The sequence below is a fragment of the Misgurnus anguillicaudatus genome, chromosome 8 (assembly GCF_027580225.2).
Source record: "Misgurnus anguillicaudatus chromosome 8, ASM2758022v2, whole genome shotgun sequence".
In the NCBI taxonomy this organism is placed as follows: Eukaryota; Metazoa; Chordata; class Actinopteri; order Cypriniformes; family Cobitidae; genus Misgurnus; species Misgurnus anguillicaudatus.
This window is the reverse complement of record NC_073344.2, coordinates 22,837,618-22,957,433: the sequence shown is the minus strand read 5'-3', so window position 1 is coordinate 22,957,433 and position 119,816 is coordinate 22,837,618. Positions and strand designations below refer to the sequence as shown.

Genomic DNA, 119,816 nt, shown 5'->3' with positions numbered 1-119,816 from the left:
TTATAAATAGATTATAATCTAATAAAATGGTATACTTTTTCATTGACTATCAAATATCCAGTCATTCAATACTAAATATACATTTGCATCGTGGAAATGGCTATTAAAGGAAAAAATGATATAAGAGCAGTAGTTTGCAATAATACCAATAAAACCATAGAGAAATAATATCAACATAATTAAGTGCTTCAACACCAACCAAAAAAATTAAACATAATATATAGCATAACACATTTTTTTTATAAACACATCCTTTCTTAGAGTGAATAAAATTTATCTTTGAATAAAATGTTGCCATTAATTACCATAAATGTACAGTAAGTTAACAGCTCCGTAACTACAGCAGATTTTTGACAGTGTTGTTTCTGACCTTCTATAAATATCTAAATGTATAAAGAACATTGTGTATCTATTGTGCAAAAACTATATGATATGCATTCATGTAAAGAGTCATTCACTGTCATGCATTCTTGCGAATTATCCGAGTTCCCGTTGTGTGCAGTGGTGACGTAAGCTTTTACTAAAACAGATTAACTTGTTTCAGTATGAGGGCAGGTCTGAATTGTTTGAGAGGCATCAGAAAATTACATGGAACCAAAAGTATTTTACAAGTGAAAGTTGAGCAGATTATCAACACAATAGGAGGTAGAAGGAGTGGTTATTGTTGGCATTTATGGGTTGCAAATTTAAAACACAAACTTTGAACTTGACTCAAATATGAGATTTTGCATTGGAACAAAGTTCCATGAATTAAATTAAATCTTACACTGTAAAGAAATTCCGTAGAAATTACAATGTTGTTGAAGCTGGGTTGCCGGTGATTTGCCGTAGATTTACATTTATGTTTTTTACTGGCAAGAGTTTGTTAAAAGTTAAATAAATTTTAAATATTTAATTTTAAATATTAACAAGTCTTTATCTTTACAGAATAAAACTATACAATAACAGACTCATGCAAAGCATTCTGGGAACCAGAAATCATCATCAACCTTTTTCTTTTTTTTTTGCTTCAGATTTTGTTTCCCAGAATGTTTAGCTTGATGCTGTTTTTTTAGTTTAACTCTGTAAAGACAAAGACTTGTAAATGTTTAATGTTCATTTAACTTTGAACAAAATGTTGCCAGTAAATAACATAAATTTAAATCTACGGTAAATTACTGGCAACCCAGCTGCAATTTCTAAGGATTTTTTTTACAGTGTATGGTTTATTAAGTATTAAACGTTGGTTCCCCTTCGTTTGTTTTACAAAAATTTATTAGACTTACAGATGAAAAAATATTGTTTTAATTATTAGATTTTAAATAACATTAAAAGCAAATGTAAGGTAGAGACTCCAAAATACAGTAATGGAGAGGAAATTTAAACAGGAAATTTAACTAAACCTGTTTCTGGTTTGCATTTCTTTGGCCAAAAATATGTTTTGAATATATGCTAAATACATTTTATAAATAAAGCTTCAATAAATATGTTTTTGAATTTGAAACAAACTACATTTAGTTTTACATTTATTTATCAACATACAGTATTTTTAAAATATGTATTGGAAAGGCAAGCAAATACATTTCTATGCTGAATTTTGGTTAAATCGACATATATTTTTATGTTATTTTAACTTATAAAAACAATTTGAGTTTATTTAAGTTATGTCAACTTATCACAGGTCAAAACTTAAAATAGTAGGTTGAATTGACTTGCAAAACCAAGTTGTTTTAACTTTATGCTGCATTTTTTTACAGTGTAATTTTACAAACTATATGGCCAAAAATGTATTCTTTGCTAAAATATATTTAAAATATTCGTTAAATATAAGTTACATTTATAAAGTATATTTTTGAAGTTGAAAATATATTTTATTTTAACCTTTTCCAACTTGTTATGTTTACTTAAGTTTTTCTTCTAATGCGACTTGAATAAATTTCCTTAGATTGAAATATGTGGAGGGCTAAATATATTTTTAAATGCTTTAGAATAGATTTATTTTTAAAATATAATTATTTTATTTTTGTAAATTTATTTTTGGCCATATCTTATGTTTTGCAATATATAAAAAAAAATTAATATGGGTTTGTTTGCAGCGGTTTATTCATCTGCTGGGTGAGAGACAATAGCAAAACCGTAACATAACTTATACCTAAAAATAACAAACGTGAATAACAATTTAAAGAAGCATTCAAGCCTGGTTGTAATCCTAAACTTCACATTAATTGTAACTGAATCCCTCATCTCTTACTTGGCAAAATCAGAAGGGTCATAAATCAGTCAGTCGTGTCTTCATCCCACCCAAATTCTTTATTTTTGTCTTTCATGTTGACTCATCATGATTTATTATCTGGTATCTTCCTTTAACCTGACCTAGAATTTCTTGTAAAACAAGATGTGATTATTGCCAAAAGTGAAGGTGAACAATAAGACATTAAAGCGTTTGGCAGAGACTTTTATCCGAACCAACTTACATCTATAAGCTAAAGAGCATCCATGAGAATCAAACCCATGACCTTTACACTGCCAGTGCAATGCTTTACCAATGCAGAACAACTTTGGATCATAAACTGTCCTCAAGCCCAGCACTCTTTTTCGGACATCATCAACCTCCATCTGTACTGTAAAAAGTGAAAGTTGTATTAGCTTAAAAAAGTGAACTTTAAGTGAAAAAATTAAGTTGACAAAGCTTTTTAGGTGTTACCAATTAAAGTATTTAAACGTTTTTTTTCACCTTAATTTTTAAAAAATGAAACATTCAAATTGACAAACCTTTATTCTTTTAAGTTTTACCAATTGAAGAAATTTGTTTAAGTAGATCCAATTTTCACTTTTCACAGTGTGCTGAAGAGCCAAATGGAGATCTTACATTGTCCTTAACACTTTTGTCTGTACCATTACAATTACATTTTGACTATCAAATTAATATTTTACATCATTTGAAAACTGAATAAATAAGCTTTCCACTAGTTTGAAAAATCTGAATATTGAAAAAAAATCGCCCTTAAAATAGCCTTAATAAAGTCATTAGCAACACATATAACTAATGATAAATATTTTTTTCTATTTATTTACAATATGAAATTTACAAAATATCTTTATGAACTATAACTTTACTTAATATCCTAATGGTTTTTGGCATAAAAAATCTATAATTTTGACCCATACAGTGTATTGTTGGCTATTGCTACATATATACCCGTGTGACTTATGACTGATTTTGGGGTCCAGGGTCACAAATACAGCTTCGGAAAAAATTTAAAGACCACTCCAGTCTTGTCCTTAATTTATAATTTCTAAATGTATTGTGATAATTTTAGTCCAGTGTCTATTGAAATCCAACAAAATCTAAAAATCAGGGTTATTCCATAAAAGCATATTTCTCAAATATTCCTAAAATACATGTTAAAACATTAGCGTTTTGTTATTGAGAAATTAATTTGAACTTGCTTTCACTGTAGGATTCAAGATCGGAAAACACGGCATCATTTTTGTTATTTGGAGCATGTTTTCCCCATTTTAATTTTCAGTAAATAAATGCAAATAAATGCATTATTTGTATTAGGATCTTGCAGAAATGCTGTCGGTAGTTGGGAGAATGAAACAAAAATGATTATTTCACTTAAAAACATACCTATATATAGTAAATAATCACAGTCTCTTAATTTTTTTTCCACAGCCGCATGTATATATACTTTTATGTGACAACCATACATTTACAATGTACTTGACTTTAGTAAGCAATCCTCTTGTGACAATGTTGTGCATTCTGAGAACCATTTTTTCTGTGGAGTCTCCATCTATTGAGATGTGGATGGTTTTTAGGAAGGCGAAAGGTCCTAAGCAGTGAGGATTGGTGGCGGAGATACCTGGAGCTCCTTGTTTTAAACCCAGACCTTCTGTGGACCCAGCAGCTTCAGTTTTTGACCCCATCAGAAGAAACACAAGCGCTCACCAGAAGTGGTCTGTATTTGATCTTTTTTAAAGGATGTGTCTGTTTTGACAGATTGTGCAAAAAGTTTTTGTGAAGATCACATTGCAAAAACTACTCGTTTGGTAGAAGTCTGCAACCCCTGCTGAAAAATCCAGTTATGGTAGCTGGTTTTGAGTTTCTGCCCCCCAAAAAAACCCATAACATAACACTGATTAAAAATGGATATTTGTAAAACAATAATGTAATGTCAGGAAAATAATTTAGCATTTTTGGTACCAATTCATCTTGTTAAGTGCAGATACAGGAGCATTTTACGTAAGAATTACATGTTTAGAGGAGGTAGTCTCAGACCAAAACCACCTACCATGTTAATAGACCAACCTAAGCTCATTAAGCTGCGGTGTGAAACTTCTGCACCTGCACAAAGGATTTATCAAACAGGTTTCCCAACCATTCCATTGTTAAGATTTCCAGAGAATCCTGACACAAACTTTAAATATGCAGGCCACTTAAACAAACACATCAATGTTAAAATGCTACGCAGTCACACTGTTCCTATCCATGAATGTTTTTTTGGCGGCTTTTCATATAGGGGCCGTTTCCCGGACAAGAATTAGACTATTCCTAAACTAAAATAAGATAAGAGCTGTCCAAACTTAAAACAACTTGCACTGATTGATTGCACTATATTTTATATGCACTATTTGAATTCTTTTTATTTCTCTTGTTTTTATTCTTATTTTTAACTGTTTTATACTTTCTTTTACACATTTAAACAGTTTTTATTAAATTAATTGATATTTTAAATTCATGTATCTTTGATTTTTTTGTTTTCTCATATCTATATAAAGCACTTTGAATGACCTCTGTGTATGAAATGTGCTATACAAATAAACTTGCCTTGACTTGCCTTGACATATCTTAATATAGATCAGTGCCCTTTGTTTTGCAAAACTAGTTATATTTCATAATTAAACTGAGGCCCAGTCCTGGTTAAAGCTAATCCCTGTCCGGGAAACCACCCCACAACAGTGTTTAGATTAAGCCAGGACTAAACTTTAGCTGTATTATGACATTTAACCTATGCAAAAAAAAAACAAAAAAAAAACAATGCTGGTTTGCATCTTGAGACAAAACAATGGCACTGATATATTTTAAGATATGTCTGTGAAAACTGCTTTCAGCTCAAACAATCATTTTAGTCTAGGACTAGACTGTCTGCCCTGTCTGGGAAACCACACCATAGCATTTGTTTAAATGGTTTAAAGCAGTGGTGCCTGCGGGAGTCTGTGAGTTGCCAGCCAAATATTACATATTACATATTTTTATATTAGCTTGACTTTTTATGTATGTTTACATTTTAAGCAATGATAGAACATATCAACAAGTAAAATAAAATCAACAAGTTAATCAAAAAAGTTTAGCAGACTATATAAAAAAAGTAGCCCTCCAGATTGTTTTAGTCATTGTGGCCCTTGCTCACCAAAAGGTTGGAGACGTCTTGTTTAAAGTTTCTTTAAGCATTTTTATTTCTATGTCAAACGTTATTTTATTAATTGTGCCTAAATTCTCTTGTTCATTATTTTAAATCAGATTTTTGTAATCAGAATATGATAAAGTAATGGCTTTGAATCTAAGGACTTGATTGTAAATGTAAACTGAAATGGCACGAGCCTGCAGTTCTCTATAAAAATCACTAGAGGTCGCTAGTATCATCTTTATATCATGATTATATGTCAAGATTTTCAAACGACTTAAAAAGTTCACTTACTTTAGCAAATCCCATAAAGAGGCATGATTCAGTTTTATTTTATCCTAAATATCCATATTTGTCTTCATGTGTTCAGATATTTTATTTTTTGGCGATTCTTCACTTTCGTTATTCGTGTGTATAATTGTCTTTCTTCATGCAAAATGTTATATTTTTCTTTGTTTACGTCCTAGAATAAGAAACATACTTTTTGATAGACTTCACTTATTTAAATTTTACAAACTTGAAGTAAGTTCACAGAGAGCATTGACATCCATGATTTGGTCTGAGCTATTAATGAGATATATATATGGGAATTAATATTGAATTTGTCTAATATTAATATTTTAATGTGTATAATTAAGGCTCAAATAGCTTTAATTCATTTAAACCATATGTAAAAACCACAAACTCGCTAATCTCAAAGTATTGCAGTACCCTCGTTTGCCAGCAGGTGCCACCAAACACAAACGCGAATGATTTATGATTTAATAGGCTACCTGTCTGAGGTGTCTTACCATAATAATATAAAAAGGTCAAATGTAACATTAAATATTGCCCTGTGCTCTCATTTCATCTTTTTCCACGAAGCTGTTGCCTCCTGTTGTGATAGTGAGAATAAATCTGTGTTGTTTTCACTTTGGTACACATCAGTCTGTTGAGAGAGGTCACACGGCAGAAGTGCGGATCAATTATTCTCCTGACTCACCTGTTTGTTTTGCTCTTTCATCTGTGCTTCAGCTTGACCTCCGGTGAATCAAAGCATTCAGTATCTCTCAGTGTGATTCACTGCTGAGTCACAGAGCTCAAGTGATGTTTTATGTGTGTTTATCTCTTCCTGTCTGTGTATTTTTTTTTTTACAAAAATCAAATCCACAATTGTAGGAAAAACACAATTTTTAACTGCATTCTTATCTTCATTAAAGAAATATGTGACATGTTTATTAGACTTTGTGCAATTCTATAATAACTTTTTTGTCATTTTATGTATTTTCTTTTTTATTACAATTTTAAGTGTGACAGATTATGTTTGAAATAATGAGAATTTTATATCTCTTGACAGAAATGCAATATAATATACATGTGGCAGCTACCGTAGCTTCTCTATGCGTTTTGAAAGGTTGGTTGCAATTCACAATCTCACCACTAGATTCCGCTAAAAACCCATATTAGCCCTTTAAATAAAAAAAGATTCTTCACGATGCAATATAAAATAATTATTTTTGCTAAATGGTTTCATAGAAGAACCTTTAACATCTGAAGATTATAAAAATATAAGAATGGTTCTTCTACATTTAACTGAATGGTTCTTTGAGGAACCAATCATTATTCTTTCTATTGCATTATTGCAAAGAACCCTATGACCTGTTTATTTAATAATATATTCATAATATTTAACATATTTATAAATGTTATTTTATAAGTCATCCTGCATGCAGGGCGAGCAGGGACACCCTGTGCTTTTCAACCAAATGTTACATTTTTTCCAAACTTGTGTGTGTATTGTTCCTGTAGCTCAATTGTTAGATCAACATGTTAACAGGACAACTGTTATGGACAGGACAAATGCACCATAAGTCACATGCATATCTGTCAAACGCATAAACGTGAAATAAATGTCATTGAATGGAGACGGTATTTAAAGGGATAGTTCACCCAAATATTTTTTGCTCATGTTGGTACAAACCAATTTCTTTTTCTGATGAACACAAAGGAAGATATTTTGAGGAATGTTTGTAACCAAACGATCATGAGCCCCATTCACTTACATAGTATAATTTTTCTACTATGAAAGTGAATGGGACTCATGATTGGTTTGGGTATCAAACATTCCTGAAAATATCTTCCTTTATGGTTATCAGAACAAATACATTTATACAGGTTTGTAACAAAATGAGAGAGAGGAAATTATGACATAATTTTTATTTTTGTGTGAACTATCCCTTTAAGAGATAAAAGAACATTAGTGCAATATCCATGAAGGTCCACCAATGGGTGCCTGTAGCGAATACATAATTATTTTCTTTGCTTAAGCTGTTCATTATTTTAAATGAAATCCCCTGATACACAAAATTACCTGCAATGTTTTTGTGACCGTTTTATTCACAATTCATCTTCTGTTTCTCTTGACTTCTGAATCCTCTCCTGGCTTGTCTTTACTTGTTGTTATGAACCCCCTTCACAAATTCTCACATTGCTGCTCTCTAGTGTATGTATACTGGAACACTGTAATCAGGACACAAATCCCCAAAATCCCACAGCTTTGCCAACTTTGCTTTTAGTATTTTTGAAGAAACTCTCTGCTTCAAGCATAAACAAAAATGTATTAGATCACTGAAATCCATACAGTCTAAAGTTAAGCTATTAAAATAATGATTGATATGTTATGCAACAACAACTAGCAATTGTAATAATTGTAAAGATTCATGATTTATTGCTATTTTTACACTAAAGGTTGTTGCATTAGTGAGGTGGCTATGATCATTTATATTCATGGTTAGTTCTGGATTATTGGTGTATATATATATATGTCCCATAAACACCAAATATATATATATATATATATATATATATATATATTAGCTATATATATATATATATATATATATATATATATATATAAATTAAATTTTTTCAAAATATATGGAATATGTTTACAGAAATATATTCTTCACCAATATATTTTGGGCCATTTTTAGTATATTTTGGAAATATATATATATATATATATATATATATATATATGTAAGCAATAAGGTACGAGAGGCTGTGCTGTATCGTGAATAAGTAACGGCTGAAGGGCGTTGTTAGGCACGACGCGAAGCGGAGTGCCTGCAACCCCTTCAGCCGCTACTTATTCACGACACAGCACTTGCCTCGAGCACCCCACCGCTTTTATAAAACGGTTACCACACAATATTAAAGTAAAAAAAATATTAGTGCAACTTTCATGAAGTTAAATCAATAAAAGCATTCCTTCCGCTAGAAAAAATAGTCCCTGACTGCGAACAACAACATGAAAGCTCAAATAAAAACAACAAACTGTTCTCAGACTTTGTCTCATTATATGTTTATGTGTTGCTAAGGGTGTTGCTAAGGGCGCAGTGATATTAAATAGAACCGTTGGGTGAAGCGGTCATAGCAGTGTTTTATTGTGAATAAAGCACACCTATTGACCAATCAGAATCAAGGATTGGAACTAACCGTTTTATAAATATATATATATATATGTATAAAATCCAACACTGAAAAAATCTCCAGGTGCACACTGAATTAAATTTTCTTAAAATGTTTTTTTTTTATTGTTGGATCTACCTAATTTAATTATGTACACCAGTTTAACATGATTGAATCAAGTTTTCTTTAAATGAAATGAATTTTAATTAATGTTAATTTAATTTTAGGAAAAGCTAATTTAATTATGAGAAACCGATGTCCAGAATTTTTTTCAGTGATATTTTTAGATTGCATTAGAAGGAAAACTTTATGTTGTAAACCTGTAAACATAACAGATTTGAAAATGTTAAAATGACAAATATTTTCAACTTCTAAAATATACTTTATAAAAGTAAATTAGGCATGTATTTAGCACATATTTAAAATATATTTTGGCCGAAAAAAAATTTTTTGCCACATGGGTTGTAAAATTAGAAATGTATTTGCTTGAAATATATGTTGATATTAAATTTAAATATATTTATATTATATATTGTTATATTTCAAATTCAAAAATATTAAAATTAAATCAATTTAAAACATATTTTTGGCCAGAGATTTTTTTTTTTTGGGACCGTATGCATGTCAAACATGTTACTGTAAATTAAGTATTAAAATTGTACTTTAGATAATGAGCTTTCAGCTTACTCTAAACCATAAATGAAGCTATCATCAGAATGTTTATATTTTGTATATACTGTACAGTATTGTATATGATATTGTGTATTTATAGTCACTTTCAGACAAAATGTATAAAAGTTGTACCTTTTTGTAACTGGGACGGTACGTTTTAAAAATGTCCTATTTAGTTACTTTTCAGGTACCAGTTTGTACCTTTTAGCTACAAAAGTGTACTTTTTTGAAAGAGATACTGACCCAGTGACGACTTTTGTACCTTCATGTACCTTTTTTTTTCTGAGAGTGTGATGTTTGTGTCCAGTGTTGTTGCTTTGTAAAGGTCTTTGCTCCATGTGGTCATAAGGTGAAGGTTTGTATCTGTACACATGCATTGGCTTTTACTGTTTGACTGGAAATGTGTAAGAAAAGCATCTCTTTGGTTAGTTTAACAGTTGACGCCCGCTGTCCGATACCACAATTCATTCATTCAAGTCTTTGTAAACAATTTCTTGATGTGTTTTGTGTTGGCTATTTTCCATCCGGCGGGTCTCCCGTTTGGACACGCTGTTCCTTGGCACTGAAGTTGATTCCCATCACAGTGTGAGATGACCAGAGCTTGTTAGTGGAGACCCTGCTGAAGTTCAGCACATTGCTGTTTAATGAACTGAAAGTTGAGGAGCGGATCTGAACTCTACATCTGAACTTGTTAGGCTTTGTTGTTTTACAATAGTGTTCATAAAAATATTTTGGTTTGTAAAGTTCTGTACAATAGCCTAATCACTGCTCATTTTAAATTGAATGATTTTATTATTATGTTATACAATGAATGAAACATGTATATTTACTTTTTCAAGATCTAAATGAATATATTTGGTCAGCATAGCCAAAATTTCAGCTCTAAAATATGATTGGACGAGGCATGTTTACTGTCGTAGTAAAACAGTTGTTATACGCAACCTTGTGAGTGAATATCACGTGGTAATGTGTTTACAGAACATTGGTGTGTTTATGGGCACTATTAAGTGAAATCTTGTTTTACAGAGGATAATAAAGCATTTCATTTAATAGGCCAAAATATGAATATGTTTTACATACTGGGAACATTCTCTGTGTTTTGGTTCAAGTTAATATGTTATTGTTTAAGTTTAAAAACCATCACCCAGTCAGATAAGCTCTGTAGCTGGACGCCCACTTTACTCTGCAAACAAAACATGAAAACTCATGAAACCCAAAACAGAGAGCGTTGCGAAATTTGTTTTACTAAGAAGAGCATGGTGTGTAAAGTACCTGCAAACACTTTACAATATAGTTCATATTCGTTAACATTAATATACTGCATTAGTTAACATGAACTACACTCTGGGTTATTTTCAAACCAACGCTGGGTCAAAAAGGTACAAACCCAACCGCTGGTCTAAATTAACCTAGAAAATGTTTATATTTGACCCAATGGGTAGCACAGTTAACATTACAACCCAAATGGGTTAGGTTCATCTTATTGACCTAATGCAAGGTTAAAAACAACCCAACATTTTTATTTATCTGTCTGTCTGTCTGTCTGTCTGCTTGTCTGTGTGTCTGTCTATCTATCTGTCTGTCTGTCCACTTGTCTGTCTGTCTGACTGACTAACTGACTTTCTGTCTGTCCAGTTGTCTGTCTGTCTGTCTTTCTGACGGTCTGACTGTCTGTCTGTCTGTCTGTCTGTTTGTCTGTCTGACTGTCTGTCTTTCTGACTGAGTGACTGTCTGTCTGTCTGATGGTCTGTCTGTCTGATAAACTGACTGTCTGTCTGTCCGTTTGTCTGTCTGTCTGTCTGACTGACTTAGTGACTGACTGAATGACTGTCTGTCTGTCTAATGGTCTGTCTGACGGTCTGTCTCTCTTTCTGACTGTCTGTCTGTGTGTCTGTCTGTCTGTCTGTCTGTCTGACTGACTAACTGACTGACTGTCCGTTTGTCTGTTTGTCTGACTGTTTTTATGACGGTCTGCCTGTCTGACTGAGTGACTGTCTGTCTGTCTGATGGTCTGTTTGTCTGTCAGTCTGACTAACTGACTGTTTGTCCGTTTGTCTGTCTGACTGACTTAGTGACTGACTGAATGACTGTCTGTCTGTCTAATGGTCTGTCTGATGGTCTGTCTCTCTTTCTGACTGTCTGTCTGTCTGTCTGACTAACTGACTGCCTGTTAGTTTGTATGTCTGTCTGTCTGTCTGTCTGACTGTCTTTCTGACGGTCTGTCTGTCTGTCTGACTGAGTGACTGTCTGTCTGTCTGATGGTCTGTTTGTCTGTCAGTCTGACTTAGTGACTGACTGACTGAATGACTGTCTGCCTATCTAATGGTCTGTCTGACAGTCTGCCTCTCTTTCTGACAGTCTGTCTGTCCGTTTGTCTGTCTGTCTTTATGACGGTCTGTCTGTCTGTATGACTGAATGACTGTCTGTCTGACAGTCTGTCTGTCTGTCTGTCTGTCTGTCTGTCTGTCTGTCTGACTTAGTGACGGTCTGTCTGTCTGTCTGACGGTCTGTCTGTCTGACGGTCTGTCTGTCTGACTTAGTGACTGTCTGTCTGTCTGACGGTCTGTCTTTCTGTCTGTCTGACTTAGTGACTGACCGAATGACTGTCTGTTTGATGGTCTGTCTGTCTGAATGAGTGACTGTCTGTCTGTCTGATGGTCTGTCTGTCTGTCTGACTAACTGACTGACTGTTTTTCTGTCTGTCTGTCTGTCTGTATGTCTGTCTGTCTGTCTGTCTGACTAACTGACTGTCTGTTTGTTTGTCTGTCTGACTGACTGACTGACTGTCTGTCTGTCTGTCTGACTAACTGACTGTCTTTTTGTCTGTCTGTCTCTCTCTATGTCTGTCTGTCTGTCTGTCTGTCTGTCTGTCTGTGTGTGTGTCTGTCTGTCTGTCTGTCTGTGTGTCTGTCTGACTGTCAGTCTGTCTGTCTGTCTGTCTGTCTGTCTGTCTGACTAACTGACTGTCTTTTTGTCTGTCTGTCTCTCTCTATGTCTGTCTGTCTGTCTGTCTGTCTGTCTGTGTGTCTGTCTGTCTGTCTGTCTGTGTGTCTGTCTCCTTGTTTTCATTTCCTCTTCAGAAGGCCAGGTGTTTTTCTCTTAGCACATCTGATAGATGACAGGGGTGCAGGTGTTTGTGATGAAACCATTAGGAGCTTCCAACACTGCGAAAAACAATTGATGGTCCACTATTAGAATAAACCAGATAGTCTCCTATCAGTGCGTCTCCATGGTTACAGAAGCACAGGTAAGAGATGACAGCTCTAGTATTTGATGCATCTCTTGTTGTCTTTGACCTTCGTCACATCAATGAAGTGTTTTCCACAGCTCAGTTTTAGGACATGTGAGCCGACTGAACTGATGGAGAACAGGCTGAGCATTAATATGAAAAACTATTAGGTTTCCTGTAGTGCAGGACACAGGTGATTGATTTTTAAATAAGGTAAACATGTATAGACACATGAGGTCCAGTAGTGGTGATGACTGAAGAAAAATGTATTAAAATCAACAGGACTCTGCATCACAGATCAAAGTTTCAATTAGCAGATGTTTACAGTAAAAGAAACAGCACAAATACATGAAGTGTACAAAATAATAGAACGGCCTGGTGTACTGTTCTTAACTTAATCCAGGTCAGCCGGCTGGATCGTGTTTAACCATTAACTGATGACGACTGTGTACAGGTCCCTCTTTTTGTTTACATATTTTTTCAAGTGTCCTAAGAAATTTATGAGTAAAAGAGTAAACATCTCTAAATGGAGATGATGCATATTAAATATATTAAAATTTTTATATAAAAATTTACATACATTACCATCTTGCCATTGTAAGCATATTATTGTAAGAATATTTTTCATATAAATTTATATGAAAGGGAAATAATTTGAGAGTCTTCGCTTACAGTAAATAATTCCCAAATCCACACACCAGACAACTACGAGGAAAATTTCCCCCTGAAACTGGATCTGGTGTCGGTCATGAGGGCATGCTTACCCACAGGTTACATCACGTCTGCCACGGAAACATTTCATTAAAGTAATGAATCTAGTCGAGTGCAAGTGTACAGCGGTTTGACAGCTCTGTCAGATGATCATTTACCTCTCACTGTGACACACACACAGCCAAAACTATATATTCAAACCCCACTGTGTTACCTTCTTTGATCTTTAAATGTAACAGTTTAATGAAACACTTTTTAGTGGATGGGGAGAAAAGATGTGAATCTAGTGAACTGACATGGCAGTCAGTGTTTGAATTTAACCATCTGCACATCTGCGTGTTTGCTAAGGCAAGCATCACTATTTCTATCGCTGACACATGTTAGTTTCTGCAGACAGGAATAATGCATTAAATCATGCAGCGTGTTACGAATAGATGTGCCAACACAGTCTCATGGCAATCGTACCTACTTTCCAAGGTGGCTAATTCATGTGAAATTATCCCACCAAAGTGGTAATTTTTGTATGATTTACTTATTACCCCTGTGACTTTGGGTTTGGGGGTGAGGTTAGGGGTGGTATAGTCTCAAGTAGCCAGTTCTGGAGGTCTGGGAACCATGGGCACTTTGAGTGTCCAAGGACCGCCCAAAATATAAAAGAAAGTTAAAGCAACCAATCATGCATCAATGTTAAGGGACGTGGAGATTTCAACCATCATTCCTCACAAAGTTCCGTGGCATAGTCACACAATTTTGTGCTCATTTTTCCGTGGCATTCTCACGGATCTCCGCATTTTTCCGTGGCCCTGCTACGGACTGTCTTTTCCGTGACCTTCTCACAGATTGGTTACTCAACTGTTTTGTCCTATTTTCTTACCATTTTCGCTTCGGTTTAGGGTTAGATTTACATGAAATGACATCCCTACCCAAACCCAACTCTAACCCCAACGCCAGGCAACAATTGTTTAAAGTTTAGAAAATATAAAAGAATAAAGCAGAAAAAATAGTATAAACCAATAGTTAAAGTGACATACTAACGCAAACACCAAATCTAACCCTAAACCGAAGCGAAAATGGTTTGAAAATAGGAAAAAGCAGTTGAGTAACCAATCCGTGAGAATGCCACGAAAAAGACAGTCCGTAGCAGGGCCACGGAAAAATGCGGAGATCCGTGAGAATGCCACGGAAAAATGAGCACAAAATTCTGTGACTATGCCACGGAACTTTGTGAGATCATGTTGATCATTCACGAATGTCTCTAAAGTTTAAACAACAATATAAAAACATAATATCTCAAATGGATAAAAATTATATATTTATTGGTTCTTGGTAAAGCACACTGTTATCAATGTAAACACGACTGCTTTTTCTTAGATCATTTTTTCTGAGCGGACCATTAAAAATGGTCTCCAGGAAATCCTGAATAATTCAACCAATCAGAGGACGACTTCAAATCTGCTGAAGTGTTTTGTATGCATCAGACGTTCAGCCAACGGTCTGTGGGTGTGACGTCTGAGGCTAGAGTTGGTACAGCATTGTTTTTTAATAATTGTAAGTTTTTGTACGATCGAATTCATATTAATTACCCACCTCAGATATATAAATGCATACATATTCCCATTAAATTAGTTAAGGTGTGCTGGGGTTTTTGTGAAGGATCAGCAACACCCTGGCATTACTTTGCACAGACAAAAGTAGCTCACATTTTCTTGAGAAAGTAAAAAGGCAAGCATCACTATTTCTATCAATGATGTACTAAAAACGATTATGATGTACAAAGTTTTTCTTTTCACTTTTGAAAAGTTTCTCATAACATAAACGTTCTCAACACAATCCCCGTTCACATGAATTCATAAAAAGGCTGCATTATGCATGCCAGGCCAGTAGTTGGCAATATAATGATGTTTAAACGTTGTTTTGGCACATTCAAAAATTTGTAGTTTATACTGAGATGATATTGTTTTTGAAGGTGTAATGTTGATTTTTAGCGGCATCTAGTGGTGAGATTGCGAATTGCAACCGACCTCAATTTCGAAACGCAAAGAGAAGCTACGGTAGCTGCCATAGGACAAGCATGTCATTGTCTGATGTTACGTTCACACCAGCCGTGGTAGAGGCGTCAAGCGCGAGTGATTTAAATTTTAAGTCAATGTAAAGACATGGTTATGCGCATCTGAAGGTCTCGCTGTGTGAATGAGGTGTGAAGTGTGATGCGGTAGACGCGAATCCGCCTCATTGACGCAGATGAAGGTGCGAATGACGCAAATTGAACATTGTCGTGGGAAACGCACAACTTTCAAAATCTGAACTTTGGTGGAAAATTGCACCACGTTAACCAATCAAGAGCTTGCTGTAGTAGTGACGTGATTACAGAAAGCGAGCAGAGTCGCAGAAGCCCCTCCCATGACGCAAATTTCTGCGAGAATGTCTCAAATGACTAGAATTCCACGTGCGGCTTTCACGTGCGAATCAAGCGAGTAAACTTAAATTGTTCAAGCAGCCAACTACATGCGAATAGTGCGTGTTTGCCGCCTCTACCGCGTTTGGTGTGAATCCAGCATGAGACAGCGTAGGGACGAAACGTAGAGAAGTTTGTCGGTTTAGGGCTACTGTAGAGACGTGGCAGCAACATGTAAGGAGGCCAACGGTGTACTTAGATAAAAACAATACAATTTATTATGTAAGGTCTTTATACACCACTGATAATATAGTTATATTGCATTTCTGTCAAGAAATCCTTCTAAAAGTTACACAATGCACCTTTAAAAAGTTGCATTTAAAAACTCCATTTCAAAAAGGACTTTCAGGCCTCCAAAACCATTGTTATGAAAATGATTGGGAAAAATAAATTTAAAAAATTTGTATTTAAAAATGTATTTATTTGTATATATTTGTATTTAAATGTATATATTTTTTTCTCATAATGAACAGGTAAATGACTTTACAACATGTGTATGTGGATCATCGGCGTTCATGTCCTCTGTCTATTTAAATCCTGGACAGCATTCCATGGTTTAAATAGATGGAGTGTTTTTAAACAGCTGCAGTAAATGAAGTATATCCACCTAACCCCTGCTGACCCCAGACACTCACACACATCCACTATATATATATATAAACCCATTACAGACAACAGGACACTGGACATCTGTTAAATGCGAGGAGCTCTTCCAATACAATGTCCTGCATTATTAAACGGTTTAATAGGCATTCATAGCTCTGAATTAGGGGTGTCACAATATACCGGTATTGACAATAACCGTAATATTAAAGGGCACCTATTGTCCGATTCACGGTTTTACATTTCCTTTGGTCTGTAAGTGTGTATTAGTACATGTTAACGATGTGCAAAAGATACAAATCTCAAAGTAAACAATGACTCGTTTTATCGTCTCCAACATAAATCTCTTTTCTTGGATTACAACTAACACACGGATTGTAGGCAACAGTTTACTTTCTAGGCTTGTTATTGACATGGACACGACGGTTCCTCCCGCTTCTAAAATACAGCCTGTAAGTTAACTTCTGTTAGCATTGCGACCGAATCTTTCAAACATGGTAAGGAGCGTCACAACCAGTGGCGACTCGTGACTGCCTATCCGAGGGGCGCAAATTTAAAATAAGTGTTCGCAGTGTCATGTGTGTTGCTTGCGTTTTCAAAATATATTTTTGATGTGTCATGTGAACAATGTCAAAATAAGTGCCCGCTGCACACGCGTCAAAACCGTTTATGATAAAAGAGACGCTCACGTTCACAAAATACACGCAAGACACTCCCTGTCACAACGTACAGATTAGTTGGCCAATCAGGGACACAGCGCTTTTCAAATCAATGAGTTTTGGACAAAATCAGACCGTTTTAGGAAGAAAGTGAAATCTGGAGCTAGAAAAATGTACGTTATGTGGAAAATAATGTGTTTTTTAACCATAAACCACGCAAACACATTGTATTACACTAAATACACAAAATAAATGTTTTTTAGAAATGAAATAGGTGCCCTTTAAAAACCATAATTGTTGTAATTGTGTTTATAGTACACATATGATACTATAATATTCAGTCGCCTATACAAATTTGAATGGTTACAAACTCACATTCTGGTTTCCTACTCTTGTCTTTTGAGTATAATTTATTGGCCAAAAAAAACCCCACAATAATAAAATAAACAAGATGAATTGGACAGATGACATTACATTAAAATAAATGTCAATAGATATCACAATAATGTTGTCACTGCTACTTGGCTTGGGCATAGTAACCGTGTAGTGAAAGTCTGATATTGTGACAGCCCTACTCTGGATCAAAACATAAAAATGTGCATTATGTAACAACTATAGTTTAATTCAAGTAAAACAACAACAACAACAACACAAAATCATCATGTCTACACAAAAAAATCATTACATTATCTTTATTATCTGTCCATATTATCAAGTTTGTTCATAGTAAGATATTGATTTTTATTGATTTTTATTCATGTCAAAATATTGTGAAGTATAAATTAATCACAATGTATCTACATCTATAACTTGTTAATTCTCTCCTCACGTTTTCATTTATGCATTTGGCAAACATTTTTATACAAAGTGACCAAGACGTTACAAATATTTTAAATCAAACATTTGACCTTTGTGCTGCGAACACAATGTTATGCCAACATATTTTGCTTTTTATAAGTAACATTGCAGCCTGAACCTTTGTCTTCATCATTTACCTATGAAGTTAGCAAAACGTCATACTCTTGAACCTCAGCATGGAGTGGGCGTGGCCTCGTCTCAGAGGGGCGTTTCGAGGGCGGGACCTAAACAACCCCCACTGCTCAGCCACAGACCCCTTTACCAGTTCAGTTCACTTTAACCCTCAAACCAGTTGTTCGGAACCAGTGTGAGGAAAAACGCATTGTCTCCATTGTGCTCAAACAAACCACGCGAGGAGAAAAACCAAAGAAGCATAAAAGATCAAAACACGCGGAAAGTTACAAACTTACAGTTTTTCATTGTGAAGATCAGAGGATACAGTAGCCATCTCTGCTCGTGCACCGGTGAGAAATTCATGTTTTATTGGCAATTTATCATCGATGTATTTGTTCAAATGCTCATATGGAAAGTACTATGTCTTATTTATGTATTTATATAAAAAAAGAAACGCATGAGGGACATACTTAATAGAAGCTGATGGATGTGGGCACATGCTTTGGACACAGTAACAATTTTGATCGCCTTTGTATATAAATAGGCTGTAGATGTGCATGTGAAAAACCCTATAATTCATTTAATGGGGTTATATCTACTTTACACCGTGTTTTGTTTGAGTATCTACCTTTATAATTTGTTGTTTAAGTAATTTGAGAGATTGCTTGTTTCATTGAAGAGTGTAAGGGCGCATTGTGTTGTTCTCTATGATCATCAGATTATTATTGATGTTTGGGTCAGTGACGTGACATGCATATTTTTGGGGGCATTATATAGCCTACTTTAAAAATAACTTGATACATTTATGACATAAAGTGTCACTTTATTCTATAAAACCTTTTTAGTTTGAATACATTTTCAGTATTTTTTATAATAAATACACATTTTTGTTTTGGTCTCAAACTTCAGTCGAGGCAACTGTCCATACAAACGATCAGTTTAAGGCAACTGCTTAAATGGTGTTTAAATTATAAAAAATTTAAAAATAAGATATTTTGGCATTATTTTATGTGCGAAACCTTATAAATAAATTTCACGAATATCAGTGGTTGGGATGTTAGGATAGTTAAAGAGCACCTATTGTCCGATTCACGGTTTTACATTTCCTTTGGTGTGTAAGTGTGTATTAGTAAATGTTAACGAAATGCAAAAGCTACAAACCCTAAAGTAAACGATGATGCGAGTTATCGTCTCCAACGTAAATCTCTTTTCTGGGACTACAACAAACACACAGATTGTAGGCAACAGTTTAGTTCCTTGGATTGGTGAAGTAGACCGACATTATCATAATTTCCTATCACTTTGACTCACAGCTTGTAAGTTAACTCCTGTTAGCATTGCATTGTGAGGGAATCTTTCAAACATGGTAAGGAGCGTCACATTTCCGTATACAGGCCAATCACAACATACAGATTAGCTGGCCAATCAAGGACAGAGCTTTTCAAATTTGTTTGTTTCAGGAAGAGATTGAAATCTGGAGCTACAAAAATGTACGGTATGTGGAAAATAATGTGTTTTTTATAGGGCCGGGACTTTAACGCGTAAATTAAGATTAATTAATTACACAAAAAATAACGCGTTAAACATTTTTAACGCATTTTAATCACACTTTTTTTGCATCGCGGAACATTTCTCATCGGATGGGTTTCGGCGGACCGAATATACTGGAGCACCAACTGGCGTTCATCATGACTTCAGACAACAACAAACCACAGTGAACGAAGAAGCTGATGAGATCGCTTTGGTTGGCCCCGTGGATGGGAATTTTTTTTAATAAAAACGAACGGATGGAAACGTCAATAAGAGCATGGTTGTGTGTAAGCTATGCAACAAGGAATTCGCATATCACCGCCGCACATATCGAGCCTCAAGTATCATCTCAATGCAAAACATATAGCAGCTAGCGTGGACGTTAGCCCGACTCCGAGTACAATGACTTGGTTGAACAAAAATAAACAATAATTTGTTGCTTAAACTTATGTATTCAGTCATTATTGATGGTATACTAAAAATCCATGTGAAAAAATAACTTCTCAATGTTCTCAGGTCAAATATTTATATGTGATTAAAATGTGATTAATTTCGATTAATTAATTACAAAGCCTCTAATTAATAAGATTAATTTTTTTAATCGAGTCCCGGCCCTAGTTTTTTAATATTATTATTATTTTGATATTTTACCAAATACACAAATTAACGTTGTTTTAGCAATAAAATAGGTGCCCTTTAAAATCAGCAAGTAAATCAAAAAAATTTTGAGCAGACTATATTAAAAAAGTAGCCCTCCAGATTGTTTTAGTCATTGTGGTAGCCCTTGCTCACCAAAAGGTTGGAGACGTCTTGTTTAAAGTTTCTTTAAGCATTTTTATTTATATTTCAAACGTTATTTTATTAATTGTGCCTAAATTCTTTTGTTCATTATTTTAGATCAGATTTTTGTAATCAGAATATGATAAAGTAATGGCTTTGAATCTAAGGACTTGATTGTAAATGTAAACTGAAATGGCACGAGCCTGCAGTTCTCTATAAAAATCACTAGAGGTCGCTAGTATCATCTTTATATCATGATTATATGTCAAGATTTTCAAACGACTTAAAAAGTTCACTTACTTTAGCAAATCCCATAAAGAGGCATGATTCAGTTTTATTTTATCCTAAATATCCATATTTGTCTTCATGTGTTCAGATATTTTATTTTTTGGCGATTCTTCACTTTCGTTATTCGTGTGTATAATTGTCTTTCTTCATGCAAAATGTTATATTTTTCTTTGTTTACGTCCTAGAATAAGAAACATACTTTTTGATAGACTTCACTTATTTAAATTTTACAAACTTGAAGTAAGTTCACAGAGAGCATTGACATCCCTGATTTGGTCTGAGCTATTAATGAGATATAAATATGGGAATTAATATTGTATTTGTCTAATCTTAATATTTGAATGTGTATAATTAAGGCTCAAATAGCTTTAATTCATTTAAACCATATTTAAAAACCACAAACTCGCTAATCTCAAAGTATTGCAGTACCCTCGTTTGCCAGCAGGTGCCACCAAACACAAACGCGAATGATTTATGATTTAATAGGCTACCTGTCTGAGGTGTCTTACCATAATAATATAAAAAGGTCAAATGTAACATTAAATATTGCCCTGTGCTCTCATTTCATCTTTTTCCACGAAGCTGTTGCCTCCTGTTGTGATAGTGAGAATAAATCTGTGTTGTTTTCACTTTGGTACACATCAGTCTGTTGAGAGAGGTCACACGGCAGAAGTGCGGATCAATTATTCTCCTGACTCACCTGTTTGTTTTGCTCTTTCATCTGTGCTTCAGCTTGACCTCCGGTGAATCAAAGCATTCAGTATCTCTCAGTGTGATTCACTGCTGAGTCACAGAGCTCAAGTGATGTTTTATGTGTGTTTATCTCTTCCTGTCTGTGTATTTTTTTTTTTACAAAAATCAAATCCACAATTGTAGGAAAAACACAATTTTTAACTGCATTCTTATCTTCATTAAAGAAATATGTGATATGTTTATTAGACTTTGTGCAATTCTATAATAACTTTTTTGTCATTTTATGTATTTTCTTTTTTATTACAATTTTAAGTGTGACAGATTATGTTTGAAATAATGAGACTTTTATATCTCTTGACAGAAATGCAATATAATATACATGTGGCAGCTACCGTAGCTTCTCTATGCGTTTTGTTGGTTGCAATTAACAATCTCACCACTAGATTCCGCTAAAAACCCATATTAGCCCTTTAAATAAAAAAAGATTCTTCACGATGCAATATAAAATAATTATTTTTGCTAAATGGTTTCATAGAAGAACCTTTAACATCTGAAGATTATAAAAATATAAGAATGGTTCTTCTACATTTAACTGAATGGTTCTTTGAGGAACCAATCATTATTCTTTCTATTGCATTATTGCAAAGAACCCTATGACCTGTTTATTTAATAATATATTCATAATATTTAACATATTTATAAATGTTATTTTATAAGTCATCCTGCATGCAGGGCGAGCAGGGACACCCTGTGCTTTTCAACCAAATGTTACATTTTTTCCAAACTTGTGTGTGTATTGTTCCTGTAGCTCAATTGTTAGATCAACATGTTAACAGGACAACTGTTATGGACAGGACAAATGCACCATAAGTCACATGCATATCTGTCAAACGCATAAACGTGAAATAAATGTCATTGAATGGAGACGGTATTTAAAGGGATAGTTCACCCAAATATTTTTTGCTCATGTTGGTACAAACCAATTTCTTTTTCTGATGAACACAAAGGAAGATATTTTGAGGAATGTTTGTAACCAAACGATCATGAGCCCCATTCACTTACATAGTATAATTTTTCTACTATGAAAGTGAATGGGACTCATGATTGGTTTGGGTATCAAACATTCCTGAAAATATCTTCCTTTATGGTTATCAGAACAAATACATTTATACAGGTTTGTAACAAAATGAGAGAGAGGAAATTATGACATAATTTTTATTTTTGTGTGAACTATCCCTTTAAGAGATAAAAGAACATTAGTGCAATATCCATGAAGGTCCACCAATGGGTGCCTGTAGCGAATACATAATTATTTTCTTTGCTTAAGCTGTTCATTATTTTAAATGAAATCCCCTGATACACAAAATTACCTGCAATGTTTTTGTGACCGTTTTATTCACAATTCATCTTCTGTTTCTCTTGACTTCTGAATCCTCTCCTGGCTTGTCTTTACTTGTTGTTATGAACCCCCTTCACAAATTCTCACATTGCTGCTCTCTAGTGTATGTATACTGGAACACTGTAATCAGGACACAAATCCCCAAAATCCCACAGCTTTGCCAACTTTGCTTTTAGTATTTTTGAAGAAACTCTCCGCTTCAAGCATAAACAAAAATCTATTAGATCACTGAAATCCATACAGTCTAAAGTTAAGCTATTAAAATAATGATTGATATGTTATGCAACAACAACTAGCAATTGTAATAATTGTAAAGATTCATGATTTATTGCTATTTTTACACTAAAGGTTGTTGCATTAGTGAGGCGGCTATGATCATTTATATTCATGGTTAGTTCTGGATTATTGGTGTATATATATATATGTCCCATAAACACCAAATATATATATATATATATATATATATATATATATATTAGCTATATATATATATATATATATATATATATATATAAATTAAATTTTTTCAAAATATATGGAATATGTTTACAGAAATATATTCTTCACCAATATATTTTGGGCCATTTTTAGTATATTTTGGAAATATATATATATATATATATATATATATATATATGTAAGCAATAAGGTACGAGAGGCTGTGCTGTATCGTGAATAAGTAACCGGCGAAGGGCATTGTTAGGCACGACGCAAACCCCTTCAGCCGTTACTTATTCACGACACAGCACTTGCCTCGAGTACCTTACCGCTTTTATAAAACGGTTACCACACAATATTAAAGTAAAAAAAATATTAGTGCAACTTTCATGAAGTTAAATCAATAAAAGCATTCCTTCCGCTAGAAAAAATAGTCCCTGACTGCGAACAACAACATGAAAGCTCAAATAAAAACAACAAACTGTTCTCAGACTTTGTCTCATTATATGTTTATGTGTTGCTAAGGGTGTTGCTAAGGGCGCAGTGATATTAAATAGAACCGTTGGGTGAAGCGGTCATAGCAGTGTTTTATTGTGAATAAAGCACACCTATTGACCAATCAGAATCAAGGATTGGAACTAACCGTTTTATAAATATATATATATATATGTATAAAATCCAACACTGAAAAAATCTCCAGGTGCACACTGAATTAAATTTTCTTAAAATGTTTTTTTTTTATTGTTGGATCTACCTAATTTAATTATGTACACCAGTTTAACATGATTGAATCAAGTTTTCTTTAAATGAAATGAATTTTAATTAATGTTAATTTCATTTTAGGAAAAGCTAATTTAATTATGTGCAACCGATGTCCAGAAGTTTTTTCAGTGATATGTTTAGATTGCATTAGAAGGAAAACTTTATGTTGTAAACCTGTAAACATAACAGATTTGAAAATGTTAAAATGACAAATATTTTCTACTTCTAAAATATGCTTTATAAAAGTAAATTAGGCATGTATTTAGCAATGTATTTAGCACATATTTAAAATATATTTTGGCCGAAAATACATTTTTCGCCACATGGGTTGTAAAATTAGAAATGTATTTGCTTGAAATATATGTTGATATTAAATTTAAATATATTTATATTATATATTGTTATATTTCAAATTCAAAAATATTAAAATTAAATCAATTTAAAACATATTTTTGGCCAGAGATTTTTTTTTTTTTGGGACCGTATGCATGTCAAACATGTTACTGTAAATTAAGTATTAAAATTGTACTTTAGATAATGAGCTTTCAGCTTACTCTAAACCATAAATGAAGCTATCATCAGAATGTTTATATTTTGTATATACTGTACAGTATTGTATATGATATTGTGTATTTATAGTCACTTTCAGACAAAATGTATAAAAGTTGTACCTTTTTGTAACTGGGACGGTACGTTTTAAAAATGTCCTATTTAGTTACTTTTCAGGTACCAGTTTGTACCTTTTAGCTACAAAAGTGTACTTTTTTGAAAGAGATACTGACCCAGTGACGACTTTTGTACCTTCATGTACCTTTTTTTTCTGAGAGTGTGATGTTTGTGTCCAGTGTTGTTGCTAAAGGTCTTTGCTCCATGTGGTCATAAGGTGAAGGTTTGTATCTGTACACATGCATTGGCTTTTACTGTTTGACCGGAAATGTGTAAGAAAAGCATCTCTTTGGTTAGTTTAACAGTTGACGCCCGCTGTCCGATACCACAATTCATTCATTCAAGTCTTTGTAAACAATTTCTTGATGTGTTTTGTGTTGGCTATTTTCCATCCGGCGGGTCTCCCGTTTGGACACGCTGTTCCTTGGCACTGAAGTTGATTCCCATCACAGTGTGAGATGACCAGAGCTTGTTAGTGGAGACCCTGCTGAAGTTCAGCACATTGCTGTTTAATGAACTGAAAGTTGAGGAGCGGATCTGAACTCTACATCTGAACTTGTTAGGCTTTGTTGTTTTACAATAGTGTTCATAAAAATATTTTGGTTTGTAAAGTTCTGTACAATAGCCTAATCACTGCTCATTTTAAATTGAATGATTTTATTATTATGTTATACAATGAATGAAACATGTATATTTACTTTTTCAAGATCTAAATGAATATATTTGGTCAGCATAGCCAAAATTTCAGCTCTAAAATATGATTGGACGAGGCATGTTTACTGTCGTAGTAAAACAGTTGTTATACGCAACCTTGTGAGTGAATATCACGTGGTAATGTGTTTACAGAACATTGGTGTGTTTATGGGCACTATTAAGTGAAATCTTGTTTTACAGAGGATAATAAAGCATTTCATTTAATAGGCCAAAATATGAATATGTTTTACATACTGGGAACATTCTCTGTGTTTTGGTTCAAGTTAATATGTTATTGTTTAAGTTTAAAAACCATCACCCAGTCAGATAAGCTCTGTAGCTGGACGCCCACTTTACTCTGCAAACAAAACATGAAAACTCATGAAACCCAAAACAGAGAGCGTTGCGAAATTTGTTTTACTAAGAAGAGCATGGTGTGTAAAGTACCTGCAAACACTTTACAATATAGTTCATATTCGTTAACATTAATATACTGCATTAGTTAACATGAACTACACTCTGGGTTATTTTCAAACCAACGCTGGGTCAAAAAGGTACAAACCCAACCGCTGGTCTAAATTAACCTAGAAAATGTTTATATTTGACCCAATGGGTAGCACAGTTAACATTACAACCCAAATGGGTTAGGTTCATCTTATTGACCTAATGCAAGGTTAAAAACAACCCAACATTTTTATTTATCTGTCTGTCTGTCTGTCTGTCTGCTTGTCTGTGTGTCTGTCTATCTATCTGTCTGTCTGTCCACTTGTCTGTCTGTCTGACTGACTAACTGACTTTCTGTCTGTCCAGTTGTCTGTCTGTCTGTCTTTCTGACGGTCTGACTGTCTGTCTGTCTGTCTGTCTGTTTGTCTGTCTGACTGTCTGTCTTTCTGACTGAGTGACTGTCTGTCTGTCTGATGGTCTGTCTGTCTGATAAACTGACTGTCTGTCTGTCCGTTTGTCTGTCTGTCTGTCTGACTGACTTAGTGACTGACTGAATGACTGTCTGTCTGTCTAATGGTCTGTCTGACGGTCTGTCTCTCTTTCTGACTGTCTGTCTGTGTGTCTGTCTGTCTGTCTGTCTGTCTGACTGACTAACTGACTGACTGTCCGTTTGTCTGTTTGTCTGACTGTTTTTATGACGGTCTGCCTGTCTGACTGAGTGACTGTCTGTCTGTCTGATGGTCTGTTTGTCTGTCAGTCTGACTAACTGACTGTTTGTCCGTTTGTCTGTCTGACTGACTTAGTGACTGACTGAATGACTGTCTGTCTGTCTAATGGTCTGTCTGATGGTCTGTCTCTCTTTCTGACTGTCTGTCTGTCTGTCTGACTAACTGACTGCCTGTTAGTTTGTATGTCTGTCTGTCTGTCTGTCTGACTGTCTTTCTGACGGTCTGTCTGTCTGTCTGACTGAGTGACTGTCTGTCTGTCTGATGGTCTGTTTGTCTGTCAGTCTGACTTAGTGACTGACTGACTGAATGACTGTCTGCCTATCTAATGGTCTGTCTGACAGTCTGCCTCTCTTTCTGACAGTCTGTCTGTCCGTTTGTCTGTCTGTCTTTATGACGGTCTGTCTGTCTGTATGACTGAATGACTGTCTGTCTGACAGTCTGTCTGTCTGTCTGTCTGTCTGTCTGTCTGTCTGTCTGACTTAGTGACGGTCTGTCTGTCTGTCTGACGGTCTGTCTGTCTGACGGTCTGTCTGTCTGACTTAGTGACTGTCTGTCTGTCTGACGGTCTGTCTTTCTGTCTGTCTGACTTAGTGACTGACCGAATGACTGTCTGTTTGATGGTCTGTCTGTCTGAATGAGTGACTGTCTGTCTGTCTGATGGTCTGTCTGTCTGTCTGACTAACTGACTGACTGTTTTTCTGTCTGTCTGTCTGTCTGTATGTCTGTCTGTCTGTCTGTCTGACTAACTGACTGTCTGTTTGTTTGTCTGTCTGACTGACTGACTGACTGTCTGTCTGTCTGTCTGACTAACTGACTGTCTTTTTGTCTGTCTGTCTCTCTCTATGTCTGTCTGTCTGTCTGTCTGTCTGTCTGTCTGTGTGTGTGTCTGTCTGTCTGTCTGTCTGTGTGTCTGTCTGTCTGACTGTCAGTCTGTCTGTCTGTCTGTCTGTCTGTCTGTCTGACTAACTGACTGTCTTTTTGTCTGTCTGTCTCTCTCTATGTCTGTCTGTCTGTCTGTCTGTCTGTCTGTGTGTCTGTCTGTCTGTCTGTCTGTGTGTCTGTCTCCTTGTTTTCATTTCCTCTTCAGAAGGCCAGGTGTTTTTCTCTTAGCACATCTGATAGATGACAGGGGTGCAGGTGTTTGTGATGAAACCATTAGGAGCTTCCAACACTGCGAAAAACAATTGATGGTCCACTATTAGAATAAACCAGATAGTCTCCTATCAGTGCGTCTCCATGGTTACAGAAGCACAGGTAAGAGATGACAGCTCTAGTATTTGATGCATCTCTTGTTGTCTTTGACCTTCGTCACATCAATGAAGTGTTTTCCACAGCTCAGTTTTAGGACATGTGAGCCGACTGAACTGATGGAGAACAGGCTGAGCATTAATATGAAAAACTATTAGGTTTCCTGTAGTGCAGGACACAGGTGATTGATTTTTAAATAAGGTAAACATGTATAGACACATGAGGTCCAGTAGTGGTGATGACTGAAGAAAAATGTATTAAAATCAACAGGACTCTGCATCACAGATCAAAGTTTCAATTAGCAGATGTTTACAGTAAAAGAAACAGCACAAATACATGAAGTGTACAAAATAATAGAACGGCCTGGTGTACTGTTCTTAACTTAATCCAGGTCAGCCGGCTGGATCGTGTTTAACCATTAACTGATGACGACTGTGTACAGGTCCCTCTTTTTGTTTACATATTTTTTCAAGTGTCCTAAGAAATTTATGAGTAAAAGAGTAAACATCTCTAAATGGAGATGATGCATATTAAATATATTAAAATTTTTATATAAAAATTTACATACATTACCATCTTGCCATTGTAAGCATATTATTGTAAGAATATTTTTCATATAAATTTATATGAAAGGGAAATAATTTGAGAGTCTTCGCTTACAGTAAATAATTCCCAAATCCACACACCAGACAACTACGAGGAAAATTTCCCCCTGAAACTGGATCTGGTGTCGGTCATGAGGGCATGCTTACCCACAGGTTACATCACGTCTGCCACGGAAACATTTCATTAAAGTAATGAATCTAGTCGAGTGCAAGTGTACAGCGGTTTGACAGCTCTGTCAGATGATCATTTACCTCTCACTGTGACACACACACAGCCAAAACTATATATTCAAACCCCACTGTGTTACCTTCTTTGATCTTTAAATGTAACAGTTTAATGAAACACTTTTTAGTGGATGGGGAGAAAAGATGTGAATCTAGTGAACTGACATGGCAGTCAGTGTTTGAATTTAACCATCTGCACATCTGCGTGTTTGCTAAGGCAAGCATCACTATTTCTATCGCTGACACATGTTAGTTTCTGCAGACAGGAATAATGCATTAAATCATGCAGCGTGTTACGAATAGATGTGCCAACACAGTCTCATGGCAATCGTACCTACTTTCCAAGGTGGCTAATTCATGTGAAATTATCCCACCAAAGTGGTAATTTTTGTATGATTTACTTATTACCCCTGTGACTTTGGGTTTGGGGGTGAGGTTAGGGGTGGTATAGTCTCAAGTAGCCAGTTCTGGAGGTCTGGGAACCATGGGCACTTTGAGTGTCCAAGGACCGCCCAAAATATAAAAGAAAGTTAAAGCAACCAATCATGCATCAATGTTAAGGGACGTGGAGATTTCAACCATCATTCCTCACAAAGTTCCGTGGCATAGTCACACAATTTTGTGCTCATTTTTCCGTGGCATTCTCACGGATCTCCGCATTTTTCCGTGGCCCTGCTACGGACTGTCTTTTCCGTGACCTTCTCACAGATTGGTTACTCAACTGTTTTGTCCTATTTTCTTACCATTTTCGCTTCGGTTTAGGGTTAGATTTACATGAAATGACATCCCTACCCAAACCCAACTCTAACCCCAACGCCAGGCAACAATTGTTTAAAGTTTAGAAAATATAAAAGAATAAAGCAGAAAAAATAGTATAAACCAATAGTTAAAGTGACATACTAACGCAAACACCAAATCTAACCCTAAACCGAAGCGAAAATGGTTTGAAAATAGGAAAAAGCAGTTGAGTAACCAATCCGTGAGAATGCCACGAAAAAGACAGTCCGTAGCAGGGCCACGGAAAAATGCGGAGATCCGTGAGAATGCCACGGAAAAATGAGCACAAAATTCTGTGACTATGCCACGGAACTTTGTGAGATCATGTTGATCATTCACGAATGTCTCTAAAGTTTAAACAACAATATAAAAACATAATATCTCAAATGGATAAAAATTATATATTTATTGGTTCTTGGTAAAGCACACTGTTATCAATGTAAACACGACTGCTTTTTCTTAGATCATTTTTTCTGAGCGGACCATTAAAAATGGTCTCCAGGAAATCCTGAATAATTCAACCAATCAGAGGACGACTTCAAATCTGCTGAAGTGTTTTGTATGCATCAGACGTTCAGCCAACGGTCTGTGGGTGTGACGTCTGAGGCTAGAGTTGGTACAGCATTGTTTTTTAATAATTGTAAGTTTTTGTACGATCGAATTCATATTAATTACCCACCTCAGATATATAAATGCATACATATTCCCATTAAATTAGTTAAGGTGTGCTGGGGTTTTTGTGAAGGATCAGCAACACCCTGGCATTACTTTGCACAGACAAAAGTAGCTCACATTTTCTTGAGAAAGTAAAAAGGCAAGCATCACTATTTCTATCAATGATGTACTAAAAACGATTATGATGTACAAAGTTTTTCTTTTCACTTTTGAAAAGTTTCTCATAACATAAACGTTCTCAACACAATCCCCGTTCACATGAATTCATAAAAAGGCTGCATTATGCATGCCAGGCCAGTAGTTGGCAATATAATGATGTTTAAACGTTGTTTTGGCACATTCAAAAATTTGTAGTTTATACTGAGATGATATTGTTTTTGAAGGTGTAATGTTGATTTTTAGCGGCATCTAGTGGTGAGATTGCGAATTGCAACCGACCTCAATTTCGAAACGCAAAGAGAAGCTACGGTAGCTGCCATAGGACAAGCATGTCATTGTCTGATGTTACGTTCACACCAGCCGTGGTAGAGGCGTCAAGCGCGAGTGATTTAAATTTTAAGTCAATGTAAAGACATGGTTATGCGCATCTGAAGGTCTCGCTGTGTGAATGAGGTGTGAAGTGTGATGCGGTAGACGCGAATCCGCCTCATTGACGCAGATGAAGGTGCGAATGACGCAAATTGAACATTGTCGTGGGAAACGCACAACTTTCAAAATCTGAACTTTGGTGGAAAATTGCACCACGTTAACCAATCAAGAGCTTGCTGTAGTAGTGACGTGATTACAGAAAGCGAGCAGAGTCGCAGAAGCCCCTCCCATGACGCAAATTTCTGCGAGAATGTCTCAAATGACTAGAATTCCACGTGCGGCTTTCACGTGCGAATCAAGCGAGTAAACTTAAATTGTTCAAGCAGCCAACTACATGCGAATAGTGCGTGTTTGCCGCCTCTACCGCGTTTGGTGTGAATCCAGCATGAGACAGCGTAGGGACGAAACGTAGAGAAGTTTGTCGGTTTAGGGCTACTGTAGAGACGTGGCAGCAACATGTAAGGAGGCCAACGGTGTACTTAGATAAAAACAATACAATTTATTATGTAAGGTCTTTATACACCACTGATAATATAGTTATATTGCATTTCTGTCAAGAAATCCTTCTAAAAGTTACACAATGCACCTTTAAAAAGTTGCATTTAAAAACTCCATTTCAAAAAGGACTTTCAGGCCTCCAAAACCATTGTTATGAAAATGATTGGGAAAAATAAATTTAAAAAATTTGTATTTAAAAATGTATTTATTTGTATATATTTGTATTTAAATGTATATATTTTTTTCTCATAATGAACAGGTAAATGACTTTACAACATGTGTATGTGGATCATCGGCGTTCATGTCCTCTGTCTATTTAAATCCTGGACAGCATTCCATGGTTTAAATAGATGGAGTGTTTTTAAACAGCTGCAGTAAATGAAGTATATCCACCTAACCCCTGCTGACCCCAGACACTCACACACATCCACTATATATATATATAAACCCATTACAGACAACAGGACACTGGACATCTGTTAAATGCGAGGAGCTCTTCCAATACAATGTCCTGCATTATTAAACGGTTTAATAGGCATTCATAGCTCTGAATTAGGGGTGTCACAATATACCGGTATTGACAATAACCGTAATATTAAAGGGCACCTATTGTCCGATTCACGGTTTTACATTTCCTTTGGTCTGTAAGTGTGTATTAGTACATGTTAACGATGTGCAAAAGATACAAATCTCAAAGTAAACAATGACTCGTTTTATCGTCTCCAACATAAATCTCTTTTCTTGGATTACAACTAACACACGGATTGTAGGCAACAGTTTACTTTCTAGGCTTGTTATTGACATGGACACGACGGTTCCTCCCGCTTCTAAAATACAGCCTGTAAGTTAACTTCTGTTAGCATTGCGACCGAATCTTTCAAACATGGTAAGGAGCGTCACAACCAGTGGCGACTCGTGACTGCCTATCCGAGGGGCGCAAATTTAAAATAAGTGTTCGCAGTGTCATGTGTGTTGCTTGCGTTTTCAAAATATATTTTTGATGTGTCATGTGAACAATGTCAAAATAAGTGCCCGCTGCACACGCGTCAAAACCGTTTATGATAAAAGAGACGCTCACGTTCACAAAATACACGCAAGACACTCCCTGTCACAACGTACAGATTAGTTGGCCAATCAGGGACACAGCGCTTTTCAAATCAATGAGTTTTAGACAAAATCAGACCGTTTTAGGAAGAAAGTGAAATCTGGAGCTAGAAAAATGTACGTTATGTTGAAAATAATGTGTTTTTTAACCATAAACCACGCAAACACATTGTATTACACTAAATACACAAAATAAATGTTTTTTAGAAATGAAATAGGTGCCCTTTAAAAACCATAATTGTTGTAATTGTGTTTATAGTACACATATGATACTATTATATTCAGTCGCCTATACAAATTTGAATGGTTACAAACTCACATTCTGGCTTCCTACTTTTGTCTTTTGAGTATAATTTATTGGCCAAAAAAACCCCACAATAATAAAATAAACAAGATGAATTGGACAGATGACATTACATTAAAATACATGTCAATATATATCACAATAATGTTGTCACTGCTACTTGGTTTGGGCCTAGTAACCGTGTAGTGAAAGTCTGATATTGTGACAGCCCTACTCTGGATCAAAACATAAAAATGTGCATTATGTAACAACTATAGTTTAATTCAAGTAAAACAACAACAACAACAACACAAAATCATCATGTCTACACAAAAAAATCATTACATTATCTTTATTATCTGTCCATATTATCAAGTTTGTTCATAGTAAGATATTGATTTGTATTGATTTTTATTCATGTCAAAATATTGTGAAGTATAAATTAATCACATTGTATCTACAACTATAACTTGTTAATTTTCTTCTCACGTTTTCATTTATGCATTTGGCAAACATTTTTATACAAAGTGACCAAGAGGTTACACATATTTTAAATCAAACATTTGACCTTTGTGCTGCGAACACAATGTTATGCCAACATATTTTGCTTTTTATAAGTAACAAAAGAGTCTGAACCTTTGCCTTCATCATTTACCTATGAAGTTAGCAAAACGTCATACTCTTGAACCTCAGCATGGAGTGGGCGTGGCCTCGTCTCAGTGGGGCGTTTCGAGGGCGGGACCTAAACAACCCCCACTGCTCAGCCATAGACCCCTTTACCAGTTCAGTTCACTTTAACCCTCAAACCAGTTGTTCGGAACCAGTGTGAGGAAAAACGCATTGTCTCCATTGTGCTCAAACAAACCACGCGAGGAGAAAAACCGAAGAAGCATAAAAGATCAAAACACGCGGAAAGTTACGAACTTACAGTTTCTCATTGTGAAGATCAGAGGATACAGTAGCGCGTCTCTGCTCGTGCACCGGTGAGAAATTCATGTTTTATTGGCAATTTAACATCGATGTATTTGTTCAAATGCTCATATGGAAAGTACTATGTCTTATTTATGTATTTATATAAAAAAAGAAACGCATGAGGGACATACTTAATAGAAGCTGATGGATGTGGGCACATGTTTTGGACACAGTGACAATTTTGATCGCCTTTGTATATAAATAGGCTGTAGATGTGCATGTGAAAAAACCCTATAATTCATTTAATGGGGTTATATCTACTTTACACCGTGTTTTGTTTGAGTATCTACCTTAATATTTTGTTGTTTAAGTAATTTAAGAGATTGCTTGTTTCATTGAAGAGTGTAAGGGCGCATTGTGTTGTTCTCTATGATCATCAGATTATTATTGATGTTTGGGTCAGTGACGTGACATGCATGCTTGTGTGTCTGGGGGCAATATATAGCCTACTTTAAAAATAACTTGATACATTTATGACATAAAGTGTCACTTTATTCTATAAAACCTTTTTAGTTTGAATACATTTTCAGTATTTTTTATTATAAATACACATTTTTGTTTTGGTCTCAAACTTCGGTCGATGCAACTGTCCATACAAACGATCAGTTTAAGGCAACTGCTTAAATGGTGTTTAAATGATAAAAAATTCAAAAATAAGATATTTTGACATTATTTTATGTGCGAAACCTTATAAATAAATTTCACGAATATCAGTGGTTGGGATGTTAGGATAGTTAAAGAGCACCTATTGTCCGATTCACGATTTTACATTTTCTTTGGTGTGTAAGTGTGTATTAGTAAATGTTAACGAAATGCAAAAGGTACAAACCCTAAAGTAAACGATGATGCGAGTTATCATCCCCAACGTAAATCTCTTTTCTTAGACTACAACAAACACACAGATTGTAGGCAACAGTTTAGTTCCTTGGATTGGTGAAGTAGACCGACATTATCATAATTTCCTATCACTTTGACTCACAGCCTGTAAGTTTACTCCTGTTAGCATTGCATTGTGAGCGAATCTTTCAAACATGGTAAGGAGCGTCACATTTCCGTATACAGGCCAATCACAAGGTACAGATTAGCTGGCCAATCAAGGACAGAGCTTTTCAAATCCGTTTGTTTCAGGAAGAGAGTGATATCTGGGGCTACGAAAATGTACGGTATGTGGAAAATAATGTGTTTTTTAATATTATTATTATTGTGTTATTTTACCAAATACCCAAATTAACGTTGTTTTTAGCAATAAAATAGGTGCCCTTTAACAAACTTTTGTCCAACAATCTGGATGTTCTCAAATGTCAAAGTACTACAATGGGCATTTTATTCAATTCAATTTTATTTATATAGCGCTTATTGTTTAATTGTTCCAAAACAGCTTTCCATTAATAAAAACAAGAGTAAATCAGAGGACATCAAAAGTACAGCGGCTAAGATTAAACCGTACTAGTGGCGGAGTAATAATGTAACGTATATAGACGGTTTCAGCCACAACAACATAAACAAACGACTTTTGTGGACTGAAAGCAACTTTCGGTAGACTTCCACATAGAATCAATAACAACAGACAACAATAACAACTTTTATTTCTGATAACAAGGGAAATAAATGACAAGTAAAAAACCTTTGCTCATATATTACACGTATAACGCGTATCAACTATTACACTGAGCTAACGTTATTGTGTAAAATTAATGTATACAATGTAAGCTGCTGCCAAACCTTTCTGCACTGCGGCGATCCATCCATCTTTAGCAAACCATAACATTTTATTTTCGACAATGTGTGTTTCAGAGATCAGCCATTAGCCAGACCGATAAATAAATACAGACCAGAAGTTCACTTCAGTTCAGTGAAACTGTCTATAGAAGAAAATTCTAAGTTAATCTAATGTCAGCTGTCTCCCAAGGGGTTAATAAAAACTCTAGGAGAAAATCCCAGTGATAAGCCAGAAGCTAGCTTTTTCTTCCCCGGCGCTCGGCGGTTTTTACGCGCTCAGCATTTTTTCCGCGCTCGGCGCTGAGCTAATCAATAGTTCACTTAAAAGAGATTCAACTTTGGGTGAAAAGCTCCGCTCGTCAATGTAAGTTTTCACACGGCCGTCCAATCACAGTGGAGGAGGGGCGGGACTCAGCAACCAACCGGCTCACAGCTGAAGTATCAGAGCTATCAAAGCACTTAGCTAAAGACAAAAACGTAAAAACAACTGGCATTCGGGATTCTCCAGGCATTTTCAGCTGCGTTTAAAAGTTTTGGTGTGCACAACCCCTAAGGCAATCCAGTAGCAAAAAATACTATATATTAAATACTATACTATACAATTTAATGGGGCAGTTTCCCAGACAGGGTTTAGATTAATCCAGGACTAGGTTATATTATGTCATTTATATAGTTTTTACAAACATACCTTACAAAAACATTACTGGTGTGCATCTAAACAACTGTACTACTGATATATGTCTAGATATGCCAGTTTTTTTTTTAATTATGGCAGCTCAAAAATGCATTTTAGTCTGGGACAAGGATAAGCCCTGTCTGGGAAACCACCCCAATAAGAATTAAAAAGATTATAGGAAGTGTAAGAAGTTAAAATGTGTAAATAGTAAACATGATATCACATCATCAAGCGAAGCCCAGGTGGTCTTTTTGTGGCTGCAAGATAAGTTTGTAAATTTCCCTCAAATATTGAAAAAATAGCTACTTTAATGTAATGGGTAGGCTTGTACACTTTTCTGTGTCAGGTGGTACAACCACTGTAAAAATGCTATTTTATCAAACACTTTTTAATTGTATTTAAAAAGTATATTTATAAATTTGATATCACATGCAAAAGGTTATACCAGCATCCAAGTAGGAGTTCAGGTGGTGCAACCAGAAAGTCAAAGGGTGCAACTGCTTCAATGCATCTAAATAAAAACATTAAATTATTTAATTAAGCTAATAGTTTAGCAAATAATTTTTTTTGCAAGCTAAGGTTGTCTACAATTGTTATCATTCCTGACTCAAAAATATGCATTACTTCCATTTTCCATTTAATGACCGAAGATAGCCCTTCAAAAGAAGACGAATGCTGGAATGCTTTTGCTTTGTTTGCTTTGTAGATGAAAATGAAGATATCTTTAGCAAAGAGCCTCCTATTATTGCAGTGAGATCTGTAATCATGTGATATATTCTTTACTGTTTAGGGTTTGTCTTTGATTGACAGGACTGTTTATTGGGATATAAACCTATTGCCATATATTTGAATTTGATATATTATTTCATGTATCATCTCTTCCCTGTGTACAGTAGTTTAGATTGCAGTGGCTTGTAAAACTGACAGATATGTCTACAATAATACTCTTCAATATGGAACGCATCCTTTCACCCTTAGATTTACCCTTAAAATGCAATGCCGTGGTACAATGATGGTGTCAAATGGTACCTTTGATGCATACCATGGTACAAAATGATTACCGTATTCATACGTGCACCCAAGTACTTCTGCCAATCCATAGTATTACCATGGTACATGTTAAAAATCTAATTGTATTTACTAGTGTAGATGTTTTGAAAGAAAGCATTGAACCTCTAAATATCAAAAGTTGCAGTTCGTGCTGTTTGTGTTCTCAATTTCAGAATGACAAAATAATTTTTATAGAAATCATTATTATGCAATGGTGTAGTGTTAGTGTGTTAGTGTGCCAGATGGCCTTTTGGGACGTTACATCAAAATCTCTCTTTTCTGACCCTAGTAGCTAACAGTCTGGGTACGAGAGGATAGAGGTCAGGGTAAAATCAAAGCCTGGTTAATCGGCAGAGTTACGTGTGTTATAGAAACATAAAGCAAGAAAATTGAATGATTGTGAAATGTTGTAACGTCAGTTGTTCAGGAAAAGATGATGAGTAGTTGTTTGGTCACTTTGAACGCAAATGTGCCGGAACAACTAATCAATAGTTCACTTGTTAGTTCATTGAACATGTCAGCATGTGGACACACGTCAGAAATGTTTTTCTGTGAACTTCATCGTTGTGTAAATTGGTTGAACCAATGAAACGCCACATTGACTAAACGTGAGTAAACAATGATTTACAGTAAACTAGCCTGTACACCAGATACTGTTCCTCAAACTTTGTCCACTGAGTTAGATGTTTCTGGATTTGTCGGGACAGATAAGAGATCACTGACCTCACATTCAAGGCCGGAGATGAGGATAGGATTGTGAAGGCCACAAGGTTTGTCTGGTTTAAATGAGAAAAATCCTGTTGTGTGATGCGGCAGATCCAGAGCTCTTCATCTCCTATAAACTATGTTGTTGTTTATTTTAATATCATTTCATAGTAGTGTCATGTGTAACAGCACTAGTCCATTAAAACAGCATTTAATTCATGATTTGTTCCAATGTGAGACAGTATACTCAAATGAAAATGCCTCGGGTTATGTATATAACTGTTGTTCCCTTGGAAGGGAACGAGACGCTGCATCTCCCTTGCCATACTTCCTGCGTCCCTGTAACACCATCTTTGGCAATATTACAGATAGCGATATACTTCCTGGCTCCCACGTCACCCTGTCTTTGTCGTTAAGCCTCATCATTGGTTGAATTTGATATACACATTTATACGCACTTACCCCTGGAGGTGTCCCCAATGTGTCACCATAGTGACACAGCACGAGTTCCCTCGAAAGGGAACTGTAACAATGTATCTTAAAAGGTAACACGATGTGCTCTCACTTGAAATGTGTCCCCACATTTACTCCTTGAATTTAAGGGTATTGGACCTGGAAAGTCCTTGAAAGGTCCTTGAATTTGAAGTTAACTAAGGTGTGGGAACCCTGTATATCGTGATCGATCTTTAAGATGTCCACAGTCCATTTAATCATATAGATTAATACCTAATTTTAAAAATATTTTTCTTGTACATTTTTGTATTGCTTGGTTTGTAATCAAGTGAAAAATCATGATTCTGGCGTAACCGTGTTTAACCTCAAAATAGTCCAGAGCTGAGTCATATTTACACTGCTGTACTAAAGGGAACATCTAAACATGGTCAGGTCGGCTAAAGTGCCAGCCATACCACACTAGCAGGCACCGAGTTCTGGGACGGAGCGTGCCAACCAATCCGATCGTAGGTTGTTCGTCCTCTGCTATTTGCATCCAGAGCCCAAATGTTTTGGAGCAACATGGAACAAAGTGACCAGGTCAGCCGTCTGCAGTGTAAATAAAGATCCAGACCCTTAAGCATTTGTCCTGATGTGAGAAATAAACATTTGACTCGAAAAATCATGTGCCTTTAATCAGAGAGCCGGCTTAGATTGTAGTATTGTGAGATCTAAATGCTTTGAAGATGATGAATTGTTTGTGGGTTGTAGATGATCACCTGCTCCTGTGAAAGTAAGTACAAAGCTCTTGATAATGCAGTAAACTGTTGAATGAACATCCAAGGACACAGATTGTGTGAAACACCTGCAGAGAGAATCAAACAGATGTTCTTTATATTGCGCTTTACACTTTAGTTACTTCCCATGTCCAAATTCATATACTGTGACAACATGTACTGAATTTAATTTTTCACCATTAAAACAGTATGTTATAGCATATATAGTATGTGCATACATCCTAAAAATTCTACATCTGCTATGTTTTCATTGACCTGTAGGGTTGCTTATAGGTAAGGAGCTAAAACTGTTGGGTACCTTTAACCATGAGGAATGGTACCTAGGTAGGCAGTATTTTTATTTTATTCACTTTTTGAATTTGGCATCTTTTCAGCTTTTGTTGGATGAGAGAATATGTCTGATTAATACTGAGATATCTCAAAGCAAAGTATTTCTCACCTACTGTTTTTTGCATGCTAAGGTCTAAAGGGAAACTGCACTTTTTTGAAAATATGCTCATTTTCCAGCTCCCCTAGAGGTAAAGATTTGATTTTTACCTTTTTGAAATCCATTCAGCTGATCTCCGGGTCTGTCAGTACCACTTTTAGCATAGCTTAGCATAATCCATTGAATCTGATAAGACCATTAGCATCACGCTCAAAAGTAACCAAAGAGTTTTGATATATTTCCAATTTAAAACTTGACTCTTCTGTAGTTACATCATGTACTAAGACCCACAGAAAATTAAAAGTTGTGATTTTCAAGGCAGATATGGCTAGGAACTATACTCTCATTCTGACGTAATAATCAAGGACTTTGCTGCCGTAACATGGCTGCAGCAGGCGTAAAGCTATTACGCAGTGCCTGAATAGTCGTCTGCTATTAAAAATTACCAAGGGGATTATTTTCGGGCGCTGCGCAATATCATTGCGTAATATCATTAAATAGTCAAAATATCAAAATTCTTTGGTCATTTTGGAGGGTGATGCTAATGGTCTAATCAGATTCAATGGATTATGCTAAGCTATGCTAAAAGTGGTACCGCCTGACCCAGTGATTGGCGGAATGAATTCCAAAACGGTAAAAATAAAGTGTTTAACGTGGAAAACGAGCCTATTTTTTTAAGTGGAGTGTCCCTTTAAGTAGGCCTGCAGGATATATCGAATTGATTGGATTATGGCAAATGTGCATACTAGGGATGGGACGGTATGAAAAATTCATGATTATAGTGACCAAAGTTATCACGGTTATCAATATTATCATGATTTTGTTAAAATGAGATGGAAATGTTCAAACTGATACAGACACTGAAACATTTGAATCGTTTTATTTCTGAAAATCACAATTTAATATTTTAGGTCCCTAAAATTATTTCTGTGGTAAAAAAAATCTGTCTAATAAGTTTACCGTGAATGAATACAATACATTATCCCTTAAATGCCTTCTTGTGCAAAATACTATGTTGCATGTGCGCGACCGCATCAATCTGATTCTGGCTGGACAGGATTTACCGCGAGTAATCAAACACGGTTGTAATGATGAAATTTTAAACGATAATACTAACCATCAGGACATTCTATAGTGGTTAATCATGAAACCGGCTATCGTCCCATCCCTAGTGCTTACTTTAAAACTTTACATATAGTCAAAGTTTTGGGTTGATGCAGATAGCAGAGACTGATGAGGCAAACAGAGTCATGCTTTCTTTTTCCCAGAAACGTATGTGAAACGTATGTTGGTTATATGTATTTTTTATAGTGCTGGGCAAAGATTAATTGCGATTAATCGCATACAAAATAAAAGTGATTTTTGGCATAATATATGTGCGTGTACTGTGTCTAATTATTATGTATATTTAACCACACACAAATTCATATATTCATTTCAGAATTGTTTTACTTATATATATATATATATGCATTTTTTAAATGTATATTTAATATAGAATATATAAAAATATAAATAAATATATATATAAACATGTAAATGTTTCTTAAATACATACATGAATGTGTGTGTCTTTATTTATACATAATAATTACACACAGCACATATATTAGGCCAAAAATCACTTTTATTTTGTATGCGATTAATCGCGATTAATCTTTGCCCAGCACTAACTTTTTTATAAAAAAAGTGTTTTAATTGATTTTACAAACTTAAAGCAATATCATAAAACTTATGGCATAGCATTTCCCTAATTTTCATACAGCCATAGTTTTAAATAGGGCTAAAACTAATGATTTTTTCATAATCGATTAATTGGATGATTATTTTCGATTAATCGAATAAAAACCTAAATATCAACTAATTTAGATTTTTCACTTATAGCTAAATAAGGCACTAAATTATGGCAGGAGTGTACTTTTAAAAGTGCAAAAGCCACACACTATTACGGAGTTTTACTAATATAATTTTTTTGATATTTAAACCCATAAATAAAAAAAGTTTGTGCAGCTTTTAAATAAAACATCATTAAATGTCAAAATATAAATAAACAAAACCTAATGTAATTTTTAGGGATGTGCCTTTGAGGAAATTTTGCACAGATTAATAACTCATTTTAATCTTCAACTTGATGAGCATATTATACGTTATTAACAAAAAACATGTCCACTGTCCAAAACGGCATGTGCCGTCACGGGCCAACTAATCGTTAATGAAATTCGATTTTATCGATTAGTTGTTGCAACCCTAGTTTTAAGCATGCCGTATTCATTATGCAGAATAATTTAGCCTACTATATATACTATTGAAGTTAGTGATTTGAGACGTCCAGTTTCCATCAACTCATGAAGTCAGTAACACTAGATTAACCTTCACCTGCTCTCATTCATCTCTACAGCCCAACCTGCATTGCTTTTTAAATCTGTTGGTGAACGCTCAGTGCTTGTGTTTGTGTGAGCGGCCAGTCCCTAGCGATTGTATTCTCCCCGTCTCATTCACTGAATCTTCCCACATTTTCTGACCCTGAAATGGCTTTTCCATGTCTGACAAAAAGACTAAATGGCCTGTGAATTCTGTATTCAACTTGAAAGTCCCTCACAGACTCCCAGCTAAATTTATCAGCACAAACACATCTTTATAAACCTTCAGACCGCGAGACCGGTTTCTTCACTGGGCGACACAACATTTAGAGCTGTTAGCGTTGCCAGAAACGTGTGCCTTTCATTTACTGCCACAGGACTCCCTGACTCATATCGAAATTCAGACCCCATCGCCCCTTGGATACCACAGGGCTACTGTTTATAATGCCTGATGGGTTTTAACTCATAAAGTCATAATTGAACAAAACCTCAGTATGGATAACACGTAAGTGATAATGTTATTGTAGGTAACACTTATATTTAACATTTAAAATAAGGTCTTGGGGAAAGATCAGAAGTCCAGTCGCTAAATCACTTTTGTTGAGTTGAATTTTTGCATAGAGATATTTCTTTAAATGAGAGTTTTGTTTTAAGTGATTTATGTGAATCTGTGCATCAGGTAAATAATGATTTGAGGTTGAGTCAGCAATGCCTTATTCACACCCTTCAACATCTCCACATGTACCTCAGTATTTGCTATGTAAATACCGTGGTGCACAATTCAAAGTTTTTTGACACGTGATACCATCACTGAAGCATGGTCTGCTCTTTAGTAAGAGCTTCAACTTTGCACCTTTACAGCATATAAAAAGCACTGTTAAGAAACAGAGTTATAGTTATTCTCCTAAATCTTTCTCTTTTTCAGACATTTGTTACTGGAGGTCTGGTTACAACACACAGAACTGAGATATCCATCATGGAACCTTCAAGGTCAGAAACGAACATACTTCCCAATGGAATAGATCATGAACTGGGAGAGGAAATGTATGTGCCGATGAAGACTATGATGGAGGACGACCAGTAAGTATCTTCATCACATTCATTATTTAGCTCATTTAGGTTTGAATGCACACAATTTTCTTTAAAAAAATCCAGATAATTTACTCAGCACCATGTCATCCAAAATGTTGATGTCTTTCTTTGTTCAGTTGAAAACCAAATATGTTTTTTGAGGAAAACATTGCAGGATTTTTCTCATTTTAATGGACCCCAATACTTAAGTTTTAATGCAGTTTAAAATTGCAGTTTCAAAGAACTCTAAACGATCCCAAACGAGTCACAAGGGTCCCATCCAGCGAAACGATTGTCATCCCTGGCAAGAAAAATAAAAAAATGCACCCTCAAACCACAAATTCTCGTCCTCCTCCGGTCGTGTAATGCGCCAGCGCGACCTCACGTAATACATCATCACGTCAAGAGGTAACGGATGACGTATCGAAACTACGCCCCAATGTTTACAAGTGTGGAGAAAGAGGACCGTTCCGACGTTGTTGAATGTTGAATGATACTAATTAATGTCTTTATGTCAGTTTATTGTTTAAAATGGTCCACAAATGTTACACGTGACCTTTTGACGTTATTACGCAAATACGTGAGGTTGCCAAAAATGACAATCCTCTCGCTAGATAAGACCCTTATGCCTCGATTGGGATCGTTTAGAGTCCTTTAAAACTGCAATTTTTAACTGCATTAAAACTGTAAGTATTGGGGTCCATTAAAGTCCATTAAAATGAGAAAAATCCTGGAATGTTTTCCTCAAAAAACATTCTTTGTTCAGTGAAGAAGAAATTAAGACATCAACATTTTGGATGACATGATGGTGAGTAAATTATCTGGATTTTTTAAAGAAAATTGACTAATCCTTTAAACCAGCGGTTCTGAACTGGCTTTGTATAGATGTATTTAACGATATGATATTATACATATTGTATTCGAGTGGCAACAACACAGTAGCAAAATAGCTTTCATCATTCTTAAATAACATTAGCCATAGTACCCAGTTATAAATTTGCACCATGCTATGAAGTTTAAAAGAATGAACAATAAAATATGTAAAATTTATAACTAATTTTGCTATTCTAATGGTACATAGATATATTTTGAAGCAATACTCCAGCCAAATATCAAGATTGCCCCGTGATGTACTCAACCTCTAGCAATGCGAGATACACTTCCATCATCTTTTAGACGAACACATTTTGGTTATTTTATTATGTCCTTGCTTTTCCAAGCTTACATATAATGGGAGAAAACGGGGATCAGGAAACAACTTCTGACTTCGAAGCCCAAAAAAGTGCATCCATTTTTCCCAGAGGTAATCCACACGGCTCCAAGGGGTTGATAAAGGTCTGTTGCGGGTAGTCGATGCGATTTTGTGGGAAAAATATCCAGATTTCAACCTTTTAAGACTGTAATAGCTGGCTTCCGGTAATGACGCCGTCTTGGACTCACATGGTTTGTTGCCATGGGTACGTTGCGCAGTTACTCTTGTGAATCGTGTCCAAGATGGCGTCATTTACGCTAAGATAGTTATTATCAGTGCTTTAAGTGGCCCAAAAGAGGTGCCGGTACTCTATTTTTTTTTTTTTTTCTGACTCGACTCCTATATTGAAGGGGTTTTATATTTAGCAATCAACAGACGACCTTGTAAAAAATAATTAATCCTTTTATAAATTTGTGGATTTGCTTGAGCTAGAAATAGCTACTGAACATAAATAAAATGTGCAAAAGGATTTTGAAAAAATACCATTAGAAAGAGCTACTGTAGAAAGAGTTTTTGAACATAAATAAAATGTGCAAAAGGTAGATATGTGAGTAAAATTTTCAGCATGGTTAAATGCTAAAACTAGTGGTTCAGATAGAAAAAGCTTGAAAAAAAACTTTGAAATGACACCAAGACCATGTCTATGGGGTCAAGAATAACAAAATTCTGGCCATTTGAAACTCTAATTAAAGTCATTTATTTTGTCCCATTGTTTTCTATTTTGCGGGTGGTAAAACTACTGTGCACGTCGTTCAAATTCATTGAAATTTCGTTTACTTTTAGTTTAGCAATTAAACTAAATGTATATTACAATTTCAAGAATGTTTTCTGCACATCGCCTGAGGAAATCCGAAGTTGCGTCGAGGGGAACCATACTGAAAGCCGCGACAGCGGAGATTATCACGTACCTACAAGGCTTGCGTCTGACCTGCAGCTATCATTTTGGCTTGGTGGGATGTCAGCGAGTCCTCTGATTCTGACGGCGTTCTTTTACTACTCAGAGTCTAAAACAAGGAGGGAATATTACGTGTTCATTGTATTTTCATTTTAACCGAGCAGCTATGGTTGCGCGTTTCACACACAAACACACACCTCTCCAGAGCACGTTGACACTGACTGAAGGACGCATGCGCTTTTAACTTGTAAACGCAAGGGTGTATGGGTAATGTAGTCTCTGCTCTCGGTGGAACGAATTAGGAAGCGTACATTAAGGGCGCTCTGAAAAGCGGCAGCGCAGCCAAATGATAAAATTGAACCTCTGATTTTTAAACAGATGAGCGTTCCGGTACGCTAAAAGCACGTTCTGGGCGCACGTAGAGGTGGTGGTACGCTCAAGAGCTATTTTTAGAAGTGGCGGTACTGAGTACCGGGGCGTTCCGGCCCACTTAAAGCACTGGTTATTATAGTTTAAGTTAGTATAGTTAGTATAGTTAAATAATTCAAAATATGCATATTTGCATTTTTTTTACAAAATTGCACTGATTATGCGCAGAAGATCTTTATTAACCCCATGGAGCCGTGTGGATTACTTGTGTGAAGGATGGATGCACTTTTTTGGGGTTTAAAGTCAGAAGTTGTTCTCTGATCCCTGTTTTCTCCATTATAAGCTTGGAAAAGCAAGGACATTTACTAAAATAACTCCAAATGTGCTCATCTGAAAGATGATGGACGTATATATCTTGCATTGCTTGAGGGTGAGTACATTATGGGGTAATTTTGATATTTGGCTGGAGTATCCTTTAATATAAGTTGTATTATTTGAAGCATCAGCATTCTTAAATAATGCTAATCAGACCTGTGAGCCAGTTTTGGGTCATAACCCATCTGATAAAAACTCTTATATGTGTGATCTTTTAACATAAACCTTATTTGTAACCTTGGATTGTATAACATTTCTATTTACCCATTTTAAATGATTAATATCAGTATGCGTATTAATGTATTTTTGGCTTGTAGTGTTAATGTATTGCTATGTTTAAGTGCATGTGTTAACTTGTTTTTTTCTGCTCGGTGATTGACCCATCCCCACTATCTATCAACATTCAGAAATGATACTCAAAACAGCAGGTATGTCAATAACCGAAAACCAATGGCATTACTAACTAAAGCTAGTTAGTTAAAATGAGTTGATGCCACCTGCAAGGTCATTTATAACTTCATTTAAAGTCTCCACAACTGTCTTTCTAATAGATTTGATGATCCTGATGGTCTGCTTGCTGAGAACGTCGAGTTTCTTCCCAGCAGTGCAAGCAAGAAGCCGCGCTTCACAGACGTAAGTATGCGTAGCGTTTACAGTGAGGGACCGCTAGAGCAAAATCAGGCCTGGGGTACACAAATCTGATTTATTTTCAGATGCCATTAATAGCACACACTTTAATTCATCTTTTATTTTGGTTTGCTCATGGATCTCATTTTCTTTTAGTTTGAAGGGAAGACCTCCTTTGGCATGTCAGTCTTCAATTTGGGAAATGCCATTATGGGCAGTGGGATTTTGGGATTGGCGTACGCCATGGCCAATACTGGCATTCTGCTCTTCTTGTAAGTAAAAACCTTCCTCACCTTTTTGAAGGTCTACGTTTACATCGTTTTTTATATGCATGATTAAACGCTAAATGACTAAATGAACACACAGCATGTACACATCTGCGTCATGCGCAAAGTACGCTGACCCTCGAGTACACTATAAAATAAAAAGTGATGTAAAGTTTTTATAGGTTTGTTCTGATCATTTTAGTCATGCAAATGAACTTTTCCTCTCATACTTCCATGATTCTGCATTAAATGTCAAGCAGTTGGCAACCTATTCGCAACCCAAAGTATTGTTTTACATCTTTATTTTTTCTTGCTCGCAGAAGAAGTTGAACATTTCTCCACTTTTCAAGCACCAACGCGTGCATTAGCCAATCAGATCTCCTTGTACAAATAACCTAACGCAGAGCTAGCCAATTACTTTTTTCCAAGACCATGCGGCCACTGTGATTGGCTATTGGCCACGCTTCAGACACACCCTCAGTCAAGCGTTAACACTTACATGTGAATGTACTGTTAGGAGTAGGGCTGCATAACGATTAATCACAAATAATCGTTGAACATTTCTCAACTTATAAGCACCATAGCGTGCATTAGCCAATCAGATCGCCTCATACAAATAACCTAGTGCAGAGCTAGCCAAGTACATTTATGCAAGACCATGCGGCCACTGCGATTGGGGATTGGCCACGCTTCAGACACGCCCTCCGTCAAGCGTTACCGCTTATGCCTTGTGTGAATGTACTGTTAGGAGTAGGGCTGCATAACGATTAATCACAACTAATTGTTGAACATTTCTCCACTTTTCAAGCACCAACGCGTGCATTAGCCAATCAGATCGCCTCATACAAATAACCTAGTGCAGAGCTAGCCAACTACATTTATGCAAGACCATGCGGCCACTGTGACTGGCTGTTGGCCACGCTTCAGACACGCCCTCCGTCAAGCGTTACCGCTTACACATTGTGTGAATGTACTGTTAGGAGTAGGGCTGCATAACGATTAATCACAACTAATCGTTTACAGAAGTTTTTATTTACATCATATATGTTTGTGTACTGTGTATAATAAGAATTTAAATATATTTAAGAATGTAAATATTAATGCTAAGAATGTAAATATTAATATTAATACAAAAACTTTTATTCTGCAAACGATTAGTTGCAATTAATCGTTATGCAGCCGTACTTAGGCCAACATTCTTTTACATTACATTAGATTTTTATTTAGGCATTTAAGAGACCTTTTTTTCCGAAGAACCTTACAAATGTAAGGAAAACCTTGTTTCTGTCATACATGCACATCTAGCAAGTAGTTTCCAAGCGTCTCACTTGAACTTCAGAAATGCTTTGTGTCATGTGTAACATTTGTCAAAGACTATAGGAAGAACGTCAAGTAAGTAAGTTTGTGTCTACAATAGCATCAGGGCACCTGTTTAATGTTTACTTCACTCCTCTTAAAACTTTCCACTTGTTGGCTCCACCCATCTCGCTTATCCAGAAAGGCCACAACCTGACCAGGCCACGCCCCCTCAGTTCTCCGAACACATCCTTCTCTTGAAGTTCAGTCCGTCCCCCGTCCAAATATAGTTGTCATATTTGGTTTCCTGTCTCGGGGAGAGCGAACAGAAGGCTCCTGGACTACTCGCTCAGGTCACAGGGAATTAAATACTACAGCTCGGATTACTTTAGAGTCCAAAACTGCTTTCTCCAAAGATAGTGTAGTGCAGCTTACATCCCCAGTAATATACATATATAGGCCATGGAAAGAAAATAATTAAATGATTATAATAAAAAGCAAGCAAATGAACAAAAGACATTTGTGTTAATGACACTTGACGATCTCATGAATGCGTCTCCTCCTCATACATTTACAATGCAAATTCTCATCACACTTAGATGTGTTGAATACAAAGAGATCACTTCTCATCCTAAATCACTGAGCAGCTGGCACGTCATCGTATTTAAATACAGTCAATCCAGAGCTTCTTTCATGCCCGTTGTGAATTGCTCGTCATTTATCACTCATTTCAGAGATCGTCCACCACCTGGGGTCAAGTGGCTTATTAGTCCGAACCAAAAGATGGTATCACCATTGTGTAGCTAAACGCCCAAAGCCTTTCAGCAGATGTGTCGTTCTCAGTGTTTGTAAAATATCACATCCAGACCTTTTGTCAGATGACCCATGTGAACTGTTGACCTAGAGGCTGTTTACACCTGGTATTAAGATGCGTTTTGGTCAATCAGATCACAAGTGGGCATTCGTGTTTATACCTGGTATTTTAATCCATCTCTTTTGTCCACTTTCATCCGCTTTTGTCCTGATTACTTTGAGGGAATGGTCTGAGCGGGAGACATGACGGGTTTAAATTGACGCGCGTATATATATGTCCGCAACTTGTGTTGTTATTTCAGAGCAATTGGCGATATTTCAGACTGATATCTGCCGATACAGATCGTTTGTGTTTATATTACTTGCATTAACTAAATTCTGAAGATTAAATTTTCTAAATGTTATTTATTCCTATAATGACCATTAATATTGAACATTAAACTAGTGATGTTTCTTAAATTCGTTGCATTTTTCTGTTCTCTTTTGATTGACAGGATATATCGGCCATGACTATTGGCTGTTTTTATAAAGGTCCAATAACAAAAGCTGTTTCTGCGTATCTGATGTTAATCTGGAGTACCTATAGAGTAGTTTTACATCCTTCTTATTGTTGAAGAGTCTTTAGCTTCGTCAGATTTATAAAAGACAGATCGGCTTTACAGATTCTTTCCGATAACGTATGAAAAAATTCGGATGGAGGAGTTAAGAGCTGCGGGAGGTGTGAGTCACGAGTCATGTAACACTTTGTACAACACTGACGGGATAATTTATGATTTACTACATAATTGTGTCGTTTCAAACTTCATCTTTCGTGCCATTGTTGAGTCTTGATAAAACAAAGCTGTCGCGTGAAGTGATGTCTGTGACTTTGCATACTCGGTTCTCGCTCTCCAGCCGATTGACATGTTTTCCAGGGGAGATGCCCATAAAAAGAAATGATACGTATGGCTTACCCCTGAAACCTCAGCTGGACCCGTATTCGACAAAACTTTCCGAAACTTATACGAACCTGGCAAAGTGCATTTTGGCACTCTGTAACACGTCCAACTGCTTTTTTGACACTTTGCATTTGTTTAGCATTAGGAAACAACTCTACAACTGTGTTAATAAGTCAGAATGCGTTGAACCACCCCTTTAAACTATCAGCCAATAACCGATAGTGTTAAAAATCGCTTTAATCGGTTGATACCGATTATTGCCAGATATATCGGTGCATCTCTAGAAAAAATAGTCAAGTTACCCAATTGTGGTTATTTTCATGCATCGTTAAATAGTAAAATAAGCTTTAAAGAGGACATATCATGACTTTTGCATGTTTAAATGCTATAATTGGGTCCCCAGTGCTTCTATCATCCTATAAAATATGAAAAAGATCAACCCAGTAACTTAGTTTTGGTAAACCATTCTCTGCAAGCATGTGAAAAAATACCTCGTTGAAATTTGGCTCCCTCTGTGATGTCAGAAGGGGATAATACCACCCCTTAATCTGCACTATCCAACCCCGACACTGCCACGTAGTGCAGAGATCAGCTCATTTTCATTTTAAAGGACACACCCCAAGAACATGCACATTATTGCTCACACCTACAAAGTGGCAATTTTAACATGCTATAATAAATTTATATATATGATATATCAATAAATAATATATATGATATTTTGAGCTAAAACTGTACGTATTCTGGGGGCACCAAAGTTTTCTTTGACATCTTAGAAAAGTTCCCTTTAATGGTTGAATGTTACTCTTGATTCATTTCGAACTTCTGAAAGAAGTATAAAGTGCTGACTCAAATTTGGGTATAAAAACACAAATTCAATTTGACATTCATAACTCCTGTTCAAAATGATGATACATAGAGAAATCGCTGAGTAGGAAGAGTCACATTAAAACACTTTATAATGCAGAATGATGTTTGAGACAAATAAAAAGGTGGTCTATTAAAATAGTTAAGCACTGTATTTGTGTATTTCTGCAGGATTGTTTTAAATATAAAGTGATGGTGACGCTAGTGTTGTTGTTTGTGGTTGATCTTCAGGTTTCTCCTCACAGCTGTCGCTGGTCTCTCCTGTTACTCCATTCATCTTCTGCTGAAGTGCTCCGGTATTGTGGGTGAGCTCTTTTGTGTTGCGTGCTCAGCTGATTTATGGAAACTTGGCTTTAGTTGTGAGATTTGTGTTTTAATGTTTCAATGGCACTGATTTTCCAGGTATCCGCTCATATGAACAGTTGGGATTCAGGGCCTTTGGAATCACAGGGAAGATGGCGGCTGGAATCGCGATTACACTTCAAAACATCGGAGGTGAGGAAAACCAGATGTGACTTAAATGTGAAATTTAGAAACTGTATTTTTTATATAAAAAAATTAAGCTTATTTATAATATTTTTTTATTATGCTAATGAAAATAAATAAGATTTAGTAGATGGGCTTAAATGTAATAAGTTTGCAGTGCAAAAAAATGCAAAGGTGTGAAATAAAATTCTGCCTTTTTAAATCAAGAAACAATGCGCTTGATATGTCCTTTGGTATTATTGCAAATTTTACAAGGTCTGCAATTTGTCATCAATGTTTTCTTAGTTTATCTCTTTAAATATTTCTACAGCCATGTCCAGTTACTGTTACATTGTCAAGTCCGAATTCCCGCTGGTCCTGCAGGCGTTTCTGAGAGCAGATCCCAACTCGGGGTAAGTCATGTGAATATCAGTGCAAAATACCAGGAATACTTTTACCCGGCATGCTTCTGTCCCTTGGTCTGGACATGTGCATTGTCATTATCAGCTGACAACCTTCGACAGCAAATAACGTTGAGCTATCAGGGCCAAAGCTCCAACATGTCAATGTGACAGCAAGGGGAGGTGTTGTGGAAGTTTTTAACTGTGATTGGTCGGCTAATATGAGTTCTGGTGCTGATTGGCCGATGTGCTGTCTTTCCCACCACACCTCTGTCCTTGCGCGTGACAGCTGCTTTAAACAACAATCGTGGTAATGCTTAACGTCGCTGATGTCACGAGCTTGTTTCCAGCAACTTTAGGATGCATGGTTTAAATGCTTTGACTCTCAGCATTGTGTTACATGATAACATATTTTAACTCTTTACCCTTTTGTCTGCTTGTAAAATTTGTAAAACATACTGTAGAAAAGATGGATAGCTGTTTATGAATAAGGGAAAGCGGGGAAAGTTGCAACACTTTTTGCATTTTCTTCAGTTTCTCAGAGAGTGTTTGTACGGGTTTTTGGTGGCATCTAGTGGTGAGTTTGCGAATTGCAACCAACCTCAATTTCGAAACGCAATGAGAAGCTACGTTAGCTGGCATGCGACAAGCATGTCGTCGTCTGAGACAACATGGGGAAGAAATTCGTTCTGTAAAACGATTTATCGGTTTAGGGCTACTCTAGAAAAATGTGGTGGGGACTTTCATGTAAGTAGACCTGAGATGTATGTAGATAAAAACGGCTCATTCTAAGGTAATAAAAACAATAAGGTCTTTTTACACCACTGATAATATAGTTATGGAAATGATATTGCATTTCTGTCAAAAGATCCTTTTAAAAGTTACACAATGCACCTTTAAACCTACATCTGTCAGCTACCAACCCAGTTGAAATAATAACATGCATACAAACATAATTTCTTAAAATCACATGTGTCTATTTCCGGACCGTCTCTGTTGTTGTAATGACGGGATGTCTTGTAAAATGCATGAATGATGTTCCCACATGCAGTGACCTACATTTAGTAGGCAAAGCTTGGGCACGCCACCCCTTCCTGTCGGTGTCTGGAGATTAGGGACGAGAAGGGAGGTGCGGTGTGAGGGTCTGAAAATGGTGATTTCTTAAACAAGGTCCTTTCATATTGCACACCTTGTGTTGAAGCAGGCTAGCGGTTAGTATGCCATGTTACAGCTCGACACTATATTAGTTGCTCAGTGTCCCTGGCGAAAGCACAAAGTACCAACTCATAAATCATACGAGTCACAGACGTCTGCGTATTGGATGGGATGTGAGGAATTGTGTGAATGTTTTCCGAGGCGACACAACTAAAGATCTTTAAATTGGTCTGTCAGGCATTTATATACATTGAAAGTATATTTCTGGCTACTTGTTGCTATACTCTCACAGCAGATGTTACCATAATAGTTATACAACTTAATACAATGAAATAACCCCGTATACTGTGATTTCATAATGAACATGGATTTTAATGATAAGTCTTTACAATAATATGTGAACCTTGACCACAAAACCTTATAAGTTACACAGATATATTTGTAGCAATAGCCAACAATACATTAGCAATTTTTATGCCCAAATAAAATTAAAGTAAAGATCATGTTACATGAAGATATTTTTTTCCCATCGTAATTATATATAAAAATATATAAAAAAATTATCATTAGTGATGTGTTGCTAAGGACTTTATTTGGACTATTTAATGGCGATTTTTTCAATATTTTTCTTTTTTGAACCCCCAGATTACAGATTTCAAATAGTGTCTTGGCCAAATATTGTCCTATCCTAACAAACCATACATCAATGCTTATTCAGCTTGACCCATATGACTGGTTTTATGGTTCAGGGTCACATATTCATAATTTTCTGCCACTGGGGTTCCCAGCATGCATTGCATTATGAATAAATTATATGGTTGGATACAGCTGTTCAATTAATCATTTTTGATTTTTGATAATTACAAAATTGAGGTACTACAATTATTGTGCAATTAAATTATTAATTGCTGGACTGATGTGTTTGTAAGACGCCACACACTTTGGCCCGTGTAGCCTATTGCAAAACTTAGAAAGATTATAAATGCATGTTTTCAAAGTCATTGAGTAATCGTATTAAAGAGGACATACCATGAAAATCTGTCTTTTTTATGTTTAAGTGCTATATTTGGGTCCCCAGTGCTTCTATTAACTCTTTCCCGCCATTGATGAGTTATCTCGTCAATTAAGAGAAAACATTTGCATAAATAAAGTGTTCCTTATGAATTTTAATGTTAATCTATAATATCACGATTATCCACTAGATGGCGCACGTACCCAATTGATAAAAAACGAAAGCAAAAAAGTTATTTACTAATTTTAAACTCTGTGCATGTTTTGATAATCATTCTGAATCTGATCTCTAACAAAAATCCTTTACAAAAGTGCAATTATTTCAGCTTTTTGCTAAAAATGTATTTTGAAAGAAAAATACCCATATTTAAGAGTTTATAAGCAGAGAAAAAAATATGGATAGATATAAAATGTTTTTTCCCCATTTTGTTTGTTTGTTTATTTATTGTTTTCTTTTTTAAGCAGAGGGTCTGTTCTTTCATTTGATATGTTTGTATGTTTATATATTTTTAGAAGAAAATTTTTCTGGAAGGTATTTTGTGAAATTTTGTGAAAATCACAAAAAAATGCTTGCGGGTACTTTAAAAAAAGGCTGGCGATGAATGAGTAAACCTAGAAAATGTGAAAAAAGAAAAACCCAGTAACTTTGTTTTTGATAAACCATTCTGTGAAAAATATGTTATTCAGATTTGACTCCCCTTGTGATGTCTGAAGGGGATAATACCGCCCCTTAATCTGCACTATTCAACCACGCCATTTAGTGCAGAGATCAACTCATTTGCATTTTAAAGGACACACCCAAAAATGCTAATTTTTTGGTCACACCCACAGAGTGGCAATTTCAACATGTTATAATAAATTATCTATATGGTATTATGAGCTAAAACGTTACATATGTACTCTGGGGACACCAAAAATTATTTGACATCTTAAAAAGTCTTTAAATAATCTCCCCTTTAAATAATCGTGATTATGATTTTGCCCATAATCGAGCATTCCTACAGTTGGATTTCTTTTCTATTAGCTATCGTTTTTACTGCTGTTTTGGTTTATTGCTCAAATTACTTTTGTGATACTAGCATGGTCTGGTAATCTTTAATAGTAAATACACTCCACATTTCCACCAGCCAAAAGAGATGTACAACTACAAACTGCACTCCATTGTGAGATAATCATGTAAATATTTGTACTATCACCAAAAATGACCCAAGATTGCATAAATTTCACAGTATGATTGTATATTGCAATACGTTTAATTAAATTATTGCAATTTGTATTGCAATAAATTGTTATAATATAGTATAGCAGAAAATCTGGCAATGCATGCTCACATATTCTCTTTTTCTTTCTCTCTATCTCTAGTGAATGGTATCTTAATGGCAACTACCTGGTGGTACTTGTGACTATGTGTATTATTCTGCCATTGGCTCTAATGAAACAGCTGGGTAAGTCCATCATTTTTCTTCACCCGTTTCTTTCAATCACCTCATCACCCCCAGATCAACTTGTGACCCAGATAAAAATAACGCTCGTATTACAGAGCATCGCTTCGGCCACCGCACATTCTGTTCTCATTTGAAGTTAGAAAACATTAGGTGTTGAATAAAACATTTATTTGCCAGCAAAGCAGACACTGATCTGTTTTTTTACACGATTTTCATCAGGCTGGCCTTGTCCGTTGAAAATGAGTATTTTTGTGGGTTAGACTAAATAAGCTTTTTGAGATGAATGAAAACTTTTTTCAGCACATAGTCGTGAGTAATGAGTCGTGTACGAACGTAAGCAGCGCGTTAAAGGACAATGCCACTGTCACGATGTATTGACGTGCTATATTTACTTTTTCAGGTTACCTTGGTTATACCAGCGGCTTCTCCCTCAGCTGTATGGTTTTCTTTCTCTCTGCTGTAAGTCAACATGAAATCATTATGGACCATATTAACTTGTTTTTTGGTCACATTGTGTGTGATTTATCAATGATATTAAAGAAAAACATGTTTTTTCTGGTAAATATAACTTGCACCACCTCTGTAATGACTTTCCTGTTCATCTGATGTCCCCAAGGCCACGGAGGCTGTTTACATTTATTCATTTAGCAAATGCTTTTAACCAAAAATAATTTTTAGCCTTTGAGTGTAATAAAGGTTAACATTTAGTATTTAAAGTTAGTTCATTTAGGGGCGGCACAGTGGCTCAGTGGTCTCCGGTTTGATCCCCGGCTGGTTCTGGTGTCCTGAAATTATGACGTATTGAGAGTCAGTTTCTAAAATGTCACACGGCCACAGGTGGACCCAATTTGTTTTTACATATGTATACTAATACCCTGTTCTAAGCCTAAACAATCTTGACTAACTATATATCGTTGGAAAGCTCTAACAATGTAGTTTTCATATTTCAAGGATGATAGAAATAATGTAGTGACAGTTTTTTGTTACCCCCCATAGGAATGCATATTAAAGGAGCAGTATGTAGGATTGTGGCCAAAACTGGTATTGCAATCACAAAACTTGTGGCTAAAACTGGTACTGCAATCACACAACTAGTGGCCAATACACAAAATGACAACATAAACATCGGTTGAGGGCTGCAACTCCACTTTTTAAATGACAATATCCTGGTCAGACCACTGTTGTCAGTGATATAAGTATTTGAAATAAAAATGATTTCTTAATGTCTAGTGATACATCAGGGCCATTTTAGGATTAATTTATATTCATTTCTTACATACTGTTCCTTTAATTATTATTTATTCATAACACTATATCCTATTATAAATCTTTAAAAAAATTGAGAAACTATGCATCATTAGAAAGCTCTAAGAATGTAGTTGTCATATTTCAAAACCTTTTTGAATTAATAATAATGCAATGATAGTCATTTATTAATCTGTGACAAGAGTATGCAGCAAACCGTTGACACCTAGTGGCCGTTGTCCGGTAAAACCACAACAAACCTCATTTTTTTTGGTGATTTTAACTACTTGAGAATTATGGCTTCATTTTTACATTATTACTTTTGTGAAACATTAACATTATAATTTTATTTATAAAATTCATATGTTATTGCATTATTTTTAATTATTAAAATAAATCTAAACTGCTATAACAATTTTTTATTTAATATTTTCACCTCCAGACACTTTCGTGAAAAACCCTAAAGTGTCTTCTTTAAAACAAGACCAAGATTAGGCTTCATTAATTTGAAAGTGTACATCACAGTTTCACCCACCTACTCAAAAGGGATTTGCGCCCGTTAAGGGGTTAAAACGCTCACATGATCTTTTTCTCTTGTCTTTAATGCATGAATGTCTTATTAACCCTATTTTCTTTGACATAAATAAGTCCGCTTTTTACAAACACCACCTGTGTAGTTTCACAGCCTGATGTAACAGTTCGCCCGCACACTTCTCTCAAAGGGGTATTTGAGAATAAATTATACCACAAACATATCACATTATATCATATCAGCACTTCTGACTAATGAAATAGTGTCTTATAAAGTAGGTGAGAGATAAATGATGTTTTTATTTGCACACATTCTGTATTGTATATTAGAAAATGGATCGCTCCAAGCTGATTGGTCGAAGGTTGATTTTGGTTAAAATGACCTCACATCAGTTTGTTCTTCTTCGTCTGAAGTATTTCACGGCCTTTATAGAGATGCTTATTCATCCATTTTCTTTAATCCATCCTATATCTTTTATTTGTTCATAGGTCATCTATAAGAAGTTTCAGATTCTGTGCCCTTTTGAAGAGTTCTCCGCCAATGGCACGCTGGCACACGCGCATTCAAACGTATCTGTCAGCCAAGCCCATAGCTACCACAATGGAGATGAAGTGGACTCTCACTGTAGCCCACAGATGTTCACTGTAAACTCACAGGTACAGTGCAATAAAGTGCATTTAGACTGATAATTGTACAACAACACGAAACTATAAAATCACCTTGGTTTGCTTTACAGACTGCGTATACCATCCCTATACTGGCATTCGCTTTTGTGTGCCACCCTGAGGTCCTGCCCATCTACACTGAGCTTCGCAAGTAAGTTTCTGGGAAATACAGCGGGGGAAAGTATTTGACACATCAGCATTTTTATCAGTAAGGGGATTTCTAAGTGGGCTATTGACACAAAATTTCCACCAGATGTAGCTATCAAGACAAATATTGATGGCTACATCTGACCAAACATCAAGCATCTTTTGCAGCGATTTTTGTGTGAGCATATTAGTAAACACCCCTGACCACTCGGTGAGTTTTACGTTTTTGTAAACAAAGTTTAATGCATTTTAGGAAGGATTGTTCCAGTGCACCTATGCAGCCATTGTGGGGGTGGGGGGTGATACCACAGAAACCGAAAATTCTCGGGCCAGCATCATATGTCCAAATTTCAGTCAAAACCGTTTTTATTTTATTATAAACAATCTGAAAACAGGGCTTTAAGTGTAAAATTCGGAACTTGTCCTTTAAGTATACAAGTTGAGTCATAATAAATAAAGTGAAATGATACAGGGAATAAGTATTGAACACACTTTATTTAATACTTTGTAGAAAAGCCTTTGAGGGTGATTACAACTTCTAGACGCTCTTGTATGAATAGACCAGTCGTCTGCATTGCTCAGGAGTATACTTAAATGTTTTGATTTCTTTGTATGAATTCAATGTTTGGCTTGATGGCTGCATCTGGTGGAGGTTTTGTGTCGGTGGCCCACTTGGAAATCCCCTTACTGATAAAGATCCTGATGTGTCAAATACTTATTTTCCCCGCTGTATAATAACTGCATTGGTAATTAATTTCTTTTTAATAAATGCAAAAATTTCACATGGTTGTCTGTCTCTGTAGCCCGACTCAGAGGAAAATGCAGCACGTTTCCAACCTTTCCATTTTGATCATGTACGTCATGTACTTCCTTGCTGCTCTCTTTGGCTACCTAACATTTTACAGTAAGTACTTAGATTTTCACCCGTAACTTGCACTTTGCTTTCTAAGCACTATTGCTTGAACAGTTAAATGAGGAATGTTCAGCTCTGAATACACATTTATGCCCAAATCCATAATGCTCAACGTAGCAAATTGAACTGACAAACCTTTATTTCATCGCAGCTAATGTTGAACCCGAACTTCTGCACACCTACAGCAGGATCGACCCCTACGATACTCTCATCCTCTGCGTGCGATTGGCTGTGCTCACTGCCGTGACCCTGACCGTGCCCATCGTTCTGTTTCCGGTGAGTATTACAAGATCAGACGGTTTTGCCTGTTACAGTAATAATTATGTTTATTGTGTTGCTCTTCATTCATTCATCTTATGTTTTCAATCTGTTACTTCTTATTGAAGGTTCGAAGAGCCATCCAGGAGATGCTGTTTGCTAACAAAGCCTTCAACTGGATCCGACACGTGGCAATCGCGGTCATCATTCTGACTTTTATTAACATACTGGTTATCTTCGCTCCCAACATCCTGGGCATCTTTGGGGTCATCGGTAAGTCTGACAATCACTACAATCATAGTTACGATTATGGTTGGGAACATCAAAAAAAAAAAGGGGGAAAACTAATAATGACTGTAGTGCTGGGCGATAATTTGGTAACGATAATTTCGTGATATAATTTTCGCCGATAATGGCCGTTTGTATGTCATGTTCTGAATAAAAGTTTTATTAACTGCCTGGTTTTTACAGCCTTCATTCAGGAGCAAAAATCTGCCTATAAATTTCACTGCAATTAAAGATTTGTCATTTATCGTGATAATTATCGGTATCAACCTTTAACATACAGAAAAAAATGTTTGTGATCATTTTATTTTTTACCGTATTGCCCAGCCCTAAATGACGGTCAGGCAAAATTGCAGAAACTTTGAAAGCAAAGACTGTTTTGGGTTATTTGGGTTTTTGTCATGAGTTTGTGTTGCATTCTCAGAATGGGTAAGAAACTCTCTGCGGCTGACTTTCATTTGTGATCGTTGCTTGTTTTATCAGGAAGGGTTGTGAAGTTTAATCAATATTTTTGTGTATTCAGTTACGGCTGAATAGAAGGTCGGTTGCAATGTTTAAAGCCCGAACTTAGAGAAGTCAGTTTAATGACATTTTATTTTTATTAAGAGGGAAACTAAACTTAAAACGTTTTTTAAGTACAATCATTTCAAAGTCATTTAAACTTACTATTTTCAATTATTAAATGTTTAACATAACATCAACAAATCAAAATGAAGTATTTAACTTGAAATGAAATTTTAACTTATTTAAGTTACAACAACTTGCCACTTTTAACACAAATTTAACGAGATAGTTCCCAAAAACGAAAAGTCTGTCATCATTTTCTCATTCTCACCTTGTTCTAAACTTGTATGATTTTTTAATTTGATGAACACAAAAGGAGATATTTATGTAGGAAGTGGGAAAACACATAATATGGAAGTATTGTGATAAATGATGAAGAAGATATTTTGATAAAAGATGGTAAGCACACAGGTGACGATACTCATTGAATCCTATTGTATTTGTTTTTCCTACTATGGAAGTCAATGGTTACAATCAGTGTGTTTATCATCATGTATCAAAATATCTTCTTTTGTGTTCATGAGAAAAAAAAGAAATTCATGAAGATTTGAAACAACACGATTATGAGAAAATTATGACAGAATTTTACATTTTTGGGTGAAATATCCCTTTAAGGCAGCAATTTTTTACCGTGTATGTGATTTAAAAATAATTATTTGGCATGCAATGTCTATATATATTTTTTAAAGAATTTTTCCCGTTCACCACTTCATCATTGTAATTATTTATCATTGGCTTTGAAATCTGTACATTCTGTGTAAAAATGCATTCTTGCCATTCACTGATCTTCATTTGTCCCGTCCTTTATTTCTCCAGGTGCAACATCTGCTCCGTGCCTCATCTTCATCTTCCCCGCTGTCTTCTACATCCGTATCGTTCCCAAGGATAAAGAGCCGATGCGTTCAACCCCTAAAATCTTTGTAAGTTATGATTCATTACCACCTATAAATCCACAATAAAAGTATAGAGATAAAAGTACATTAAAGAACTGTTCTGCAGGCATCCAAGATTTATTTTTATTCCAGTAGACTAAGATAAAATCCACTGAAACCATTTTTGAGGTGTATATCATCACACTTAAGTGATTTAAACATGTCTGACTTTGTCTATTGTAATAAAGACAAGGTGTAAAATATAATTTGTTACTGTATCTTTTTTGTTTGTAATCAATCTTTTATTGTCCCTCTTTATGTTTCGTCATTACTCAAATATAAATCACTCAAGTATATTTGACCGATTGATCACAGAGAATCAGACAACACTTCGAATGATCCATTACGAATAGAAATTAGCTTAAATCGCTAATTTTTCATCATCAGTTAACTCACTCAGCATAGAGAAGTTTATTTAATACAACAACTACCAGGGTTGCCATGTATTTGTAACAAAACCAGATCAGCGACTCAAAATATGCCTCTCTCCTACCTAAAATATATATTTTACAGTCATTGATCAGCATTATACACAATTTCTTATAATAAATTATGGTTTATAAGTAATCATAAACTCGTTATGCTTAAAAACAAACAGCTGATGAACAAAATCCTTCACACGCGGACAAAAAACCCAACACGCGGCAACCATTTAAAAATAGTTTAATTCAGGCAACACTGATTATGACCTAAAATGTTTCTCTTTTTTTTCAGGCCGCCTGTTTCGCTGGACTGGGCGTGTTGTTTATGATAATGAGTTGGAGCTTCATCATCATTGATTGGACAACAGGAAGCGGCAGTTCTCTCGGTGGCCACTAGGGGACAAAATCGGTCGAATGTGTGTTTGTGCCTTTGTACGAGAGTTAGTGCTGTTTTATACTAGATGATGGTTATTTTTTTATCCTTATTTTTCTTTTACGTCTTTTATGACAAAGAAGGTGCTTTATACCAACATAACAATATCCAGTTTTGCACAAAAAACATTCACTGATTTAGTCAGGACTAAATGATTAGACTGTTTCTTAACCTCATATAAGATTTTTAAGATCTAATATTCAGTATCAACACTAATAATGCTGGGTTGTTTTAACCCATGGATGGGTAAAATCTGTACAAACCCAAATGCTTGTTTTAAACAACCCAGAAAATGTCATATTTAACCCAACCATGCAACTACCTATATAGGTTAAAGTACCATTTATTTTAACCTAGAGTAAATGTGAAATTTGGTACTTTGTTTTTTGTTGTGATAAGTGCATCTTCTTTTATTTTGTACAAATGCGCTGTTTTGGCTTAAGTTGCTTGGCATCATTTTTATTAACCCTTTCTTTGATTTATCTACCGCAATCCCTTACACTTGACATGCCTGACTGCTTGTACTGTAGAAACATACAATCATCATCTAGAAGTGACTGCAAATGCATTTTGCAGTAGTGACGCATATATTTATATATCAGATATTCATATCTTGATTTCTCAGTTACTTTGCCTATGGCGCAAGATGATTGTAAATGTTTTGATTTGTCTCTTTTAATAGTTATTTAACAAAGATGGGTTGGTAGATAGTTTGCTCTGCTGGACAAGTTACAGAAGTTCAGTTTATCATACTTCACAAATTCACTGCGTGCCAAAGCGAAGATTTTTATAATGTATCTTTTATAAAGTATATATTCTGTTTTTCTTAAGAATGCATGGTAGAAATTGAATCCAAGGCGTGCCTTGATCACATTGAGATTTAAACAGTGAAAAACATATTTATTTAAATGTTTTAGATATATTTTGCAGTTCACTGGATGAGTATTAGTGTATGTTATGGTATTAATGTATACGTCTAATGTCTTTTATCATTTTTGTCTATGAAAATCATGCTGGCCTATATCAACACAACTCTGGTCATTTACAAAGTTACATTTAAACATTGATGAGTAAGCATTGCATATATATTGTAACCATGATTCACATTAAATAGATGTAATCTAACCTGTAACCTTGAAATGTAACAAAAATTTTGTGTTTTTGTTAAAAGCCGCTCTCAGTATTACTATTCTTATTTTTTGATAGCGGCTCTCAGTATCTCAAATGTTTTACATAGGGCTGCATAACAACTAATCGCAACTAACCGTTTGCAGAATTAAAGTTTTTGTTTACATCATATATATGTGTGTGTACTCTGTATAATAATTTTGTATATAAAATATATTTATAAAATATATATATAAATACACCCACATGCATGTATATATTGAAGAAATATTTACATGTGTATATACATTTTTATTTTTATATTATATATAAATATGAATACTTAATATATACACATATACAATATTTTTTTCTTAAAATTATACATGCATGTGTGTGTATTTTTTAATATATATTATAATATATAATTATTATACACAGTACACACATATATTTACAAAAACTATTATTCTGCAAGCAATTAGTTGTTATGCAGCCCTATCTTTACAGTATTTTACCCTGAGTATTTGTGTGCCCAGTTTTGGTTTTAGCAGTAGTGGTCAGTTACAAAAACTGCTGAAATGTGTAACACAGTGTTGGGGTACTATTGAATAAAGCTGTTTGTATGTTTGGTGCTGGGGTACGGTTTAATAATTATGATGTGTTCATGGTCTGCGAAGGCTTGCCGTACAACACATTGTGTTCATTTTGAGGCAGCTATTGAGCAGCTGAGTTTGGTAGTGGCACACATTGAGAGTCACAGACAAAAAAACTGAAGTGAACATCCCTTGCATTACATTTAAAAAAAGCATCTCTTGTAGAAACTGACTACTTATCCACTACTTACCGTATTATTAGTATTGTCATTGTTTAACTTTCCGTTGCTTGCCAAGAGTGTTCAGTACTGTATCTTTTAAACTTCTTGCTGGTAATATTGCATTTGCTTAAACCAAAGAATCATTAAGTTAAGAAAAAGCAAGGATTTGGATTATTATTAATTCTGTATAGTAATTCATTTGCTAGGTATGCAAAAAAGAAAGGTGATGAATTCTGTTTATGTTATTTGATCAAGTAATGCTGTTTGTTATAAGCTTATTTAATCTGATATTCTTCCTTTTTTAATTCGATTGTGCAACCCCAATGTTCCAGCCATTAGATTTAAAATACTGTATTTTTTTTCTTTTCTTTCAATGCATTATTTACATTTACAGTTCGACGTCTGTTTAATTCGTATAGTTGTTGGTTTCGCATAGATTATTTAGTTCATTCATATATAATGTATATAAATGTTATCTGCTTTTATCTGTAATGCATATTTAGCTTGTATAGTGTAAATAGCAGAACATTGACCATAAAAAGCTGTTTTTAAAGCTGTATATGAGGTTCTGATTTTACTGGCCAGCCCCAATATATCATCACTTATCAACAGATATAATAACATTTATTTATGCATTTGGCACACTTTTAAACAAAGCAATTAAAGTATATTCAATGGTTTTTTTGGAATTGAACCTGTGGTCTTAGCTATAGGGAAAAACATTAACATCTAACACAGTGAACACTTGCACAATGATATTTTAAAATCACAATAATTCACCACAATGATTAAAGTTAATGCTCTGAAGTCTGTATAAACACTCATACGCATTTATATTATTTATTCATCATAGTAAAAACAGCAGTGCTTTCATAATGCTGTCATAATTTTTTCTAACACTTGAGGGCGATGCCTGTGCTTAAGGTCACCTGGGACTCGATTTTTTTGACAACAAATAAAACTTTACCGTCATAGATTCGCTAAAACGAACAATCTTGTATTATACATTAAGTTATAGTCCTTTATTTGGAAACTTTAGCCTAGTTTTATTTATTGACAAACTATATGCACCGAATTGTAATCATTTACTTATCATGTAGCACCTTAACCGGTTTATAATGAGTCTGTCAATAGAACCGGTGAATAAACGATTCTTTCGAGCTGATTCTAAAACCGTGAGATTGATAAAATGATATTTATTACTTTAACTGTGTCGTGGTGACACACAGTATTTAAAACCCACATGAGACTTATATAGACACATTACAAAGACACATTTGATAGTGCTGTGTACTGTATGTTTAAATAAAATAAACAAACAAATAAATAAACGAACGAACGAATAACGAACAAGCTGCACGGTTTAGGTTTACTCAAATGAATTTATGTAGAAATATTACGTGAGAAAGTAGTAAATAGTAATAAGGATTGTAAATAGTTAGAAAACTTAAAAAGCCAAAGCCTCAATTGTGGGTTTTCTTGAACGTATTCACTTACAACCGCACCGAATGAACCGACTCGCTGAATGAATCAGAAATGCCGATGCCTGCGAGTTGTGTAAAAAGAAGAAAACTACTGCATTTCCCACAATTCTCAAGCAGTTGTTCATAAGTGGGTGGGTGCTGCACGTCTTGGTTTTTCACATTCTCACGCTCTGTTATTCCTCAGAACCGAGCAGCTGCCGCGTTACGCGCAACTCCAAACGCTCGTGTTGTGATTTTTTACATTCTGAATCGTTCCGAGCCCGAATCGAAATGCAGAACCTTTAGATTTTCAGACAGTCACGTGAAAAAAACACACGGACGGTTGGCGTTTCTCAGTTTCTCAGCAGTTGGATACATTTGTGACCACTTGCGTGCCAAGACACCCGACTGAACGCAAATGATTTTTTATTTGAGGAACTGTGTGCGGTAGATGAAAGGCGCGGACGACGCGCTGGCTCTTTGATATCAACGGAGGCGCTACAAGAACATCGATTTGGTGGAAAACTAAAGCAACTTTTTAATCGCGTCCGAATCAATCAACCTGGCGATTGATGGAGAGTCACAGGCCTGGGATTTTAACTCGAACCTTTTAAATATTTATATATTTTGCGCATTTATAACACGTTCGTTCGTCAGTGCGCTGTCTATACGATTCTGTGTTTTGGGACCCACCGAGCTGAAGTCACAATCCTTGGCGTTTCGTGTGGAAAGCACAAGTTTGCGGTGCGCACGGTTCGATCATGGGGTGCACGGTGAGCGCGGAAGACAAGGCGGCCGCCGAGAGATCAAAGATGATCGACAAGAACCTGCGCGAGGATGGAGAGAAGGCGGCGCGGGAGGTGAAGCTGCTGCTGCTCGGTAAGTCACGGCACGTCAGTGTTTGTTTTCATTAGATCTAGGTCGCTTGCTCTGTTTACACTTCAACCTCTCCCCCGTCTATATCATTTTCCAGTTGAATGACCTTATAAAGATGTCAGTGTGATGCTGAGATTCAGTTTAAGTGATGGGCAGACAGGACAGAGGCGCAGGCGCCAGCATCCGACCGATGCGCGTTTGGTCCCTTTCATTTACTGCGTAAAATTGACTAAATATCAAGCAGGATTTACCATGGTCTTAAACAGTAATACAAAACAATACCTCATGGACATGTAGGTGTCCTATGGTAAACAATCCGCACCGTATTATATATTTAACAACCATGGTTTACAGATTACGTAACTTTTCTATGCACATCTGCTTCGGTAAATAGCATACTTATGTTTAATAATGTGGTTTCCATGGATACTGCATTGTCCTCCCTTAAGTTCACGTGTTGTCATACTAGACAGGTGCCATATTAAATAATGTCAGCTCTTATTCTGATCTTACTGTCTGTAGCTATAACTTATGTGAAGTATGCCAGGCACATACAGTATGCATTCTCAGTTTAAATTCTGCAGGTTAACCACAATAGTCTGCAGGTTGTGTGGCTCTTGTGTGCTGTGAGAATCTGATAAGTACAGACTTAAACAAAAGACTTGGCCATTCAATTATACTTCATTAAAGCTGAGTGCTCCGCCGTAGTTAATCCATTTTCATTTCATGAGGTTTATCGGTGACAAACGAAAGCATGCTTGATTCGATAAATACATGAGGCGGAGAATCAGCATGAGCTGTTATCTACGTCCCATAAATAAACTCCAGCTGCTTTATTGATCTTGAAGGAATAATTCACCCTGAAAATTCTGTCTGTATTTTGTTATTGTCATGTCAATTTTGAAGACTCTTAGTATAGCTTTTAAACACTGTTCTTAACAAAAAATCTTACCATGTGACTCAGATCATTTCCCTGTTAGTTTCACAGAACATGTCATTGCGGTTTGAAATGACACGTGAATGAGTAAACAACGGTGGAAATTTCGATTGTGGTGAACGGTACCTTAGTGGAACACTAACCTGAATAACATCACCAGGCAGTGCATAAACAGACGTTCCACTTTTCCAGATGGTATTGAGATGCTGCAAAACCTTTGAGATGTTTTCTGGTCTGGTTAACATTATTGGTCTGGTTAGGAAAGGCATGGATGACCACAACTATTCTCAATAAGGAATGATGTTGAATAAGCAAGTGGATTCTTTATTTACTTTTACAACAAATGTGTTGTCTAGGGAAGAAAATATATGATAAGCTTCCTGGAGCACCTGGGGTGATATTAAAAGTAAGCAATAATGTCCACACTGCATGGGAGTCAGAACCATTAAGATCAATATGATATTAGACCCACTCACTTTTTCTATAATTTAGCGTATATTTCTATTCACTTGTCAGAGCATTGTCAGTCAAATACATTCTGCGTCCGACTTCCACGCTGCTGCTTCCTTTAATCCATTCCACTTGGCTCATTTAGAGTCCATATAAATGAAACTCCATTTCGTGTTTTTACTGCTGCGTGACTGCAACACAAAGCTTTTAGGCTATAAAAACAATTGTTTAATTAAAAGGCACCAGATTACAAGAAAATGGCATCTACTTCATTTAATGTTTTGGACCCACCCACATTTTTTTTGCTTCCGATGCCCATGCCACACTACCCTTTAAATCGCGCAAGTTGGCATTGGGAATTGAAAATACGGCCAAAGGAAACGCGTCAATTTTGCAAAAACTCCCATTTGTCGCAAAAACGTTTTTACGCTAGCATGAGGTGGTTTTTCAGGCAAATCGGAAAAGGGGTATTTTGCAGAACTGCAGTGGAAACAGTTTATTGGCATTTTCAGGTCACCTAATCATTATTTGAAAGTGCCGCAGTATGTACTAAAACCTCCCAGAAACCCCTTAATACTTGTCTGCTCCCAAGTATAAGAGGCTTTCCTTGCCAATAATGTTTGGAATAACACTCCTACATCTCCACTGATTTAAAATAATGTACTATTACCTCCAAGAAACACATATACGTTGCCACTCCTAAATATAAGGGGCTTTCCTTGGCATTAATGTTTGGGAAAAAAATCTTGCGTCTCCTTCGGTTAAAGATAATGCCGAGTGCGGTGGATGTGATATTAGTAAAGGGCTCGTTATAGTTGTGCGTAGGTCCTACGGCGTAGCCGCGACGGTGTAGGTTCCGCGACGGTTTTCATTTATACTTTTGCGTCGTCGTCCGTGTCGACATGCAAACAAACGCGCAGACCGCTGGTAGGCAGTAACTACGCGTGTAACCACAGTAGCAGCAGCGAGACCGTCAAAGAAGAAGAAGCTTAGCAAGTTAACCCACAAACGAAGAAGAAACAGCAACTTGTTGTGTATAATTTGAGAAGAACAGCAATGATGGAAGTAAATAAACAGTGACTTTTGTTGCAGTTTGAGTTAAATCACTCCTCAACTTGGCTCATCTTTGTTTCACCGTCACAAACGGAAATATCTATGACGCAGTTTTTTTTACCTGACGGGAGGGGTTCTAGTGGACCAATCACAGCGCTTTGTGGTCCGGTAGATCTGTTGCGTTGTTAAAATTTTTGCAAGCTGCACATCAGGCTACGCAGAGCTATGCACAGGCTACGGACAACCTACGGCGCAGCTACGGCGTAGAGCTTACGCACAACTATAAATCGGGCTTAAGCATACCAACATCAGTCAACGTGATGTGTATTGACTTATCGTGGCAGTTAAAGCTATGTTTCTGTCGCATATCATCGGTTAATGGAAATGCTTTTATTTTGCAATAGTCTCTTGTCGATATTTAGAAAATAACCCTAAAGTTTTGCGCAAATCTGTAATGGAAACGCAGATACTGTCTAATCAGTCAAGAGATTTAGTTTTAACTGAATGAGTGGTAATTTTTAGACCCACAAACGGTGTGATGTCATATCCTGTTAGAGCATCAGCGTGAGTGTTCTGATACTGACAGCTTTCGAGACAGATGCGACAGTGCCGCTCTCCACAGTACTCATCACCATACAGAGAGTAAAGGAAGGAAATACACCAGGGGATTGGAGGCAGAGTTTAGATGTAATCAAAAAATTGGACAACTTCAGTTCAGCACTCGTTCCCCCCAAGCGGCCTTTACCACAAGGAGCAAAAATATAATTGTTTAAATAAATACAACATGTCTAGAAAGTGTGTCTGCCACATTACTCACATTGCTTGGCGCTTACTCGTGTCTTTAATCAGAAACGAGACAAGCATCGGCCGGCCCTGGCTGCTACAGTGTAAACTGGGCTTTCTGCACACCACAGCATTATGTAGCTTCCACTAATGACTTCATACTGTAAAGCTTGAAATGATAGATGACCACAGCTATACTGTGTTATATCCTCTAAATACTGTGCAGTAAGTCGTCGATAGCTATTGTTTGTGGGCTCTTTGCCATCGTATTTTGTGTGGCACCTGCTTCTTTCTGTTAAGCACATACTAAAATAACTTAGACGTTTGTAATACATCAGAAATAGTTAGAATGTACAGACAGTAAATAAACAAACAAAGCTGAAGTGAAAGTAATGTTTACAGATTTCATGTTTAAAGAATGAATAGTATTTATTAGTAATCAATAGTTTTGTGATTGTATGAAATCTTGCTTAAAAGACTTTGCCAATGCTAGTTAGAGTAGTTAGTCATGTTCTTTTTTTAAAATATATTTATTAATTTTCAGACAAACATAACAACCTGAGATCGAAAATGAGTATAAACAGAAATGCAGATCAAATATATTATTATTATTATTATTATAATTATAATAACTATTAAAAAGGTTATTGTTATTATTATTATTATTATTATTATTAATAATAATACCAATAACTATTATTATTATTATCATCGTTATTATCATTATTATTATTATTATTTGTATTATTATTATTGTTATTACTATTATTATTATTATTATTATTAACAATTCTTCTTCTTCTTATCGTTATTATATTATCGTTATATTATTATTATTATCATTATTATTATTATCGTTATTATCATTATTATTATTATTACTACCATCGTTATTATTTGTATTATTATTATTATTATTATTATTAGTAGTAGTAGTAGTAGTAGTAGTAGTAACAATAACAACATTAACATTGTTGTTGTTGATAAAATATAACATCATCTATAGGTTTGCTGTAAAAAAAACCTCGAAGAACTTTCATTTTTAAGGGAGCGTGTACACCAATGTATGATTTCAATTAGGGATGCTCCGATCGATCGGCCGATAATGCTTGCTATGCTTCTCAATGAATTACGGTGAAATGCCGCTACATCCAAAAGCCAGGGGGCGCTCTTGTGCGGAAACTCAAAATGCGCTGTAGACGAAGAACAAGACACACGCAGCTATGATGACGCGCAGCTCCAGGAAATGGCTGAAGGATATATTTATATTGCTGTTCTTTAAACCTTTTCAGGTATTTTCATGATAATAAAGAATATGTTAAATAATTATGTTTGATGAGTGTTGTTTTTTTCAAATGCATGTTATAAACGATTCAAACTAACAGCGATTTCATATCAATAAGGACTTACTGATCAAAAGCCGTAGTAAAAAAATATTTAACTTTGGGTGAAATGCTCGGCTTCCCAATGTCACTTTTTACTCGTCATCCAATCATCCAGCTCATCGTACAATGACTGATAAACAGAACAGAGGCGGAACATAAAATAGCAAACAAAGCACCCACAGTTGTCATGGACTTGGCTTTTTCAGCTGCATTTAAACGCTGTGGTTTACACAACCCCTAAAAGTGTAGCTAAGAGTCTGTAATTGATTAATTTGTGTCCTTCCAAACAGTAACCAGGAGCTGTCAGGCTCAATAAAAACATGATAAAAGACTCAAATTGAATTAGTTTCTCATTATTTCTTTATTATAGATAATGAAAATAAAGATTTCATGTCAATGGGAGCTCTCAGTGAGTTAGTTAGAGCACATTACCTGGTTAACTATTCAATGTATCTGCAAAAATCTTGACCTTGGATATTTGCCAGTGTTAACTGGCTCACATCGAACAACTTTTTGAAGGACAGGTTATACAGGCACTTAGACAAGGCAGTTAATGCTGGTACAATATGTCTATTGTTAAAGACAATCTTATTTCACTTTTGATATCATTTTTTTTTAAGAAAATAAGATTAATCGCTCTATTATTTTTCTCGCTTTGGATAAAAGTGTCTGCTAAATTTATATTTAGCATTAGCAATGTAAACAGTGAGAGAAAACCAGTTATCAAAATAATATGATGACCCGTTTTAGATTCATTTGAAAGACACATGTGACCTGTGTGTTTGAAGAAACAGAGATTTGTCTGCACATATTTCTGATATTACGAGGCCAGGGTGGGTCAGTATTACAACACTTGTATCATAAGCAGTTATCACAGTAATGGTATACATCATAGGTATTTGCAAATGTAATGCCTTGTTTGGGTAATCGCCTGATAACCGTATAGTCATGTCTACTACAGTTTAATATAGGGCAAAATCTCTGCACATTATTTGCACATGATTTATAATATTGCAAGTCCCAGCCCTGATATCATGGTTTGAAACACACCTAAACCCAATGAAGAATGTAGGTAGTAATTTGGTTAATATTTAATAAGTGTTTAAAATTAACTAATTGTATTCTCACAGTGTATTAAAACTGTATGAAATATATCAGACATATGGACAGTTTGAGACTTGTCTGTCTGCGCCGGCGGCTCTCTATTTTCCAGATAAGTAGCCTATAGAGTAGGCCTATAATAATGGTGTTTGGGAAACATTGTGTCATTGCCACATTTCGGAAATCAATCCTGTCAGAGTTATTGACCTCGAAACAGCTCGTGTGTCTGAACTGCTGTTTTTAGCCGCCCACCATCATGATACAGGTCTGGTGGTCATGGATACACCAGACTCTTATCTGCTGGTTTATTTTCAGAAATTCCCCAGGATATTTCAGTGTTGGAAATGTCAACATGGACATTAGCCTCTTTCACACAGTAATTTCTGTAAATTACCATAAATTTACCAGAATTAATTTACCAGTAAATACAAAAATGTGCTGTTTACACAGTAAAATATAATTCACATATCAGTACCAAAATACCGATACTCGATGCGAAAGCGGAAGTTACCTATAAACTATGTCCCATTAAAAAGACCTGTCTAAAATCGATTCTGAATCGCAAGGCTGCGATTTTTTTTTTCGTTTTGTTTCATGTGCAGCTTGTGCGTGTAGCCTACTATGGCGTTTTGGTCAGTAAGACGTCCTTATCAATCTAAAATCATTATGAGTCGGAGTCGTTTATAACGTGCATTTAAAAAAGCAACAAATCGTTAAACAAAATCATTCAAAATATTCGTTATTATCATGAAAATACCTGAAACAGAAGAACGGCTATATAAATATACCTATAGACATTTACTGGAATAGCGTTTGTAATGGTGGTACTTCTGTGGCACACTTGGAGTATCTGCACGAGAGCGCCCTCTGGCTTTTGGATGTGCCCGGATTTCACCGTAATTCATTCAAATTCATTCATCGAGAAAACATGAAATGTGCACGATTAATCGTTACATCCCTAATGTGGACTTTAACTTCCGGTGTGCTCGATGTTAGGCAGCGTGCATGCGCGTGGTGAAAAAACGTCTGTAAACAGTGCAAGGTAAACGTGTCATCTGTAAACGTTATGATTGGAGCAAAGCTGTCAGTGGTTTCTGATGTCATCCGTTTTTTTATGCCGGAAATCCTTATTCTCTGTTGACACACAGCACTAACTGGTAATCTTACAACCTCTCTTACTGGTAAATTAGCAGCACTGATTTATCAGAAAGGTTTTGTTTACACATGATCTGTTAACCAGTAAAGACGTAAGTGCGAAAGGGACTATTGAGTGTTGAATCTCCAAACAACAGATGAGTCAAGATGATTTTGTGACTCGTGTTTATGTTGAACCAAGAATCTTTACATTCCTTCCTTTGCCTAAACACGCATCACCTCTGGTGCGTAAATGCTTTTTGGATATTTACACAACCCTTTAGGGACAAAACTGATCAAATATTTCTTGTGGCTTGTCATTTGGCTGGAGACCAGAGGAAAATGTTATTGCTCAGGAGATTTCAGTTGTGAACTTAGATACTTCATTTAAGTATCAACTTCGTCTCAGATGTTTCTCCTAAAATTGTTTTGATATCTTTGAAAGATTGCTGTGCCATGAGGGGATATCGGGTATCAAGAGGGAACCAGCAGCAAACTGATATGTAGACGACAAATTTAACTGTTTTTAAATGGATGCTTTTGTGTTCCTTGAAAGATATATAAATATGGATGGATGAATGATAAAAGTTTTTATATTGTGCAAGATTATGACAAAAATCATAACTGTTGATTATCCACCTTGATATTTTAATTGCGATTATTATTATTATTGTTACATTTTACCTTAAAGCTGTGAAGTGTTTAATAACTTTTTGTAAAGCAGCTGCATGGTAAACATTCAAACATCCTAAACTAAATAATAAAATGTAAAAAAACAAATAATTATGGGAGTTATGTTGTTAAAAAAATCCGAAAACAAATTGCTAAAGGACACGTCAACTTATCAAATCAAGGGTTTCCCAGGATTTTGAGAGACTTGTGGCGGTGATGACGTCAAATAATTAGCATATATGTGACGTCGTCATCACGTTTTTGCATTTGAACGATTGTTGGCACCTAAAATATGTTTCACTTCTACTCTTAGATCTGTCACATTATATTATATTTTAATACAACAGAATGCCATTTTTACATATGATCAGTTCTGTTGTCAGACATAAAATAGTTACTAAACACGACCCAGTAACACCTCGTGTTTAATCCAAGTGCTGCTAAAATCCTGATTTATAAACGCGAAATCGTCTGACAAAATCACCATACATTTACATTGAAGCCTTACTGCTGTTGCTCTTCTCATCAATGTCTTGTTATGAGCCCTTTTTTATTTTAAATGTGAGTTTTATTGTCAGGATTTTATCAGTTGCGCTGTTTACATTTTAAATGTTTAGTCACTGTGTTGTGTCTCATGACATCATTTGGCAAAGGAAAATTTTGGCCCGCGATGCTCAAAACACGGCAGGGGTACGGGCAGGACTCTTTCTATCTGCCAGAATCCAGCATTGGAGAGCTGACTTTGCCAGACGGTGATGAAATGGGTTTTACCTTCAGCTAAGTGCAAAAACGCCTTGCCAAGGTGTGACACCTTTCAAAACAGGTGACAGCCTCGCGCAGTCACTGTCACAAACACACATTTTCAAAACACACAAATATCAGAAACAGGACTCGGCTTGTGTGTTATACGTGCACAGGCACACGAAAGTTAAGTTTTTCATTTCAGCTCATCTTGGAGGTCTTGCATCAGTCTTGCCCAATTTAAAGTATCTCGCATTCTTACACCGCATGATGTCAGAGCTTCAAGTCTCAGCATGGGACGCGACAGAAGCTGGTGCTGTTCAACCTTTGACAAAATCTTCAGAAGAAATCTTACACTTTATGTTGTGGTGTTTATTTGCATCTGTTTTTGCACATTGCCAAGTGAATCAGAATGTTTGGTGACAGGTCATGCAAGGTTGCATTTGATGTTTTTCAATATGATTTTAAGTAGAGATGCACACATCGACCGACCAGAGACGATGTGTTGGCCGATTTTATGCATGATCGGCTGGACAGGTAACCGGATGGGCAGTTATTTGGGTCTTTTTTGCACATTACCAAGTGAATCAGAATGTTTGGTGACAGGTCATGCAAGGTTGCACTTGATGTTTTTCAATATCAATGATTTCTGCCCCACATCCGCAAATTACACGCTAATATTATTCCACTAGCTCATGTTTGCAGGACTCAGGGGTGCATTTCCCGAACAACGACATAACTTGCTACTGAACCACCATAGTATGATGCATAGTTGGAGAAACTAACTAGCTTGTTACACTAGCGGTTTCCCGAAAACATAGTAACTTTGTCGCACATCCATTGTTTGAAACATCTTGGTTTAACAATATAGTTGATGATGTCAAGTTAGGGGTGGAGTACTAATTAATCTGTTCAGATTCTGTTCGATTTCATGTCAGATTATTGCTGTAAATAACGTACATTGCTTTTAGTTCTCTGTTGTTTAATTACCTGATATTTCATTCATTTGCAAGTTTCCGTCACTTATCCCAGGGATTTTCCAGGGTCTTAAAGCTCGTAGGTCGGCAGGTCACACCTACAGAAAAATAGGAAATCGGAATCGTTCAAGAACATTGCAATCGGTGCATCTCTAATGAAAAGTTATGCTACGGTGAAGGGGTCTCATTTATAAAAAATATATGTGCATACAATCCTTACTAAAAATCTACGTACTCACAAAAGCAAAAAATGGCATACACCAAAAAATATAAAGACTTCTAAAACAAAACAATGTTCCTTTTTATAAATCACAGATCACCTGCAAGTGTGCGTACATGAATCATCTTTAGGTCCCACCCTGCAAGCCCATTCACCCGTCATAAATGAGACCACAGGGCTGGACAATATATTTACATCGCAGAAATTGCACAGATGTGCAATGATTAAATGATTTTAATACTTCAAAAAAAATTTTATTCAAAGTTTTGGCAAAAAGACTGACACACTATTGTTAGTGCTTGTGTGTTTTCTGACGTGTGGAAAATGATCAATGATCAGTAAGAATGTCAAGTGTACTGTATGTTTGTTATATAATTTTTATATAAGTTCAAACTGATTGTACAAACATAAAACATTGTCATATCACATATCGTACCTCGCATTATTCATCAATCAAGTTATTGCATATTGATTTTTCATCAGTATCACATAGCCTTACATGGTGCTACTGGTTAATATTGTTTTTCCCTCTCTTGTCGACTTTGTCACCTTAAAGGTGCTCTAAGCGAATTCACGCGTTTTAGACCATAAAACATTTTTTGTTACATACAGCAAACATCTCCTCACTATCTGCTTGCTGCCTGTCCGCTGATGAAACTGTAAAAAAATGCGATCTCTGTAGCCTAGGCTAGGCTCCACAAACAGCAATACAAACAAAGTGGCCAAACCTACCACCAGAATTGATAACAAAGTGTTCCAGCCAATAAACGACAAGAAGGATTTGGGGGTGGGGGTTGGGCGCGTTCATGAAAGCACGGAAGGGAGGGGGAGGAGTTAGCTACGCTCCGTTTGTTTGAAAACATCAACAAAAAGTAACGTCACACAGATTCGCTTAGATCGGCTTTAAACATTGTAGAGCCTTGCAAAGTTATTATATTTTCGAGAAAGATTATAAAAGAAACATTTTAGCAGCCACTGATGAATCGTGAACATTTTGGGTCGATTTAGATTTAGAGTTGTCGTTAAATATACCTGAGCTCCTCCAAACTAGATGCTTTATAGCGACGTTGTACCTTTATTGCTGTGTATTTCATCTGGGATGTTGTATATGTGTGTATTGATCTCAGCCTGTTGGTGCTAAAATGCTTTCAGCCATTTACCAGAGACCTGCTGCCGTTTCTGTCATTATAGATGGTTGTGTGCCAGTTTTCCCCTACAGACATTGTCAGTGCATTTTCAATCTTGTAAAGCTCCTAAAATGGACTGAACCGCCTGTGGCCAATGTTATAATCACCACTGTGAGCTCAGGAGAAAATTATAAACACAGAATAGTAGAAATCAAACATTATTCTGGCTTAGGACTAACATGATTGACACATTTTTAAGAAAATATTGCTGTTTCTTTGTTAAATCCATGAATCGAGATACATACAACTTCATGACAGCCGAATTTGAAGTCACAAGGTGTTTAGATCCTCAGATCTAAAATTATAAACTTGATGATATTTGATATTTTATGATCTCTTAGGTGGAGGTCGACCGATAGTGGATTTTACCGATACCTAAGTCCCTTCTTGCCGATTAATAACCAATTAATCGATCGATAGTTTTAATAAAAAACAAACAAAACAGTGCTGAAATATATTACAAAGGTAATAAAACAACAATACCGAACCATGAAAATGTGCTAAATAAAATAAATGTATAAATAAAACTATATTAATAAGTATTAAAGTAAATATTTCTATGAAATACTCCCACTGGTAATATTGAAATGATGTAAATGTATATTATATGTGTAGTCTTGTACTTTATTTGCTTCTGTTTTAAGACTTATAATTATCTAATCAAAATAACAAAAGATGTATTGCAGTGATGATAAAAAAGAACTGAAATCAGATTTTGATTTGTTGGATATGTTTACGTAGCCGACAGCTGCATATACTTCGCTTTCTATAGTTATTATTAACTTACAATATGGATAAATCAATATGGATAAAAGTAACCAGCTGGATATAAACTAATGCAAATTGATAGTAATAATCATGACATTAACATTTGGGTTGGATTTATCTGCGTTTATTTTTGTGTAACTGTTTGAGGTACTACTAATATTAGTGTCCTGTCAGCCCTGACGACAAACTTAGGTTCATGCTGATGTTTCTCTGCTTATGCAGCATCTAGTCAGCAAATTAATTACTTCATAATGATATGAAGCAACGGATGTACTCGGAAAAACTATCAGCATGGATTTTTGCCGATAGCCGATTGTTCCACAAATGAACTATCGGTGCCGATTAATCGGCAAAAGTGATTAATCGGTCTACCTCTAATCTCAGAAAAACCTGTGACAAAAAAGACCAAACGTCAGCGTGCACAATTTTCCATTTTTGAGTATTGTTGAGTAATATCAGTGTTAGATTTTTTAGCAGCATTGTTTACATCTTGTATTCTTTCAATAATTCCAGCCTGATCTCACGAGAATTCAAACATATATTATATGAGTTGGCTAAATCGTATGAATTCATACGAAGTTAATCATGCAAAAGCATACAATTATCATTAAAAACATTAACGAAACCCTAATCCTGCCCCTAACCCCAACGTCACAGGCCAATCGTACAAAACTTTACGAATTAATACAAATAAATTAGCCACCTTTTAAAATACGTACAAATTATCGTTGATCATTCATATCTAGATGTCTGCTTCTGTCTTAAAAAAAAAAACATTTCTGTTGGCTGCTGCATGAAGCATCCAGTCTGGTGTATACAGCATTGTACTGTAAAACAGTAGCTGTGTTCCTGAAGCTCAGCTGATATCGCGTTGTGATAGCAACGCAAAAGCTCAAGGGTTTGATTTCCAGGGAACACGCATAACAAATAACCTTAAATTCACTGTAAGTCACTGTGAATAAAAGCGTCTGCCAAATGCAGAAGTATTTTTATGCCATATGGGCTCATTTAACTTCCAAAACAGTGTAATATCTGAGTTTTTTTTTTGTGTGGTTATAATGGGGATTTTGAAAGCATATGACTGGAAAAGCACTGTCACCACATGGCCTGTGTTTCGTTTAAATGTTGTTTTTGGTTTAATTTTCAAGGTGGTTGTAATGCCAAATTTCCTTTTTATTTTCACAGTGAGATTCCGATCATCAATTATCCAAACTCTTATGTAAACTACATCTATAATAGTCGAAAAATGTATGTACAGTGTGGCTTAGAGATGTTTGTTTTGTGTACTTCCACATTTCCATCTGATTTCTCATCCTGCCAGTTGTACTGTGCAGATATGGTTCAGAAACCGCGAAACCTGTCGGCTCGGTCCTCCAGTAAAGGGTTTAAACACTGGGCAGCAGGAGTGCTTTTTTGAAGTGCCTGCTCAGAAATGTAAATTGGACTCGGGCATTGATTACGCCACTTGACGGGTGGCAGTGTAAAGCCATGCGGAGATCAAAGACCCTTGCAGTGACTCTTTAGACACCTGGACTTGAAATTGGTATAATTTATCACTGTAGTGATATTGTCATTATCAAGGATTTCCTAGTCTCTCCAGAGCATTCTTTACTTTCAGAGGACCCTATGGACGTTTGTGGTGAGAGGCTTTTCATTTGAAAAATCAGTTAGTGAAATGCAAGACTCTTTCTGAGTGTGAATTGTCCATTTCGAGGTGTAGTCTCACCAGATAGTGCTCATGTGGGCAGTGCAGGTTTAAGTCATTATTAAAGCCATTATTATTGCCTGCGCTCTCTTTTAACTCATCGGCTGTTCACACTATGGACCATAACTATAACTAGTTTAAAAGATTAGCGGAGTTCATACCACAACTATAACGATACAAGGAAAATTGGCGGCCGGTGACTTCTCTTCCAAGGTGCGCGGTTTTAAAATTTGTGTTTGGAGTGTCGTGTGTTGCTTGTCATGTCAAAATATGTGTTCGTTGGGTCATGTATCTACTTGCATCATGCGTCTTGTCAAAATAAGTGCCTGCTGCACACATGTCGAAAGGGTTTATGATAAAAGTTCACGTTCACGAAATACTCGCAAGACACTAAACTCTTACACATGAGATTGAGTATCTGGCAAACACCAGCGTCTCTTTTATCATAAACCCCTTCGAAGCGCCTACAGCAGGCACGTATTTTGTCACGTGATGCACGTGCATAGGTTCACATGACGTGCCGAACACACATTTTGACATGACGACCCACACACATGGCGGGCTACATACATGTTGTGACGAGCTTTTCATCGTGCACCCTTGGAAAAAAGGTCACCAGCCGCCACTGACAATAATCGATAATGTTAGGATTACTTTCAGAGCCATATTTTTTTCCAACTGATGAACGATAAACCATTGACAGCAAATCAAATATATTCGAATTTAAAGGTGCAGTGTGTAAATTTTAGCGGCATCTAGTGGTGAGGTTGCAAGTTGCAACCAACGGCTTAGTCCAGTCCTCACCCCTCGCTTTTGAAACACATAGAGAAGCTACGGTAGCTGCCACCAGACAAACATGTCATCATCGGAGACAACTTAGTAAAAAAAGTGTCCGTTAAGGGCTTCTGTAGAAAATGGCAGCCCAAAATGGCGACTTCCATGTAAGGGGACCCCCGTTGTATGTAGATAAAAAGGTCTTGTTCTAAGGTAATAAACACATAACAGTTCATTATGAAAGGTCTTTATACACCCCTGATAATATAGTTTTGTATATTATTTTGCATTTCTGTCAAGAGATCCTTTTAAAAAATTACACACTGCACCTTTAAAGTGCTTGCGCTTTTAAAATTACAGACGACACTGTGGGCACATCACAAGGTCCATAATATAAAATGACCTTGGGTATCCAGCGCTGTTGCAGTTGCACTACGTAATATTTTTATTGTACTACATTGACAACAACAATAGATAAGAGATTACACTGACAACAACAATAGATAAGAGAAGAGATTACACAAACTAGATTCACTATTTAAGGCACCGTGTCAAGGAGATCTGCTGGTTATAGCCATTGTAGCTTTCATCATTATAGTTATATTGTTGCTATTGTTAAAGTGTGAACTGTGAAGGGACACTTTATACTGTAAATTATTTACAATTTACAATTTGATAGTCCAGTGAGTGAATCATTTTGAATAAAATGTTTAATATAATTTTTTAATATAAAAAATTATAAATGTATCGAAAAATGTAAAAACATCTGCATGTTTTAAAAACAGCGAAACATTTCTGATTCCTTCTGTGACATGACAGAAAATCAACATGGACATTTATTGAATGAACTTCGTGCAGTATAAAGGGTTTGGTCAATTCTGTATAATGTGTAAACAGACGCTGGCCAGACTCGGACTGCAATATGAAACTCTTTGTCGTCTGTTATTTCAGCTCTCCACCTGCTCAGTGCTGCATGTTTATGGTCGTGTAATAAGACTTTGATTGCATTGCATGATTTCATTTTCATTACAGCCCACCTAAACATCTCCTTTACTTTGCTGTACATTTGTATGTAGATTTCCTTCACCGGCTTAATGCACTAAAGTCTCAACTCTGTATTTTAGTTCTGTTCTTTATCTTAAAGGTGCCAAAGAATGCAGTGAAATAATCTGCTAAATTGTTCTCTGATATCTACATTGAAGGTATGTGGATTTATTAAGTGCAAAATGATCCAGAGATGTTTTAACATCCATTTACAACCCTAGGATTTGTCGTAAGAGTGAAATGGTCTATTATTACCTTATTTGAAAGGGTCATGAATAATAATGTTGAGCTCTGCTCTGATTGGCTGTTTTTCAGAGCAGCTCCTACAGTAGCTCTGTGTGTGTGTTAACAGACCCTATGTTTGAGTCTGTATTAGACAAAGATACAGAATTTGAGGAATAATCAGTTCCTGGGAATCGAAGTCACAACTTTGGTCCCGTACACACTGCATATTAATTCGGTTGCCACTTCACCTTTTAATGCTTAATCCTGTTCTGTACACACACAGTTCAGTAATTTACGGGACTCACAACCGCATTCTACAACCAAATTAACTCCCGCAAAATGCAGGTAGTGACAACCGAATTTACAAAAACTCTGCACAGTGTGTACATAACCGAACTGAACTAGTAGTTAATCAAGTGTTTAAACGTTCATCATAAACAGGACAGGTCTCTCTTCTGAAAAAATAATTGCTTAGAAGGGGGAAAAGTCTGCTGTATGCGCGATTCAGAAAATGACAGAGGCACAAGCGATTGCTGACTATTGTTGCCAGATCTTGCACTAAAAAACAGCGAACAAGAAAAATCCAATAATAAACCAAAATAAATCTAAATGCTTTACCTCAAAGATCAAAATATTGGGAACGGCACCACACTTTATTAACACAAAAAACTTGATCGCTTCATAAGCCAAAAGCCATAAACGGTTAAGCGCCAAAACGGTATTTACGTACAAAAAAGACGAGGACCTGGCAACACTATTACTACACTAAACTAAAAATATTTTAATACAAAAATAAAGAAATCAAAGTTGCAATACTCATTTATGTTTGTTTTTTATATTTCTCTGCATATTTATTTTTGTATTTATTTATTTATGTTTGTTTTATATATTTCTTTGTACATGTATTTATTTATTTATTTATTTATTTTAAATTTTTGCACTCCTCGTCCTCCATATGTATCTACTTGCATCATGCGTCTTGTCAAAATAAGGGCCTGCTGCACACATGTCAAAAGGGTTTATGATAAAAGTTCACGTTCACGAAATACTCGCAAGACACTAAACTCTTACACATGAAAAAAAAAATGCTTAGAAGGGGGAAAAGTCTTCTGTATGCGCGGTTCAGAAAATGACAGAGGCACAAGCGTTTGCTGACTAGTGTTGCGAGATCTTGCACTAAAAAAACAGCGAACACGAAAAATCCAATAATAAACCGAAATAAATCTAAATGCTTTACCTCAAAAATCAAAATATTGGGACCGGCACCCTCACACTTTATTAACACCAAAAACTTGATCGCTTCATGAGCCAAAAGCCATAAACGGTTAAGCGCCAAAACGGTATTTACTTACAAAGAAGATGAGGACTTGGCAACACTGCAAGACAAGCTCCACGTTGTGAAGCAGCCTCACAAAAAATACACAACGCCAAGACGGAGGTTTATTGCAAAACACAATGCTGTTAGAACGTTGCTACGGTTATTTCTGTGTCAATCATCACATTTTCGGGAGTGAGTCTTGTTCCGTACGGACATGAAACGAACATTTAGGAAATTCACTCCCAGTTGTCACTCCCGAAAGTTTGCAGTGTGTACGAGACCTGTATGTGCTGCTAACGCAGTGCTCTACCAGGATTTTGGCGTAAGCAGACTAGTAAGTAAAGTAAAGATTTATTATGCCTTTTTTTTACTGGTGCTGAATTGGGTCGACCATTAATCATGCTGGTCTGATCTCTATGGGAGTTGTTATTGAGGAACAGATGTTAGACCTTCTGCAGATTCTGCTGAAGAGCATTAATTCATATAAATACAAGTCCCATAAAAGATCATTTGAGGGACCAATCTGAACCAATCAGGCTGTTTTTATATAAATATTAATTTACAGTATACTAGAAGTCACTATTGTGCAGGCAGTATTTCAGCTTGGACATATGTCTGGGGAAAGTGACCAGTTTTTCCCTTCTTAAATTTGTGATTTGAGTTCATGATAAGCCCGCTATGATAAATTCAACAAAGTAAATAAAGATAATGAAGATGGGAGAAATTTTGTTTTAGGGAGAAATAAGCAGAAAATGTTGACAAGCACAGATTTTATGTGTTCGTTTATCTTACATAAGCATGCCGTGGTTTTCCCAGCACGCAGGCTGTTCGCTTGTGTGTGTGTGCGTCACCATGGAGACACGCATCCTTCTGTGTCATAGTTGTCCAGAATCGGAGTTCAGATGAGTCCGGTCCTCAGCGTAACTGTGTTAGATGGATAATTTGTACTGTGTGATGATTTGTTGCGTATATTACTTGTGTACACATTGTAAATGGATTGTGCCGATGGGGATGTGGCAATAAAAGTGATTTGATTTAAGTCTTTAGGTTTAGTTAAATCACGAGCAACCAATGAGGGTTTTTCCACTGAGTGGCCAATATGAATATGTAAAATATAAATGTACGACTTGCATAATATTCACCTGCACAAATGCCTTTTTTGAACACTTTGCGTGTTTATTCATGTAACAGACACTTAAAGGTGCTGTGTGTATATTTTAGAGGCATCTAGCTGTAAGATTGTGTATTGCAACCAACGGCTCAGTCCACAGCTCGCCCCTCCATTTTTGAAAACACATAGAGAAGCTACAGTAGCCGCCACAGGACAGACATTTTGTTTTCTAAAACAACGTAGTGACGAAACACGCTCTGTAGAGCAGTTTGTCCATTTAGGGCTACTGTAGAAACATGGCAGAGCGAAATGGCGACTTCTATGTAAGGGGACCCGCGGTGTTTGTGATTAAAACGGCTCATTCTAAGGTAATAAAAATATAATTACTAGGGCTGTCAAATTTAACGCGTTAATAACGTGTAACACAAATTCATTTTAATGCCACTAATTTTATTAACGGCGATTAACGCAACGCGCAATTTCTGTTTGACCCTTGGTCCAGCCCATAGTTGAATGAACAGAGACGCAGACAAATGTGAACCTGTCTAAATGAGTCGAAGGTTTTCATAGAAATAAGAACATTAAGTAAATCGTCTAGCAAATCCAATGCTCTAAATGCTCGTTGGCCATCTGAAATGATCTTTATTTATATGTAACGTTACCGTCCTCCTAATGCTTAATCTAATACAAAAATGCGTCTTAATTCATTTTGGTTTCGCTTTTATGCATGACTTAGAAAATAGACTGCAGGACTTGCTTGACGTTAAAAGAGTCATTTAAGAGAGATATAGTTCGGTACCTGATTAATGTTAAAGAGTTATTAAGAGCGACAAGACTCAAGTCAAAAGCGATATTTTAAAAATATCTGTTTTGATAAGAATTCACGCAGGTAGGCTCTATAATCTGTTATGTTTTAAGTAAATGTTTGGTTAACTGTTGGGTAAAAATATCTGATGTGTAACATTATATTAGATCACTTAGATTTTAAGCAGTCTGTCTCAATGTCAATCAAACAAAAGGAAAAAAAGTTGAACATACATTGATGATGTTTTTGCTTTGTGTGTGCTAAATCTATTAGTTTTACCAGTGTTTTAAGGTATTGATGTGGTAATTTAATGTATGGATGTGGTAATTTGGTCTGGGTAATTTTGTGGTCATTTTTGTGGTAATTTGACTCTTTAACTTCAAACACGTGTAGTTCTGTCATATTTTGTTATATTTCAACAAATCATGCATTGTTCTATGTTTTAATAGAGAATGTCAAAATATGAACAACTATTTTTTGAAAATTTGCTAATTCCGACTCAACTTCCCAAGCACAGGTCACAAATGATGCAGCAGCAAACAAAAATGGAGAAAGAAAATTCTTCTGAAAGGAAAATTCATATACAAAACAATGGCTTGATGGTTCTGTTAAAAATGTAAACAGGCTGTTGTTAACATACATTTGCTTAAAGCATCGTTATATGTATATATGATTAGAGTATTAAAAACCTGAAAAGTGTTAAATTAGGGTAAATTTAGAATGGATAAAAATGTGCGATTAATTTGGGATTAATCGCGAGTTAACTCATGAAATCATGCGATTAATCTAGATTAATTTTGTTAATCTATTGACTGCCCTAATAATTACATACTTTTTTTCAGTAATTGTTGTAGACATATCTGATAGAAGATTTTAAGATTTTATATATGACATTTCTCTTTGCCTTTAACTGCAAAATCTAATCAGATATTTTTGTTCCAGAGTGTTTGGTATGACAATTTTTTTATAAAACCTTCTTACATTTTTATATTGTTTTTACACCTTCATTTACCCAGCACATCAGCTTTTACACCATGATTGTCACTTTGGGTTTTGTGGTACTGTGATGTGGTGCTAATTTTAGGATGTATTCGCTCAAATCCCCGTTGTAGCAGACCTGTTATTTTCAGGTGCTTTAAGAGAAAACTTGAAGCAGCTGAATCCAGTGTTTATGAGGGCAGATGTTCAGCACATGTGGCCAGTAGCTGCTCTATAAAGACTAAAACACTCTTTAATCTGAGAGAGAGAGAGAGAGAGAGAGAGAGAGAGAGAGAGAGAGAGAGAGAGAGAGAGACATGGGTGAGTGACTGTGAGCTCCCAGTCTCAGAGCCATACTTTCTACGTGGCACTCTTTGTAAACTTATCATCACAATTTTCCAGTTATTATTATCAGACCAAACCCTGAATGTCTGATTTTTGAGTTGTGGTTTTAACAGGTCTGATGAGCACTTGATGACACGCATTGGTTTCACACTTCTGTTTTTGCCAGATCCGTATTCTATTAATCTCTAAGCTTGTTTTTTATAGAGAGATTCTTCGATTCTCTTTCTTTTCTTGATATTAAAGAGCAACTATCGTCCGATTCACGGTTTTACATTTCTTTTGGTGTGTAAGGGTGTATTAGTAGATTACATGTTAACGATATGCAAAAGGTACAAACCCCAAGGTAAACGATGACTAGGCTGTCACGGTTGCTACTTTTCATAGGTCGGTTAATTGCCCCAGAAATGGCGATAGTCGATAGTATTGTCTTTTTAAGACCATTTTATGTCACTGATTAGATATGAGAATAAAATAGCATAATAATGCAAGTACATCATTTCTAAGAACACAACTTTGATTTTTTAAGAATATTAAGATAAAAATATGAAATATTAATATGAAAGTGGAATGTAAGAAAATTAATATTCTAAATATTTAAAACATAAATAAAAAAGATAAAATATGCATTTCAATTTTAAAAAGGTAAACGTGATTGCTCAGTGTTACCCTGGGTTCACACCAGCCGCGATTGAGACGTCAAATTCGCGTCTACCACGTCTAGTTTGCCGCTTCAACATTTTGAGTTTTCTCGCTTCATTCGCACGTGAAAGCCATGCGTTAAATTCTAGTCATCGAGACATTCACGCGGAAATGTATTTGTGTCATGGGAGGGGCTTCTGTGACTCCGCTCACTTCCTGTAATCACAGCACTAATAGAACAAGCTCCTGATTGGTTAACACAATGCGTTTTCCCGCCAAAGTTCAAATTTTTCAACTCGCACGTTTGCAGTGGCAACGCTCAATTTGCGGCATTCGCGCGAACTAGCCGGAATCGCGTCTACCGCACGCGCTAAACGCCTGATTCGTGCCGTGAGACCTCCAGACACGCGTCAACGTGTCTTTACATTGACTTAACATTAAAAATCACTCACGCTTGACGTCTCTACCGCGGTTGGTCTGAACGCAGCATTACTCTGATAGCATCTGTGAGTAGGCCTATGCGCCATTACACGCAGTCACGTTTATAATAGCAACACTTTAGATCTAAACACTAGATGTTATGGTTATATTTCAGATGACTTTTTATTTGTATAGCTATTTTCATTTCATCAGTTTTTGAACAGAGTAAAGATGCTGGCTTGTTTACGTTAATTTCCTCGCCTCGGAGATGCGGGTTGTAACTTGGATTTGAATCCAATTCCAGTTGGATGTATTTTTTGTATGTATTCTATTTGTATTTACCAGAAAAACACGAAATTTCAGCTTTTTCTTCGCCTATCACTGTCTGTTCTGTGTGTGTGTGTGTGTGTGTGTGTGTGTGTGTGTGTGTGCAGGCGCGCGCACATGTGGACCGTGAGTTACGTTTGCAACATTTCGTAGACAGACAGCAGATAGAAATAACAGAGGCAATTTTGCACACAAACACACATGTAAACACTATATGTATGTAAACACGGTAGGCCTATGTGGAAAATAATGTGTTTTTGAACCAGAAACCACGCAAACAACCTTCATTGTTAAGAGTCTAGCGTCACCTCTATTTCACCAAACAGTGGCTATGTCATAGTATTGTAAGCAACACTGATTGACATCTAACATTACACACGCATATACGTGTGTGTGTGTGTGTGTGTGTGTGTGTGTGTGTGTGTGTCATGCTTGTGATGCATGCGAGTACAAACCTAAGATGGAAACAAACGTCTTTTGTGCAACTGCAGAGCAAGAAAAAATACCTGCGGTGGAAATATTTCATCTTGTGGTGCATTTAGAGAAAAGCAGGAGACAAACACGAGTTCAGTTTGAGAGATTTCCTCTTTCACTGCTGGCACGTGAACAGCCAGCTTTGATAAGTCATGTGTGAATTGGTTTAAATTGTTTGTCTGAAATGGAGACGCAGCATTAATTTGTTGTTGTAGGAGAGAAGAGATTCACATTAATAGCAGGGTAGAGAAAGCATGATGAAGTGTGCAGATGACACACACGTGCTGCTGGCAAACTGTTTTGCATTTGCTTCCTGTTGGCAAAAACAGGAAGATCATTGCGGTTTCACATTCGATTAAACCATGTTTATTATTAAACTTAAACCTTTCCATTTGCGGTTTATTGCATACTAAATCACTACAATGCCTTGGAGGTCTTTCATTATTAAAAACACGGTCGCATTTGCATGAACAAGATTTTTCACTTGTCTTTAGATTTGCTTAGTTGTTTTTATCATGACGTGACTTGTATTTCAAGGTTATTTTCTACTGGTGTTCAATGGCTTATGGTCCTCTAAAGTTATAGCACATTCTTATGCTTAAAAACCCCAGCACAGCAGTGTTTTAGTTTGATAGTTAGTTAGATTTTAAGTAGACTAGTATTTATTTGCGCTGTTGAATATAACCGTTTTTATGACCCATCGCCATGAGCGTAGATCAAACGAAGGACACGTGGGACATGACAGCGCACAAACCCTAACTTCATGTTATCTTGCGCTTAAACACACATATTTATGCAAATATATGCATAATTATTCTTGTAAACACAGTCTGTCGAATGCAAGCAGTTGAGAAAATAAATGCATTGTAGCCTAAATTTTTCATTTGTATGTTTGTCATAATTATTTGGATAAATGCTTTGGATAATGTTGGCCCATATTGATAGGATAGCATCTTGCAGTTGATGGAGATTTGTGGGATGCACATCCAGGGCACGAAGCTCTCATTCCACCACATCCCAAAGATCCTATTGGGTTGAGATCTGGTTACTTTGGGGGCCATTTTAATACAGTGAACTCATTGTCATTAATTATTCAAGCCTTGTGACATGGTGCATTATCCTGCTGGAAGTAGCCATTAGAGGATGGTCATAAAGGGATGGACATGGTCAGAAACAATGCTCAGGTAGGCCGTGGCATTTAAACGATGCCCAATTGGCACTAAGGGGCCTACAGTGTGCCAAGAAAACATCCCCCACACCATTACACCATCATCACCAGCCTGCACAGTGATAACAAGGCATGATGGATCCATGTTCTCATTCTGTTTACGCCAAATTCTGACTCAACCATCTGAATGTCTCAACAGAAATCGAGACTCATCAGACCAGGCAACATTTTTTCAGTCTTCAACTGTCCAATTTTGGTGAGCTCCTGCAAATTGTAGCCTCTTTTTCCTATTTGTAGTGGAGATGAGTGGTACCCTGTGGAGTCTTCTGCTGTTGTAGCCCATCCGCCTCAAGGTTGTGCATGTTGTGGCTTCACAAATGCTTTGCTGCATACCTCGGTTGTAACGAGTGGTTATTACAGTCAAAGTTGCTCTTTTATCAGCTAGAATCAGTCGGCCCATTCTCCTCTGACCTCTAGCATCAACAAGGCATTTTCGTCCACAGGACCACCGCATACTGGATGTTTTTCCCTTTACACACCATTCTTTGTAAACCCTAGAAATGGCTGTGCGTGAAAATCCCAGTAACTGAGCAGATTGTGAAATACTCAGACCGGCCCGTCTGGCACCAACAACAATTCCACGCTCAAAATTGCTTAAATCACCTTTCTTTCCAATTCTGACATTTAGTTTGGAGTTTAGGAGATTGTCTTGACCAGGACCAGACCCCTTAATGCATTGAAGCAACTGCCATGTGATTGGTTGATTAGATCATTGCATTTATGAGAAATTGAACAGGTGTTCCTAATAATCCTTTAGGTGAGTGTACAGTCAAACCAAACTGTATTCGGACACATTTCACACATTCTAACAGTTTATTTGCATAAGAAATTAATCTTGAATTAAATAAAAAAAATACTTGGAGACCACTGTATTTAAAATTTGATCTGTCTAATGTCACAGTTTATTATTTAGTATTTTGCTTTACTATTTACATATACAAAGATGCCGGCTATGCCCCTGTGCACTAAATCGACACGTTAAAGATGCCACATTGTATCTCAAAGCAATACAAGCCTTATCAATGAAGCCTCTGATCACAACATATAAATAGGAATATGTTGGCGTTATTTTCTCACTTATTGGGAGCAGTATGCTAGCTGGAGCCATTCACTTCCAGTCTTTGGTCTAAGCTAGGCTAGCGGTGGGTGCGTCAGACAAAGTTACGGGACGCATGGAGATGAAAAAGATATGTAGTGGACTTATCTACCTCTGGGAGATATGGTGAATAAGCTAAAGTCCCCAAAAGTCGGCGTGTTTCTTTTAAGTTTACTATAGTAAGTACTGAAATGTCCTAGAGTGCTTTTATGTGGGTTATATTTTAAGCAGTGAAGTGTAACATTGGCTCAATGATGTGTGAACAAGACGCTATGAATTTTGGGTAATTTGTAGATATTTGTGGATTTCGTTAATTCCATGCTGTAGAAAACGCTTTCACATTGCTGACGTGTAGGATAGCAACATAGCGTCACACATTTTTGATGGCACTGTGGATTAAGCCGAGTTAAGAGAAACATGCAAGATCAGATTGTGGGTTTCAGCCTGATCCCCCCTGAGACGTGCGATAGTGTGCTGATGTTTTTAGCTTCTTTCTGCAAGAGCGAGCATGACGAGGATGTTTAGAAAGGCTCACGTCACTAGCGATGTCAGTATGCAACCTTATGAATAAAACAGCTAATGTTACTATTACTGTAACAGTAACTACAGTCTCATTGGTCTATTATGATTTGTGCACTAAAGAATCATTCACAGTTCATAAAGTAGTGTTTTTTATCTTGCAGTATTGGATAAAAGCCTAATCCACTGTAAGCACATGCTTCAGTTTGGATTAGGTCCTCCGTCTATTTACTCTTTATTTGCTCACCCGTACAATTACAATATGACATGCTTGATTTTGCAACAGGAGCAATGTCTTATCAGGTGCCATCTGTTTGCCTTAAACATCAGATGTAGTCTGACATCTGTGTAAATGAGATCAATCAGCTGTGATTTGAGCATTACATCTATTCTCGGCATCATTCGAACTCTCATCAGACTGGATCGTAGGGGCGCGCTTGAATTGAGAGTCACCGCGTTCGCGCTCCACCGCATTGCACCATGCAAAACCGCTGAGCGTCTCCGGCTTTCCTGACCCACTTTCCCCACCGTTCTTTTATTTATTCCACATCAGGATTCACTCCACACGCGCTACCCGGTGGCACGATTCAATAGTGGGTTAAATGACAAGACGGGTCTCTTGACATGGCCATTTTCAGATTTTGTTGAATCGTTGATGCTGGATGGTATCTATCGCTGGTCATGTTTTATTACGGCCTTTGGTTTGTTCTTTGAACTCAAACATGAATGGATTTAGACATTTTGTGCTGCTAAATCATCAACATTATTGGATTCATATCTCAGATGAAAGATGCATCATCGAAAGTTTTATTATGAATTGAATATGATAGTCAAACAGTTTGGCGCTGGATGATGTAATGATGACAGTATTTCCATATTGCAATAAAAGAGCATCAAATAAGATCATACACAAAATATTCAATATTGTTAAAGGATTACCCCACTTTCATATTTTCATCCTGATAATTTCCTCACATCCATGTCATCCAAGATGTTTATGTCTTTCTTTGTTCAGTCGAGCAGAAATACATTTTTTTTTAGAAAAACATTCCAGGATTTTTCTCCATTTGGTGGACTTTGTTGGACCTCGGCAGTTTACAGTTTCAATGCAGCTTCAAATGGCTCTAAACAATCCCAACCGAGGCATAAGAGTCTTATCTAGCAAATCATACTTTTCGCCAAAAGTACCTTTTAACCACAACTTCTCATCTTGGACTAGCAGTGTGATGCGCCAGCACAACCGTACGTATTAAGTAATCACATCGAAAGGCGTGACGTATGTGAAACTACCGCTCCAATGTTTACAAGTGTAGAGAAAGAGGACAGTTCCTATGTTGTTGTCTAATTAATGTCTTTGTGTCAGTTTATTGTTTAAAATGGTCCGCAAGTGTCCACTTCACATATGTAACGCGTGATCTTTCGCCATGATCATGTAATACGTAAGGTCACACTGAAGAGTCACACAGGTAGTGTAAGACTAAAAGTTGTGATTTAAAAGTAAATATTTTCTTTTCTTTTTTGAGAAAATGACGATTGTTTCTAGGGGTGGCACGGTACATGAAAAAACATCAAACCGTTCGGTTCGCTTGTCTTGGTTCGGAGCACGTGTGTGTGTGTCGCATGGTTCAACGCATGCGCAATGTAGCCTCGTGCCCGTATGATACCTGAAGCCTTATACTTTTGTCTGGCTCCACAGCGCGAGCCTTTGCTGACTGCGCGCTCACCTTGTTCGTTTGGGGAGGTGTTTTTCCAGAAAAACGCAGAGTTTTTTTGTGATTGTTGCGGGCAAAAATCCTCGATTTTGCGGCACGTTTTCTTAAAAAATGCGATGGAATATGCGGGATATTTATGCGATGGAATTGCGGGAATTTGCGAAAATTGCGGAACTTGCAAAAACTGCGGAAACTTGCAAAAGCTGCAATGATATTCACGTCACATAATCACGTCACTTCATAACGTTCCCATGGCAATAGAGGACATGGCTGCACTTTTGGGAAGTAAATGCAACATTTTTCAACTTTCTGCTAATATATATGTGACTTTTTGCTACGAAAATGCGGGGATTATGAAATCATGCAAGCCCCACATATTTTGTGCGCGGAAATATGTAATTAATGCGGCGAAAGTGCGTCGTATTTGGAAAAAATGCAGCCCCGCATAAATATGCGGACTTTGGCTGATTATGCAATATATTGCGCGATCGCACAATCGCGTTTTTCTGGAGGGACTGGTTTATACTCGACGCACAGACTGGGTGACGGTATGATGAGATGTCATGCTAGGCCAGAACTCGTGCTTCTTGGGTTGTGGAGCCGCTCACAAAGGTACAAAATTTGACGTGCATACCGTCAAGCGAAATAGGGTCTTGCACACTCGACGCCCACTTCGCGTCGACGTCATTTTTGCCGCTCGCACCCTCGCGCTTGTGTGGATGCGTCGATTATAAACAAGGCTTAAAGCTACACTGAAGTTGGTAGTTTGATAAATGCAAGTTAATTGTTTAGTTTAATCTCTGTGTGCTTCAAGTTCAATCTTTGTGTGCTAAAAACACATACGTTCCTGTAGAAATAGCAATACACATTCTCCCTTTTTTGCCAAATAAATGAAAAGCATGTCATCCATGTTTTCTCTCTTGCTGTATCAAAATCTCACCACCTCAGAGATGATCCCAATAAAGTCTAGTCAAAATCAGTTTGTGCATGATTACATAAAAGAAAAAAATCACATTGAAATATTACTGTCTCTTCTTTCTGAGAGACCTGGTCAGACGGCAGAGTTAAACCTGATGAGAGTTAAACCTGATGCTTATGCAGAGCTTCATGTCAGTGTTTCTGACAGTACAAGATAAGCGGGAGGTTGCTGTCTGTTTGTATAAATCTGCATCCGAGACATTACAATGAATTATGTGACTGGAGATGCTGAGGTTTTTTGTCATCAGCGCTCAAAAGACGTATGTTTTGTAAAAGGAACTAGTGGAGCTGCTGACCTTTAGATTGTTCTTGTTATTAAATATGACACACACACACACACACACACTTTGCCTTTGTAGCATTATTTGAAGGTTTGTCTCATTTTTCTCTAAACGGAAACAGGAAGTAGCTGTGTCGTAGCTGTGTCGAGCTTGTGGAGCAATGCCAACACTCATCTGTTAACTTACTGTATGAATCAACAGTTTCAGCAGTAACAACATAAACAAACGACTTTCGTGGAACAAACGTAACTTCCGGTGAACTTCACAAAGAATCAACTAATGTCGCGGGCGAATGACGTCAAACGTTTGAAAGGGTTACTTCGTGCAAATCGCGGCATTCGCTCCACAGGATGTCCATCACGTCTTTGCATTGACTTGACATGTAAATCACTCGCGCTTAACGCTTCATTCGCGTCTGATGTGAACGCACAATTAAAATTTGAATTCAACAAGTAAGGAATAATTGACAACGGGCCGTTGAATTATTAGAAAAATAATGCACACCCTAAGTGGTGATGTGGCCACGACGCAAAGCGGAGTAAAAGTAATCCACAAAAGTAATCCACATGGCTCCAGGGGGATAAATAACATCTTTGCATTGACTTGACATGTAAATCACCCATGCTTAAAGGAATATTCCATTTTCTTAAAAGAGGAATCCTGATGATTTACTCACCACCATGTCATCCAGGGTGTTGATGTATTTCTTTGTTCAGTCGAGAAGAAATTATGTTTTTTGAGGATTTTTCTCATTTTGATGGACTTTGGTGGAGCCCAACATTTAATACTTAACTCAACACTTAACATTTTTTTCAACAGAGTTTCAAAGGTCTATAAACGATCCCAAACGAGCCATAAGGCTTATCTAGCAAAACGATTGTCATTTTTGACAAGAAAAATAAAAAATATGCTCTTTTAAACCACAACTTTTCGTCTAGGTCCGGTCCAGCGCGACGTAACGTAAATGCGTAGTGACGTAGGGAGGTAACGTGTTACATATATAAAACGCAAATTTGCGGACCATTGTAAACAATAAACTGACACAAAGACATTAATTAGTATCAGTTGACATACAACAACGTCGGAACAGTCCTCTTTCAACACACTTGTAAACACTGGGCAGAGTTTCGCCTTCGTCCTCTGTGACCTCTTGACGTCATGACGTATTGCGTCGGGTCACGCTAGCGCATGACGACCGGATCTAAACGAGAAGTTGTGCTTTAAAAGTGTATATTTGTTATTTTTCTTGTCAAAAATGACAATCGTTTTGCTAGATAAGACCCTTATGCCTCGTTTGGGATCATTGAAAGTCATTTGAAACTCCGTTGAAAAAAACTGTTAAGTGTTGAGTTAAGTATTAAATGTTGGGCTCTATTAAAGTCCATTAAAATAAGAAAATCCTGCAATGTTTTCCTCAAAAAACATAATTTCTTCTCGACTGAACAAAGAAAGACATCAACATTTTGGATGACATGGTGGTGAGTAAATTATCTGGATTTTTCTTTTAAGAAAATGGAATATTCCTTTAACAATTCATTAGTGTCTGGTGTGAACGCACCATTAGAATTTGAATTCAACGAAACATATTAAATTATACAATGTAGTGCTGTTGCTTAGTAGCCTTTTAATTGTGCAGAATTTATGAAAAGTTAATGTATTTTATAAAAAGTCATTTGGCACCATCTCACACCCCCCAGTTTGAGAACCACTGCTTTAAAGTAACTCTTCAAATTAGAGTTATTTGTTCATTACAAGTCTCTGTTTATCATATCTGTGGCCACCTGAGCTTATTATCATATTTTCATATGCCCTGAAAAGCTGCACCAAATTAATAAGCTTCAAAACATTTAATGTTTGTTAATAGGTCCAGTGTGCATTAAAACACTCCCTTTGTCTCCAATTACACAGTTTTGCCCTCTGTGGTGTGCTGGTTTGTGCACAAACAGTTGAATTGTTTTTCTTGGAGTCTCTTAAGAATCAATTATTTCTCATTAAGCCATTAGTAAGTATTAATATCTGTGGGGACAACATGATCTGTGTCTCGTCTCCCGAGTTACTGTAATGAGAGGTCAATGCTAATGTTTGTTTCCTAAGGCAGATTTTTTTCTTTGTACAAAGTGCAGCGGACAATACATAGTACAGTCATAATATTGTAGTAGGTTACAGGTAACAATATAAGTCAATTATTAATCCAAACATGAAACTTGAGAGCAGTTTACACCATTCTCAAAAAACCCTTCATAATTAAATTGAAGGAGATGTAAACATATTTCGACTTATCTATGCAGAGAAAAATTAAATAAGCCATTTGTTTATTTTTTTCCCTCTTTTTGTTGTGTCATGGGCACTGTAAAGAGTAGTTTTTAAGTTTTAAGCTAAAATATTTGTATCATTGTATCATAGTTTTCATGGCCCATCACACCAATGCTGTTTCAGAAATTGTTCCCTCCTTTACTATTCCCTATATAGCAAATATAATATAAGTCCACTAAGAAGTGAATGAAATTAACTCATTCCCCGCCATTGATGAGTTATCTCGTCAATTATGAGTTAATATGTAACTAATAAATATGCCTTTCTGGACGAATTTCAAAGTGAAAGTGTAATACCGCTTTTATCCACTGGATGGCGCCAAAACCGAATTTATCAGAAACGGAAGTTAAAAAGATTTAATGATTTATTTTAACTGCCTTTATGTTTGATAGTCATTCTGAGTCTGATATCTAACATAAATTTGTTTACAAAAACGCAATTTTTAAGCTTTTTGCTCAAAATATCCATATTTCTGTGGTTAAATTAAGTGGAAAAAGTAAATATATAATGAAACGTTTTTTCCCCATTTTGTTTGTTTGTTTGTTTGTTTATTGTTTGTTTGAAAGCAAAGGGTGTGTTCTTTAATTTGATATATTTTGTATGTTTATATATTTATAGAAGATAATTTTTCCTGCAAGGAATTTTGTGAAACTTTTGTTAAAATCACAAAAATGCAGGTGGGCAACTTTTCTCAAAAAGGCTGGCGGTGAATGAGTTAAGCAAGCAAATTTAAAAAACGAATGCAAATATACAATGCAAGAAAAGTTTACTTTCTTACTGTTTGTCACATTCTTCATGTTCACTGTATTAGTTGGTTATGTTTATTATATTATGTTTATTTATTTTATTTCATAAAATATTTATTATACAGTATTTAATATAAAATTTACTGTCTATCACATTTATTTAATTTGTTTATTTTTAAAAGGTTGAAAATAAATGAATGATCACAAATGTATAAGCATAAATTTATGGCGTTTACTGTCAGTAACCTTCAGCTGATTCCAGTCACACATTGTATCATGGGAAATAGTGAGTAAGCCTTCTTGACACCGAATGTAAAGTAGTGAATGAATGTAGAGAATAAAGTAGTTAAATCTGGTTTCGGACACCACTGCAAAATAGCAGACACCTAATATAGTGCACTGTATAGCGATTTTAGGCACAGCACAAGAACCAGGCGTGCCACATGTGTTTTAAAAAGTGAAGCCAAAAACTGTATGGCCCCCTTTTGGCCGGTAGCAGTGTAGGTCATGTTCTTCTATTTTATGAATAGGACGAGAGCTCACATAACACACGCTCTTTCTGCATATCTGATGTTAATCTGGAGTACCTATAGAGTAGTATGACATCCTTTATATCTCCGAAGAGTCTTTAGTTTAATCAGATTAATAAAATAAAGATTAGCTTTACAGATTCTTTCCGATAACGTACGAAAAAATGAAGAAGAAGGAGTTACGAGCTGCGGGAGGAGCGAGTACGAGTCATGCAACACTATACAACACCGTTTAACTTATGATTCACTACATGTTTGTGTCATTTATATAATATGCACGCGACTATTTCCAACATAAGACAGAAGTCTTACTTACCGCATGTAACTCATGACCCAGTTGGGACTTTTCAATGAAATCCAGTGCATCAAACACACACGCAAAACTCTGCTGCTACCCAGAATAATAAACTATATCCATTGTTTTCATAAGGCTGACTTTTTCTCCTTACATCCAAAAACACACTTCTTCTTTCGTACCATTGTTGAGTTTTGAAATTAAACAAAGCTGTCACGTCATGTAATGTTTGTAAGTTCTAGCGTCTCCCGCTGATTGACGGGCGGGCGGGGTTTTCCGAGGGAAGTGCCCGTAAAAAGAAGTGAAACGTATAGAAACGCCTGAAACGTCAGCCGTAAAAAACTTTCCGAAACTTGTATGAAGTGGAATGCGTTCGGCACAGAAGTATTCTGTAACACGCCCAACTGCTTTTTTGACACTTTGCCTACGTTTAGCATGAGGAAACAACTCTATAACAGTGTTAATACGTAAGAATGCATGAAATACCATTGAACCACCCTTTTAAAATCAAATTACAAGTCAAATAAATTTTTTCCAAAGTTTTAGTACAAATATTTTGGTTATTTCTGATTTAGTGTTTGAATTGTTTTCTCAAATAAGTTTGGTTTTAGTTAGTTATAAGATGCTATTTTGTCTGGTCATGGCGGCCCAAGTTCGATTCCAGAACTTCTCTAAATAAAGGCACGAAAGCCCCAAAAACATAACTAAGAAAAGATGCTATTTAGAAGGAGTGTGGCGACAAAATTTGTAGGTCTGTGAGTCAAACAGGAATGTGGGCGGTACCTTGATACCGCGGCTCCACCTCACGATCACTATTGTACAGACTCCAAATGCGTATGATGCGGTCATTTTTGGGAAATTTTGGCATCATTTTTCTGCATTGGAAATTAAGTCGTCCATCTTTTTTACAGTCTATGCCAAGAACAATAACTGCAATGATAACTATCCGTGTTCAGAACAATGGACAATAATGTTATGTTTATTCTAAGCTTGCATGCTGCAATTTTACATTATAAATCTGTGAACCCATTGAAATCAAATGAATTTTGATTGGCTTTCAATGTTTTAAATTGCTCTCTTACAGTACAAACAATGTGTCTTTGATGTGATGACCGATATACTGCACTGAAAGCCTTTTAAAGATCTCTTATGTTCTTCTCTCTTGAGCGTAACGCAGATGATTTATCATTTCTGTCCACTAAAAATAATTTAATGACTACGTCCACCTCGCAGAGCTAGTTAGGAGGTCTAAATTCTTCTCTCAGCGTTTTTAGAAACAAGGAAAGCTGTTTTTAGACTACGACAGACATTGCTCATTACAGTATGTGGTAAAAACCAAGCACACAGGCAGTTTTTGTTCCCCAGATTTGCCTGATATCAACACATATCGGCACATCAGGCTTTAGTTTATACAGCAGATGTTTTGGTAAAGCTTCAATGAGAGGCATTAGCCTAAAAATCTGTGAGGGGTGTGAATGCCAAAGCCTTAGGTTATATCACACATCGAATATTTCAGCTTGTTTTTGGCCAGCTGTCAGTCAGCTTAGCGAATGCTAATACCAGAGAGTTCGGACCGTAAAATGATATGCATTATATTTATAATGGGATCATTAATGATTATAGTTACAACTGAAGGGCATTAGCCCTGTTGTTTTGGTTTTTGCATAATAAAACGTTAATGACACAAATTCTCATTAAAACAACCGTTTCTACTTAAGCATGACTTTATTGACCCATCAGCATCTACATGTAGGACCCGATATAAAGTATTTTTCTATGTGCATCCAGAGAGCTTTTATTTATTCGACAGCTTGCTCTGCATTATGAATCACACTTTTTCTTTTTGCTTTGCAGGTGCAGGTGAATCAGGAAAAAGCACCATTGTGAAACAGATGAAGTAAGTCGAAAAATCGTTCGCCTACCATCTGTATATTTATGTTTTATTGCTGAGCTGTTGCAGTCTGGGATTGAATTTGGAAACAACATTTCTTGCCAAGCAGCAGAATTTATATCTGACAGTGACTTAAAATGCACCCTATGTAGATACCTCACGAGGTTTCGCAACATCAAAACCATTTTTTTAAATCACATTGATTGTTCAAATCAAACATTTGATTATGTAGATAAAACCAGACAAAACTGATTTGTTGCATGTTGCTATGAGAATACATCAGCTCTTTGCAGATGAAGAGATCATACATGACATTCATCTGCTACTGTGTTTATATGCAACGACAGCACAAATAACAATGTCATGAAATAGGATTTTACAGAAACTCGTCCCTCAATTTCAATATTCCATTTTCTTAAAAGAAAAATCCAGATAATTTACTCACCACCATGTCATCCAAAATGTTGATGTCTTTCTTTGTTCAGTCGAGAAAAAATTATGTTTTTTGAGGAAAACATTGCAGGATTTTTCTCATTTTAATGAAGCCCAACATTTAATACTTAACTCAACACTTAACAGTTTTTTTCAACGGAGTTTCAAAGGTCTATAAATGATCCCAAACGAGGCTTTAGGGTCTTATCTAGCAAAACGATTGTCATTTTTGACAATAAAAATAAAAATATGCTCTTTTAAACCACAACTTTTCGTCTAGGTCCGGTCCAGCGCGACGTAACGTAAATGCGTAGTGACGTAGGGAGGTAACGTGTTACATATATAAAAGGCACATTTCCGGGCCATTGTAAACAATAAACTGGCACAAAGACATTAATTAGTATCATTCCACATACAACAACGTAGGAACAGTCCTCTTTTAACACATTTGTAAACACTGGGGCGGAGTTTCGCGTTCGTCTTCTGTGACCTCTTGACGTCATGACGTATTGCGTCGGGTCACGCTAGCGCATCATGACCGGATTTAGACGAGAAGTTGTGCTTTAAAAGTAGATATTTTTTATTTTTCTTGTCAAAAATGACAATCGTTTCGCTAGATAAGACCCTTATGCCTCGTTTGGGATCATTTATAGTCATTTGAAACTCCGTTGAAAAAAACTGTTAAGTGTTGAGTTAAGTATTAAATGTTGGGCTCTATTAAAGTCCATTAAAATGAGAAAAATCCTGCAATGTTTTCCTCAAAAAACATAATTTCTTCTCGACTGAACAAAGAAAGACATCAACATTTTGGATGACATGGTGGTGAGTAAATTATCTGGATTTTTCTTTTAAGAAAATTGAATATTCCTTTAATTATGTCTCAATGTTCAAACCTCGTCTAACCATGAATCCAGCATGCACATTTATAACATAATTGCTCAGCTGCAACATCCCTTAGACCTTGGGCTTCCATAAACATTCTCTTTATCTATCTGTTTACACAGAACAGCTCTTGAAACTTCACAAATGTGAGACTGAACCACCATGAAATTATTAAAAATATAATGAATGAATAATGAATGAATAAACAATGATGTAATAATAAAAATGATAATAATGAAATTGATAATGATAAAATAATATGAAATAATCAAATACATAATTAAATTATTATGATTATGTAAATAAATGATTTAAGATAAAGAAACACAATAATAAAAACATTCTGCACGTGAGGATCTAAGGTAGGATCCATCACTGTACAGCGTGATCTTCAGCTCAGACCCTGTGGTGTTACCCTGCTTTACTAACTCTCCTCCTCGTCTTCATTATTAATACACAACATCCATCTCTTAACATGTTAGATTATTTTTCCATGTAATTTGTGCTGAGCTGTTTTTTATTGAGAGCAAAATGTTTGTTTCTAATTATTATTATCTTTTAATCATCGTGTTTAACTCTCCGTTCAGGATCATTCATGAAGATGGCTACTCAGAAGATGAATGCAAGCAATATAGAGCCGTGGTCTACAGCAACACCATCCAGTCAATAATGGCCATTATTAAAGCCATGAGTAACCTCAAGATAGAGTACGGAGATCCTGGAAGAGTGGATGAGAATCCTGCACACCTGGAAAAATGGTCCAGATAGAAAACTGCACACCGATATTCATTTGATATGATTTGCATACTGTCGAATCAGTTTAATGCTTTCTAAGGAATGTCATGTGTATTAGATATATGTTGGATGAATTTCATGCACTGATATGTATTTTAACACCCAAAAAGTTGCTTTGAAGTAGAGCTGCAACTAACGATAATTTTTCGTAATCGAGTAATCTGGCGATTATTATTATTATTATTTACGATTAATCGACTAATTCGATAAAAACCTCAATATTTATTCATTTGAATTTTTCACTTATTATAGCTAAATAAGGCATTAAATTACGGTATCCACGTAAAGAAGTGAACTTTCAAAAGTGCAAAAACCACACACTACTACACACATTTTGATATTTTAAACCCTTCGACAGTATGCAAATCATATCAAGTTAATGGATATTTTGTTTTGTTTCATGTGGTAACACAATTATTGTATTTTCAATTATTGTATTTTCATATTTTATTTTATTTTTATTTTGTTTTTTTGTTCGAAATAAAATAAATAAAGAAAGAAAGAAAGGAAGATAATTTAAACCCTAAATAAAAACGTCTGTGCAGCTTTTGAACAGTAAACTATCTTTATCCTTATAGTGAAAGATCTTTATATGTCAAGATTGTAATCTTCGAGAGTATGCTGGTGTAGAAATTTTGATTAACTCATTCACCGCCATTGACGAGTTATCTCGTCATTTATGAGTTCATATTTAACTAATAAATATGCCTTTCTGGACGAATTTCAAAGTGAAAGTGTAATTTAAGCTTTTATCCACCAGATGGCGCCAAACCGCATTTATAAAAAACGGAAGTTAAAAAGTTTTAATGATTTATTTTAACTGCCTTTATGTTTGATAGTCATTCTGAGTCTGATGTCTAACATAAATTCCTTTACAAAAACGCAATTTTTTAAGCTTTTTGCTCAAAATGTTGTATTTTTGAAGAGAAATATCCATATTTCAGTGGTTAAATTAAGTAGAAAAAGTAAATATATAATGAAACGTTTTTCCCCATTTTGTTTGTTTGTTTGTTTGTTTGTTTATTGTTTGTTTGAAAGCAGAGAGTGTGTTCTTTAATTTGATATAATTTGTATGTTTATATATTTATAGAAAATAATTTTTCCTGCAAGGAATTTTGTGAAAATTTTGTTAAAATCACAAAAATGCAGGTGGGCAACTTTTCTCAAAAAGGCTGGCGGTGAATGAGTTAATGATTTAGACATTTTTATTGTGCTTGTCATAGAGAGAAAAGTCACACATGACATACCGGTTTTGTACTAGTCACATATCCCCACATGATATGAATTCGCAGGTCAGAGTTCACCAGACTTGAATTTTGCTACGCAGCGATTATCGCACAAGCTTGCGTTTCCGGTCTGACGCATTAGCATGCATATGAATAAAAAGTCAATGGAACCAAAAGTCTAATGTGACTGCGCCTAAAGATCTTATTTTGACGAAACGCTTCCCACCCATATTCGCAGTAATGTCCGACAAATATTTGCATTCTCAAGTGTAGTGTGACCGCAACTTATGAAGCACATGCACGCTGTGGGAGCGTGTGACGTTACAGACCAACTAATCGATAATCAAATTCATTGAGCAGTAATTTCATAATTGTTTTTATCGGTTATAACGATTTCTTGTTGCAGCCCTAATTTTAAGCTTTATTATTTCTCTCCCATCACACTTGACATGAAAAACAAGCATTGTTTTATGCAAGCAAGTTTTTGGGAAGGTATTTTAAATAAAACAACATTGAGGTATTAAAAGCATCACTGAACGCAGTGCTGGCACAACACTTTTGAGTCGGGTGAAAGATAAGTGTTACTTTGTCTCTCAGCTATCCTCCAGTGAACTAGCACCTTATATCTCAGCATATCTTGTGTATGTGTGTGAAATGCATGCGTGCGTGTGTGTTTGTGCAGGATGATGCTCGGCAGCTATTTGCGTTGTCTGCAACAGCAGAAGAGCAGGGGATCTTGACAGATGATCTGGCCAATGTGATCCACAGGCTATGGGCTGATGGAGGAGTGCAGGGCTGCTTCGCTCGCTCCAGAGAGTATCAGCTCAATGACTCTGCTGCCTAGTAAGTGTGCACACACGCACACACACACACACACACACACACGTTTCCATGGGGACATGTATTAATGTATGCACATGCTCTTACTCACTGACTTAATTTTGTAATATTACCCCAATTGAAAAAATAACTGTAAAACATGCATACTGTAGTGTATAGTATTTATCATAGTAACCTGTAGTGTATTGTAGTACATATGCTAGTAATTACTACACTCTGTACATTTATACTATAGTATTATGTATATTATTATAGTAAATTGATGAACAGTAATTATTCAGTTCAATTCAAATTTATTTATACAGCGCTTTCTACAATGTTGCATTGAGAAAAATAGTAGGCCTATACTTATTAATTATATATAGCATGCATATCAAATACTAAACACAAAAATGTTACTGTCTTTTAAAATGGTATTTTATTGTGTTATTCACTTGAAAACCTTTCATAACATTATAGGACATTTAGTCATTTAACTTATTCCCCGCCAGCCTTTTTTTTTTTTGCCCGCTAGCATTTTTTGTGATTTTCACAAAATGCCTTCCAGAAAAAATTTCTTTTAAAAATATATAAACATACAAAAAAATTAAATGAAAGAACAGACCCTCTGCTTTCAAACAAACAAACAAAACGAGGAAAAAAAAACATTTGATCCTATAGGATTTTTTTCTCTGCTTATAAACTTTTAAATATGGGTATTTTTCTTAAAAAATATTTTTTTTTTAGCAAAAAGCTGAAATAATTGCATTTTTCTAAAGGGATTTCACAATCAGATTCAAAACTATTATCAAAACATATTAATAAATAATTCTTTGCTTGTATTTTTTTTTTAATTGGGTGAGTGCCATCTAGTGGATAATCGCAGTATCACATATGACCATTAAAAACTCATCAGGGACACGTTTTTTTCATGCAATTTTTTTCTCTTAATTGACGAGATGGCCTATCAGTGGCGGGGAAAGAGATAACATAATCAATAACAGGTATCAAACTGAACAAGACATGCCTCTTCTGCATTCATGGAAATGGCCCCTTTTTTCCATTTTCGAAACAAACCACAGGTCCATATTAAACACAAGACAGGTGATGCATTCCTATTCCAAAAATTGTCAAGGTGTGCATCTAATTATGTAAATCTTTTTTCATTTGGGTACAGATAGAATACAAGTTGTAGACAAATACAATCAGGGGCCAGATTTATTAAACGGGACAAATTAGAGAGTGCAATTCCAAAAAAATGCTCTTGGGAGTGGTAATATCTGCGGGTTATTAACTAAAAAGGCACAAATTAAATAACAAAGGTGCAACAGCTGATTTCCATAATGACCAACACAATCTACTAAGAGCGATCGCAGATAAAAATGTGAGGTGTGAAATCCCAGCTAATGAAGCCAATGTACACTGAAAAGAACCTGAGGACAAAAAAATGAAGGTTTTAAAGTTTTGAAAAACCTGGTAGTGTGACTTCTCCTCCTGTGATTTAAAAAAAATAGCATGGCTTGGCAAAAATATTTTTTCTGGCATTATAAATAAACTAGGAACAAATCCTCTGCCTTGTATTGTCTCTGCCAAGCCTCCTATTATCAGCACAAATACTAGTAATATCACATGTGCAAACATTAGGTAATCGCGTTGCATGAATCATTTATTCTCCTCCCATACATTTTTTTTGCTTCTGAAAGGGAAACTCCTAGATATGCAATAAGGTCCATTGCAAAAATAACAAGACTGCACCTTTTCAGCGCTAGGATGATTTACTATTTTTTATAGTAAGGTTCATAAACACTGTAGCATTTAAGATTTTAACTACAGTTTACTATAGTAAATAGTAAAGCATGCTACAGTATATTTATTCATGTAGGAAATTTCTTCAATATACAAATGACTGACTTCCCTTCGCATACAGGGAATTTCAACACATTTTAGTGTGCAGATATGTGAAAAGAGCCAAGTTCAAGCAGGGATCACAATAGCAAACCCATCTGTTGTTGTTAGTGGGATCTTAACAAGGTCACAACACACACACACACACACACACACACACACACACACACACACACACACACAATGACTCAGTGATGCAGCTTTCTGATGTTTTATAATTTCTTAAAAATAAACATTATTTTATCTCATGATCTTTGAAGCGGCTTACATGAGAGCTGTTGTTTAAAAAACACTCCAGCAAAAACAGTCTTTTGGAGAAAATGAAAGGTTGATCTTTATTGTCTTGATACGTCAGATGTCAGACTCCATGTTGCAGTATTTAAAGCAGATGTGGTCCTTCATAAACCTCAGGCTATACAGCTGAACAGCCAGTGGCCTTGTACCCATCACATGATGTTTTTCCTGAAACCTTTCGAAGAGTCGTCCATTTAAATCCAGCGCTGAGGGGGAAATGAGCTCTTAGTGCGTGAAGGGAATAATGCAGTGAAACTGAGATACTGAGTCACATTAGGTTTTTGTTTCTTTTTTCTGAATGTAATTGTAACTGAAATCATGGATTAAATAGTGAGATTGTTCAGTATTCATTCATGATCTGAGAACCAGACATCATTTCAACTAGAAATTTAAAGTCCCCATGAAATCAAAACGAAGCTTTTTGGCTTTTAAGTATATTTTTGCACTATAGGATATCTGTAAACTAATGTTCACCAAAACATGGACAAATTTCACATTTAGAAGATATAAGGATATTCAAGCAATGATTTTTATGACATCATTATGCACTTCTGCTTCTCATCAGATTACAAGCTGTGAGGTAAACTAAACACTATTGGCCATTTAAGTAGAAGGGGAGGAGCTTTTTAATATGTTCCACCCTAATGCTGCGTTCACACCAGCCGCAGTAGAGGCGTCAAACGCGAGTGATTTCAATGTTAAGACGCATTGACGCGCATCTGGATGTCTCGCGCGTTTAGTGCGGCACGGTAGACTCGATTCCGCCTTATTCGCGCGTCTAGCATTGCCACGGCAAAGTTGAAAAATTTGAAATTTGGCGGAAAAATGCGCCGTGTTAACCAATCAGGAGCTTGCTCTATTAGTGATTACAGAAAGCGAGCGGAGTTGCAGAAGCCCCTCCCATGGCGCATATTTCCGCATGAATGTCTCGATGACTAGAATTTCCCGCCCTGCTTTCACACGCGAATGAAGCAAGTAAACTCAAAATGTTCAAACGGCAAACTAGACGCAGTAGATGCGATTTTGACGCCTCAAACACGTCTGGTGTGAACCTACGGCAACTTTCCGGTTTAGTGGAGATTACGTCAACACATCAAATAGATCACTTTAGTGGGTCATTAAGGTGGACATGGACCTGGTGTCACTTTTATTATGGCAGCAGATATAGCAGATTGTTACACTGAATCTATTTGAACTAAAAAAAAAATATATTTATTGTGTTGAATTTTTTATTAGTAATATCTGAGATAATTTATATGCATGAATGCCACAGGGAACAGAGGTGAAGATTTGATTCATAACGGTGTCAACATGGCAACATTTCTGCATAATTCAAGTTGCTCCATGCTTATGGCTATATATGATGTATAAAAATCGAATGCAATTGCATAAATTATAATTACGTAAAGAAACTTCTATTATGTAGTTTCGTTTGTATTTTTAGCATTGACCAACATTCATGCACCCCCCACCCAAACATCCCATTACAGTAATGTTCAACCTTTTTGAGTTTTTCTTAATTGTTATTCTTAGTATAATTATTACCGCTGTCTGGACATTTATTTTGAGTTAGCATAAATTAAAACAAACTATCGCGAAAAGCAGTAGGCGAGGCGAGTAGGATATTTAAATTGAAAGTATTTGGAAAAACATTAAGCGAAAAGTACCCAGATGACATACTACTTCCAGCAAGATCCCGAAGTGTTCATTCGATGGACACTTTACTATCCCGGGAGAGGAATTATCAAATGAAGAAGAAGGAGAGGGGTGGTATGACTCCGTGCTCCCTCTAGGGGTAAATCTAGATATAAAGATTGAGAAATAAAGTTTGACCTATCATCTTTGTACACAGTTAATCCGCGACCGTGCTGTTTAGATTTCTATAATTCATTATTAATTTGTTGCATCCACAATAAAGCAAATGATTAAAAAGAACTGATCATATTATGCCCATGAAACAAAGTAAGTCATTTTCGGCTCAAAAATCATGACGCTTTTGACTCCACACTTTGTAAATTATTCCAAGTCCAAGAAACAAAGAATGAAATAGCACACTTACCAAGTTCTGAGGACACTTTTGGGACTTTTAAATGAAGATTCAATTAATATCTGGTGCTATTTGTGTACAGGGTTAAAAGAGGTCATTTGTCCAAAAGTGCCTTAGCAATAAATGTATGTATATAAACATTCATCCTAAAATGTAAAGATGACCATGCAACAGATTCATATAATATACAATGATGAGTATGTGAATAAGCACCATACACAAAACGTAAAGCCGCATGGTAAACAATAATAAACAATCAACAATATAATGCATTTTATCATTTAGTCTGATCTTGTATAGACAAACAAGTCGATACATATAAATACTGAAATGTTACATTAAATAAAATGTACTATTTTACTATGTTTTTGTAAATGTAAAGAGGTGACTCCTGCATTTGTATTTCATTGCAAACATCAAAGCAATAGAAACTAACCTTACCAGGGGACAAATCAGCAAAGACAGTATGAATATAAACACAAACCAGCAGGAGATAAATAAATACACGCAGCTTGATCACAATATTTTCTGGTCAAAATTGTATTCATTTGAATGACTAAAACTGCTTAATTTGATGCATTATGTGATATCTAATTCTCTGTGTATGTGTTTTTGTAGTTATCTGAATGATATGGACCGGATAGCACGCCCCGACTACGTTCCCACCCAGCAGGATGTTCTGAGGACAAGAGTAAAGACGACTGGGATTGTGGAGACGCATTTCACTTTTAAAGATCTGCACTTCAAGTGAGAGACGTTTTGTGCTTTGTCTATAAGAGCCTTTGTATATTCATCATGGGCGAATCGATGAGAATAATCAATGAACTATAAATAACACATCTATCGTCTCAGGCTGAAGGATAGGACTATAATTAAAGCTGTGTTCAGGTGATTTGTTAAAGGTGCGGTGAATCAGGTGTTTTTATTGTTGTTTAAGGGTCTACTTATGAGGTTTGTGTGATTTTTACTTAAAACAGGGTTCCCAGACCTTAGTTAACTTCAAATTCAAGGATCTTTCAAGGACTTTCCAGGTCCAATACCCTCAAATTCAAGGACTAAATGTGGGGACACATTTCAAATGAGAGCACATCGTGTTAACATTGTTACAGTTCCCTTTTGAGGGAACTTGCGCTGCATCACTGCGGTGACACTTTGGGGACGCCTCCAGGGGTAAGTGCGTCTGAATGTGTATATCAAATTCAACCAATGATAAGGCTCAACGACAAAGACAGAGTGACGCGGGAGCCAGGAAGTATATCGCTATCTGAAATATTGCCAAAAAAGACGCTACAGGGATGCAGGAAGTATGACAAGGGAGACACAGCGTCTCGTTCCCTTCTCAGGAAACAACAGTTACATACGTAACACAAGACGTTTTCATGCAAAAAAGCATTTTGGTATGAATCAACATTCACATACAGAAGATATAAGCATTTAAAGGTAACAGTTTAGCACTTGTGCTCAAAAAGTCTAGATTTTTTGGTGTTACTCATTGGTTCATGCTCATCATGTGACAAAACATGCATGTGACAACTAGTTGTGAGACTTACTGTGCTTGCACACCAGACAGGAATGGTGCAAATAAATTGCACTATTCGCGCGTAGTTGGACACATTTTGAGTTAACTCGCTTCATTCGCGTGTGAAATTTGTGAAATTCAGATGCGCATATTCAAAATTTGCCGGCTATAGCTAGCTTGTATTCTCAATATGCATATATGTGGACCTCTATTGGATATATGTGGTCAGTGCACTTACTTCCTTTAATTATAATTTCTTAAGTTTTTCACAAAGCAGATGTCAGTATTCTATCCCTCACGCTGCGTTCACACCAGCCGCGGTAGAGGCGTCAAGCGCGAGTGATTGAAGTCAATGTGAAGACGTGTTGACGCGCCTCTGGAGGTCTCGCGGCGCGAATGAGGCATTTAGCGTGGGGCGGTAGACGCGAGTCCGCCTCATTTGCGCGTCTAGTTCGCGCGAATGCCGCGAATTTAGCGATGCCGCGACAAACGTGCGAGTTGAAAATTTTGAACTTTGGCGGAAAAAAAACGCGCCGTGTTAACCAATCACAAGCTTGCTCTAGTAGTGACATGATTACAGGATGCGAGCGGAGTCGCAAAAGACCCTCCCATGACGTGAATTTCCGCGTGAATGTCTCTGACTAGAATTTCACGTGCGGCTTTCACCCGCGAATGAAGCGAGTACACTCAAACTGTTCAAGCGGCAAACTTGAAACGCAAATGTGACATCTCAAACGCGGCTGGTGTGAACCCAAGGTAACACATAAAGCAATGTCCAAAAACTATTTAAATTTAAATAAGATCGACATTTAAGTGATTATTTCTTTAAAAAAATCTATTTTCATGAGCCAATTAATGGCCTAGTTAAGTAATTGTGCAGTAAATAGGTAAAAAACTTCCAAATTTTCACAAAACAGCATAAATGTATAGTTGAGAAGTAAATGATATATAGTTTTCCATATAAAAAATGTATATTTCCTTATGCAATCGCTCTTTAGAAGCTTAGTGTCTATCAGACCCCAAACACTATAAACGGAAAAAAATTTTACACACCTATCGAACAACTAAATCAAGCCCATTTTTTTAACATGTTTAAATAGATTATTTAGTAAAGCGTCAGTTTTATGCCTCTGAGATGAAGGTAACACTTTTAAAAAATGAAGGAAAAGTCCAGTGGGATCCCAAACAGTGATAAAGGGTTAACACAAAGGCGCGCTCTGTTTATATTTCAAACACGCTGCATATGAAGGCTGTCCAAATGCATTTCCCAGAGCTGCCTTCGTGCCGCCGAAGTCATCAGCTGCCTAAATGTTGCCGGCCAAATAATTGTGAATATTTACCAGCCCTGCAGAAGAACTCATTTCAATCTTAACATTTGCTTCACATCACTTGCTCATCATTGTGTTATACAACATTATTAGTAATACATGGGCAAAATGACAGTGGGAAAACAAATCACAAACCAGTTTTCAACTTCCTGTCACCATAGCAACAATTTGCTCCGAAATTGCAGAATGACATCAAAGTAATAAACACATCAACAGGAGATAAAGCAATGATATGATAAATATAATTGTGTTTATAAAACATGCTTTATGGACATGTAAAGTATGATCAGATCATCCTAGCGCAGTGGTTCCCAAACTTTTTCAGCGTGCGGCCCCCCTTGTGTATGGTGCCCCCCCAAAGAAAATTTGTGACAAAAACGGTTCTAAAACTCAACATTTTAATAAAAAAAAAACATTAAATTATACAAAAAGTAGTGCTTTTGGTTAGTAGCCTTATTTTTTTAGATTTAATTACACAGAATTCATGATAAATTAATGTATTTCATAAAATGTCATATAACTGGGGCCCCCCTGGCACCATCTCGCGGCCCCCAGTTTGAAAACCACTGTCCTAGCGAACACACAGCGCTTGCACTCGTGCATTTAAGAAAATGTGTAAATCTAGTTATGGACATGTAGATGTGGTGTCAATTCTGATCTTCCTCTCTCTCTCTTTAAGATGTTTGATGTGGGAGGTCAGAGATCCGAAAGGAAGAAATGGATCCATTGTTTCGAGGGAGTCACAGCTATAATCTTTTGCGTGGCTTTAAGTGCATATGACCTGGTGCTAGCAGAAGATGAGGAGATGGTGAGTGTCAGTCATGTCCTGTCCATAATCATCCAGACCATTTTTCTTCGGAAAACACACGTGTCAGGAATATTCGTGAAGATCAGATGGTTGAAATGTGTTCGCTTGGAGTTTGAGCAACTGGATATTGATATATTGCATGCAGATGTATCGGATAATATTTTTATTTTTTTAGCATTGTTGTGTCTGATAAAAAGACTGACAACAGCAAAGTCTGACAGACAGTAAATGACCAATCATTATTCACTTTTTAATATGATGTTACATTGTGTCGCACACAACAAAGTATTTTTTAAACTGTACCATGCAGTGCCAAATCTGCAGTCTTATAAATATTTTTCAATTACTTTTAAAGGGTACATTTATAAATATTATGCATAACAAATGTTTCACCAATTTTCTGTCTCATAACAGTCTCATTGCTTTATCAATATTTATCAAAAATATATTGGTTGACCACTATTTCGGATTTAAAGTGGCACTGTGGCATTGTGGTCCATGTTTTAAACCAATGTGCTCATGCCACACAGGTTTTTGTCTACGGTGGCTGATCATGTGTGATATCTTCCCTGAAGAGTAAATGTGAGCTTACAGCGCCCTCTTGTGTTGTATCACCATGCAAGATTTTCTTATTCGTCTGTTTCAGAATCGCATGCACGAGAGCATGAAACTGTTTGACTCCATCTGTAACAACAAATGGTTCACTGAGACCTCCATCATCTTGTTCCTCAACAAGAAGGATCTGTTTGAAGAGAAGATCACGCACAGCCCTCTCACCATCTGCTTTCCTGAATACCCGGGTCGGTCCCAAACAATTGACTCACTTTGGCTAACTAAAATTTATAATAAGTCCGTAATAAGTCTGACATATTTCTGTGCAATATTTACGTAGGAGCCAACAAATACGACGAGGCTGCCAGTTACATCCAGACCAAGTTTGAAGATCTCAACAAGAAGAAGGACACAAAAGAAATTTACACCCACTTCACCTGTGCTACTGACACCAAGAACGTGCAGTTTGTGTTCGACGCCGTCACAGATGTCATCATCAAAAACAATCTGAAGGACTGCGGCCTTTTTTAATGACGGCGGCCCTAATGACAAGGTTAAGAGATATAAACATTATTGAGATACAATAGTTCACTGAAAAGTTATGTATATTAGATTGCATTTCTGTTAAGAGATTCTCCTAAAAGTTACACACTGCACCTTTAATGCAGTGACATTCATGTATTTTTAAGTAACTTAAGCAACCATGGGCCATACATCGAATCAGTGCCATTTGTCAAAATTGAAGTATATTTTTATCACAAAATCTAATAACACACATATTTTACTTTTTAAAATGATCTCAGGTAACTAGTTTATTTTTTAACATAGTTTCTTAATAGAGGATGAAGTCATTTTCGTAAGAGGAAGTTTTTAGCATATATTTAGCAAATACATGAAATATAGCTGTATTAAATGTGTGCAAACTGAGCAAATTTTAGTGATTTACCAAATTTATACTTTTAAAATATCTAAAATATTTTTAAAGATGGGATGTAGACCCACACAATAATGCCAAAAATATAGATGGATATCTTTATAAAATGTATGCTTTATATTTAAAGGTAAAGTATAGGATAGAGAGCATGGATGGATGAAAAATGCTGTTCTGTGTATTAATGTTTTAACCCGTTAATGGTGCTGTCCCGTGAGCGGGACACCCAAGTTTACTTAAATATTTTCCATGTAAATGTTAATCTATCACGGCAAACTATATATTGTTGGAAAGGTCTAAGAATGTAGTTTTTATATTTCAAAACCTTTTAGCAGTAATAATAATGCAGTAACTGTAATTTATTAATTTATTATTAAAGAGTATGCAGCAAACCAACACAAACCTCGGTTTTTTGATAATTTTATATATTAAAAATACTATATTGCATTTTTATTTATTACAAATAAATGTAAACTGCTATAAAAAAATCATCTCCAGACACTTAAAACAATACCAAAATTAGGCTTCTATGTTATATTAACTCATTCCCCGCCATTGACGAGTTATCTCGTCAATTATGAGTTAATATTTAACTAATTAATATGCCTTTCTGGACGAATTTCAAAGTGAAAGTGTAATACCACTTTTTTCAAAACTACCGAATTTATCAAAAACGGAAGTTAAAAAGAAGTAATGACTGATTTTAAATGCCTTTATGTTTGATAGTCATTCTGAGTCTGATATCTAATATAAATTCCTTTACAAAAACGCAATTTTTTAAGCTTTTTCCTCAAAATGTTGTATTTTTGAAGAGAAATATCCATATTTCAGTGGTTAAATTAAGTGGAAAAAGTAAATATATAATGAAACGGTTTTTCCCCATTTTGTTTGTTTGTTTGTTTGTTTATTGTTTGTTTGAAAGCAAAGGGTGTGTTCTTTAATTTGATATAATTTGTATGTTTATATATTTATAGAAGATAATTTTTCCTGCAAGGAATTTTGTGAAACTTTTGTTAAAATCACAAAAATGCAGGTGGGCAACTTTTCTCAAAAAGGCTGGCGGTGAATGAGTTAATTTGAAGGTGTATATCAAATTTGGTGTTAGATCAACATGCAAGACACTTGGCTTAATAATGAAATGTATTTTAAACTTAGTTTTCTTGCATTTTTATACATATAATGTCCTGGGGACACCGATTCGGTGGAATGGCCCTAATGTTTTAAAATAGTTTCACACAAATTAAGTCTACTAAATTTTTTGTTAACTTTGTTAATGTTGTGGTTATTCCTCAGGAAGGCATAAACTACGTGGTGGACCCGATCATGGATTCTACACAATGCTAGACTGCCTTCAACCTACTTATATGAATCAATGTTTTTAATGTCATAAAGGACTTTAAGAGAAACTTCACAGAATTTCCGTAATCCCTGAATTCCCGCACACCACCGTTCTTTCCTGAACCTAATTTTAAATCGGTTCTCAATTTGTAAATATTTAATTTTGGAGTTATTTTCTGCCAAAAAGAAAAATGAAATGGAAATGAGAGTCAGGATTATATTCTGATTGGTTTCTATTGATATTGGTTTTAGTTTTTGACATGTTAAAAATCTTGGCTATAAATGGTCACTTCTTGTATGGATGTGCTCATTTTATTCAACTCAGTGGTATGATGTTTAGTTAATGTGAGCACAGGAGGCAAATGCAACTTCACTTTTGTAAAACGTCAGCACCAGGCTCAAACTGTGTATTGTTGCATGACGAGCTATGTAAAATGATTCGCTCGCTCCCAACCACAGTGTAACTCTCTCACCCACTGAAACGTCTTGAGATTCTATTAGCTTGACTTTGACACTGTCTTAACATGTAAAATATTTATATCCATACACACATTTCTTGTTCCAGTTGCTGTATCAACTCTTTATTTTGTGGATTGTCTGTGCCTTGTTTTCACTGTCTGTAGATTATAGGGCTGTTTTTATTCATTCTATCAAATGAAGTGTCTGGCACATTTTAAGAGCTGAATAAAACTTAAGACTACAATCTTTGGTTTAATATCGAAATACCATGCAGGAGGATTCGGTTGGAAATAAAACCTGATAAGATACATTCTGTACGTCCCTTGTTGTGTCTAGTATATATTTATACTTTAAATGCATAAAAAATATAAAATCTGTTGAGAGACGAGTTTTTTTTAAATATGCAATAATTTTAGCTTTATTTATACTGGATGCTCTGGGTACACGTCACCACATGATGGCGTCAGAGAAACACCGTGCGTAGCCCACAAGTGACGTCAATATAAATGACAATTCAGTGCTCAACTAATTCAAGAGTTTATTTTTCATCTGAAAGCTAATGTTATTAATATAACCACGTTGTTCATGTGACATTGTATAATAATGACAAAAATATTAGTCATATACGTTTCAATTATTATTAGATGTTAATAAAATCTGGGAAAAATATACCCATTTTAAAAGAACTACATTTTTAACAAAATGAAGGGTATTAATTGTAATAAATAAAAGTAATATCGGTACGATAGTTAAAGATTCATGGTAGTGTTTTTATCTTAACGTAAAAATTGTATCTCGTGTTTTCTTTTTGGAATTATACTGGTGTTTTTTTTTTTTTTTTTACTAAAGCTTAAGATTTTACTTGCGATTATTTTGTGCTGTGCGTTTTTTATATGTTAATAAAACTGTAAACAGCTCTCAGGTAAATAAAACCTCAAGAAACTGTTTCAGTTCCCTCTATCTTATTGGCCGGCCGGATGACGCTCAACGCTGATTGGTTGAGAGTACTGACAGGAAACTGACGGCGCGCTCAAAAACGCTCGGCACGCGCTACAGACGCGCACTGGGAGAATAGAGACATCCAAGGGAGCGCTTATTATTCATTTGGATTATTTCATTAATCTTACACATTTTAACGCTATAGGGTAAGTTCCTCAGAAGTTATTAGCTCTCATGAAGTATATTAATAAAGTAAATATATACGTTTGCACGTGAGTTTAAACTAAACACCTATTTTATAGGAAAAACCGTAAATACATCAAGACTGAAGTAACTCAACAACCGAAAACTTAAACATGGTGAGTGTTTTGTTTTCTTTTTATTGAAAGTGAGACAGTTGCAGATGCAAATGAGGATAATGTTGAAAAAAAGTATAACTTATTGCTTATTGTATTGCGGTTTTGGTCTGCAAATTATATACAATGCTACTACAAACTATTGAATATTATATAGGCTACAATAGTTTGTATATATAATACGTTGTATTATATACAACAATTGTATATATCTTTTAAAAATTATACTAACTTAGGAATGTTTTTACTAAAAGAATAATATTATGATTGACAGCATGGGGTCTGTTTTGAGTTTTTGTTTATAATGGCAGCACCAAATGGCCAATTCGCTTTACCATAGTAAACATAGGCTGTGTAAATAAATAATGTTATTGTTACTGCAATAAAAACTGTGGTGCGTTTGTTTAAACACATCTGTAATAATATTTAAAAACTGTAATATTCATTAACAGTGTTTTACACACTTTTAGTAACAATGGCTTTTAGGCAAAAACTTCTGAGCATCCTAAATATTTGTTTATCTGTACACATAATATAATATAATTTAATAGTGATACTATTAGTTTATCATTAAACACCTTCAATGTCGAGCATGCATTCAGCCCTTAAAGCATTGTCAATCACTTTGGATAAAAACATCTGCGAAATGCATGCATAAAAGTTATTATGAGTACATCTTGAGAATGTGTTTTTATCAGAAATGTCCTGAGCTGTATTGTGTGCTTTGAAATGAACTTTTATAAAGGCTGTGTAAGGTTTATAAATCAGTATAGGTTAACCGCCACCCAAAAGTGTGCATTCTTCATGGCCTCTGGCAGTCACTACATCATCAAACGCACACACACTAACATGCTGCTAAGAGCCAAATGGTTAAGTTCTCGCAGCTGTTATAACATCACACAGCACTGGTCCCGTAGCATTGCCTCAAACCCGTCTGTGGGCTACAGTCGACCTCCAGTTAAGAGCCAGTACACATGGATTGTTTTGATTCTGTTTATAAAGCATTCCTCCGAAATTCCAGCAGCGTTGGAAGGGAAAGTAGATCACTTGAGGGTGGGGTCGGGGGGGTGGCAGGGACTTTTCGGTTGTTGAGGTGTGGATTCTGGATAGATGGTTTTAATTTATAGGTTATGCTTAGATTGAGATGTGATTACTGGGGAATGTTTACCTGCTTAAAAAAAGTTACCCAGTAATGCACTTCTTTAGTTGAGGTCATGGGGCATCGATTTTATTTAAAAATTTAAGGATGCATGCAGCTAATTTTGTAACGTATTCTGGTTATATTTTATACAAAAATGTTTTTTATTCAATTCACACTTTTTGTAATGTGCTATGTCCCATATCCACTGTGTAAGTGTATTAAAGTACAAAAACTGGCAAACCACAGTACTATCATGGTATTAGACATGATGATACCATGGTACTCTTAATGTTTTGGGTTTTTTTTGGAGTACATTTGAATGCAAATGCCATGCTACATACAGTACATTTCAGTATTATAGTATTAGCATTGATGCCATCACTGTCTCATCGTACAGCCACGGTACTTTTTTTACAAGTCACAGAATCTTACTTTTGTTATGTTTATGAGCTGCTCAAAAATGTTTTCCTGTAGTAGTTTTAGTGAATTTCATATTATTTGTGGCCCAAATTGTCTAACATAGTCAATAATTTCCCCTCCGGACCACAACAATTCCTTAAACACAAACTTCAGGTGGTAGATGTTGGTCAGAATCGGAGCCAGGAAGCGACTCGTCTCATTTTCCTGTTCCCACAATCAGTGCGGATGCATCCGCATACATCATATTTGACTGTTTTCCCATGAGAGGGAATTGTGTATGGATTGTGACTCACAAATTGTGTATTCGCTTCTTTCCCACTGATCGTGTGCGATGGTCTGTGTAGAGCTAAACTATGCGCATGTTTGTATACTTTTTGTCTAAACTGACTGGACAGCTCGGGTCAGCTTAGGACTTGTTTGATCTATCTGGTCCAAGTATTGCTTTCCAAGGCAATAATATTTCCTGGATACAACACAAAGGCTGTGTCACAAAACTTGAAAAATGCATCCTTTGTAAGAAATCAAGTCATGCACAAATCCAATGTGTTCAACTTTAAATGCATGCAGGAGAATTAAGTGTACCCTAACATCTACCCTTTTTGTTTTTCTTCAGCTGTGTGTTCGCAACTCGGGCGACTGTCTTCGGGATCAGATGCGATACATGATGAGATCTCTGCAGGATCTGAAGCACATACGAGAACCCACTGATCAATCACATTGCACCTACGCAGCTCGAGCCTGCCAAAAAAGGGCCCAACAGCGCGAAAACCTCAGCCGCCTGCGAATGTCAGACGTCAGCAACGCCAGCACCTACGATTCGGCCTGCTGCCTGGCCAGCCCGTTAGAGGAAGAGGAGGATGAGGAAGCTGCCGTTGGCCGTCTACCTCAGGGTTCCCCCCGCAGCGTGAAAAGTCTGGAATTTGATTCTGGGTATTCGGAAGCATCATGGCAGGATGAGGGCGTAGTGTTGAGACGGACGAGGAACGTACGCGTGTCGTCGTCCGCGTGCGTCCGTACCAATCGAATCCGACCCAAATCGACGTCGGACGCCTGCCTGGAACGCTGGACTTCGTTTGAGGCCAGCGAGCAGGAGGACTGGACCACGTCTTTGTTAACAAGGGGGCGTAACAGACAACCTTTGGTTCTCGGGGATAACAGTTTTGCGGACCTTATTAAAAACTGGATGGACCTTCCAGAATGCCCAGATTCTGCTGAACTCAAACCGAACGTTGGACGCAAAATAGCCAAGGACTTTCTGGTTAACATGCGGAGGAAACTAACCGGCATGTCAAAGGGAATGGAGGAGAGGGGGAAATCCATAGAGCCGTGTTCTAAACGGATGTCTTGTCCCGTGGGATTTCAGCCTCCAAAACCATTCTTTCACCAGTCCCACACCAGTTTACACAAAGTGGGATCAGACTTTTACCAGTTCAGTGCTTTAATGAAGACTGGAAGTCGACAGCCGATCATTTGCAATGACATCATTGGATATATCTGAGAGGGGTTTTATTTAAAAACACTGGACTTCTGCGATTGCTAATAATTTCCTATAATAGGAGATTGCTGCCTTAAGTTTCTACAGTATGCTTTTATTGGTTAATAAATATTGTAATAAATGTTATTTAAATGTTTTTTAAAGTGAACTTCCAATAAATGGATAAGCTGAAATAACTGGTTTTGTATTGTTCAAAATACTTCCACCTTTGTGGTGATGTTAGTGAAAGTTTACATACGCTGTTTATCTCTACAACAGCTTGTTACATACTTCCTAAAAATAAATATATAAAAAAAGCTTCACAATTTATACTACACATTTTTGCCCCACGATCAAGGTCTGGTCACCAAAAGCAAACCATTCTGAGTCTCCAAAACAGGTCAACTTTCAAGAAATTAAGTAAAGTATACTTGAATGTACTAAAACTATACTTAAATACCAGCAAGTGGGTGATTCTCACGAAATCCAGACTTTGAATGTGTCCAGCATCAGATTTTTTTAAAAGCCCTGGAAGCAAACTTTTTTTGCACATATAAGATTAAGGTCTGAACTTACTATAACCATTATTTCTAGAGGATTTAATTTTTTTTAATATATTTAAATTTTTTTGGATTATCATTATCAAAAATTATCATTACCGCAACATGATATTACATTAAATATATGCATTTACAAACTCGTGTTTCGGTAATGAGAACCAAAAAGTTGTCTAGGTACTATGACAAACAAAATTTCTACTTTTATCTGGAGAGAAAAAATAAGAACTGCTTACCTGGTAGCCATCTTGAGTGTCACAGTCAAAACAATGATTGAAAATTGTTGCGGAGGATGAGAAAATTTTTCTTGGACACATTTATATTCCTTATTATTGTCTCTACATTTACCAGTGATCACCAAATACCAAATGTTTCTTTACTTGTAAATGTATAACATGCACTGAAGCTTTTGATTTTTTTATGATAAATATTTCCATGTCGAAGAACCCAAATCCAGTAATGGACACAATGCGGTAATGAAAATTTCCCCCTTAAATGTGGAAAAAACAACAAAATTGGTTTGTATGATGTAATTTGAAATCGTGTGCAAAATAGTACATATAGAGATGTTTGTAACTGTATGCTTTTATTTTGATACTCTTATTAAGTCTAATTTCGCGAGAATCACCCAAGTACATTATTAGTACATTGTTATTTTTTGCTAAATAATAGTGTTAAAGTTATACACTACAGATATACTAATGAAGCTATAGGTGTACTTCAGTAGTACTTTAAAAAATGTAAAAATGTATTAAAATAAATGGTCTCAAACTAACATGCTTAGATTTTAGGTTTCCCTTAAAAAGTACTAAAGACAAATTTGT

At 36.0% G+C, this 119,816-nt stretch overlaps 3 protein-coding genes across 6 annotated transcripts; all 3 read left to right on the top strand.

The window, feature by feature from the left end:
• The first annotated feature begins 18,310 nt into the window (after positions 1–18,310).
• On the top strand, positions 18,311–63,828 carry slc38a3b (solute carrier family 38 member 3b). Of its 4 annotated transcripts, none has more exons than XM_073870487.1 (17): positions 18,311–18,491; positions 42,629–42,783; positions 46,073–46,093; positions 46,217–46,298; positions 46,449–46,564; positions 50,704–50,777; positions 50,875–50,967; positions 51,269–51,350; positions 54,867–54,949; positions 55,350–55,408; positions 57,215–57,382; positions 57,463–57,542; positions 58,342–58,442; positions 58,603–58,727; positions 58,838–58,982; positions 60,375–60,478; positions 61,205–63,828. In XM_073870487.1, exons 2-17 carry the CDS (start codon positions 42,680–42,682, stop codon positions 61,307–61,309), a joined length of 1,542 nt encoding a protein of 513 aa, XP_073726588.1. In that variant the 5' UTR covers positions 18,311–18,491; positions 42,629–42,679; the 3' UTR covers positions 61,310–63,828. The 4 variants fall into 4 exon arrangements, with proteins under 4 accessions (XP_073726588.1, XP_055070318.2, XP_055070316.2 ...); XM_055214341.2 differs by lacking the exon at positions 18,311–18,491 and adding an exon at positions 33,347–33,548; XM_055214342.2 differs by lacking the exon at positions 18,311–18,491 and adding an exon at positions 38,765–38,912.
• Positions 63,829–64,865: 1,037 nt separating this feature from the next.
• Positions 64,866–114,408, top strand: gnai2b (guanine nucleotide binding protein (G protein), alpha inhibiting activity polypeptide 2b). The gene is made up of 9 exons (XM_073870488.1): positions 64,866–65,611; positions 98,734–98,776; positions 100,672–100,818; positions 102,793–102,948; positions 107,789–107,918; positions 110,697–110,825; positions 111,472–111,625; positions 111,718–111,930; positions 113,602–114,408. The coding sequence occupies exons 1-8, from the start codon at positions 65,494–65,496 to the stop codon at positions 111,906–111,908; spliced, it is 1,068 nt and encodes a 355-aa protein (XP_073726589.1). The 5' UTR covers positions 64,866–65,493; the 3' UTR covers positions 111,909–111,930; positions 113,602–114,408.
• A 687-nt stretch (positions 114,409–115,095) lies between these two features.
• inka1b (inka box actin regulator 1b) lies at positions 115,096–119,038 on the top strand. The gene is made up of 3 exons (XM_055214346.2): positions 115,096–115,250; positions 115,347–115,403; positions 117,575–119,038. Exons 2-3 carry the CDS (start codon positions 115,401–115,403, stop codon positions 118,457–118,459), a joined length of 888 nt encoding a protein of 295 aa, XP_055070321.1. The 5' UTR covers positions 115,096–115,250; positions 115,347–115,400; the 3' UTR covers positions 118,460–119,038.
• Positions 119,039–119,816: the final 778 nt, after the last annotated feature.

What these genes read in the sequence shown, in the direction of transcription:
- slc38a3b (XM_073870487.1), top strand. Translation starts at nt 42,680, where the DNA reads ATGGAACCTTCAAGGTCAGAAACGAACATACTTCCCAATGGAATAGAT. An exon ending in ACTGGCATTCTGCTCTTCTT is followed by an intron (nt 46,565 to 50,703) that starts GTAAGTAAAAAC and finishes GTTGATCTTCAG; the next exon opens with GTTTCTCCTCACAGCTGTCG. An exon ending in TGCCCATCGTTCTGTTTCCG is followed by an intron (nt 58,728 to 58,837) that starts GTGAGTATTACA and finishes TTCTTATTGAAG; the next exon opens with GTTCGAAGAGCCATCCAGGA.
- gnai2b (XM_073870488.1), top strand. Translation starts at nt 65,494, where the DNA reads ATGGGGTGCACGGTGAGCGCGGAAGACAAGGCGGCCGCCGAGAGATCA. An exon ending in CTCAATGACTCTGCTGCCTA is followed by an intron (nt 102,949 to 107,788) that starts GTAAGTGTGCAC and finishes GTGTTTTTGTAG; the next exon opens with TTATCTGAATGATATGGACC. An exon ending in TAGCAGAAGATGAGGAGATG is followed by an intron (nt 110,826 to 111,471) that starts GTGAGTGTCAGT and finishes CGTCTGTTTCAG; the next exon opens with AATCGCATGCACGAGAGCAT.